Source organism: Budorcas taxicolor, chromosome 3 (genome assembly GCF_023091745.1).
Source record: "Budorcas taxicolor isolate Tak-1 chromosome 3, Takin1.1, whole genome shotgun sequence".
NCBI classification, from domain to species: domain Eukaryota; kingdom Metazoa; phylum Chordata; class Mammalia; order Artiodactyla; family Bovidae; genus Budorcas; species Budorcas taxicolor.
Genome location: NC_068912.1, coordinates 34,414,630 through 34,537,741, shown reverse-complemented (window position 1 = coordinate 34,537,741; position 123,112 = coordinate 34,414,630). Strand labels below are relative to the sequence as shown.

The window sequence follows — 123,112 nt, the reverse complement described above, 5'->3', positions numbered from 1 at the left end:
GCAGGGCAAGCATGGTTTTCACCAGGACAGGAGGGACTTGTGCGGCTGGAAAGGCTGCACAGAGCAGGCAGGATTCCGGCTGAGTCCTGTTCTGGGAGCAGAATTCAAGAGGTAGGGAGGGCTGAGTTAAGAGGCTGCTGGGAACTGAAAGGTGCTCAGTGACTAGGCACCTCCGGACTTCACTCCTCTGGGCCGTCTTGTGTTTCTCCGCATCGGAAGTAGAGCAACTATTCATACTCTAGCCAGCTCTATACTCTGCCACATCACTCATGTTCCCAAGTTTTATGTTTTTTCGATCTGTTCAACAGACTAGATAGGGAGTTCACATGGGGGCCACAGAGGGGAGCTGTTTAGAACACAAACACTGGAACCAGACTGAGTGACTTAATCTCTCTGAGCCTTAGTTTCCCTGCCTGCAAAATGAGGATAATGGCTTCTGCCTAATTGAGCTTTTATGAGAATTAAATGAGTTAACACATGTAAGTGCTTTGGACAGTTCACAGTGCATAGTAAGAGGCCAGCAAACCTTGGCTTCCCTCCCTGGTGCTACCGGGTTGGGGTGGAGGTAGAGTGCAGAAAGAGAAAAGACAAAGCCTGACCAAAAGGGAAGGAAGTAAGCAGGTAGCAAGGGAGAAGGGCAGCTGCTGGGGGGCATGGGGGGGGCTCCTCCCCAGCTGATGCTGCCTCCTTAACACTGCAGTGTTGCTTAAGCAGATTTGCAGTGGGATTGGAAGGGCTGTCGACCTTTAACCAAACCCCAGACTGACCTAGAGGGCAAAAGGAACGTGTCTTGTCCTCTTTGGCCACCAGGTGGCAACAACACACGGGTCTGCTGCTTATTTTACTTCTGAGGATCCGCAGGACCTGGCCCACACCCAGGCCACGCAAACATGCCATCTGCTGGCCACGCCTAAGTGTGTGCCTGGACTTGCTTCTGTCAGACACCAGTGCAGGACGCAGTTGGGATGCACACCTGACGTTTTCTGGCCTCTGCCAAATCTCTCCAGAGCTGAATACTCAGTGTCTATCTCCACACCCTGTCCCTGAACTCAATGTTCAGAAGCCCAGGGGCTGCAGGAGTTGCTGCAAGAGGCTCAGGAAAGGTGACGTGTAGACAGCTATTATGGTGATACAGGTGAATGAACCTGACGATCGATCAGCCATAAGAAGGAAGAAGCCATGGTGGGGGACGGGCGGTGGCTGGCCCTGGGAACAAAGGGAAGGGCCTGTTAGTGCCTCAGAAGGGGGCCTATGGATGTGTAAACCTGGGGCAGGGCACCAGCTGGAACGCACTCCCTTTATCCAGCTGCCTGCAGGCTTTCTTAAGTCAAAGCCTGGCCTCCAAGGAGGAAAGTCCTCTCAAAGCTCACAAGGAATTGAGCTGGTTCCGGTTCCAAGAATCAACGGCTGTGAGAAAAGGGAGACCCGTAGTTTAATCTGTTAAACCTTTTGTCATTCATTTAACAAACACCCCCATCTTGCACTCAATTATTTTTTCAATAAATGAATGAAATCCTCCACCATGTATAACTCACAACACGAGGCACAACACACGTTTATAAACCCTGGTGCCAGCCGTCTAGTAGGGGAAAAAGGAGAACACCAACAATTCTAAAGATATGAGGCACAACATGATGAGGTGATCAGTATCTTCTACCTGAGACAACCAGCAAACATGAACACCAGAGTACCCACCCACGGGCTCCCTCATCCTTGGAGTACAGCGACAAGATGCTCAACTCCTAGGCAGCTCTATTCTCTTACCAGGAAAAGACACCCACATTTAGGATGTAAATAATTTACCAAGACCCTGGTTTGATAGCCTCACATACTGTGAATTAAACTATACTTAAGTTGATCTGGACCCACTAATAACATAAGAAGCCTGGAAATGCCTGGGAAGAGGCAGCCTGTTCCCACTGAATGTCAGCAAGGGGGCTACTCATTGCCTGATGAGCTGGAATCTCAAGGCCCTTGGGCCTATTCAGCCCCCAGCCTGGGAAACCCATCCCGGCTCCCTCATTGAAAGTACATAGGAGTTTACTCCAAATCTGTTAGAAACTGGAGGAGTATTTACTTCCACATGTACACAGAATATAAAAATATACGCATTTTATTTTAGAAAAAATGCAGACCGATGGAGTAAGCTTATTATAAACTGGCCCATTAGGAGTCACAGAATCCACAGGAAACAAGTTCTGGAGACCAGATGCCTGCCTCTGCCTCTCCAAACAGGCCTGAGTCCAGGAGAGGATGTGATTCTGGAGGCCTGCTCCTCAGAGAGCAGGGAGGTTGGCCACAGAGGCCATTCACATGTAAATGTCCAGTGAACCGAAGCCCGGGAAGAAAATCAAACTTTGGACCAGGATACAAGAGTGGGGGTGAATGAGGACAAACACTCTCCAGCATTTCTTATTTTCTCTGTGTGAACTTCACCACTGGGAGGCAAACTCTTTTCCCTATCTAGTTTCAACTCAGAGTTTGATTCCCCTCCAGCTCAACCCTAATCCACCCCATCTCCCACAGTCTCTAGTCCTGAAGCACCAGCTGGGGTGGCAGCTCTTTCTTCTATCCCTGGGCCAGATCTGCTAGAAGCAGGCCTGCCTCCAAGGAGAAGGCTTGGGAAACCAAACAGAGGTGAGTGCAGGCAGTGGCTGTAGTGGTTTGCTACTGAATTCTTGCTTGCGGTCCTGATCTCTTTACCTAAGGAGACAGAAGGAGGAACTGCTTTAAATTGCCCTTTTTTCACAAGCCCATTTGTCACCAGCTGAATTCAAGTTCCTCAGAGTAGGAAGCAATGGGACTCCATGCCCCTCGAGGCTCCCTCCTCCTGCCCATCTTGCCTCAAGGGATTTGGGGCTGATGGGCAAAACAGCTTGGAAGCCCAGATGATAATAGGAAGAGACAGCATCTCAGTGTTTTACCTGGTAGGTCCTGGGACAGCAACTTTCCTGGGAGGCTGCAGATTGCTGCGACCAGCACCAGAGATGGGAAGATTTGGTCGCTGAGAAACAGGAACTTGATGGGAGTCAACAAAAGACATGAGTTAGCAGAGAGTTCAACTGACCTTCTCAAAAAGAAATAGTGTAGTCAAGGCAGAGTGAGTCTGGGATAGTGCCTTTCTTCCCCAAGGTAAAAACATAAGGTATTCGAAAACCAAGGCTTGAACGCTTTGCTCAAGCCCACATCCTCTCCTTAACTCAGTCTCCCCATCTCCAGACATAGCTATAATGAGGGTGGAAGAGTCGCTGTCACCAACTGGGAGAGTGCGTGCATGCTGGGCAAGGGCAAATATTATTCGTCCTGATTTCTTATTCTTGTCTGTTCTTCCTTACCTCTGTGCCCTGCTGCACTTGGTCTTGGAAGTCCTTTCCGAGCTGACAGGGAATCTGAAGGAGGGGCGCCTTTGCTGGATGGGACACTCCGGCTGGCGAGTGGCATCCTGTTGCCAGGCCTGGGAACGGCCGAGGGAACAGGCAGTCGACTGGAAGGTTTAGCAGCTGCTCCCTGGGGCCGAGACAGGCGCTGAGAGTTGCCGGCAGGAGGCTGTGGGGCCAAGACTGGTCTGACAGGGGTAGGTGGACCTGGTGAGAGGGGTGGAGGAATTTCAGGGTTTGCACCACATCCTTCCCACTCCCTACACCCCACCCACCCACAGCTTCACTGCCCAGGTCTTCTCACTTGCTGTCGCTCTCCCACTGGGCCCGGCTTTTGCCCGGACCGGAGGAGTTGATCGGGCAAGAGGGGAAGACGCTGGGCTTTTGGAGGCAGGGAACAGATTGCACGTGGGCGACTCCTGAAACACACAGAGGGAGAAAAAGGACTAAAGTGGAAAAAGAATCTGTTCTGCTGGCTGACTCAGGGACAGAGGTGGAGAGTTTCGTAGATCCCAGGAAGAAGGGCAGAAGTTAGCTGCCAACAACAGCAGCGTCACCACCAACGCCATTTATTGAGAGCTTATTACAGAGCTTATACACAGATGCTGTGGTACGTGCCTTGCTTATGGCACCTTGTTTACTTCCAACAATTCTACAAGGTAGAATTTGACTATCTCCATCTTACCAACAAGCAAAATGCCTGTACTGGGTCATGCACAGTGTCGGAGGCACACATCTAAGCCAAGCCCTCTCAACTCACCCTCTTCACGCTGGAGGGCTTCTTTCCAGATGTTGCTCGAAGAACCCTGACGGACCCCTTCCTATCGCTGCTCCGGAGTCGGGGTGTCAGGCTGCTTGGAGAGGGGGTGCTCCGAGCCAAAGAGCTCACGGTGGGCAGCAGGTCTCGGACAGGACTGTCCTTGAGCACAAAGGTCTCCCGCCGAGGGCTGGGCTTCACCCTTCGAGGCCCTGAGCCCTCGCCTGTGTTCTCCCGCTCCTGCAGGGCACACTGCTCCAGCTGAGCTGCCAGCCGGTTGGCTTCATGGAGGATTTCTTCCAGCTTCTCTGGACTGAGGGGGCCTAAGCTGAGCCTCAGACCCGGGGGGGTGGGGGCCACTGCATTTGGGTCACTTCGATGGGAGAGGCCTCGTCGGAGGGGTTTCTCCGGAGTCACCAACACTGCTACATCTTCTTCCTCTCGACTGAGACAGAAAACAAAGCAGGCATCACGCCCATAGGAGAAGACTGCAAGGGGGACTGGGCAAAACCCCCACAGCAGAGCCAAGAACACAAACGCAAACCCTGAAGCCCATACTGGCCGTGAGATCTAAGTGATGAAACATCTGGTTCTACGAGGCCTTCCATGCTTACTGACATTGGAAATTATGCCGGGGTGAAGATGCCACAAATCCACTTACCCTTCTTCTTAACACCCTGAAATCTCATTCCAGCTTATCACTCACCCCATCCCCAGCAGTGTCACAGGGCCCTAGTCACCCAGCCACCCAGAAGCCCCAGTGCACCCAACCTTGCTAAATTACCAATCCAGACCTGAGGCCAATAATTCAGCAGTAAGGGGTTAGAAACAATCATTGTGAGAAAAAAGTAAACAGGATAAAGAGTCTACTACCTGTCTGATGGTGACAGCCCCCCAAAGTCCAAGGTCTCATCCGCTATAAACTTTACGTCTGTAGGGGAGGAAAGAAGGAATGCCAGCTTTGGGTCCCCAACATGGTCCCATTCTTCCCTCCAGCGTTTCCTTACCTTCTTCTAAATCTTCCATGTTCCAGACAGCAGGAAAGAGTCAGCTTAGACACCTGAGCTGGAGAGAAAACACCTTTCCTCACGTCTCCATCCTGCCCAAGGCCTCCCAGCTAGACTCCGGGTGCAAGCCAAGGGTTGGGAATAATCGTGAAGGTAAAGCAAGCGTCCCCGCAATAGGACTTGCCCCTGTAAATTTCCTCTGCTACCACTCGGGCATGTACGGGCAGACTGTCCCGCACTCCCATCTCTCTCCACACACTGGCCCCCGCCCCTCTGCGACCCAACCTCCTCTCGCTGGAGCGGTCTCTGGGCCCCATCTTCCTCCCCGCCACCATCCTCCGGGTTCTTCTGCTCCCCAAGCCACCTTTCTACTCCCCGCAGCACCGCATCCACACCACTTCTACAGGCCACCCTCGGTTTTCAGTTTCCGAGCCGCCTCACCTACCGTGGAAGGTGCTTTCCTTCCACAACCTAGTCCCGGGAATCAGCTCCGAGGGGGCGGGGCTCCTTTCGAATCTCTCTGGTCCCACCCACTCCCCCCACACGCGCTCAATGATTGGTGGAGGCCAGCATCCCCACGCCCTCCTGAGGCGGGGCGGCGGAGGGGCAGTCGGCCGGAAGTCTGCAGGTGGGGCAGAGAGGAAAGCCGTTCTGTGAAAGACTCCATCCGGAGGGCCAAGGCGGGGAGGCCGCGAGCGCGCGCTCGTGCCCGGGAAATTTTGCTTGGATTCCCTCCAGCAGTCTGGACCTCGCGGCGGCGCGCGAGGGAACTGTCCAATGAGCGAGGGCCTCGTGCCCTGCCGCACTCTCTTCTCCGCCCCCTCCTTCTCCATCGGCTCAGAGCTGAGCTTTTAAGCAGTGAAATTAATGCTCTGCTTGGGGAAATTCGTTTTCTTAGGCTCAGTCCTTTCGGAAGCACCGTGTGAGCCGATCCCTCAGTTAACATTTTTCCAAATTTACGGAAGCAACTAAACATTTATATTTTAAGTATATTGAGGTTCTCTAAGAATTGCATCTCCACGGGCTTTTTGGGCAAAAACATTCGGATCCTGAGCCATTCGCGGTGTGAAGAAAACAACGAGCTTTTCAGACAGGGAGATTTGGGTTCAGATTCAACCGTGGCTCCCCTGTTAATAAGAATATTGAGTACATTTGACCTCTCTGAGCTTATATTTGACATCTCGCTTATCTAAGAGGATTGTGATCGTCACAGTACATGGTTGCTGCTGCTGCTGGTGCTAAGTCGCTTCAGTCGTGTCCGACTCTGTGCGACCCCGCAGACGGCAGCCCATCAGGCTCCCCCGTCCCTGGGATTCTCCAGGCAAGAACACTGGAGTAGGTTGCCATTTCCTTCTCCAATAGAAGAAAGGAACAGTGAAAGTGAAGTCGCTTTCAGTACATGGTTGCTGCTGCTGCCAAGTCACTTCAGTCGTGTCCGACTCTGTGCGACCCCATAGACGGCAGCCCACTGGGCTCCCCCGTCCCTGGAATTCTCCAGGCAAGAACACTGGAGTGGGTTGCCATTTCCTTCTCCAATGCGTGAAAGTGAAAAGTGAAAGTGAAGTCGCTCAGTCGTGTCCAACTCTTAGTGACCCCATGGACTGCAGCCTACCAGGCTCCTCTGTCCGTGGGATTTGCCAGACAAGAGTACTGGAGTGGGCTGCCATTGCAAGAATAATTATGAATATCGAGTTTTATACCGTGTGCCTTAAGCGCTTTTGAGGGTAATATTTGTAACTGGCTTCCTCTAAATTAAAAGCTGTGTTGAAAAAAGTTTAAGCCTACTTGTTAGGGATTTTCTTTGTTGCTTCCAAGGGTTGCCTGTGAATAGACTGGGCCATCCGTTAATAGAGCTTCTCAGAAATATTAAAAAATTTTGACATTAAAAGTCCCCAAAAGATGGTTAAAGAGTTCTCCCATTAACAAAGAGCCTGAACGTCCAGTCTCCAGAGTTTATGACCACTATTTTGGCTACTTTTTGTTTACTTCTCAGAGTTTAGCTGTAAAGTTGAGGTGGTGAGGTTTGCAAGAGTGAGATGTTATTGTAATAAATGCCACAGGAAGAAAGGAGCCTTGGAGTTTAGTAGTGTGATAAAGGGAAAGGATGGGGAGACCCAGAACTTGCAAGTTTATGTGAGAAAGAGCTGAGACAAGAGGACTGCCTCTTTTGTCTTGGGGTCCTGGTGAAGGTGGAATTTTAGTTGCTTGCAGGGTTCAGACTCTTTGGAGGTAAGAAAACCAAAGCCAGTAGCTTCCTTCTCTCTAGGCAGGTTGTGGCAAAGTGGAGATCAGAGGGAAAGAAGCTGTTAATTAACTGCCTTTCTTCTTCCCCTAGGAGCAGCCTGAGTAAGGAAATTCTTCACCCATCTTCAGGTAAGTGAAGGAAGCAGTTTTAGAAAGTTGGGAGTTAATTCCTCCTAAGGAAACTCATCTCCAATTTTCTATCACCAAATTATGATTTTGAAAGCTGTTGTAGAGAAATAAGCAATGGATCTACTTTCTTTTCCATCAGAATGACAATGAAAGCAGAAAATGTAGATTCCAGGCACAAGAATTCTTCACTCAGCATAAAGGCCTCTAATCTGGGAAATATGTGACCCTCTCAGATCAACCCCAAAATGATATGTATGAATAGGTATTAAAGATTTTGGATAAATAATGAAGAGATCAATTAATGAAGAAATCATACTCCCTCCCAGGCACATGGTAAGCCTTAGTTCAGAAGTTACTTTGAGCATAGTGTTGAGTGCATAAATGAAAAATTTAGGATTCCAGTGCAGTTCTCCTTGGATGCAGGCAAGCCTCTTGGTCATTGTGTACATGACTGGCTGGCTTTGGACTCTGGCCCCTGCTCCTTAACGGTCCTCCCAAATTCTCAGCAAGTGCATTAGACCCTACATATGATTAGTGTGACTGTTTTCTCATTTGTCCCAAGGATGCTAGATAACTAGTGACATTCTGGATGCATAGGAAGAAGTTAATTTATCACATGCAAGGAATGCCTTGGGACATTGGAACTTAATTCTCATAGAACTGCAATTGAAAAAGGCTGGAATAGATACTTGGTCTCAACTGAAAATAAGCGTTTAGTCTGAACAGAAAAGCTCTCCATACTTAGCCGAAATAGATCCCTTCCTTTTTCAAAACTTTGCCTTATATTTACTGTCTTCTAGGAATGTTTTCTTTCTTAAGCCCATGATTCCAACCCAGACCCAAACAGTGGGGGTCCCTGGGTGAAAGAGATGAGAAGATATATGGAAAGCTTGAAGTCAAACAGACCTGGTTCAAATTCTAGAGCTTCTACTTTCCAGCTGCATAACTTAGAGCAATTTATAAGCTTCAACTCACTCATCTGTAAAATGATTAAAAGACATAAAGCCTTCAGAGCTTCATGCATAGAAAGCTGTTTTAATCATGTATTAATGTGTATATTTAGTGGTTTGAAACAGCAGCAACTATTCTTCTGCTCATGTATTGCTGGACTGTTCAAGGACAGCCTGTCTTTACACCAGGAGTAAATTGGGTTTGTCTAGAGCTGCGGGCTCCAAGGTGGCCCCACATGTCTAGGGCGCTGGTGCTGGCTGTCAGCTGGGATTCTTGGCTGTCCTTCATGGGCCTCCCATAATTCATCAATCTATGATGAGATTCTTTAATTGTGCACATGACAGTTCTTTAATTGTGCACATGACTGGCTGGGAAGCCAGTCAGTTATGTACATAATGACTTCCAAAAGCAAAAACAGAAACTAGTAGACCTCTCAACTGGCACAGCATCACCTCCACTATGTTCTTTTGGTCAAAACAGGTCACCTGGTAAGCCAGATTCAAGCGGGGAAGAAACAGACTCCAATTCTGGGTGGCAAGAGCACCATGCCCATACCAGGATGGGAGGAATTATCACTATCTTCTGCAGATTCCATCACAGAATGCCTTCAGTATGTTATTTGTTATAGAAATGAAAACATGTAAGCAAGAGCACATCACCTTTATTCTTTCTCTAGGGCTTATTGAGACTCTGCTCCACTTTCTTCACTGTCTCCCAGCCCTCAGGTTTAGAGCTCTGTCTTTAATTAGCTATGCATGTACATGTATCCTGTTGTCTGTTTCTCTATGATAGAATTGCATCCAGTTTTCCAGCTTATACTGGAAAGCGCAGAGAGGAAGAGGGCAGGACATCTTTAACATCCCTTTGAGCACCTGATACTGTATAGCTTTATCATGACTGTCTAGAGAAAAAGACAGTGTTAGGGGTCTCTGTGGAAGAGAACATGGCTATAGGAAGAGAAAGAGGAGGCTTGGGGGTCCAGAGAGTCCATAAGTCTGGCTAAAGGACTGCAATTTTCTCAGCGGTTTTCTATATAGAAAGCCTCAAACAGATGGACACTTTTGCACTGAGGATCCACACTTTTATTTAGATTAGTCCAAACAGACACTGTGCTGGAGCTTCTTAAGAACACAGTCTTGCCACAGGCTTCCTGGAGGCACAGAAAAGAGAGGATATGTTGTGGCCATAACAGCCGACAGCCAGGGTGCACTGAGGCTGCTGAGGCAACCCGTTCCCATTCTCTGCATGCTGTGCTCTGGATTCTCCGCTTACCCTGCTTCGTTGCTGCCACTGACTGGGAGAGATGGGAAAGGGCAACTAACAGGAACAAGGATAACACCAACACAATGTCATTAACCTCAGCCTTAACGCAGAGAGGGAACTGAGGGATGGCAAGAGAACTGACTGTGCAAGCCAACTGGCAGAGAGAGCTCTCCTGAGACGTTTGCATTTTAATGCATCCCTCAGGGTTTTCATTTGCAATAGAGCAGAGAGAGGCTTAAATAAATGGCTTCTGGGATGGAATTCACTCTTGGGTTTCATCAGCCAGGAGCTGCAAGTCAGAGGAGACGTTGGGAACCAGTTCTCTTTAATTTTCTCATGAGCTTCCTTTCCACCCCACTCATCAGCTTGTACACAACATTTCTACTGTGAATGATGTAGAGTCTTGAAGGAGCTGTCAAGTTCTACATGACAATCTAAGTTGCCCTTTGTCAATAATGTGCTGCTTGGGACCGCATAACCCACATGTTCAATTATTATTGACATATAAGGATAACAGTGGTTTTCTTCTCTTGGAAGGGAAGGAATCCCAAAGCTTCAAAGTAAAAAGCAAGCAAACTAATCTTTTTTTCATCATGCTTAACATACTGTGGTAGAAACACTTATTGACAGAAACATCTTCTTCTCTCTTTTTCTGCCGTATGGTGGCCGTGACCTCCACCATCCTCCACTCCTGACTGTTTCCTTGATGCCTTTCCTTACAGCACCTGTTCACTGCTTCCCACAGACCCCCCTCCACCCCACCTTTACAATTAGGTAGATGCCATCACTCTTCTTCAGGAGACCATTAAGTTTAATTCCTAACATCAGCTTGAGGATTACAGATAGATGGAGACTGAGACAAAAGTAGACCTCATCTATAGTAAATTTCCTCCACATGGATGATAGTATTTATTCACTTACAAAAAAAGTGGTTAAAAGAAAAGAATTGTGTACACAGTTGCAGCTGCTCCGCCATCTCTCTCAAATGTTAGCACTGCCTCTAGCTCAAAGAGCTCCAGCCAAGGAGGAGGGGGAATAATTAAGGAGGTCTCTTTACGGTGGCTCAAGACTGCCTTCAAATCCATGGCTGGTAAAGCAACTGGCTACAAAAGCTGCGCCCTCTACTGGAGGGGTAAAGAAACCTCATCGTTAACAGGACTGGTACTATTGGCACTCGGTGAAATTAGACGTCATTACTCCAGGACTCTTGCCTGGAAAATACCAGGGGCGGAGGAGCCTGGTAGACTGCAGTCCATGGGGTCGCTAAGAGTCGGACACGACTGAGCGACTTCACTTTCACTTTTCACTTTCATGCATTGGAGGAGGAAATGGCAACCCACTCCAGTGTTCTTGCCTGGAGAATCCCAGGGACGGGGGAGCCTGGTGGGCTGCCGTCTATGGGGTCGCGCAGAGTCAGACACGACTGAAGCGACTTAGCAGCAGCAGAAGTCATTAGATGAGCAAACTTCCCTTTCTGCGTCTGGTACAGAAAATTGCCCAGGACCTCAAAACAGATCTGAGCCTCCAGAGTGCAGCTATTGGTGCTTCACAGAAGGCAAACCAGGCCTCTCTTGTCGGCCTTTTTGAAAATATCAACCTTTGTGTTATTCATGCCAAACGTGTAACAATTATACCAAAGACATACAGCTAGCACCACAAACGTGGAGAACCTGCTTAATAATGCACTATGATGGATACATTTCATTCTTTAAAAAAAAAAATTCTCTTCTTCCTGCTATTGGTAGTTCTGAACATTATTTTTTTCTATTGAGTCAAAAGGTACCTAAATATATGTTTGCAAGTGGAAAAATGGGGGACAGAAATCAGGTACTGTTAGTTTCTCCGTTTCCATTTCTGTGTGAATTTTTAACATAAATGTGGGACCATAAAACATGAATGCAAGTCAAAATGTTTCAGTAAACAAGATTCAGCGGTTCAACTTTATAACAATAATAAATAAACCTGTCATAGTGGAACTATATGTAACTTTGTTCTGTATTTTTCAAGTGTCCTGTAAATGTGTTATCATACTTCCATAATTCAAAAAATAAAAGTGAAAGAGAATAAATAAATAAACCAGTTAAATTTTTCTGGACAATGCCAGCATTTGGATTTTTTAAAACAAGAAAATTTCTTATTGACTTCAACTAAATGGCGTTTATAGCATTTTAATTATACAGTAGATTCCATCCATTCAGTATACTTTTCTGAGTTGTCCTACATGCAAGTACATGTTTTTAATGCTGTCTGTCTTCTGGCTATGTTTGCTATTAAAATACATTAAACTATTTTTTAAAAAGTGGTTGCCAGTGAGTGTGTGGTTGAAAGGTCAGGAATACATATCTGTCCCAGATTCAACAACACTAACCATAAACATAAAATACTCCACTCAGACCCCCTGTCCCTCTTTCCTTACCTTCCTCAGAGTTACCCATTTCCGCTTAGGATGTCTCAATTAGGAGCTGCAAGAATTCAGACATTTCTCATTGTTAACATCTCAGAAATCTCTGGGAAACCTTTGAGAACATCAAGAAGGGATATACTTTCAGGTGTGGGAGAAGTCTGTGGGGCTAATTAGGAATCTATGCAGAGGGAAGAACAGGACATGTAATGGCCCGTTCAGCCCTGATTCACGCTGCATGCACTTAGAAAGGGCCCACTGTGTGTCATAAACTGGGCTAAACACTGGGGGACAAAGGCAAATAGGATGGTCTCTTCCCTCAAAGTGCTCATAGATCAGTAAACAGATCATTATAAACAATATTCTAAATGCAATGATGGGGACTTCCTAGCAGTCCAATGGTTAAGCCTCCACACTGCCAATGCAGGCTGCTTGGTTTTGATCCCTGGTCAGGCAACTGGATCCCACATGCCACAACTAAAGATCTTGCTGGCACAGCCAAATAAATAAAAATAAATTTAAAAATAAATGTAATGATGGGAATCTGAGCAAGGTGACAGGAATGGATAAATAAGTGAATGCTTGAAAAGAGGTAGAGAGACTATGCAGTATTTCTGTTTCACAACTGGAGATGAAAGTCCTTTGGTTTATCTGAAAGCCCAACAAAGAGCTGCAGCTCTCCGGGACTGAGTCAGAAGATTGTACAGTTTAATGAAAACAATCTGGGTGAGGTCCAGGAGACTTGGCCTCTTTCCGCCACAGTGCCAACTCCTCAACTAACCAACAGTGGAAATCCAGGGTAAACTGCTCAGTCACCTCCCTGTGCTTCAGGTCTCTCCTTTGCAAAGCAGGAATAGCGATTCTTCCTAAATTACAGGATCATGATGGAGAAAAATGAAAGAGTGGATAATAAAGACGGCTCCTCAGCTGCATCCTGATGACGACAGTGATGAGAAGGCCTGAAAGGGAAGCCACCCAAGCCCTTCTCCTTCTAGGCTTGTGTCCCTGCCGTCAGATTTTCCACCTAAGGAGAGAGGAGTTACCTAAGGTGACAGGTGTGCCCTTACCTTTCACATCCACCCGACAGTCCACGGACGCCTCCCCCAGGGGGTTAACCGCCTTGCAGGTGTAGATGCCTCCATCAAAGGGGCCAGGCTTGCGGATTTCCAGGGAGCAGATTCCCAGGTGAGTAAGGGCTCTGTACTTGGGGTTGCCCTGGATATCCATCTTGTTCTTCAGCCAGATGATCTTTGGCTGGAAGATAAAGGTGAAGGGGGAGAGTAAGAAGAAACCAACACAACTCCATCGCCCCTGCCAGAGAGACAGCTTGGAACCTTGTGCCCAGTTGCTAGCAGATCATTAAATGACCAGAGAAGGCAATCGCAACCCACTCTAGTACTCTTGCCTGGAACATCCCATGGACGGAGGAGCCTGGTAGGCTGCAGTCCATGGGGCTGCACAGAGTCAGACATGACTGAAGCGACTTAGCAGCAGCAGCAGCAACATTAAGTGACATCTTCATGTATGAGAAACAAACACTAAAAGGCAAACCGGAAACATTATCCCCATCGGCCTGTCTTGAACCCCAGTGCTCTGAGTGTTCATACCTAACGTGCTGTGAAGGTGACAGGAATAAATGTTTTGGTTAGAATGTTCCTCAACAAGCAGAAAATAACACAGCCCAGCCATGCACAGACCTCCCTGCTCACCTTGGGGGAGGCACGGACACAGCAGAAGAGCTGGGTGTCGTAGCCAATGACCGCAGTGCAGTCCGCCAGGGGCTGGGTAAACTTCGGGGCTTCAGAGAAATCTCGCTGGGCAAAGCTCTTGGTCTTGTAAACAGTAGCTGAGGGGACCAACAAATGTCTGAGGGCCCCATCCCTTGCCAACTCTTTCTCCTTAACTCCTTGCAGCTTTGAGTCCTGGTGGTGCCTTACCTGCTTTCTGGATGTGGGCTAGGTCGGCAGTGACGGGGGCGTTCTCGCTGAGCCCGCACTGGTTCTCAGCAAAGACTCGAAATGCGTAGGAGTTGCCGACGATGAGGTTGGGGACCGTGCAGCTGGCACGGCGACAGCGCTCCAGCACAGTGAACCACAGCTGCAGGTGCCCCACAACACGCCGGGAGTGAGACCCCTGTTCAGGGAATTCACTGATCCCCAGCCAACCGCATGGAGTCACCAGAGCCCCATTCCAGGATGTTCGTGTTCCTCCCTCCCTCTCTCCCAGCCAGGCCTCACCCCAGATTTGGTGTCAGCCTTCTGCACCGTGTATCCCAGGAGGGCCGCATTGCCCATGTCTTGGGGAGGAGTCCACTCCAGGGTAGCGCTGGAGCCCCAGACATCCACCAACCTGATGCTCTGAGGAGGGCCCGGCCTCTCTGGAAGGGCCAAGCATGACTGTGGGCGTGACACGCCTCTCATGCCATGACATCACTCCAAGAGGGGCTTCTGCTATGCCAGCCCTCCCTCCACCTTCCCCTGCACCCCACAGTCCCGCTTCCCCAGCTCTCTGTGCAGATACCTATTCAGGCTAGAGTGGGAGCCCCGAGGACCACCCAGTCTCCCATTGTCCCCACAGTACCAATCACCAGGATGTCAATGGTGGCGGTGGCCTCCAGCCCGCCCAGCTGCACAGTGAGCTGGTAGCGACCTGAGTCAGCACGCTGGGCCTCTCTGATGAAGAGGATAGAGTCCCGCTCCCCATTCCGCACACTCACACGACTGGTGTCCAAGGCACAGCCATCATGCGTCCAGATGGCTTGAGGTTTGGGTTTGCCCTGAGAAATAGAGAGATGACTGTGAGTGACCCCGAGAGGCTCCTCGCCCCTCCCAGCTGCAGTAAGGGTCAGATCCACCAGGTCCACATGGTGACTTGACTCACAGCTGCAAATTCTTTGAGTGAGAGTCTGATGAACTGTCCCAGGGGACTTGCATCTCTCGGCAACAGTCTCAGGATCATGGGAAAGGGCTTTGTATCTCCCACCCTCTGGAAGTCTAGGTCATGGACACTCAGGGCAGCTGGGACTAACAGTAGCTGCCCAGACTCTTGTCCGTGGATGTGTGCTTAGTCACTCAGTCATATCTGACTCTTGTGACCCCATAGACTGCAGCCTGCCACACTCCTCTGCCCACGAAATTTTCCAAGCAAGAATACTGGAGTGGGTTGCCATTTTCTCTTCCAGGGAATCTTCCTGATGCAGAGATCGAACCCACGTCTCCTGCATCTCCTGCACTGGCAGGTGGGTTCTTTACCACTGAGCCACCTGGGATGCCCGCCAGACTCCTGAGAGCCCCACAAGCTGAGAGCTCTCAGATCTCTGCTGACTGAAGGGTGTGGATTAGCCTCGCAGCATACCCTAGGCATGCCTGGCCTGACCTGACCTGATCCCAACCCCCCTGAGGATTGCTGATGAAAGGGCCACCTCAAACTTTGGGGAACATGCACCCTCCATTCAAGGCTAGGATAGCTGCCCCACCACTAGCAGAACTCTTGGTTTTTGTTTCCAAATCAAAACCCTGGCCTGGCTCTAGTCATGGACTCAACGTGGGCTGGGTATGATTACCTGGAATGGGATTAGAAGGTTCACTGTATCTCCAACCTTCCTGATGTAGGTCTGTCTCAGGGCCCGAGAGCGCCAGATCTTGGGGTGCTCTGAATGATGGAAAGAGAGAGAAGAGGGGGGAGGTGAGCTTCCTGTAGGGGGAAGAGGAGAGTTTAGAGGATGTGGATGCTACATCGAGTTGTGTTCCATAGGCAGGTGTCCCAGGCAACACTCAGCTAACTCAGCCCTCCCTCAGGGAATGAGAAGACGGCACCCGTTGTCTCACCGAGATTTAGGGACAAGCAACCAGCTGAAGGATCTGAGAGAGTGTGTGTGTTGAAGTATAGGCAGAAAGCGCACTGAAGGGTGAGCCTGACTCCTACCTCTTTCAATCTGTAACTCTCCACCACCGACTTTTCGTCAACTGAGATATTTTGTTTGTGCAGGGACCAGTCTAGCCTGAGTGGTTTGTCTTTCCACTCCTTTTCTACATTTGTCCTCAACAACACTCCTTTATCAAGGCCGATTTCAGTGTCAATCCTGGCCCCCAAGTATCAGCCCCACTTCCCAGTTTGGGGCCAGACCCAGAGGAGGAAGCTTTACTTTCCGCAGGTAGTCAACACTCTGAACCCACCAGGACAGCACTGACATCACTGAGGGGAGACCTGGCTCCTGGGTCCCTTCCTCTGCGAGGCCACCCTGATCAGGGGCCTGTGTAGTGTCTTCCAGTCTGTGGAAGATCACTTTGTACAATCAGAATCTGGGAAAGATTAGGTCCACTGCTCACCCCACCCCCTTGATCTTCCAGGCTGTTTCAGTGAAAGAGAGATTAAATTATGTTTATTGGCTTCCAGGAGGAAGACAGGAGATGCTCAGGAGTAAGGTTGGAGGTTGGGTTCCCTTGGGGTCCTGGCTGAAATCTACTCTGTTTTCCAGGCTGCTGGAGCTCCCCTTTCTCCTCCTTTCTCCAGCAGATAGCAGCTTGATAGCAGATTCCAGCCTTTATGATAACACACACGTCCCTGTAAATACGTTCCTTAACATTCACCCCAATACATGTATATTTACTTACAAATAGAACTGTTTAAAATGTACATTACATAATGCAGAGTGGGAAGGGTGGAGTTGAAAATAAAACAAAGGTTCTACAAAGCTCTTCCTACCCCTCAGTTTGTAGGTCTTGCTTAGAGACCAGGAACTTCACTCCCACACTCCACCCCCATCACCATCACGAGGTTCCTTGGGCTTTGTAGATGAATATAGACAGAAATGTTCGGTGCACGCTGTCCATTTTATTTGCCTAGTTTCCTTTTTCACCGAGCGGCTTACGTTTCAACCTGGCTTGTGCCGTCTTCGGCTGCGCCTCACCCCTCTGCACCAACAGCACAGGGACTGAGTGGTGCGGCGAGGTTGGGGGCGGGGCCGTGCTCTGAGTGCTGGCCCGCCCACGTGGCTCAGGGCCTGAAGCCTCAGCCAGGACCCGGCCGCTGAATGACCCGCTCCGCTCGGCTGCCCTCTGTTCGACTTTGGCGGTTTGGGTGGAGGAGGGGCATGAAGAACAGAAGAAGTGTTGTGTGACGTGCCCCTCTCCTGTGGCCATGTTGGCAAGCGACCAAGGAGTTGAGAACAGCCGGATATGACTTTAGGGTTTTCTGAAAAAAGAGGGTGGCAGTTGAAAAGGAGGCTCGAAACCTCATCTTGTTGGCCTTGCTTCCCCACTGCTGGGTGGGGAGTGAACTCCTCACGCTTGCTGGGCAGAGGGCTAGGGAGAAGCCAGCTCTGATGTCCTTTGCACTGCTTATAGAATCTGAGTTAGGAGGGACCTTGGGACTTTCCTGGTTAAGCGGTTAAGACACGTCACCTTCCAAAGGAGAGGGTGTGGGTTCGATCCTTGGTCAGGGAGCTAAGATCTCACATGCCTTGGGGCCCCAAATCCAAAACCCAAAACAAAAAAGAAAACAAAAACCTAACCCAGAAGCAATATTGCAATCAATTCAATAAAGACTTTTAAAAATGGTCTGCATGAGAAAAAAAAAAAACAAAAGAAATGGGATTCCCTGACAAGAGGATGGATCAAGAGGGGGCAAACTTAAGTGACAAGAATGTTCCAGGTCTGAGGACGAGCAGGTGAAGATTCTGCTCTCAGCAGTCTCCCAGCTCCAGTGGGAGGGAGGGCAGAAGATGGACTTAAGGCTAAAGCTGCTGACAAAGTACAGGAGGTGGCGGAGGAGTGTGTGACAGCTCCAGGTGTCTGGGCTGCAGCAAGCCCTTCCCCAGTGCACCCCAGGATTTGGTTTGCCCAGCAAAAGAGAGCAATCTGACCCTTGCTAAGAATGTTAATAGCAGAGCTCATCTGGGGCCTCTCTTTTCACACATCCACAGTCAGGCAAGGTGTTAATTGTACTGACCTTGGAGAAACCTGGCTTTTCCTGCTACCCAAGGTCTTTCTCCTCCTCAGATGCCAGGAGGGATGTGCACCAAAGACTACCACCCTGAAGCACAACCTTGGTTTCCTGAGACCAGTTCTGAGACAGTGGCAGTTTGGTTTTCTCCCTTCAAGAGTCTTAGGAAAAAGGCATTTTGAAAAGTGCTGTGAGAGCCCTTGGCTTCTGAGCTGTGTTGCCCTCGGCACTGAATTTTTCTCAGACAGAATACTGTCTTACAATTTAGTGGAGAAAGGGGACTTCCCTGGTGGTCTAGTGGTTAAGAATCCGCCTTGCAATGCAGGGGACATGGGTTTGATCCCTGGTTGGGGAAGATCACACGTGCCAGAGAACAGTTGAGCCCAAGAGCCGCAACTAGAGGGTCTGTGTGCTGCAGCAAAAGATCCCTCGTGCCACAGCTAAGACCCAATACAGCCAAATTAAGTAATTAATTAGGAAAAAAAAAACCAAATTAGTGGAGAAGGAAGCTACTTAAAGTCCAGAGATCTTGACTCCTCTTGAATAGAAAACCCCTTCTGACTTCCCTGGTGGTCCAGTGGCGAAGACTCCGTGCTTCTAATGCAGGGGGCATGAGTTTGATCCCTGGTCAGGGAACTAGGGTCCCACATGCCATGCAGTTCAGCCAAAAAAACAAAAAAGAAAGAAAAGAGAAAAAAGAGAATCCCTCCTAATTCTGTCGAATTTCACCCTGCTGAGGTTTCCTTCTCTGTTCATGGGAATTAACTGTCAACATCCTCACTTAATTTGGTTTCACATGGCTAAAGACTTTCCTTCAGTGATTCCCTAAGGACTGTGTAGTTCAAAATGATGGTGTTAATTATGGTCTGGAGAGTGAGGGAACAAGATGGACACATTGAAAGAGTGAAGTGTACATGAGCGTGTGTGTGTGTGAGTGCAAGACTGTGACGGTATGTGTGTGCACAGGCCTGTGTGAGTAAATGGTTACTGAAAGAGCAAATCCACAAGGCAAGCTACGGCTTCCAGTAACCCCAAAGATTTCCATGGATCCAAAAAGTACCAGCATTTCTTAGAGAAACATTAGTTGATCCACAGGATATAACATGCATCTTACACTTCTCTGAGGAGAAGACTCTGTCACCCTCTTCTCATGCTGATGACGGTAACACTGACTCAGTGTCACTCTCTCCAACACAGCTGAAATCAAGATTCTTGGACAAGTCAACACCCAGCCTTCCAGTTCCTGCAGGGCCGCCTCACAGCCTTGCCTGCCACTCCTCCAAAGATTTCATCCCCCCCTGCTTCAGCCCCTGGTTCCTTTAGTCATTGTTAGGCCAAAAGAATAGAGTCTAGCCACTCTAGAATCTGAATTTCAAGCAGCCCACTCTCTCAGCACCACCTATCTGTCCCGTCAACTCTCTCCCTCTAGTGCTTCACCAGCAGCGACCCTTCAGCCCACCAAGACCTCTGATCCATTATCCTCCCACCCCTGCACTCTCCGTCACCCCTCTCAGTGTTATCATTTTCTTTCTCACCCAGCTTAGACTCCACGGTTGTCATCAGATTCACTCCTTGCATACCCACTCAAACCCCTAATCCTTTCCATGTCCTAACAGCACCCAGCCTCAGTTAACTACCACACCCTTGGTGCCTGCATCTGTACAGCCCAACGTGGCTGGGGAAAATATTACAAAACCGTACTGACTTTAAATTGATGGCCAGGACTTCCCTGGTGGCCCAGTGGTTAAGAATCTGCCCACCAAAGCAGGGGACAATGGCTCGCTCCCCGATCCGGGAAGATTCCACATACTTCAGGGCAACTAAGGCCGCAAGCAGCAACTACCGAGCCCACCCGCCCCAACTACTGAGGCCGGCATGCCTAGAGCCATGCTCCTCAACCAGAGAAGCCGCCTCAGTGAGAAGCCCTCACAACACAACTAGAGAAAGCCCATGGGTAGCAACAAAGACCCACTGCAGCCATAAAAAAAAAAGCAATTTAAATGGATGGCCACTACCTCTAAATAGACACTGGCATTTCTGCCAGACTTCCCTAATCCCTTCAATCTCCTATTCTCCCAGGTGACTGTTGCACATCCTCCTCTTCTAAAACTTCCATACCTTCTCCCAAATCTTCATTGTAATTGATGATCTTGCTCGTGTCTAAGGCTTGCCTGTAGCCTATCTGGGAGCTAGTGAAGGACAGGGAAGCCGGGTATGCTGCAGTCCATGGGGTCGCAGAGGACTGGACATGACTTAGCGACTGAACAACAACAACACAGCCTATTCTTAGCAGCCAGAAAAGTTTTAAAACCTACACCTAAAACCCTGCACTGGCTGCCCCTCTGTCTCATAGTTGAACCGGTATTCACAATGGTCCTGCTACCTTGTGGACTCCAAACCTGACATTCTCTCCCTCACTCAGCTTCTGCCACTGCAGCCCCAGTCCATAAGGCGCAGTGCTGCCTCAGGGCATTTGCACTTACTGTTCTCTCACCTTGGAAAACCTTCTCCTCAGTTATCTGCAGGCATTGCTCTCTCGTCTCAAGTTGCTGCTCAAATTACCTTATTAACAAGGCTTTCACTGAATATCCTGTTTAAAAACCACAAGTGGACTTTGGTGGCGCAGTGTATAAGAATCTGCCTGACAATGCAGGGGACACGAGCTCGATCCCAGGTCCAGAAAGATCCCACATGCCCCAAAGCAACTAAGCCTGTGTGCCACAACTACTGAGCCAGGACTCTAGAGCCCTCAAGCTGCAGCTACTGAGGCCCGGGTGCCCCAGGGCCCATGCTCTGCAACAAGAGAAGGCAGTGTAATGAGAAGCCTGAGCTCTGCAATGAAGAGTAGCCCCCACTCACTGTAACTAGAGAAAGCCCAAGGACAGCAATTAAGACCCACCACAGCCAAAAAATAAAGAAATAGATCTTAAAAAAATAATGGAAAAAAAGACAAACTTATTAAAAACAAAAACAGCAAGCACTCTTCCCATACCAGCATTTTCTATCTTCTTTGTCTTATTTTTCAGCACAGCAGTTTATCACTATTTATATATTTTCTTTGCGTATTTATTTATTATCTGTCCCTTACATAGAATGTAATCTCTACAAGGAAATTATTTTAGCCTATTTTGTGCATTTTTGTAACAGTGCCTGGCACATAATAGATATAAAATAAATATTTGTAGAAGGAAGAAAGAGGATAGAAAGGGAGAGTGGGAGGGAGGATGGTTGCTTCAAGGCTAGGCATGCAGCTTCCCAAGCGTGAAGACACAGAACGGTCCAGACTGAAAGAGGGCCCAGGGTCAGCAGGATGCAATCTAGCTGAGATCTACAGATGGGCTCTCCCTCCGGGGCTCAGGGTTCCGTCTTCTCCGTGTCAGGATGCAGCCTGTCCCATGGCCTCTTATTATTATTATTTTAAATTTTTATTTATTTATTTATTTTTGGCTGTGCTGGATCTTTGTTGTTGCAGTGACTTTCCTCTAGTTGCAGAGAGCAGGGACTACTCTGTAGTTGACAGTGCTTGGCCTTCTCATTGCGGTGGCTTCTCTTGTTCCTGGGCACAGGCTTTAGGGCGCGCAGGCTCATGAGCTCAGTAGTTGTAGCCCCCGGGGTTTTGGAGCATAGGCTCAATAGCTGTGGGGCATGGGCTTAGTTGCTCCAGGGCATGGGGGATCTTCCCCGACCGGGGATCAGACGGTGCCTCCTGCACTGGCAGGCAGGCAGATTCTTTGCCTCTGAGCCACCAGGGAAGCACGCCTCTCACTATCATGAACGCTTTCCTCTGGCCCCTACCCAGTGTGGCCTTCAGGACACAGTGCCTCCGTGTGTGCTGAGTGTGACAAAGGATGCTTTCCCAGTGCCAGCCTCCTACATCCACTTACTTAGCCATGGAGAGCACTTTCTTGACTAAAAGCTCATTGTTGGCCAGTTGCAGTTTATTTTGATGTTGCAAATATTTTGACACCTGTTCTATTTCACATGTGCTCACATGCTCACTGCTGTGCCTCTCTAGGTCCCATAGAACTCTCCATGAGAAAGAGGAGGCATTAAGAGGAAGGAGAAGTCCTTTGCGTTCATAGGGAACTTGGGGGCTATCTAGGCCAGCACCATGGCACCCCTTAAAGGCCTTCTTCAGTAATTCTGTGAACTCCCTGAGCTTTGTTGAGTATTTTTCTTGAAGCAAGAGCCCATAGCTTTCGTACGGTTTTCCTAGGGATCCATATCCAGCAAAGGGTTTAGAATTCTGATTTAATTCTACCTCTCAATTGACAGGTTAGAGATGGAAGCCCAAAGGGGTGGATTGACTTGCCTAGAGTCACAGGACAGAGCTAGCATTTGAACTCTTTTTCCAAACGGGTAACAGATGCAAACACTTTGCACAGTGTCACCAGGAGGCTTTACTGTCAGGGGCCTCTGGGATGCCAGTGGGTGAGACCACACACAAGAATGTGGTCCTTCAGGCCTCACTTATGGGCTGGGGCTGTCAGGAGCTGACAGCCCACAGCATCCACCCTGTGGCCGGAGGGGTAAGTATGGGGAGATGAGCACCCTCTCCCAGGGCTTTGTAGAGACCAGTGGTCAAGGAGTCAGAAGTCCTGGCTCTCGCCCTCCCTCACCCTGGCTTAGTCCCTGGGTCTTTTGGGGGATGAAACTGGCTTTCTGCCTCAAGACCATTCCAACCTAACATGTTCCCAATAACTTCTGCTCTCTTCATCTGTTTTTCAGTGGGGGTAAACTCAGTTGGCTCTGGGCCATTGACATTCAAACAGCGTCTGAAGACCCATTGTCTTCCATCAGATGATAGAGGCTATGGACTTTCCCACTGCAACCCTGTTTGCAGGTAGAACTCAGCCTTTACTCCTGACTTGGAAATAATACATTATCTATACACATCTTCATTTGGCCTCTTCAAAAGCATGTTGGATTATCTCAACAATCCTTCCAACTACCTTACCAGGTAGATACTAATAATCACCATTTTATAGAGAGTAACTGAAGCCCTGAAGTCCATTGACTTCACCAAGGTCACGGAGCTGCTGGAGGCGGCCCTGGGAATTGAGTCTAGACCCTGTCTTTTCTTCTTCTCCCTGTCCTAGCATTCCACGCTGTCTCATTTGTGGTCTTTGCATCCTCTGCTCTTAGGGCTTCAAGGGGCCACAAGTGGGGACTTTGTACAGGGAACATGTTTCAGTGTTTCTTTGCAGGAGAGGGCAAAAACCACTCTCCCTTGGTTGGCTGAGCCAGGCACAATGGGAGCCACTCCAGCGAAGTCTCTTAGCTACAGAGGCCAGTTGTGGGGCCAGGGACAGATGTGGGGTGGGCAGCAGGGCTGCAGGGAACTTCAGGGCTGGTCGAGGCACCCACCACCTCTTGGATCAAAAACACCTCTTTGATGAGAGGCTCACAGAGACCACAGAAAAGGAGCCTTAGAATGCTTCTCCTTGAAGGCCTCTGCTTCCGTGGCGCTCAGGTTAGGAGAGGCTAGAGTTTCCTGTGGGAGCCGGTGGGGGTATGGGGGTAGGTCTCGGACTCCTGGCCCTGTTGAGGGCTAGACAGAGTGTCACATTTGCTCAGCACTCAGCCTCCCCATGGCTCCAAGCTTTTCGTTTCCCTCTTCTCCGGGTCCAGATGGATACAATCTCACCCTTCATTCCCTCCCTGACTGATGTTAGTAATATATCAGGTCCTCCTAGTCCCTGTGACCGACACACTTTAAAGGTAAAAATATAAACCTATCAGTATTAGTTACTGTAGTGTACCACAAACACCGTTCACTGGCTTCTCAGGTAAAAAGCAAGAACCCAGCAGAGGCAGTTGAGCAGCAAGAGTCCATCAAAGAGGGGGTGGGGGTTCTGGTGGATGCTCCTCCATCCTAAGTCCTCATCCCATGAAAGCATTTAGCTCTGCAAAACCCACGAACAACACCCATTGCCCGGCCTACCCCCTCCCCACCAGTCACCTTCTATGGGGGGCAGGAGCTGGGGAAGGGGGCTGCCGGCCCCCCGCTGGGGTGAAGTCTGAGGTCCGTCAGCATCTGGTGAGCTGGCTTCTTTCACCTTCAGTGTGGGTCCCAAGGCTGCCTCCTGAGCTGTGGCTGCCTCCATGCTGGGCCACCCAGAGGCTAAGCTCCAGGGGAAGATTTTCACTGTTGATGGTGAGGGAGGGACTGAGCACCTGCTCTCCAGCCTGGCCTCCCCAGGGTCATGTAACTGGGCTGTCCTGTTCCCACCCACTGACTCCCATGAGGGATGAAGCGGGGGCTAGAGAAACAGGGGGAGCAGATCGCAGCCCGGAATAGCTGCAGGAGGAGGGCCCAATGGCCCTGTTATCTTGGGAGAGACACCTCTCACACAGCACCAGGCAGGGAGAGGAGCGCTTGAGCTTCAAACAGCCCCTCCCTGCTCAGACCATTCACATGAGGACTCTGGCTTCTGGGGGGAGGACTGGGTGACATCTCAGCTCCTGATCTCCATCCAGCTCATCCAAGGGTGTCTGGGTCCACAGGAAGGGGCCCCATCCTCTCATTTCCACCCCACCCACCTGTCCCATGGAAGTAGAAGGCAAAGTCTGCACCCTGGAGCCAGACCCCCAACTCACTTTGGCTCCATCACCAACTGGCTGTGCCTTGTAACAACAGTCTCTCTTAGGTCTGTTTCCTCATCTGTGAAATGGAGATAAGTCTTAGGGCTGTTGTGAGCATTCAAAGAGGTAATCTGTGTAAAGTGCTTAGCGGTGTGTGGCCAACTAAGTGCTCGATAAATGTAAGCTATTTTTAGGTTGGGCCAGCACTTAGCCCTTTCAAAGCTCCCTTGCCTATGAGATAAAAGTGCAAGTAAACGAGAAGCAGCAGTTGTGAGAGGGGAGTCAGGGGCCTGGGGTCAGAGGACTTGAGTGTGACCCTGGCTCTGCTACTTATTCCTCTCCTAGGCGGCCCCGGGAAAATCATGGACTCTGAACCTTAAGTCCCTGGTCTATGAAATAAGGCATGGCGATGCCAAGATCGTGCTGAGGATAAAATGGTAGAAGTGTACGAAAGTGGCCAGAGCACAGTAGGTGTTAGTTACATACTGAAGGTCCTGTGTGGTTTCTAGCCTCACTAGGCCGTCACTTACACCTCCCATGCAGTACAGCCGATAGAGCAGATTTCCTATTGTACTCTCCCTTTCTCATTTCCAGAAGCTGGCATCTCCTCTGTGAATATATATATTTTATGTGTGTATATATATATATATATATATATATATATATATTTTTTTTTTTTTTTTAAAGTAGATTTTAAAAGAGCAGTTTTAGGTTCATAGCAAAGCTGAGTAGAAAGTAGCAAGTTTCCACATCCCCCTTTTCCCCTCTTTAAAGGAAACCGATGAGCATGGTTGAAAGAATGAGCTCTTCACTCATTTTTCCCTTGGCCCTCAAACTGGGGGCAGCCAATAGGATCCTGGGAGTCTGTGTTACTACCTCGGGTTGTGGGACAGAACCCCAGAACTCATCTTTGCAACTTGTATTGGGACTGAGGGCAGGACAACTTGTAGACCCACTTGGGATCCAGGAAACTGTTTTATCAGGAGCTAGGATGGCTGAGCGACTTCACTTTCACTGTTCACTTTCTGGCATTGGAGAAGGAAATGGCAACCCACTCCAGTGTTCTTGCCTGGAGAATCCCAGGGATGGGGGGAGCCTGGTGGGCTGCCGTCTCTGGGGTTGCACGGAGTTGGACACGACTGAAACGACTTAGCAGCAGCAGCAGCAGCAGGATGGCTGAAGAGGGTGACTATGGAGCTTGACCGCTGGGGTTGGTGGTGAGAGGCTGTGCTATGTCAGGACTCTCAGGTGTAAAGGCCTTTCTGATTCATTTCTCTTATCTGAACCAGCCAGAGCCCTTATAGGTCCAGACAGTATACCAGGGTACTCCAAACACCCCTCTTATCCCCATGCTTTGATGAAGAGATTGGTTCAGGCTTTTGGTATTAGCTCCTTGTTGCAACTGAAGGTATGAAAGAATCAAATAGAAAAGGCCAACTCCTAGGGTCTTATCCACTGGAAAAGCTAATTTAGTAGGTCTGGGTGGGATATGCATTTAAAAAAGCAACTTACTGATTCTGTCGCAGGAAGTCTGAGAACACTATGTTAGAATTCTTGAAAATAAACCATCCTGGATAACCTCCCCAGGGGGATGACTCTTCCAGCAGACATGGGGTCCTCAGGAGCAAGGTCTCTGCCTGGTCATCTTCAGACCATGGCCCCAGAGTAAACACTACATGGAAAGACCCCCCACCCCCCACCCCCATCCAGGACAGCAGGCTAAGCAGTCATCTGGCTTGGCTAAAGGCTAAACGTAGGTGGGCAGTAACCTCCACCGAAAGAAATTATTTTGGAGTCAAGATGCAACTCTTTGAAGGTCCTTAATGAAACAGGTTAGGAAGGACTATGAGTAAGAGTAGCAGGAGAAATGTAAGAGGGGCAAGCGGGCAAGTGCTGAAGGTAAACACCTCAGTGTTGTTGCCTGTGGAACCTGCTAAAGGATCATGTAATTCAAGAGAGGAATGACATGCGGCTGCGTCCAGAAGGAAGAATGTAGCAATCAAAGCTGAGAAGCTGTACCAGGGTGGGTCAGCTATACTTCTGGGGAGGAAGAAAAAGAAATCTGGTCTTACAAACACCCATGGTGGGGGCTAGATCTTTGAGAGCATGAAGAAGAAAAAAGTGAGTAGTTTTTCCCATAAATTACCTAATACTCTTCATGTAGGACTTACAGACGCATAGTCCTGACTCATTAATCGATGTTCTCTGATTGCTGGGGTTCGATTTTTGAAGCTAGGAAAGTGGAGAAACTTTCATATTAACAAACTGTAGCTTAGTCATTTTAGTAGGTCAGGTAATAAAGTCCAGTCTGTTTTATTTCTAACCCAAATATTGCAAATATACAGAAAATTACCAGTACAAAGTTAAACACATCCAGATTTATTTACACAGTGCTGAAGAAATTTGAGTTTTATTTCCATTTTGTGGAATCTTATTCTGGGGTCTGGCTTTGTTGTGCAACTGACATAGGTCATTGAAACTTGATTATTCCACCTCACATGCAATTTTCTGTCCCAAGGGAACAGAAAACTTGGGTTTTTAGTGCACATGCAGTAATGATCTTAATACTGCTTTAGATTTGAGTAAGAAGGCTATCTGACAGCTTGGGGAGGAGGCAGAGAAGGTACAGAACCAAGAGGGACCACATGCTCAGACAGGGAACAGGAAACAAGAGAGGGATGGATACCAGGCACACATGGGGACCCTGAGCATATCTGTGCACGAGGATGAGGAAGGTACCATCAAAACCCTACCCTCCTCCCTAGACGTCCAAACACAGGAGGTGGGCAGAATCATCAGGAACGCTCAAGTCACGTGACCACAAACTGAGGGCATGCAGAGAATGAGAACTGCCTTAAGGATTTGGGCATATCATTAACATGTACACTATACAGTTTATACATGTATATATGTACACACACACACATATATATAGAAAGGTACAGATTAGTTTATGTTATTCTATATAAACAAGGATGCTTAAGAATGTACCGGTGTGAAAAAAAATGCACACAGTAAGTTGTTGAAGACAATTTCTAATTAGAGTTCTGATTCTTATTTGTTATAATGCAAAGTAACCAAGAAATCAACATATTCCTGCTATTTCAATCATCCTCCATGAGGGTGAGGCCTCAGCCCTCCTGGGGCAGGATGGTGTCCCTGATGCAACCTGAGCTGGGCAAACTGGTGGCAGATAGAACAGTCTGGCCTCCCTATCACTATCATGTGGAAATCTTAAACTTTGGTTTTTGTTTGAGAGACATGTAAGTCCATGTTTATCTATCTGCTTGAGGGAAGGTAGTAGCAAAGTTGAAAAGCAGAAGCTCTTCCTATTTTAGCAGTTCCAAGTATCCAGGTTAATGTGGGACAAGGGGGCGGTACCAACAGTGAGCAGGGTGAGCTCCAAGCCACTGCATACAGAAGCAGAGCTCTTTAAAGCTCTCCTAAGAGGAAACAAGAAACTCTCTACTGCAATCATTTGCTTAGAAAACAAAAACTGCCTGCCACGTGGGGTGGATGTGGATGGCCTTGCACCCCTCTATCCTTGTCCCATGGTGAAGGCCACGGGAGAACCAGCTGTGGTGGACAAAGCCAGTGGTGGCCAGCACATTACTGATCTGCCAGGGATGAAAGGCCAGCTTTGGCATGCAGAGGCCCAGAGGTAAACCTAAGAATGAGACAGACACCCTGGAAAGCCTATTCAGAGGCAGATGACAAATTCTAAAGCTTTAGTTACAGCTAATCTATTAAATCTCCTGAGCCCAGCCTAGAACTGCCACAGTCCTCCAAACACTTTCACTCTTCTAAGTGGCGTTCCCATTCGATGATCAGCTTAGGCGTATGCATCCCTGGTCTCAGGTCTCACTGAAAACCAAAAGCCCTCTTAAGTCCAAGACACCTGTCCACAGAGCATGAAAGATGGTGAGTTCACCACCTGGATTTCAGAGCTCAGGTCACTCTGGACAGTCTGCTATGTCCAACCTACCTTATGATGATGCTAACTTCTACTACTGAAACAATCCCTTTTGCTATTAAGCCTGACACTACACTTTATTTTCAGAGATAATGCTCCAACCTGACATCAGTAGGACAAATCAGAAATATTTTTTTCTTAGGAGCTATCATGGATCTATTAGGCTGTTTTCATCTTGGGCCAGGGACATACACTTGTGAGATGGGGAAGGCTGGCCAGCCAGGCTTGCTAGCAGTCCTCAAACCGACTAAGCTCTCCAGCCAGTCATGCGTGGGGGACAGGGAAACGGAGAGGGTAACTCATCAGTGGAGACTCCATTCCCACACTCTTGAACCACCGTGACCCTCAATGAGGTAAGGGGTGATTTCTAAACACATACTCAAGATTACCGTTACTTTTGCTTTCAGCCATGAAAAATTTCCTGTTTACTAAGGTGGCAAAAGAGCTCTCCATGCTGCTCTGAAAGAAAGGCCACTGACCTGTGCCCTGAAGAACTGCAAGACGTTTCTAAGAAAGCAGCCTGCTCCCACCTGGCAGCAAGAGCATCCATCAAAGTGCATGAGATCCGAAGACAATCACCATCACCACTCATGACTCACAGGGACCTGGACACCTTTTTACTCCATTTTTGTACCTCAGCTCCATCTCTAATGGGGATTACAAACCCTGTGTTGTTGTTTTTTTTAATCTCACAAGAATGCTGTGAGGTTCAAATGACACAATGCAAGTGAAAAAGTGCCATGAAAACTACCAAGTTCTACAGGAACCCCAGGTATCACTATCCCGAGTCTTACACGGTTAGAGAAGAGTATTAACTCTCTTACATGTGAAACTAATCAGAGAATTAGTTGGCACATCTACTTCGATGGGTGTGTGTGGGGAGAAGAGTGCGTGGTCTAAGTAGGTCTTCTCTGGGCGTCAAATTCACATGGGGCAGGAGGTGAGGGTGAATGGGATGAAAGCTGAGACTTCTCAGTCATTTGTGAGCTGGTGTATCTTTGGAATTACTTTCAATTTAAAAACCTTACAAAAGGAATGAGATTTTCCTAAAAAACTAGTGCTCTCTGGCTCTAACAAATATGAACTCTCTTCACAAAAATTGCCTTAACTTTATAGTTCCCTGACTTCCGTTAATCTTACTGCAGTTTCAGTTTCTCCAAAATTCTCCATCCACTCCCTCCCCTGCCTTCCCTACTGCTGTTAATCCATTCTGGTGAGAAGACAATTCACCCATCTGCTCACACATTCTGACCAAAGTTCATTTGGCACAGTTACTTTTTCCTGACTTTCTAGCCATAAAATGAACTAGCAGCAAAATGGCAGTTACCAAAGAATGTCCCCAGTCATAATTATTGGGAGAAACTGTGACCAGCACAGTAGGTGTGCGAAGACTGAAAACGTACTGCTATGTTCGAGTACAGCGAACAGTCGAGCTATGCTAAATGATGACAGCTTTCCATCACTGTCTGGCCACCCAGAAATCCACCTTGCTACGTTTTCTAATTTATGTCATTAAAAAAAAAGTCAAAGGGAACATTTTATTAAATTTAAAATAAGAACTTAATGTATCACACAAAACATCAATCTGCACTAGAAGTGTGTTTTTCAGTTGGTTTGGCTCAAAGTTTCAAGCCAACAGATTACTTGGCAAAGCTGGGGAAGTGGAGGGGTAAGGAGGAGAACTTGGTAACAAAACTGAATTTTTTTTTTAAAGCCTAAATCTGAAAACATGTCTAGTCATGGCTCCATGTAGAGCAGCAACCTAAGAGGAAGCGAATAAGCAGCCACTCTAATGATTCACGGATGAGTCGTCCTCAGAGGCTGTGCTGTGCATGCCACCAGCCACTCCAGTGAAGAGGTTGCTCAGCCTGGGTACCCAGCTTTGAGCCCCATCCTTGAGCAAGCCCACTGGCACACACATAAGGCATGGCTTGAAAGATCTTGGAAGAAGCAAGAATTTCTCCTTTAATAGGTGCTAAATCTAGTCAGTTCTCTGCTGTTCCCTTCTTCCTGCCCCAAGTTAAAAATATTGCCCTTTAAGTTTTCCTGATTTAGTGTCTTGGAAGCACATCTAAGTTAGTTGCCAAAGGGCAATTAACAAGGGTATTGCCTAATTAAACGGGGGAAAAGAAAAATCACTGTGGCCTACCGCTCTTGAAAGAAATAACAAAAAGCAGTGAACTGTGTGAGGAGCTGGTGCGCACTATTCTTGGAGTGGGGCTGGCCCCAGAGGGAGAGAGGCTGCCCAGGCTGTGCCAGTCATCGCAGCCTCTTTGCTCATCTCTGCAGCTGCTTCATGGTGCTGGCACTGTCCAGGGATGGCACCGAGGGCTTCACGAGAGTTGATGACAAAGCTGGCCGGTGCCCTGGGGTAGGCGCCACACAAAACATGCGACTGTGGGGTTAGTGAAAAGTTCCCTTCAATTCCATTTCATTTCCCTTAAAAACCAAAACCAAAAAGGGCCCATACCTTGCAAAAACACAGAACTCGTAAAGGTAAAGAATTACAAATTTCCCCTCTCTTCTCCGAGCCAATTGGCAAGAGTGTTTCGGGTCCCCACCCCACTACTTCTTCAGTGTAGGTCCTTTTGGCTTTGATGGGAGCAGCAGAAACAGAGCTGGGTCCTTCGCAATGGGAGATCTGTTTCCCTAAGTCGGAGCCACAGGGAGTGTAGGGGGTACTGCGGATCCATCATTCGTACTCAGTCCCAGCTCTTGTGAGGAGCTATTCCAGAAGGTCCTGAAGAAAAAGACATGGGCCATATTATTTACAGACAAAAAAAAATCCCTAATCCTTATTTTGAAAGCCATTATGTAGCTTCTGGGTTGGCCAAGTCTCAGTCATTAAGTTGCTGCTTCCAGCTTATACCCTCTGTTGCTTCAAACACACCTTGGTCATAAGTAAAAAAAGAATCGCTCTTTTAAAAACTTCTGCACCACCCCTCAAGAAGAAACAGTCTCACCTCATCTGAGTCATCATGATAACCGCTTTTGTGAGTGTGGGAGGCCGTATCCAAAGCATCCACACCATCCACACCATTAGCCTCTGCGTGCTGCTGGAGCACCGAGTATCGATGCACCAGGAACCTGGGGGTGGAAACTGCTGTCAACTCTCAGGTGGTGAGGAAGAATGCATTTCTTATAGGGCTGTGGACTTTCCAAGTTTTACACACTCATGGAATGAGTCACACATACAAGAAGCACAGCCTATAGTTGGCATATGAAAAATGGAAGGAAAGATTTGAGTCTGATGTTTCAGTAACGTCACTTCAACTAGTCAGTTTTGGCCAGCTGCAGGCTCTGCCCTTGGCTGACTTGTGGGTTTGACTAATTCTGGTTCCTTACCTTCCACCACAGACGTATTTCTTCACAATGAGCACTCCTGCTATGACTGTGACCAGCATCAATCCCACAGTGGCCAGGATAATTGGAACAGAATTTGATTTGGAATTCTTGATAAATTAAAACACAAAGACACAATCAATTTTGGGCGTGCATATTCCAGGACTGAATTCAAACAGGCTGCTCAATTTCTCATTTCTCTGTTCAACGATCTGCAGTCTCTAGGCACCTAATGATGAAATGTTCCCAAACCCCTCAAGATGACCATCTCAGTGCTACCAGGAGAATACCACAGCTGGCAGAGGGTAATCGAAACTTGAGCTGCCTTGAAGCTGTCAGAATAGTGCAAACTCAGGGGCTTCAACGAGTCAAAGTTACACTGGAAGCTATGGTAATTACCTAGATCAAATATAATTGTGGCTGTTCCCCGTGACCACTGATTCTAAGTCTTGGCGCTTTTAAGGGTGAAGCAGAGAAGGAGACCGTGACAGTAAGTGGGTGAATGAATCTAGCATAGGGCCATCACCTGGGGAGGAGCTGTGCCAATGCTATGTCAGGCAGGCCCTCCCATGATACCAAGATTCGTTTTTTAAAGTTTTCGTATGTTGTTATAAATAAGCTTTGTCATATCGTTGTTTGAGTGTGACCTACCTGCTTCTGGGTGGGAGATAGGGAGTGTGTGTTTTCAGTGTATCCCAGAGGAGGCGGAGCTGGATTCTGGGACAAGCTGTGTCCCTGTGGGCGGGAGTCCTGTGCAATCACACACACAAACACTCTGAGGACAGCCACCAGGAGTGCAGGGCAGTGATGCAGAGAAGCAGGAGCTTGCCCCCAACAAGTACACACACCCACACACTCCTCTCCCCCTGCCTTCTTCCACCCCATCAGGCCCTCAGTCCTGAGAAGGTTAGACAGGAGGGACTGCAGACAGCCCATCTCTCAATTTCCAGATTAGGAACCTGGGGTCCACAGTCTTCTGTTCCCAGTCATACCGCTGGGCCAGTGCTTCTTTATCAAGAGGGTTCCTCTTACCAGATCCCCATATCCTGGCCAGACAGTTCAGTGCTACAGATCTGGAATCAGCCCCCAAACTTGCTTCTAAAGCAAAACCAGCCACTTATTACTGCGGTGCAGGTTTTCCTTATGAACATACCTGACATACTCGGCAGAGAGATCCCCACTAATTAGGGTCTCATGCCCTTCCCTTCCACATGTGCAAAACCCCAGCCCTTGATGGCAGGACTTGTTGAGTGTTTTTTCTAAGTGACTCTGAGCCTCAGAATTTTTCTCAACCCTAAGCTTCTAAGACTTGGATAAATACTGAGCACCATTTTCCCTCCCCCAAAAAAGTTTTCAGTAGATGAGCTTATTGTTGGCTTAAGTGACCATCCTTCCATCCTAACAGTTTCCTGTGCAACGGGAAACCTGACATAAGTGGTCTGGCCACTTGTATTAGGTGATAAAGTTCTCGACACACTGCAACTTTGACCTTCCTGGCAGAACTCAAAACCCCACTTGTATCTACACTAGATCTACTTTAACACACCTGCTTTTCTGGACTCAAAAAGTTGCTTGTGCATTTCTTTTTCAAGTCTTTCACTTCTCGAACTGGATTCACGCCACCCTGGCATTTGTCTCCTGGGATTTTCCGGTACCTGAGGGGCAGAGAAAAGGTGTTGACAGAATACAAGGATGCACTTCTGGATTCTTGCTCACTTCCTGAAAACAAGATTTGAAAAGCTGCAGAAAAACTTCTGGTCCTTACACCGTCTTTCAGGGCTTGGGGGAGATCCACAGGGGTGTTGGGGGGATGTTCTGTGTAGTTTCGGTCCTTGGACAGACCACACATCCCTTGCCATGCTGCATGACATGCCGACTTTCTGCCCTATGAGACTGCCGGGGAAAGCCCATCAGTACGCAGTATAGATACAGGGGAGGGGAGAGTTATCAGGGGAGTCGGCAGTCAGGCTCCTGCTCCTCTAGAATGGCACTCTCTGCTACGGTGACTATTTACTTTTAAATTAATCAAAATTACTTCAGTTCCTCACTGTAGTGTCAACAGCCACAGAGGGCTAGGGGCCACAGCAGGTCACAGAGCATTTACCCCATCACAGGAGGCTCTACCGGACAGTGATTTTCTAGACTCTCTCAAGTACTCGGAAGTGCGTGGAGGGCAATTTCTCCCTGCACAGGGGAAACGCAGGCCCGACACGGGAGGAGCGGCCGCCTCACCCGCTTGTCGTCAGGTGCTCTTCTCTTCCATACAAACAAAACTCGAGGTCGTGGCCCTTCAGTTCTGGCTGTTCCACACATTTGGAGTCATTTTCTGGACGGAAGTAGCCAAAATCACTGTAAGAATCAGCAAAGAATGTATCTTTCGAAGTTGCTGAAAGGAGGCAAATAGCAGTGAAGGCTTTATGTGGGGCAGAGGATGGTTAATATTCCAGGCGTGGGTTGCCAGAAAGCAGCTAAGGAAGTCTGTGACATATAAAGAGGTCTCTTTAGGAACAAAAGCACACAGACAGGGCTTAACTGGCAGGGGGTGCGGGGGGGAATGGCTTATAGATTGGGCCTGGTGGACTGAGGACTCAGTAGCTAGGAGTTCCACATAGACAGCTCACGCTCAGGGAAGGGAAAGCGTGCAGTCTATAGGGGGTGGGGATACACGTAACTAAGACACAGAGAAACAGTGTGTCAGCCACAGACCTAAACGCATGGACACTTAGCAGTTCTTCCATCTCCAAATAACTCATTATGTCATACCCATGAGAGTGTTTATCAAACCTTTCCTGCCTTCCCCACATCTGTGTCCCTCTCAGCTTCTTAGATGGTACCTGATGCCAATGTGAATGCCCATCCCTGCCCTCCATCCCATCCCATCTCTCCATAGTGCTCTGCTTTCCCCAAAGAAAGGACATGCAGGGCCTTGGCACCTCGTGCCCCTAGGTGGGGGCTTGCTGCATGGACAGCGTGGAGGGGCCGCCAGTCCCCTCACCCGGCCGCTTCTCCTTAGCCTGCACCTGTCGTCTTCCTTCACCACCCTCTCTTCCTTATTGGCCAACTTTCTCTTCTACTTGTTCTGTTTTACTCATTTACTTTTTATTCTCTGCATCTTGGCTTGAACCCCCCGCTGCAGCCTTGAAAATGAATGAATGTGCCCCCGCAGGCCCACCAGTCACCCAGCCTTGGGGGCTTCTCTGTCTTGTCCACTTTGGCCCCTGGCACACCGCTGTGCCACACCCGCTGCACCCCGAGAGCTGCACTCATCTGTTTCTCTGGCCACTGTTGGCTCTGCTCTCTTCCTAACACGCAGGTGCAGACGTTGTCCAAGATTCTATCATTCATTCTCTTACTCTGTATCTGCTCTCCCTTCGTGAGCTTAACTACTGGCTGCAACTGAACTTCCAGGTTTGGACTTCCCTGGTGGTGCAGTGGAGAGGAACCCACCTGCCAACGCAGGGGACATGGGTTTGATCCCTGTCTGGGAAGAGTCCACATGCCTTGGACCCACTAAGCCTGGGAGCCACAACTACTGAGCCTGTGCTCCGCAACAACAGAAGCCACCTCAGTGAGAAGCCCGCAGACTGTAATGGAGAGTAGCCCCTGCTCGTCACAACTGGAGAGAGCCTGTGCACAGCAACTAAGACCCAGCTCAGCCAAAAATACAAATAAATAAACATTTTTAAAAATTAATAAATAAAACTTCCAGGTTCTACCTCTCTTGAGCTCTAATCCTACATTTCCAAATACTTGCTGAACACTGCCACATAAATCTGTTGACAGAACCTCAAAGAAACAAAAATGTTCAAAATGTATCATGTTTCCTCCTTTGCGCTGGCCTCTCCTGTCATTTCTTTACGTTTGTCCAGGGCGCTATCTTCCTGAGCACCCCCATCTGGACGCCCTCATTTCTTTCCTGTGACAGCCACGGCTTCCCCTCACAGCCTATCTTCCGGCATACTCTTTCTTTTTGAAAATTATTTATTTATTTTGGGCTGCCCCGGATCTTTGTTGCGGCAGGTGGGCTATGTCTAGTCGCGGCAAACAGGGGCTCCTGTCTGTTGTAACGTACGGCTCCTCACTGAGGCGGCTTCTCTCGTGGAGCTTGGCTCTAGGCGCCAAGGGCTTCAGTGGCTGCAGCATGTGGGCTTGGCAGTTGTGGTGCACAGGCTTAGCTGCTCTGGGGCATGAGGGATCTTCCCAGACCAGGGATTGAACCCATGCCTCCTGCATTGGTAGGTGGATTCTTCTCCACTGAGCCATCAGGGAAGCCCCAGCACAACCTTCCTGATCGTGCTGTCGGGGGCCTACGCTCACATCAGTCCACTGGCTTTAATGATCTGCTTCCTTCCAGATGCACAGATCAAATCTTATAGCTCATCGGGGCTCAGCTCAGATGCCACCACCTCTACAAAGCCTCTCTGATCCAACTCCTTTTAGGTCTGGATGGAAGAATCTCTCCCTTCTCTAAATCCATAAGGTACTTACCACTTTCTCTTTTCAAACATAATCATGTAACTCTTACCAGAAGAGTCTGTAGTAAAATGTCTGTTCTCACTTTTGCACTACCCTGTGTGTAACAAATATTCAAGGAATATTTGGTAAATATATAGATGCTGCTTGGACTTCAGGTTTTCTGACAAATACTGAAGGGAGGGGGTAGGAAGAACAAGAGAAGACATCATGCCTCAAATAGCAAGGAGAAATTTCTGGCAAAAAATTTGTGTGTTCAATCCAAAATTCCAGGGACCACACTCTCCCCACTCACAAAGTATACATTCCTCAGGCACGTGGGGTGTGTGTTCAGGCTCTGGGGTAGAACTAACTGCCGGGTTCACATCCCAGCTCTGTCACGTGACAGCAAGTTAGTCATGACCCCCTGTACCTTTGTTTCTCCCTTTGTGAAATGTAAATAACCACAGCACCTATCTCAAGTGGCTGCTGAGGAGAAGTGTAAGTTGCTTAGAACAGTGCCTGGCACAGAGGCAATGTTTAAAAACGTGAGCTGCAAAAAAAAAGATAAAATAAAAAAAAAATAAAAACGTGAGCTGCTGTCATCATGACTATGTGATTATCAAATACAATATGTGCTCAGGGAGTCTAGATTTTAATGGTGGAATCTAATCTGTACCTAAGAATTAAAATATAGTGAGGGCTGTAAAAACATAGTGAGTGCAGTGGGAGCCTAGATGAGGAAAAACTGGGGAAGGCTTTAGGGAGGCAACATCTGAGCTAAAGCATTAAAGGCCAAGGAGGAATTCACCAGGCTTGGGGGGTCAAGCAGCAAATGTGGAAAGACCTTCCAGGCAGGAGCAGCAGCATACACAGTGGCATGGAGCTCTGAAGCCGCAGAGCAAGTTTGGAAAACAGAAGTAGTTCAGGTGACTGAGTCAGCCTGTGTGCCATTAAGGGTGAGAGAGCCCTTCAGAGTCTGACAGTATCCACAAACTCCAGCCCTATTATAATATCCAAGTGACCTGAGTGCCATTTTCCCTTGTAGAAATAGAGAAGGGAGGACCCCTGGCCATTCCACATACAGATGTGAACACCACAGGAGGAAACACACTGGGTCAGACTGGGTTTTGTTCAGTCCCATACTCCTGTCACCTACAGTTCGGGGGAATACACTGTAGGAGCATAGGACTGCTATCTTCTTGTCTTCTTTTCCAAATCCACTTCTACCTCCCTGACAGCATCTTCTGCAGCTAACACGTTCCATAAGATTATTACCTGTGATGTGAAGCAGTTCCTCTTATTTGCCCTAAGCTAGGCTACCAAGGGACTCCCTTGCCCCTGTACAATCAACTAACCCTGTGCCAGCCACGAAACTAATCCTTAAGCCTGGATGGTTCTGAACTCTAGGGGTCCACCATGATGGCTCCTGAGCCTTGACGGGATATAGAGACCAAACATTCTGATGTCATCTCCTCTCTCAGGACAGAGCCACACTCTCTCTGCCTTCAGTTCTGCAGACAACCCCAAAGCTAGCCCTACCTGCTGAACCCAGGCAATCAGGCTGTTTGCTAAAGCCCAGTTTCCTCTAAGCTCTCAGCTCCTGCCCTCTTCGCTTGGTGCTTCTGTCCTATCGCCTTCTCTCTCTACCTTCTTACTCTCATCCTCATTCTACACTCCTCTCCTCCCTCACACAGGTAAGTTAGGATTTCAGGGGTTGTTGCTGGTCCTGCACAATGATTAATGGTCTGATACAATAATGTTATTTGTCCAGTTACTAACAATTCTGCTTCCCTTCCTCTGTGCTTCAATTTCCTTGAGGAAAGAAGAAGCAACAGTTTTCCACTCTTGAGGAAAAAAGGGAAAAAAAGGACTGAAATAATTTTCAACTGTCTTTTGCCTCCTCCAGCACAGGAAGTGGCTGCCAGGGATCTGAGGGGTGCGGATACCAGAGGAAGTCCTCCAGGGAGCAGGGACAGACGGACGGCTGCTTGGTCACAACATAGTTTCGACCATTCTGACAGACAGATGACTTGCGTAGCCGGAGGTATTGTTCTTTATAGCCTAAAATGCAGCCATCTCCATAATCTCCAGGGTCTGTAGAGTGAGCCAGCCAGATGGTATAGTCCTTCTCTTCACCTAAAAGAAAGACAGGCTCTTCAGGAAACTACTGAATCCACCCATGTGAGACAGCTGCCAGGCAACAGAAAGAAAGGAGAGGAAAAGTACAGATGTCTGACTTAACCTATTGTTTCGCTTTGCAACTGCAAAAGAAAGTTGCATTAGTGGGAGCCTACTAGCGATTGGCCTTTCCTCAAGCCAAGGGAGGAGTCTTTGCAGTTCATAGCCCATTTGAGTTTTAGGAAAAACCTTGTGCAGCAGGAAGGTGGATGGAGAACCTCTAAAGTTACTTCCAGACTGAGAGGCTGCTGTCTTTAAGTCTTGTACACTTGTGCTCTCGGTCAGGAGCTGTCAGAGATAAGCAACCAGATGTTTGTCTTTAGGGCAAGACGCCAATTAACCAAAAGTAAGGGTTTAGTTGTACTATGGGTGAGTATGCTTTGAAAGGAAGGGGAAACATTCTCTTTCTATCTAGTATTTGTGCTGATGAAGCAAGCACAAACATTCTCTAGTCTTTTAACTCTTGTTGACTGGCTTTCAAATGAAGACTGCTGATGACAGTCAACCTGGCTCAGTGTGTCATATCATCCACTCCGGGAAAAATGACTCAAAGGCTGTGGCCTAAAGACTGTGGATTAGGCTTTTATCCTTTGGGATATGAAGACTAGCACCCAGCCTGTTAAAGAGCAGTGCTTAACCAATCTTTTAATGATGTTAAACTTCAGGGATAACTAGAAGCTGCCTGCATCTGCAGAGGGGAAAACTCATAAGCCAGCTCTTTTACAGTCTATTTAACGAATTTAGATTATAATGACTCTCTGGTTTTAAATCATTAAAACATCTTGTAGAAAAGGTCCAAACTAAGTGCTTCTACTTCCTGCAGGAGTCACTAAATTAACATGCTAAGAAATGGGCCCCTAACACAGTCTAAAAAAGTCAGGACCAAAATTTAACCCAAGCATCTTGAAACTTTATATCTTCTTTCATATTATGCCAAGCAATCACGGGTCACAGGTGGTCACTTTTTGTCCAGTTTTTCTTTTATCCTTCTTATTTTCAATGCAGTGTCAGCATCTTTAGTACTGGGGGTCTGGGTTTGCTTGTGATTCTTTAGGAATACCGCAAAATGAATTTTTAAACTCCTTCTCTGAAGCCATTTTCTGGGTCTTTAACATGTCTTCCAGTTTGAAGTCACAGCATTCAGAAATGGTCAGTGTGGGCTTCTTGCCTGCTCAGGAGCCAGTCCAGAGTCTCAGTTGTGACTGACATTCAAGCCAAACTCTTTGCATGAAAACTTCCTTACTTCAACATTTTAATAAATGACATAATCAATTAGATGTAACACATTTTCCTCTAAAGTTTCCTCTTTATAGTTCTGCTGTAACCAGCAGTGAAAAACCCTGAAGTCTTATGAAATAATTTTAGACAAACATAAACATGCATTATCCTTACAAGCAGAAAAAAACTTTCAGAAAATGCTACAGAGATGTAAAGTGCAAAACTAACCTCTTCTAGATATCCACATGCGGCTGGTGTGAATTGAGATTTACAGTAAGGGTGAGTGTAAAATACGCATCAGATTTAGAGGACTCAGAAGAAAAAGAATATAACAGATGGCCAAAAAAGCACATGAAAAGATGCTCAACATCATTAATTATCAGAGAATCAAAACTACAATGAGGTATCACTTCACACCAGTCAGAATGGCCATCATCAAAAAAATCTACAAACAATAAATACTGGAGAGGGTGTTGAGAAAAGAAAACCCTCCTGCACTGTGGGTGGGAATGTAAATTGGTGTAGCCACTATGGAGAATGGAATGGAGGTTCCTTAAAAGACTACAAATAGAACTACATGTGATTCTGCAATTTCATTCCTGGGCATATAACCAGAGAAAACCATAATCTAAAAGGATACAGGTAACCCTACGCTCACAGGGGCATACTGCAGTTCATACTGCAGCACCATTTATAACAGCCAAGACGTAAAAATAAAAGCGTCAACAGAGGAATGGATAGATGCTGTGGTACGTATGTACCGTGCTGTCCGCAGTGTGTGTGTATGATACGGCACATCACACGTAAACGGAAGATGTGGTGCACATAAACTATGACGTATTACTCAGCCACAAAAAAGAATGAAATGATGCCATCTGCAGTGACATGGATGGGCCTAGAGATTGCCATACTGAGTGAAGTAAGTCAGACAAAGGTCAACATCTTATGATATCACTTATATGTGGAATCTAAAAAGAGGTACAATGAACTTATTTACAAATAGAAATATCCACAGATATAGAAAAGAAACTTATGGTTACAGGGAGAAACTGGGGAGAGCGATGAATTGGGAGACTGGGATTGACATATATACACTACCTATATATAAAATAGGTAACTAATAAGGACCTACTGTAGCACACAGGGAACTCTACTCAGTACTCAGCTTACAGAGGAAAAGAGTCTAAAATCGAGTGGGTATCCATATATGTATAACTGATTCACTATGTTGTATAGTGAAACTAATACAACATTATAAATCAACTATACTCCAATATTTTTTTAAAAAATCTTTAAAAAAAGAGTGTAAAGTATTTCACTAATAATTATAAAATATTGTTTTACATGTTAAAATGATAATATTTTAGATATACTGAAATAACTATATTATTAAAATGAATTTTGCCTCTTACTTGTATAATGTAGCTAGCGGACAGAATAATTTAAATTATATACGTTGCTCTCATGATATTTCTCTTGGACAGTGCTAATCCAAACAGGGAAGTGCTTTTCTGGTACCATTTCACTGCCTGCTCACCCACGTGGAGCATCCTTCAATCCTCTTTCATATACATGATTTTCTTATTCCAGTTAGAAGAAACTGAACTGGATGGGTTATTTAGGAAAATGGGTTTACAAGTTTCTGACAGAAAAGGTCAAAGAAGACACTCACAGTTCCTTTCGAGGATGTCTTTAAAGTCGACGGTGTAGGAGACCCACTGGCGAGCCAGGAAGGACTCTGTGAAGCCCCAGACGCTGATGTTCATGGACCTGGCTCCGGGCTCTGAAGCCAGGCCCGTAAAGTAGATAGGCTCCCTGGTGAACGTGTAGGTTTGCCAGCACTGGCCCTCGTCTGTGGAGAACCTGAAACCACAGTTAGAGGGAGACCGTGACAAAGGACCAGCATCGACCGGAGTATCAGGAAATCGCTCCAGCTGTTTCCATCCCCAATCAGAGAACTCTCATATTTAGGTGACGGCTTACCGACTGACAATTATGTTAATTTCTAATGCCTGCAGTTCACAAGGAAATGGGATTCACTCAAACAGTATGGAAGAAAATGCATTTATAAAAATTCTTCCAAGGGCAAGAAAGAATAGTGACCCATATAAGAATGGGCTTCTGAATCAATAAACAGAAATTATACAATAAGAACTTGTACTTAAGGAGTCATTTCCCATCCAGAGTGCTTCAATGCATCCATAATATTCTTGTAGTAAGAAAGAAGAACATTTTTTTTAAGTGATTAAAAATGTTAGCTAGCAGAGTCAGAGGAAAAACACAAAGCCATTTAATTTGAGTTGCTCTGAATGCAACCCCTTCAAGCACCTCCCCTGCAGCTCTGCAGAATGCCTACATCTGAATCAGGGTCCGGAACTTCCCCACAAACTGAAAAACGTCCCGGGGTAGCCCTCTGGGCAGTGTGGGTGGAGCTGAGCTCATGCATACTTAATCACATTGATCGGATGGCTGCTGTGCTCAATGGCTACGATGATGCCTCCAGAATCCAGGATGGTGTAATAGTGGGGTCCTTCCAGCATCTTCATCCAGGAGTAACCCCCGTCATCTGAGATGTACACATCTGGGACCATCACGGAGATGGCATCCCCCACGCTACCTACAACACAGCCCACCATCTCATCAGCACACATCAGCAGTGAAACAGAGAGGATTCACTGTCACAAGAAGAATTCTGAATGAGTTTATTCAGATTATTTCCCATCAGGCCTCTTGGAAGAAAAAAAATAGGCCATGACAGTTTGGTAAAGGAAGAGGTCATGCTGCTGCTCTCTGATAGGAGTCCATGAAAAACCCAAGAAATTCTTGGGTTTATCTTGCAAGAAATTCTGCAAAGGGTGGTAAAAGCCACAGATGGTGGTTTTCTTACAGGGTTCAGTGCTATGACTGAGCTTCAATGTGCTCAACTAGTTCTTCCCACAGAGGTGAGGGAGGGCTGCTTACCATGGGCAATGACTATGCCAACAGCATTAGGCTCTGACAGTGGGGCCATTGGAACGTTTAGTTTCTGAGAGATGCTATAGGAAGCATGGATATGAAGGCTGCACTGTAGAAAGAAACCAAAGCTTACATTAAAACCAAAGGTGTAAATTTTTTTATTCATCTCACAGAGTCTTCTAATAATAAGGCTTTTTAACTTAATAACCCAGACTTCAGTGGGATACTCTTCTTTTTAAAATTGTGGTTAAAATAACATACCATAAAATTTACGTTTTAAAGGGTGCAGTTCAGTAGCGTTAAGGACATTCACACTGTTGTGCAGCCATCACCATAATTCATCTCTGAGACTTCCACGTCTTGCAAAACTGAAACTTCTGTGTCCATTAAACCATAACTGCCTATTCCCCCTTTCCCAGACCCTGGTATTCCCAGACCCTGACACCACTCTACTTTCTCTATAAATGTGATTATTAAATTATTATTAAATGCATTATGCATTTAAGAAGCAAGAATATCCCACTGAGCCTATAATTCAATAACAAAAAAACAAATAACCCACATTAAAAATGGGCAAAGGACTTGAAAAGACATTTCTCTAAAGAAAATGAGAGGCTTCCCAACTTGATGACTGCCTGCCGTATTTCAGATACTGAACAAGATGTGGTGGTGATTTGAAATAAGACCCAGTCCTGTCTTTAAGAAACATTTCTTAGAAATTAGTTGAGTTATAAAGCAGGATGGCAATCCCTTAAAGGATGCTTTAAAAGAGGTTCGGGAGACTTCCCCGGTGGTCCAGTGGTTAAGACCCTACTTTCCAATGCAGGGAGTAAGGGTTTGATTCCTGGTCAGGGAACTAAGGTATGGGAACTAAGGTCCCACATGCCACAGGGTGTTGCCAAAAAAATTACAAAAAATAAACAAGTAAACAAAGAGGTTCAAATTGGTTAAAATGTTAATTTTATGCCATGTGCAATTTTATTGCAGTAAAAAAAGCTTCATGTAAACTGCTGATGAAATGAAGAGCAATGATTAGTTCTAACTAACCAGTCCATCCTAAAGGAGATCAGTCCTGAGTGTTCACTGGAAGGACTGATGTTGAAGCTGAAACTCCAATACTTTGGCCACCTGATGAGAAGAGCTGGCTCATTTGAAAAGACCCTGATGCTGGGAAAGACTGAGGGCAGGAGGAGAAAGGGACGACAGAGGATGAGATGGTTGGATGGCATCACCAACTCAATGGACATGAGTTTGGGTAAACTCTGGGAATTGGTGATGGACAGGGAGGCCTGGGGTGCTGCAGTCCATGAGGTCATAAAGAGTTGGGCAGGACTGAGTAACTGAACTGAACTGAAGGACGGTCAGGATTTCCACTAACCCTAATGAACTGGGGGGAGGGGAGACAGGGACGCCCTCCCCAGGAATAACACGGGCTAGAGGCACATGCAGGGTGTTCAGGGAGCAGCACAGTTACAACAAGGGGTGTGTCGGTGACAACGACAATGAAATGGGCAACAACAATGAAAAGGCAGAAGAGAACCTGCCAGGGGAGGAGAGGACCTTCATTCACCAGATCATGGGCAAAAGAGAGCCACGAAGGGTGCTAGGGAGAGAGAGGCACAGCAGCATGAGGGTGGCAAGGTAAGTAAGGAGGCCACTGCGCCTGTGCCTGTGCCTGAGGCGGGAGGGGCAGGAGCAGGGCAAGGCTAGGGTGGAGGGGTGGGAAGGGGAGCAGGAGGCGAGAGACTCCACAATAGTCATGAAGAAACACAAGGGAGAGAGTGTGATGGGAATGGTGTGGGTACATTTATCTCCCACTGGTTGAGTCTCTTAAAACAGAAAGCCCAGTCAGGACAGCAGAGTACACACCAGCTGTAGGTAGGTACTCAGAAGAGAGCCTGGAATTACCAATGCTGTCACTTTTAAAGGAAACTCCCAGGGTTCTGCTAAGCTCCTCTCAAATTCTCTAAAAGAATCAGACACAAAGCTTGCTTTTTTTCTTTCCTGTCAAGACCTGTCACTCATGGAACCTGGATCTCCTGCAGCAATGCCTTTGAATCTCTAGTTTGTGGCCTTTCCTCAGAGGGCTCAGCTCTTGAATCCACATGTTAGACCAGGTCACCACCTACATCCACAGGCCATGTGGAGCCCTGGTGGATGGGAAGAGAGGCCAAGTTCTCCTCCATTTGTTCCTGGCAAGTACAGCTTTGCACTGCTCATGAATGGCTGGTCAATGGCTTTCTGTAGAGTTGCTGAAGTCTCATAGCTGCCATCATGACTCCTAACTAATCACTGGCCCATCTGACCACTCTGTGTTCATTCAGCAATTTAGTATAACACACACTGTTAGCACAAATTGCAGGTCAAGAGGCAACAGTTAGAACTGGACATGGAACAACAGACTGGTTCCAAACCAGGAAAGGAGTATGTCAAAACTGTATATTGTCACCCTGCTTATTTAACTTAAATGCAGAGTACATCATGCAAAATGCTGGGCTGGATGAAACACAAGCTGAAATCCAGATTGCTGGGAGAACTATCAATAACCTCAGATATGCAGATGACACCACCTTTACGGCAGAAAGGGAAGAAAAACTAAAGAGCCTCTTGATGAAGGTGAAAGAAAGGAGTGATAAAGCTGGCTTAAAACTCAACATTCAGAAAACTAAGATCATGGCATCCAGTCCCATCACTTCATGGCAAATAGATGGGGAAACAATGGAAACGGTGAGAGACTTTATTTTTGGGGGCTCTAAAATCACTGCAGATGGTGACTGCAATCATAAAGACGCTTGCTCCTTGGAAGAAAAGCTATGACGAACCTGGACAGCATGTTAAAAAGCAGAGACATTATTTTGCTAACAAAGGTCCGTCTAGTCAAAGCTATGGTTTTTCCAGTAGTCATGTATGGATCTGATTATGGATGTGAGAGTTGGATTGTAAAGAAAGCTTAGTGCCAAAGAACTGGTGCTTCTGAACTGTGGTGTTGGAGAAGACTCTTGAGAGTCCCTTGGACTGCAAGGAGATCCAACCAGTCAATCCTAAAGGAAATCAGTCCTGAATAGTCATTGGAAGGACTGATGCTGAAGTTCAAACTCCAATAATTTAGCCACCTGATGCAAAGAACTGACTCACTGGAAAAGACCCTGATGCTGGGAAAGATTGAAGGCGACAGGAGAAGGGGACGACAAAGGTTGAAATGGTTGGATGGCATCACCAACTTGATAGACATGAGTTTGAGTAAGCTCTGGGAGTTGCTGATGGACAGGGAAGCCTGGTATGCTGCAGTCCATGGGGTCGCAAAGAGTCGGACATGACTGAACACCTGAACTAAACTGACTGAAATTGTTAGCCTTCAATTTTGGTTTTCTTTAAAGACAAATAAAGCGTAATATTTTAGTCTTTCTTCACAGTTCAAATTTCTTACATCCTAGTTAATTTCAACCTCCCTCATTTCCCAGTTTTCCACTGTTAGCTGTGGACCCTCAGCAAGTACAAACTTCATTATTCAAAAGCCTGGCACTAATGAGAGCAGAACAGAATGGCTGCTTTGCTCCAAATACATATGACAGTAGGAGTAAGACAAACCTCATTCTTATTTTTTGCAGTAGCATCGCATTCACTGTTCTCAGGCTTCCTCAGGTGCTTCCACCTTCCTCCTTGGTCAAAAGTGATCATAGTCTGGATAGAATTATCTGAATAGGAAAAGGATGACATCAATCTTGATATATTGATTAGGAAGCACCCTAATCAGTTCAGTTTATCATTGTATAACTCTCTAACAGAGATTAGGTAATACCACTAGAACCCTGGAGTCCCACAAGACGTTGACAGCCTGTGAAATGGGTCAATACTGGTGAGTATGATACTTGAAAGAGGCTTCCCACCTGGACAGGGATTCTGATTCCAGAAATCATCTAGACTGATACTCTTGAAAAAAGATACCATTTATCTCCTTATCAGCACAATTCTATTCTTCCTTGCTTGCTTGCCCTGGAGGAAAATCTGCAATGGGAAGGCACTCTAATCTGGACTAAGGCCATGATACCAGGCTTATTTTAGGAAATCTCAGGATTTGAATGTATCTGCATTAAGTCTCAATGAATAATTCCCAGCTTTTGTCTCTTTACCACGCCATATCCTATTTCTCTTACACATTTTTTTTTCTTCATGTGTCTTCCCTATTCTCTGTTGCTAATGATACATAAACTGTTGCACATTTAAATTAAAAGAAATGCTTTGAGTTTTCTTAAGGAAAATTTTAAAAAGAAAGCTAGTAAAGTAAATTTTATTTACCCAATAAATGTTTTATTGCCTATCCACTATATGAAAATTGCTGTAAGGCTTTGGGAATATATCTGTGAACAAATTAGAAAAAAAAAAAAAAAAAAACCTCTGTGGAATATATATTCTAGTAGGGTGAGACAGACAAACACTAGACACTGTAAATAGGTAAATTACATAGCGTGTTAGAAAATGCATGCTTTGGAAAAATCTTGTACAGATAACTGGGAAAGAGGGAGTGCATGTGTGGCAGGGAGGCAGACTGACATTTAAAACAGGATAGTCAGGGCAGGTCTCATCAGAAAGTAACATGACCAATGGCTGGGAGGAGGAAAGTGTTGGCCATGCAGATATCTGGGGAAAGAGGTCACTGCAAATCTCTCAGCCAAGAGTGTGTGAACCTGATGTGTTTAAGGACTGGCAGAGGACTGGAGTGACTGCAAGAGTAAGCAAAGGTGCAAGGAGCTGGAAGTGATGTCTGGGATGAACTAGGGGCCAGAATCACTTAGATCCTGTAGACAACTGCAAGGTGTTAACAAAATTAAAACAAACATCCCTCACCTCCTACCAAAAAAGTAAATACATAAATAAATAAAACCTTAAAAACCTTTGTACTTCAGAGTAATGTGTTTATTTGTTCAACTGGGCTCTGCAGAGCCATTGACGAGAACACAGGAAAAATCTGGGCTGGCTATTGCTCCATCCTTGACAATCAGAAAAGCAGTAAGTGATTCAAACTCCTTCCCACAGGCCTGAACTTCCCAATACATAAGACTTTTTTCATAAACTAAATAACCTCAAATCTTTCTTTATGCCTGCTGTTGCTTTGTTCTTTCTTAGTTCTAATCACCGTAGCTTACTTAAAATAGAGAGCCAGAATTCACACAGACAGGCTTGTTGGCCAGGCAGGCACCACTGCTGAGGGGACAGGACCATTGGTTTCCCCCAACGCCTCCACTCTGAGCATATTCAACTGAGGGACCCACCTTCTGAGAGCACACTTGTCATGTAGACCCCACGAAGGGAGGTCACATTGGTGAAGTCCGTCTCGCCACCCGTAGTGGTGTAGAGGTGTCGGTCCAAGGATTTGGAATAGACAATGCCTCGATCATCCGAGGTAAATATGGTACCAAATCCAGTGTCTGGAATAGGCAAACAAACAAACAAACAAAAACCCACCAAGTCTTGGGAGGGAACAGGGAGAAAAACAACAGTCTAATCATACACAGAACACACACACACGCACACATCAGCCACCTGTCCCTCTTCACGATGCAGACGCAGACCTGGGAGTTAATCAGGGATTCACAGTTAAGAGCTTCGTGGCCATCTTTAATTCCAGTACCCAGCTTAGTGCCTGAATATAGCAGATGATGAATCTCTTTAATAAATTACTCAGACGTTACAGAAAAGCTCTTGTATTTTGGTATAATCAGTTATATTTTGGTAGCAGAGGCATTGCATTCAGCTTCATATCTTACACATTTTTAAATCTTTTTACTCTAAACGGATGCTTCTCAAACTCTCTGTGATGATCAGTTTTAATATTTTAATTATGTCACAAACTGATGCTTTTGTAAATATAATGAAAAATTTATCACTAGAAAAATGAAATACAAAAGAAAGAAAAAAATACAATCTTCAAATTTTTTTATTATTAGAATCAACAGATACAAAATTTCTTTGTCACAGAGCTGTAAGAGTTTCTAAATGCTTGCTGCTGCTTTCTGCACTTATTTGTTAATGAAGAATTTGCAAATCAGTACTAGTTCTCTGACCATTCGTTGAGCAGCACTGCTCCAGAACCCCTGGATGTACCTACAAACCACATTAGAGGGTCAAAGAAAGTGGCCTTTTTAACAGAGGCTACATATCATCTCTAAAACAAGTAGGCCACTAATAAATTCCCGGCGGTGAAAAGAAAAATCAAAGAACCCGCCTGCCAATGCAGGAGACATAAGAGATATGGGTTGGATCCCTGGGTTGGGAAGATCCCCTGAAGGAGGGCATGGCAACCCATTCCAGCATTCTTGCCTAGAGAATCCCATGAACAGAGGAGCCTGGCAAGCTATAGTCCACAGGGTTGAAAAGAGTCAAAAATGAGTCAGCATGCACACTAAGAAGGAAAGCTACTAAAACAGGGTTCGGAGTTTCAGTCTCTATGCAGTCAAGGGTGAACCATTTGCAAAGCTCTTACCTCCAGGTTCATCTACATGCATGAACACCATGTCGTCATTAGCTGCTAGAATAGAGTAGAACTGTTCTTGCCCCACAGATGGGAGCTGGGCCATGCTCCATGTGTCTCCTTGATCTGTTGACACATGAATCCTTCTTGTTGTATCCTGGAACAAATGCCGATACTTATCTTTTAAATAATCCACCAAGATGCCACATGCAGTGACATTAATAGGCACGTTATTATTTAATAATTATACTCATTACCTATTTCCTCACTAGGTACATCTATTATAAATGAAAGGTCCTAGTACCAATTATCCAAGCTTTTTCTAACCTCTTGCAAAGATTCAGGCACTGGAACAATCCATTCTATTGTAAGTAAGGTTATCCTGGCTTTCTCTTTGGCTTCTTCATTCTTGTGTGGCCCTCTAAGATACCAATATTATCCTCCTAAGGCTACGGTTTTTCCTGTGGTCATGTATGGATGTGAGAGTTGGACTGTGAAGAAGGCTGAGCACCGAAGAATTGATGCTTTTGAACTGTGGTGTTGGAGAAGACTCTTGAGAGTCCCTTGGACTGCAAGGAGATCCAACCAGTCCATTCTGAAGGAGATCAGCCCTGGGATTTCTTTGGAAGGAATGATGCTAAAGCTGAAACTCCAGTACTTTGGCACCTGATGTGAAGAGTTGACTCACTGGAAAAGACTCTGATGCTGGGAGGGATTGGGGACAGGAGGAGAAGGGGACAACAGAGGATGAAATGGCTGGATGGCATCATGGACTCGATGGACATGAGTCTGAGTGAACTCCAGGAGTTGGTGATGGACAGGGAGGCCTGGCGTGCTGCGATTCATGGGGTCGCAAAGAGTTGGACATGACTGAGTGACTGAACTGAAATGAACCTCTGACATGCCAATTTCCTTCAACAGAGATAAGGGTTTGTTGGGACCATGATGAGCTTGGCTCTGCAGCCATTTGCATATGTTTGCTCAGATAATTCTTAAAATGATGGCTGTTGCATAGAAGTTTGGTTCCTTTCAGATAGCTCTGGCATCATCGAAAGAATTAGATAATGGGTCTGGAAAATGGAGATGAAACCCAGGTTTGGAAGGTCATGAAGTAAATCAAAATGTGACACGTCTCTTCTTTAAGGAAGGCTCTCAGAACAGCCATGATGGAGGGAACAGGCCAGGCTGGAAAGAGGGCAAGGAGAGTCAGAAACTAACATAAGGAAGCTGATCAGGGAATGTTTAGCTGCTAAAAGGGGTCTCCCTCGTGGCTCAACGGTAAAGAATCTGCTTGTAGTGCAGGAGACTCAGGTTTGATTCCTGGGTCAGGAAGATCCCCTGGAGAAGGGAATGGCAACCCACTCCAGTATCCTTGTCTGGAGAATCCTATGGACAGAGGAGCCTGGAGGTTACAGCCCACAGGGTCGAAAAGAGTTGGACACAACTGAAACAACTTAGTAGGAATCCACAGGTTGAGGCAATTAACATGTACTATCTGATAAACAGTTTAAAATAGCTTCTAGATACAGTTCAGCCAGGGCACGAGAATTAGTCTTTTTAAAGTTCAGCGATGAGTCCATTTAACTTTCTTTTCTAACTTACATCTTAGATGTTTACTTTGAATCTTATAATCGCTGTTATAGGTAAAAACTGGAGTTCAAAAGCACATAGTAGAATTTTAATTTTGTGGACACCAGCAGTGTACAGGCAGCTATCTCTGGAATTACACAGTCTGGTTTCCACCAGAGTTCCACCTAGACAAGTTACTCAATTTCCTAAACTGAGATAACAGTATGAACTACAGGGCTCTTGGGAGGATTATTACAAAACTGCTCGAGGGCGTGATGTGTAGTTACCTTGTCTACTTTTCTTATCTCTAATTCTCTCTGAACCCACTCCAATCAGTCTCTTAACCACAGTACTCCAAAGAAACTGCTTTCATCAAGGTCACCAACAACCTATACTTTGCCAACTCCAGTGGATAATTCTCAGAACACATCTAACTCCACATCTCAGCTGAATTTAATGCAGCTGACCATTTCCTCCTCATTGAAACCTTTTCTTCACTTGGCTTTCAAGATATCACCATGTGCAGTGACATTAACAGGCACATTATTATTAATAATTACACATCTCATTATCCACTTCCTCACTGGGAACAACTGTTATGAAAGGTCCTATTCTCGCCCCTCACCAGCCCCTCCCTCTCAGTCGTCTCTGCTGGCTTGTTCAGTCTCTTCCCACCATTCCGAGAGCGGCACCAGGGCACCCGGTGCTCAGCCCTCCCACCTCTTCTCGACCTACTCATTCCCCTACCAGATACCATCTAGTCACACAGCTAGATGAGACCATCCATATAATTCTACTATATAATTTTGGGAGATTCATATACCCAAATGCTTACCTGACATTTTCACCTAGATATCTTACACGCCTCTCATATCCAAAACTGAATTCTTGATTTTCTTCCCACAAACTTGCTTCTCCTGCAGTCCTTTCCGTATCAGTAAATGGCACCACCATTCACGCAGTTGCTCAGGCCAAAGACTCTAAAATTATCCTCGATTCATCTTATTCTCTCACAATCTGCATCTAATCTACCAGCAAACACTATTGGTGATGCATTTAAAAACACATCCGTGATCTTACTACGTCTCCCCTCATCCACTGCTAACAGCCTGGTCCAACCTACTGTCTCTCTCACTGCTGCTGCTGCTGCTTCCATTCCTGACCCTTAGGTGACACTATGCACACCTATTCCATCAAAACAAACAGCCAGTTAAACCATTCCCCTGCCTGCACCCCTTTCACAGCTTCCCAATGCACGAAGAATGGAAGCAAGGTCTTCCTCACAACCTACAGAGCCCCTGTGTGATCTGGCCACTGGCTGCCCATCTTGGGACCACCCTTTCCCGTGCTGCAGCCCTCCTGCCCTTCTCACTTTTCTTCAGCATTCCAAGCATGCTCCAGCCTGGGGCTCTTTGTGCTCACTGTTTCCTCAGCCTAGATATCCACGCAGCTACGCTCTCACTTCAGTCGGGTCTCAGAGAGCCCTTCCAAACCACCCTATCTGGAACAGCGCTGCTCCAGTTCCTGCCACTTTTTATGTATTTATTCTGTTTTAGGTTTCCTCATAGTTTTAATCTTTACCTGATATTATATCATATTTGTTAGTTTAGTATCTATCTCCCTACTTGAATAGAAACTCTGAGAGCACGACATTCATCTGTTTTGTCCACTGCTATATTCCTAGAACCCAGAACAGTACCTAGTATACAGGAGGTACTCAAAAAATGTTACACGTTTCCATTATTTTCATTGGATAATGAGCAAGGAGATTGCTTTTTTTCAGAATCCATGTGTGAGAAAAGCCCAAACACTGGGTCGATACATCCTAAACGGACACCAGAATTCAGCTGGTGACACAGGCTAAAGTGAAGAGAAGTCCAGGAGAATCAATCAGCCCCGATAAACAGAAGCACTTCCAGATCTAACAGTGACACTAAACACTACAAAAGGCAAGAAACTCCATCAGTACGTGCACCGAAGCTATCTGTTTGAGGCACATTTACAGAAACATCGGAACCCAAAGAAAAGAGGCAAACACCCACCTTATCAGCCATCACAGAGGCAAAAAGGAAACGTCCCCCAAGACCAAATGAGTAGATTTTCACACCAATGGTTTTGAAGCTTTTCCCCAAGTCTGAAGTTCTTCGTAATTCCAGTGCCCCAAGGTCAGCTTCTTAAACAAGACAAAATGTTAATTAAAATTTCACTTACTGGTGAGCCTCTAGTTCAAAACAATTGTTTTAGAACTACTCTTAGTTTTATAGCAACAGAATTTTCAATGCTATGCGTGTTAATCAGATAACAATATAAAATGATATAGGAATTGACACAGGAAATTCACACTTTGGTTTTACCTTTATACATGTGAAGTTTTATATTGGACAGGAAGAGAGAATTAATTTCAGTACAGTGTTGCATTAAAACACCACAGCATCCTGCTTTACTTTCTTATGACACAGTTTGAAATTATCTTATTGTATTTTGTTGTATCATTTGAGTTTTGATTTTATGGCTGACCATCCAACATGTCTGCATGAATTTAAGCTCCATGAGAGCAGGCCTCGGGTGTTTTGTTCTCACCAACCTGAGAAGAGTGTTAACATACCACTGCAGGTGTTCGAATGAATGAATACATGAAATGAATCTGTTGGACGAATAAATGGAAGATAATGCTTTCAGCTTTGCACCACTGACTGGAAAGCCAGTGGCTTCCACCAACACAAACACAGCCCATGCTCTTTGGCAGAAATCACTATGCATTTCATTTTGTTATTGGTTGTAGCCTAATATTTACTTTATGTACACTGCTAAAATTAAGTATACTGTCTCTGTGTATAGCCTACATTTTTTATTTGATCAAGGCACAGCACAGTACTTGGTTGTTCGTGCTTCCAAGATTTTAAAAATCACTAACAGCTAGTTATCTTTAGCTATTAAAATTATGAGAGAATGGAAGGATCTTTGATGCTTCTACCTATTACAGCTCAGAATATTCTACCATGAATGGGCACCAGGACACTTTTCTGGGACTAAAATATACTTACTGCAGGAGCCATTCACATAGGTGGTAAAGAAGATGATGTTTTCTGATCCCCTACAATGAGGCAAAGACAGGGAAAAGACACGGTTCAAGACTGCTAACAGACTGCGTTAACCTTAGTCACTCAGCTCCAGGCAGGTCTAATAAGCGTCACCCATGGGTACTAGCCAAAACAGCCTTCTCGGATGCTGTACACAGGATTCTCCCACAGCATCATATCTAGGTGACCCCAGTCTGCTCCCAGGCATTCTCCACACTCCACTACTTCTTTATGTGAGCTCTTCCAGCCAGTCACACTGGTCTCCTTACACTCTCCAAGCCTGCCTCCTGCATTGGTTCAGACTGTTTCCTTCCTAAAATGTTTTTCTCTTACGTGACTAAATCTTACCCTCACAATATTTAAGCTCCAGGTTAAAATCTAGCTCTTCCATGAAGTTTCCTGTCACTCTAACTTGAAGACTTCTTTGCTGCAAACTTCTAGAGTGGTGGTTCTCAACCAGGGCCGACTTTGCTCCCCAGGGGACATTCTTGGCTGTCACCAGTGGGGCAGGGGAGATGTTACAACTCTTACGTGGGGAGAGACCAAGGATGCTGCTAAATATCCTGCACAGGCTTGTCCCCCACAACGAAGAACTATCCAGTCCAAACGCCATTAGTGCTTGGGTTGAGGAATGCTGCGCGAGAGCCCGTGCAGCTCTGTGTCAGCCACCTGGCCATTCCTTTGTCTCCTGTTTGGCTATTCTAATTGCATACTGTGTGCCTTGCCTCTCCTACTACACCACTGAATTCTTCACAGCAGGTACTAAGTTTTGTTGTTTCCCCTTAGAACCTAGTTCACTGCTTTGCATGAACTAAATAATTTAGTTCTTTCATCTGAAGTAGACAACTAGGTCAGAAGTTGAATTATTTAAACTCTAACTTGGAAAGGGAGTTCCAAGGAATTAGATTCAGACCTTGATAGGACTTAAAAGATTAGCACCAGCAAAAGGTGCTGGCTATCAGATATAGAGAATAATCTAGGGGTTTCCACTGGGGAGAGGTGAGAAAGGGGTGGCAGATTAAGAGGTGGAGACTACTATGTATAAAATAAATAAGCTACAAGGATACATTGTACAGTACAGAGAACAAAGCCAATGTTTTATAACTATAAATGGAGTATAACCTATAAAATTTTTGAATCACTATGTTATACACCTAAAATGATTATAATATTATAAATCAACTGTACCTCAATAAAACAAAAAAGGTGCTGGGTCTGAGCACGTTCTTTCAGAGCTTTAGACTGTAAATTTCTAGAAACCAAAGATCTAAAGGGTGAGTAGACAGTTAGCAGCAGCCCAGACCTCATATTTAGACACTATTCAATGAAGCAAGGTAACAAGAGTAGAGATTCTTGTATAAGATACAAAACAAAATACCATTTTAAAATAACTCTTTAGTTTTAAAGATGAGTTTTCTGTTGTTTCCTTTAGCTTTACTGAGGTATAACTGACAAAACTGTAAGACATCTAAAGTGTACATTGTGGTGATCTGATATATGGATGTAAAGATGAGCTTTAATGATTAAAATTATTATAGTCTTATCTGAACACACACTACATATTTTAGGTCTATCAGGAGCAAAATAATTTGTTAACTTCGTTACTTTAAAAATTCCTTCCTGATGAGATCGTATAAGATATAAAGACAATTAATTAAAATACATAAAACGAAAGCAGACACGCGATGCGTACCACAGTAGTGCTATAAAAACCTCATTTAACTAGCATTTCCTAAGAAAGGATGCTTGCTTAAGCATCATTTTTTAAATGTTTTGGTTAATTTCAATGGACATATCTGGCAATGTCTATATCACACATTTTCCTACCTCCCTAAGCAGAGAACAATAAATACCAAACTCTTCCTTGGGATTATGGATCACTGTCATGAACACCAACTGTATGAAACTGTAATGCAGTGTTCCCATTAGAAGTTACTGAGGCTTCTGTGTTCTCCTGAAAGTGAAAGTGAAGTCGCTCAGTCATGTCCGACTCTTTGCAACCCCAAGGACTGTAGCCTACCAGGCTCCTCCGTCCATGGGATTTTCCAGGCAAGAGTACTGGAGTGGGTTGCCATTTCCTTCTCCAGGGGATCTTCCCAGCCCAGGGATCGAACCCGGGTCTCCCGCATTGTAAGCAGACACTTTACCGTCTGAGCTCCTGACACAGCACTAAATCCCTCCATCCTGTCTGCTTCTCTGTCTTGTTCTTTGTCTCTGCATGTTCTTAGAGCTCTTCCTGCCTCTGTGTGGCTCCCAGGCAGCAGACTCTCAGGCTGGTCTGTGCTTGCTGTTTACACTCACATACCCCACTTCTGGCAGCAACCTGCTATCAACTGGGAAACTAGATCAATGAACTTGCTAAAATTAGTCAAAGTGAAAGAAGAAAGAGGCTCTAAACAAGAATCTGAGCCTAATCAGGATTTGGAGGTATGACGGCTCTTAATTCTTGCTCAACCATTCCCCAAACTCCCCAAATAAATCTCCTTTCATAGAAGGAACAAGCTAAATCCCAGAGAAGTCAAGCCACTGACTAGCAGCTGATCCAGGTTAGAACAAAGGTGACCTGACTCCCGAGTAAGAGCCTCCTCCACTGTATCCTCTGTAAGCAGATGGGGTGTGCAATCAAGAGGAGTGAATGAGTTGCGGTGCATGGATAGCGTGACTCTGGCAGCCAGGAAGCTTTCTGAGCTTTCTTCCTGATTCCTCACTACATTCCACCTAACTGGCACGGATCTCTAGATGAGGGAGCATAAATGTGCATGCAGAGAAGCATGTAAGTCCCTCAATCAAAGCTGTATTTTATGCTATTGCAATTGATGTCACCGTTTACACAGAATAAACCTTTTGCAGGCAGTACCTACTTGGTGACGCGCCTTGTTTTATATTTTAACATTTAGTGAGACAAGTCTTCTTTCCCAGCAGAATGAGAAGTTTCTCCAGGCCAAGGTCTATGCTGCACCCCTCTCTCACATCCCTTATGGCACCCTGAAGAGCACCTGGCACATATTAAGTGCTCAACACTGATTCGTGCGACTTCTGGCGGCATCATCAGGGAAAGTTTAGGGCTCTGCACAGATGGACTCTTCTGTTACTCACCATTTGGCTAGACAGACTGCTTTGTGGATTTCTTCCCATTTTCCCCCAAAATTCTTGGACACCCACAGGCCATTCTGAAAGATTATAAATGACTTATCAAAATTCCAGCTTTATCATGTGCAGCTGCTTGTATGACTTTTTAATAATTCATATCCAATCATTCAGGGCAGTAAAAACACACACTGAAATTCCAGCCAAGCTGCCTGAGCTCACAGACACACACAGTTTATGCGGCCCCCTCTAGGGTCTTGGAACAAGTTCAGAATAACAAATGCTTATGAAGTGCCTACTATGTGCCAGGTATACCAGACGCTGCACTGGGGATACAAAGATGAATAAGACATACTCCCTGCTCTCAAGGAGCTTACAGTTTAACAAGGGTACACAAAAGAAAGTTCAATACACACGGTAAGTTTTATGGAAACATGGTCTCTGGGGTAACAGCAGGGAGAGACAAAGCATTAGAGCTGACTTGTGAAGAAGACAGCCAAACGGAGTCTTAAATGATGAGCAGTGTAACCAAAAGAAGGCAAATGGGAGATGAGATGTCAATGCACGAAGAGATTAGTACAAGCAGAGACAGAGAGGTGGTGAAACATCTCAGTGTGGGCAGGGAGCTGAAGCCTTCAGACACAGATGGAGCAACATTTCAAGGGGAAGAGAGGAGCCAGTGCTGGGGAGGGGTGGCAGCTCGTGCAGAGGAATCTGGTCCTTATTTTATATGGGATACTGGCAGGAGGGGAATGACACAACCAGTTTTACTTTTTTTAAGAGGAATACTTGGGTGACAGTGGGAAAGATGGATTTCAGAGGGTTCAAACTATTAATAGAAGCAGGGAAAGCAGTGACTAATTGCTGCATTGAGTTAGTGAAGCCTGAAGCCACAGCTGTGAGGAAAAGGCTCAGAAATAATATAGACTCTAGATTCAGTAGAACTGGACACTTCCCTGTAGGGCAGGATGGAGAGTGTGTGTGTGTGTGTGTGTGTGTGTGTGTGTGTGTTACTGGATACTTTCCTGTAGGGCAGGATGGAGTGCGTGTGTGTGTGCATGTGTGTGCGTGTGTGTGTGTGTGTGTGTGTCTGTTACTGGACACCCTCCTGTAGGGCAGGATGGAGTGAGTGCGTGCGTGCATGCGTGCGTGTGTGTGTGTGTGTGTGTGTGTGTGTGTGTGAAAGTTGAACACTCCGGGATTCTTGGTGAGGGGAAAGCAGTGTTGTGGAATCTTTAGCCAGCATAAGGATGAAGGGAAGAACAATATGGCTGAGAAAGGTTACGTTTGAAGGACCTGTGGGACATCTAGCTAGAGATACCCAGCAGACAGCAAGGAAGGCATCTGCAGCCCCAGGAAGAAGCCAGGAGCAGAGGTAGGCATTTGAGAATCTGACACATCACAGTGGTAGCAAAATGGTAAAGAGTGGGAGAGTAAAATGAGCATTTACTCAGAGCAACATGAGCAACAGGGATTTAAGGGGAGGTTGAAAGGAGTTTAAAAAAGAGACTAAGAAGCAATGGTTAGAAGGTAGGAAAGAACGAACCAAAGGGACTGCCACAGAAGCCAAGCAAGTACAATTCCCAAAAGGAATTTCAAGTGCAGCAGAGACTTCATAACATAAAAACAGACAATTTCAGTGACATTGGCAATAGGAGTCTAGTGAGCCCAGACCCCCTGGAGGTGGGACTGAAATGTCCTGGAGCAGCTCAAATGAAACGGTGATGATTTAGGTAGAAATAACTTCAGCGGTCCTCCACTCTCACCCATCATTCTTCTTTAACTCTTCCTCCTCTAGTGACATTCACCTCCCAGCATTCCTAATTAACCTAATCCACTTAGAAATAGGGAACGGTCTGATATCACCTATTTACACTTTAGTACAAATTGGTCCATCGCTCCACCCTGATTATTTGTACTTCAAACTCACCCTTAATGGGAAGAAATTTCAGGTCTAAAGGCAGATTGTGCCTGCCTCTCCCTAGGATAGCTGTTTTAATAAACTTAAGGTACTTGGTAAGGGTGATGGGGTTTTCAAAGGCAGATCAATGGTTCTGTCCATTCCAACAGGGGTCTCTTTGCTCCCTTGAAGGGCCTTCAGCTCAAGCTGCTGCTGCTAAGTCGCTTCAATCGTATCCGACTCAAGCTGCTGAAGGCCAATTCCCAGGAATTGTTGCTTTCAGATGTGATGCCTATCTGGTAGGCTAGTTTTCCTCCTCTGGCTGAGTTTAACTCTGACCTTCCTTGAGCTTCTCAGCCTGACCTCAGCTGAAAGTTCTGCCCCCAGAAGGCCCAGAACCCTAGACCTCTCTTCCAAGTGTCCTTCTCATCTTCCCTATGCCATCCTGATGCTCAGCCCAACTTGTCTGTATTTGATAACCCTATTTCCATTCCCAGAATGGTCATCACAGCAGTGGCTCTCAGACTTTAGTGCGCAGGCTCATCTGGCGAGCTTGTTAAAAACACTAGCCACCTCACTGACACACTATATCCAGATCAGGGCCAAGCAATCTGCATCTTAAACCAGCTCCCAGGGATTTCTATCTGATCCTGCAGGTGAGCAAACCACACTCTAAGCAATACGATGAGAGAGAGCCATATAAACACAGAATGTAATTATGACTACTATCATAGTCTGGCAACTCAGCCACTCTGGGCCCTTAACATCTATGATAAAACAGACTGATCCTCCAGGAATGGTAAAGTTGAGCTGCTCCTCAGGAAACTTTCAGAACAAAGGTGGGAGGGCCACCCGTGGTTTCTGGGAAGAGTACAGGAATGGGGTAGGGGTTGCAGGGAATTAGGACTCTGGATATTAATACATGGGCATCAAAGACAGACATCAGCAGGTTTTTATACTAAGGAATGAACAAGGAAAAATTATAAAGGTGTAGTTTGGCCATAGGAAAGAAACAATAACAATCTTAAAAGTTTAACAATTTATGTCTGTCTCTTGCAGATCATGAATGATTAAACTGTTTCCTAGTTCATTACTCTAACAGTAAGTATCTGTTCACTTTTTAAAAAACTGTAATGATAACTAGACATACACCTATCTGGTATAGACAGCACATGAAAATTGTGTCCTTTACCATATAGGAAAACACACACACACAAAAACCAAAAACCCACACTTCATACCATAAGAAGTCACTAGAAGACAGTCCAACATAAAAAGCATCACCTGCACGGTCCTCTTAAGACAGTGTATTTTGAGACTATAAAAACACAAAAGGCAAGACAAGTTCTTCAGCTAGACTTACTTCAGTGCTGAGAGCTAAAAGATAATCAGAATTTTGCGGGCTATACATCATCTGAGTCAGAGGATGAAAAGGGAGATTGGTCTGGACAAAGTTCTTTGCAAAATCTGATGATCTGAAGATTCTTCCTCCATGACTTCCTCCAGATACCTCTGCTGTTAAAATCACCTGGTCAGGGAGAAGGAAGTTCAGAACCAGGGTATAATACTACAAAAGTACACGAAGTTCCTCCACCATTTTCACCAGACATTTGTTCAAAAATTTTAGTTCCAAAAGTAAGAAGAGTTATAAAAACAGATTAGCTGATACACTCTCTTCCTGAAGTATTAGTCTTACGAAAAAAATGCTGTCCTGAGCCAGTGCACTGTATCTATGAAGATAAGCTTGATCAGTCTGACATCAGCCAGTTTTCCCAAAGACTAGAAGGTTGTCTTTAGATGTATACCTTGTAACGCTAAACAACCACCACATAATTATGAAGAGTTTTGGTGCATCTTAGACAAGGTCCAAAAAAAGAACTTGTATGCAAAATGCCATTCTTTTGTAATGAGTATTAAATTGTCTCATTCTATTATATTGTAAATATTGTACCAGTAAACTAAATAGATTGCTGTGTACCACTAGACCACTCACGTATCAACATCTGACAGCCCTGCCTACGGTATTACGCAGTTTTGTACACGTATGAGCCGTCTTACCTTCCCGGAGTTCTCAGGACCAATAGCCATGCCAAATTCAGTCCGAATGAATGTGTTATTGATGAGATTTGTGATATCCTTAAAGTTCTTTCCATAGTCCTCACTGAGAGGGGAAAAAAAGGACAAATTCAGAATGCAGAGGTCATGGGCACTGATGGGTTTGTACCTAGCTTCCCTCACCCTCCTGATTCTACCCCTACCCGCAGTGGTGGGCCTAATTAGTGGAACGAAGTTCCAATCCCTCATGGGTGACAGGGTGAGGAATGAGGAAAGGACCCAGACTGAGCCAGTAAGAAAAAACTGGGAGAACTGGAGTCTATTAGGAAACACACTTAAGACAACCACTTAATGAAACGGTCTGTCTTCCTTAAGGATCTGTGGTTCTTAACCAAGGTATTTTTGCCCCATGCCCCCACCCCACCAAGCAAACATTTGGTAAAGTCTGGAGACATTGTTCATTATCACAACTCAGGGTTGGGTGCTACTGGCACTGTACTGGCATCGTAGTAGGTAGAAGCCAGGGGTGCTGCTAAACATTCTACAATACATGGGACAGTCTCCCAAAAAAGAAAGGGCCACAAGCATCTGGCATCGAATGGTGCATCTGGCCCCAAATGTCAATGGCATCAACGTTGAGAAACTCCCATATTGTAGCATGTGAATACAAAACAAAACAAAAAAATGCAACAGGCATTCTGATACAGTGAGAGCCCAACTTGAAGTAGAAGCCAACGTAAGTGGCCAGCACTGCTGAAATAGCTCTGGGAGTCCAGAGAGGTGGCCTGTGACCCTGCACTGAATCGACCCATCCTTCCTCTGTATTTAGTTATGAGCCATGAATTCCCCTATTATTTTTTTAAAAATATTTTTTGATGTGGACCATTTTTAAAGTCATTATTGAATCTGTTACAATATGCTTCTGTTTTTTATTTTGGTTTTTCAGTCCTGAGGCATGTCGGATCTTAGTTCCCCTGCTGCTGCTGCTAAGTCGCTTCAGTCGTGTCCGACTCTGTGCGACCCCACTCCGTCCCTGGGACTCTCCAGGCAAGAACACTGGAGTGGGTTGCCATTTCCTTCTCCAATGCATGAAAAGTGAAAAGTGAAAGTGAAGTCGCTCAGTCGTGTCCGACCCTCAGCGACCCCATGGACTGCAGCCCACCAGGCTCCTCTGTCCATGGGATTTTCCAGGCAAGAGTACTGGAGTGGGATGCCATAAACCACACCCCCAGCATTGGAAGGTGAAGTCTAAACCACTGGACCGCCAGGGAAGTCCCAATTCCCTTATTACTTAAGCTATTATATTAAAAGTTTGAGTTGGGCTCTCTGCTAAATGTAGTCAAAGGCCTTCTAACTAATTTATCAATGCATCGTATTGTACTCATGATAAAGCTTGTAAGTTAAGTAGCAGGATCTTGAGAACCTCCTCCCCTAAAGTTACCATCCTTAGGCACAAATCTCTTAATGCATGCAGCACCCAGCTAAAAAAGACAGATAAATTTAATCTCAACTCCTAGGCTGTTTAAAGCTTTACCCAAAAGTTCATTTCAACAATACCTCTGAGAAGTATTAAAGTCAATTTTTAGATTTCAAAATGTAAGAGAAAAAAAAGTCAGGAGTATTTAATACTATGCATAGCTCTAACATGATATATAATGCTAGATCTTAATATTAATTAAATTTCAGTATCCATAAGTGATGACCACAGTGCACTGCAAGTCAGTTGCCCATGATAAATGCAACGTACAGTGGTCTTCACTGATAGAATATATGACTTGAGAGGCGGTACAGTTTTGCTATCAGCCTCAACAGGAAAAGAATCGCAGAACCACAGACCACGAGAGAGGCAAGGAACTGAAGAGAACATCTTGTCCAACTCCCTTATTTCACAGAGGAGGAGGTTCACGGGGAAGCAATTCCATCAAAAGTCGACCAGTCAATTAAGGGCAAAACTGAAACTACAATCTAATTCTTTTAACGCTCAGCCCCTAACTTGAGACAACTTTTAATTATGTGCAAGGAATTCTTCCTTTGCAACCAGTGGTCCTGCTCTTTCTTGCCAGGGCTTGTGGCCTGTCAGGAAAGGTCCGCTCAGAGGAAACTGGAGAGAGACAGGAGGGAAGTATCTCTGAGTGAACGTACAGGTCCCTTCACTATGCTAACGCAAACTACATGGGACTTTTAAGTTGTCTTTCCATCTCTTAGAACACACACAGAGAAAACTACATAAAATAGGGATTAGAAACCACCCAACAGATTCCTGTTACCCTTCCTTTGACTTCTGAGTACAAGAAAAGTTCTTATCTTCTCGACAGCAGGCCAAGAGATATGCATATTCGAGTCCTAGTTCTACAGTGCATACATCAACAGCTCAGACCATGTCCTAAAGGGTTTGCAGCAGCTTGATTATCACCAGTTTACAAGTCACCCCTCCTTCATGACATCCCAGGGAACCTCCACAAACCTGCTGGCAAGTGTGCTTGCTTTTCAAGAACTTGGCACACAAACACATCCCTGCCCTTCAGAAAAAGAAAGCAACACGAGGGAAACAAAAAATCATCTGCTACAACACTCTGGCACTTTAGCCAGATAAACAAATGGAGCATGATAGACCAGTGTCAACCTGCTGGGATTTAAGTAGTGTTTTGTCAAAGCCATGTTGGGGCCAGGAATATATTTTAATATGGCACTTTGCTTTAAAGTGGCTTTATCTTTTATCAGCATATATACTGGCATACATTATATATCATGGAGAGGAAATCAATGAAATATATTGAAAAATAAATAACTTTTCAAATTCCATATGATAATTAAGAGTTATGAACAGGAAACATTAACAAAGCCCTGTGAAACCATCTGCTTTAGAAGTAAGTCTTTTTGATAACAATTCTATACATCAAACCTAACAAAGCTCTTTCTGGTTAGCAAAAATAAATGATCACTTTTGCTATATCTGTGGTGTAAACATGTATAAGAATATGTACATCTGTAACTGTGGTGTTGGAGAAGATGCTTGAGAGTCCCTTGGACTGCAAGGAGATCCAACCAGTCCATTCTAAAGGAGATCAGTCCTGGGTGTTCACTGGAAGGACTGATGTTGAAGCTGAAACTCCAGTACTTTGGCTACCTCATGCAAAGAGTTGACTCATTGGAAAAGACTCTGATGCTGGGAGGGATTGGGGGCAGGAGGAGAAGGGGACGACAGGGGATGAGATGGCTGGATGGCATCACCGACTGGATGGACATGAGTTTGAGTGAACTCCGGGAGTTGGTGATGGACAAGGAGGCCTGGCGTGCTGCGATTCACGGGGTCGCAAAGAGTCAGACATGACAGAGGGACTGAACTGAACAACAAAAAATAGTACTGGAGTACAAACGTTTTTGGGATAGAGCCTAATACCACCAAAGAACAGGAAAAATCTAGAGATTATTTAAATAAATGGAAAAAAAGTAATCATCACATGGAGTTCTGATAAGACATAGCATTAAAATTCCTCCTAAGATGAAGGACTCAGGAGGGTATTTTTCCAGAAGACTAACATGTTGACCGACATTCAACCCAAATGCCAATAACCAAGAATCACACCTCCATTTTTTACCACTTTTCATTTATAATACAGAGGAACTGTGACAATGGGCATTTGACCTGCAGACATTCAGTGAAAAGTAACAATAAAAGAATCCTACAATAAATATCTCAGAAAATCTTACATTTTACTTTTTTCAACAATCAAACAAGCATAAATATCCTTGGTTGGTTGACTTTCAGGCCTACCTACTTCTTTACTCCTTTAATTCATTTTTGCCATGATTAAGTCACTATAAATTATTACATAAAAACAAAAAGGAAGACAACAAACTCCAAAAAAGTTAGTTTTGTAGTTTTCACTAATTGAGAAAGCTTATACAGTTAATCCTCATTATTTACAGATTCCATATTTATAAATTTGCCTACTCAGATTTGTAACCCCAGATCAATACCCATGGCACTTTCCTAGTCACTGGCAGATATGCATAGGGCAGCAAAAATTGTTGGGGCTCATGTTCCCTTCTGAAGTCCAACAAGCGGCTGGCCTGCTTTCTTGTTTCAGCTCTTATTCTGTGCATGAGTATCTTCCTCACAGTCTGTTTACTGCTCTGCAGTCTGCGTTTTTGTGCCTTCTATTAGTGCTTGTTATTTAAATAGTCCCCAAGCATAGTTATGAAGTGCTGCTTAGTGTTTCTGGAGAAAATATGTGAGTTAGATAAGCTTCTTTCTCCAACAGTTGGTTGTGAGCTCAATCAATCAATAATACACATAAGGTATCTTTAAACAGAAACACACATAAAACAAGGTTAAACAAGATCGACTGATGAAAATGAATACTGTGGCCAGAAGTTTGCAGGAACCTAATTCTGTATTTCCCCTAGAAGCAATGGCTCAATATTCACTAATTCAGTAATTCACAGAGACTGGAGAACATAACTACTGTGAATGAGAACTAACTGGATTGAGATTTCCAGTTAAAAGATCAATAAGGAGAATGTAGCTTATTAAAATGTTCCAAAAGACTTACAGACCTGAAACCACTGCTGGGTGAGCTGGGCAGAATCTGAATCTACATTAAACTGAATTCCTAATACTTCAGTTTCTCTGTTTTAACCCCAACTGTCTGATGCTACCTTATGCGTTTTAATTTAATTGTCATTGTGTTTTATACTTATTTGAAAAGGATGCATGTTTTCTACAGAAATTTTGAAAATACAAGTAGGAAAATAGAGGGTGAAATATTATAAATAAAATCACACAACTTTTTATCAGAAGGAATGTGAGTATGTATCTGAGGTCCTTATTTTGCTCTGATTGCTAATAAGACAATTCTAAGAACAGGATTTTCACTCCCATGAAAATCATGGGAATATTTAAGTGACAAAAACCACCTAGCTTCATGGTTTTTATATGCCCTAAGTTTGTAAAAATGAAGGTGCAGTAAAATGCCATTATGACACATTTCAATAAACTTTAAGAAACAAAAAGTAGAAAGATATATTCTGCAAACAGAATTTATGCTAACCTTGTAATTAGAATATCCAGTCATTGCTAATAATCTACTACGGTGAAAACTGAGCCAAGCATATCATTAAAAAGGTTGTCATAACGAGATGCCTTGGAGAACCTGGTTTACTGAACTCTGCTGTAATATCTGCTGCATATCTTTATTGTTTGTTTATTTATTGACCATGTGGGTTCTTAGTACCCTGACCAGGGATCAAACGTGCATTTCCTGTGGTGGACGCATGGAGTCTTAAACACTAAAATGTCAGAGAAGTTTCTGTTGCATATTTTTAAGTTATCCTTTTTATTAACCTCAGGTAACTTCCTGAAAAACTTACATTGACTACAGTATAAACTTTAACGTGAAATCTCTTAGAGATTCCCTTACCAATTTCCAAAATTTGAACAACTTTCAATAGGAAATAGAAATCACAAGTAAAACAGTCCAGCAGTTTTCTGTTAACTTGGTATAGAATTTTGCTGTACATAATGTGCTTCACTAAGTTAATCTTACAATGAAAGGTTAGACTCAAAGGCCCATAAAACAAAAAGGCACACAACATTTGTTGCTGCAAATCAAATTATCATCTTAACTATAGCTAGTTATTTCCTTTCTAATTTCATATTTGCAAGTGAGAGGTAAATGAACTTTATAATCTGTTATATGAATTAATATTCTTGAAGAGGGAATCAAAATTTATACTATTCAAATATGATTCCCTTTAACTGAAGATATTAGTATGTTATTCAATTCTATCCAATCATTAATGCCCAGGGACTTTATTTCCCAAGTCTTTTTTTAAAATATAAATTAATTTATTTTAATTGGAGGTTAATTACTTTACAACATTGTATTGGTTTTGCCATACATCGACACGAATCTGCCACAGGTATACACGTGTTCCCAATCCTGAACCCCCCTCTCACCTCCCTCCCTGTAACAACCCTCTTTCTGAAGTGTGCTCCCTCTAACTCGGCACAGGTAACAGAGACAGCTAACTTCCTTCGCCTCATGCATACCTCCACATGGTACTGCTTATGGCAGGTGGCATCTGATTAGCTGCCTCCTATTTGAATCCCAAATGAACCTTTGACCACAGAAGACTTGAGAGAGACAGACAATCCAATAAATAGCACAACCATTAAACTGCAAAAACCAGAAGGGTCTTCAGAGCAGATTCCACAGGCTTTTATCTGTTTCTCAGTTGCACAAGCGCAGCATATGCAGGACTCATTTTGCTCAAATTGCTCCCTCCCTTTCCCATTTCTGAAGCAACACGTGACTCTTGGCTGGTGTGTCCAACAACATGAGTCACTTTAGACTAGGCCAGGCCAGCCTAGCTGGAGAGGCAACAAGACGTATTTACAGTGTCCACCCAAATTTTGGAAGAGTTTTCACTTCACAGCAGGGAGGAAGTAATTAATATTCAAAATGACCTTGCAAAACCAAACAAACCCAACAAACAAACCTGGTGTGCAAAATGAAGAAAAAGAACCTTACTAACATACTATACCAGAAACAACTTGCTTTACTCTCTAGTAAAGTATATATTAGTGGTTTCTCACAAGACTAGGCAAATACAGGATGGAAAAAGGCTGAGTCAGAGGGTGGTAGGTATTTAAGCAGTAACATAGTGATACTGTTTTGTTTGGGGTTGTCTCAAAGTAAGCAAAACGCTGAAAATCAGCAAAAGGACAGGAAAAGCAGTCGTGAAAACACTTCACTCCCCATAGGTATGACTCTGGTTTGTCAGGTCCAGTTCTAGCTACCTGATTGAAGAGCACTATAGAGGCTAACACGTGAATTGAGAAGGCAAGCAAAAAAGCAGCTGAAGCAACAGGTTTCGAACATAATTCAACCAAGAGAAGGAGTTTAGTAAAGGATTCAAAACATGCAGAGATCAGAGAGGAGGTTTTCATTTGCTACCATAATATAAACTGGAAATAGGCATCTTCTTAAGAGAAACCCAAGTAAGACAGTAGGTGTTGCAAGAGGGCATCAGAGGGCAGACACACTGAAACCATAATCACAGAAAACTAGTCAATCTGATCACACGGACCACAGCCTTGTCTGACTCAATGAAACTAAGCCATGCCGTGTGGGGCCACCCAAGACGGGCGGGTCATGGTGGAGAGGTCTGACAGAATGTGGTCCACTAGAGAAGGGAATGGCAAACCACTAGTATTCTTGCCTTGAGAACCCCATGAACAGTATGAAAAGGCGAAATGATAGGATACTGAAAGAGGAACTCCCCAAGTCGGTAGGTGCCCAACATGCTATTGGAGATCAGTAGAGAAATAACTCCAGAAAGAATGAAGGGATGGAGCCAAAGCAAAAACAATACCCAGCTGTGGATGTGACTGGTGATAGAAGCAAGATTCAGTGGAAATCAGTCTTGGGTGTTCATTGGAAGGACTGATGCTGAAGCTGAAACTCCAATACTTTGGCCATCTCGTGCAAAGAGTTGACTCATTGGAAAAGACTCTGATGCTGGGAGGGATTGGAGGCAGGAAGAGAAGGGGACGACAGAGAATGAGATGGCTGGGTGGTATCACCAACTCAATGGGCATGAGTTTGAGTAAACTCCAGGAGCTGGTGAGGGACAGGGAGGCCTGGCATGCTGCGATTCATAGGGTCGCAAAGAGTCGGACACGACTGAGTGACTGAACTGAACTGATGACATACATGTGTGATATTTATCACAGCAGCATTAACGTAGTGAAAAAACTACAACTTAGGTGTTCAAGAGAATAATGACTAAGTAAATTCTTTCGATCTAACAAAAATGATAAGAATTTGACAAAGATTATGGTAGGAGCAGTGACCAATCAGAATAGTTATAGTTCATAACATCAGGTGTTGGTAACACTTGCATGTTGGCTGGGGTAGGGGTGTACTTGTAGAAGCTATAGAGGCATCTGGGGGCAGACAGGAAATCACCTTTTATCAACTGGTATGGAAGGGTTTCAACTCATTTAGAAAACTACTAACAGTACCACAGTGCCAGTACATGCTGGTCACATGCCACACCTGGCCACTGGCCAGGCAGCAGCTAACAGTGCCAAGTTCTTATTCCATGACAGGTACTGGGAAGCACAGCTCTCAGTGGCTCTAAGGCGGCTGTTATTATCATCTTTCTTTTACAGGTGACAGAAAGACTCGGGGAGCTTAAATGACTTACCCAAGTTCATTCTGCTCACAAATAACGCTGAGATTCCACCCCAGGCCTATATGCCAAGAGGTAACTTTACACTGTACCATGTTGCTTCCTAAGGCTATAGAGTTATATGGTATAACATTAAAGGAGAAAAGTCAAGATAATAAACTGTAAATAAGATTACTTGACTTAAAGGTGATTTTTTTTTTCATTTAAAATTTCCAATGTTTTACAATATGATTGCATTGCCTTTTTAATGGAAGGTGAATAGGTAAGAAAAAGTGTATCACAAAGACTTACAACAGCAAAGTTTCTTAAAAAATGGAAAGAGTTTACTAAGGTTACAAAAATTTTAATGCATTTTTTTCCTTCCCAAACAGGACACTTCATCTACCTGAAATGGTTCAACTAGTTTTCTAACTTAATAAACAAAATCACCTATAAATTACAGTCCCTTCTAGAATTAGGATTCTGTAATACCTTGTCAATCCTTATCAAACAAATAAAAATACTATTAGCCTGAGAATTATTAAAGAAGGCAAGGCATTCATTCATTCAATTAATACGTACTGCCTGTCTGTTACGTGTCAGTCATTTAGTTAGTTGCTGGAGAACCCCAAGTCAGTCAAGAAACTGCCTTCATGCAGTGTACAACAATTTCAAGATGGCAATTCTTTCTTGACCTATTTTTAAATTAAAGTCTCTGTGTTGAAGGGCAGAAAGCACTGGCTCCAGACTCAGGAGCAGCAGTCAAGGGTCACCTATTGGGAAAGGGAGGCTGGACTGATATATATCAGAGTTTCAACATGGGTTCATTCCCACCTTGGCCAGCGTCAACAATCAAGCAAAGAACCCTGAGAAAGTATGGTAGCTTCTGGGAGATCCTTTGGCCCAGAGGGTAATTTCTATATTATCTGCTGAAATGTCAAATTTCTTTGGGTCTCTAGGCAGAAAATGGGATAGACACCCATGATGGAGAAGACAATCAGCAACTTCTGGGAGTTAGCCGGCTTTGAATCTTACAGGTAAGGAAAAGAATCCTACCCTTTAACCAAGGTGGACCTTTGAAAAGACAACTCTCAAACTTTGTGAATGTCACAGTATAGACTATAGTCCCAAAACATATATTACCATCATCATTACCAGGCACTTTGGTAGGTATGACCTGAGAACCTCCTTCGGACCTAAAAACAATCTGTTTGGGGCTCATAATGTTAGATGAAAAATATTATCTAATATTTTAGATATTAGATATCTAACTTCCCTGGCAGTCTAGTGTTTAGACTCCACATTCTCACTGCCAGGGCTTGGGTTCAATATCTTATCAGGAAACTAAGATCCCTCAAGCCTCATGGTGGGGCCCCCCCCCCCCCCAAAAAAAATCACTTGGAAGGTACAGTAAGGATTGTTACTTCAGGAGTATAAAACTATTTTGTCCTGATAATAAGTAGAAAGGTGGCTAAACTCTATGCTGCTGCTGCTAAGTCGCTTCAGTCGTGTCCGACTCTGTGTGACACCACAGATGCCAGCCCACCAGGCTCCCCGTCCCTGGGATTCTCCAGGCAAGACCACTGGAGTGGGTTGCCATTTCTACTCTATGCTACCTCCCCACAAATAAATATCCATTTAAATTAACATACACACACCCCTATAGACTCTTCATCTTCTTTTACTGTTCTGCCACTCAGTCAGGTAAACCTTATTTCCTTGGAACTAGATTCCTTTTCATGCTGCTTTAGGTTGCTAACTAGATAGACATTTAAAAATGTGCTGAGGGCGACAATCTGGTGAAAATTTAAGACGGCCAGAAGATCTTTAAAATCAACTGTTAGATCCCATCATGCCTAGAAAAGCAGAGAACTTACAGTCACAATATGTTACTCAATCAAATTCCCCAATCATATGCTAGGCATCTCACCTTCGATATAGCTTGGACTGTCCAAAAGTCATAATTACCAGTGGTACATGGAAGGTGGTTAAGACTAGAATGATCTGAAGAGACAAAAGCATGTGGTCAATAAGAAACATAATCCAATTACATGTTTGCAATATCTGAATATCAGAAATATTGCCAATAATTCTGCTTCACAGTAGCCTATATTGTAATACATTTGAAAACCAAGAAGGACCAAGTGATTACGGCTTACAATGATTCGAATTCTCAGCTTATTTTGTTGAGATGGTCCCACAGCCTACACCTGATGCAGCGTGAAACAGTGCTGATCAACTCCAAATAACAGTAAAGGAAGAATTTAACTATTTTGTATCCACATTATTCTGAGATATTCTCAGTCGAGAATCATCTCTCTTTCCGCTTACAAGGCTAGAACAGAGTGAATGCTCTAATAGAGGTTGCTATGTCACATCTGTCCTTTTCTTCTTCTCCCTGCTATTAGTTCTCCATGAAATCAATTTTTTAAATAAGTATTTTTCTAGAGAAAACATACATGAAGATATGATTGTGATAAATTGGAATAAGAGGCTAGGGAGTCTCATACAGCCATATAACAAGAAATCTTGGAGATACCAACTATCTTAGATAAAGTGATAAATCATGGGAAATAGTGAACAACTCAAATTTTAGAAGCAAATGAGACAGGCTTAAAGAAATTCTACCAGCAATTTAAAAATTAATAACTTGCTCTTTAGTACAAAAATTCTATTTCTTTTGGCTTCTGATATAGCCTCACGTGCCTCAGTGCTCTGATACATACATTACTGGAATACTGGAGGGCATGAGCTGTGGTCCCTGCCCTTGCTCAGGCAGGATAATAACTGACTGTCTCATTCCCCCGATGCTGGCAGTACCTACCTCCTTTGTGGTTGGGGAAAGGCCAACAGATGGAGCTGAACAGCGATAAGCCCACGGCTGCCACAGTCCTTTAAAACTAACTATGGGAAAGGATACAGGAACAATACAGGTCGGAGGAAAAATGCCAACACGTGTAAGGTGCCATTACTGCTTCCACATAGAAGTTTTCCCAAGAATTGTACAGCTGCCTTTTCACACAGCACTCTCCTCTCTTCTTCTTCTTGCTCATCTTGATATTAAGCAGCCACCAAAGACTAAAAAGGTGTTTAGCTTTCTATTATGGAAGAAGGTGGTCACAAGATGTTCCTAGTTCTAAAAGCAAAACCAAACCAACCACAGCCTTCTGGAAGTCTGTCCTACAAACTCATTTCCTACAGCTGAAGTTGGAGACAGTTTCAGAAGGTAAAACATTTAGCACTTAAACTCCCCCAAATCTATACCATCTTCTTGCTAGGCTGAATCAACAAAGTCAGAGCATTACTTACCCCAGTGCTGTCTCCAACCCAGGACAAGGATACTGAGCCACTGAGATCATCGAATACATGCTATAAGGGGGAAAAAAAACCTCATTTAGAAATGACATCTCCTCTTCAATCTTCGACTTCTTTAAATAACACAGACCACTATTACTTTCAAAGTAATTATCTTTACAATTAAAAGGGGATATGGATTTCTGGAGCAAAATTTGGAAGAGACAGCATTTAACTACTTAACCTGAATCACAAATAACTTGGAAATTTTAATTCTCTCTCACATAAAGTAAGCCAAGCAGATGAGTTCTCTTCACTGTACCAGATGGGGAGACGGGATAATCTATTTGCTTTCTCCAACAGAACTAAATATAAAGATATAGAAAGTATTCTTAGGATATTTTAAAACAAGAGATCACAGCCCACAATGACAGATATAATTGTAAACCAATCAGCATAATTTAAATTTTTCTAAGGAGCCTTCACAGTACAGCCAAATAGCTAATAGCTGGATTCCTTTTGTTTCTAGGCTAATACATCCAAATGACAAGGGAAAGAAGCAAGAGTAAATGCCCTTGTTTCACCTTTTTATTTAATAATAATAACTACAACAGTAATAATATTAATAATAATAGAACCACCTTAATAAAGTTGTGGGGAAACTTTATTGTGGCTTATCGCTCTGGGGAAAGTGAGGAGACAAAAAAGGGAAAGCTGGTATACTGTATCTAAAATATGGCAATCATATTAAAATTTATTATAATAATTATTGTAGGTCCTTTTGAGTTTTGGTTTTCCAATACTTTCTTCTCTATTTATAAAATAATACATGTCCATCATAGAAAAAAGTAGATGACAATGTTGCTGTTTAGTCGCTAAGTCCTGTCTGACTCTTTTGTGACCCCGTGGACTGAAGCCTGTCAGGCTCCTCTGTCCATGGATTCTCCAGGCAAGAATACTGGAATGGGTTGCCATTTCCTTCTCCAGGGAATCTTCCCAAGCCAGGGATCGAACCCATGTCTCCTGCTTGGCAGGTGGATTCTTTACCACTGAGCCACTTGGGAAGCCCAGACAATAACAGAGAGACACAACAAAGAAAACATAAATCTTATCACACAGAGATACTCAAAGTTAACATTATGTGTATAATCTAGTCTCTATCACTTTTTTAACCGATAAAGAAATAATACCAAAAAGGCAACATTGGCACTTGGTAAAAACTTCTTACTACATAGATTAATATTAGAAATGTATACAGTAAGAAGTGAAGATCCTTCCTCTTCCCCACCACAACCTCACCACAGCCCCACCACCCAGAGGAGTTAGTAGTTTGTTGATGACTATGCTTTTCTTTTCTGAAGACTTAAAAATATTACAAAGATTTTTAAAATCTTAAATATGCCTTGCCTTTCCAAATATGAGCAGTTCCTTAGGAGCCAAGGATATAATTTTTATAGTCGCAGTATGCCCTGTGCCTACCATGATACTTCGCATGCTCAATAAGCATTTGTTGAATTATACATCCTTCCCAAACCACAAAGTTGACTCAAAATACAGCATGTCTATAATTGGTGGGATTCCAGCTGCATGGTTACTCAGGCCACCAATCCCAACAGAGATGTGTGAAGAAACAGAACTCACACATTAACTGTTTGGCTTATCTTCTAATTTTCTTCTGTGGTCCTACTAGATGGGTCGCTAAATTCACCTATGCTATTTTCCCCTGTACTGTAAGTAGCTTCGAGGTCGACAGAATCTCTTGTACAATCTCTGTAAATAGTACACTCAGTGCAACACAGACGGCTTGCTCAGTAAACGCTAGTTAGCTCTCAAATGCTCAGAGCTTCTCACAGCCACTGCAGGACAGAAAGGCTATTCATACATGTAAGCTGGCCAAGCATCTGAGAAAAAGTAGGTCTGCTGCTAGAGACACCTGGACCCATAAGCTTAAAAACGGATACAGCAGCACGTCTTCTAAGATACCACACAGAGCAAGACAGCATGTTCTCTTGAGTGAGGATACAGTGTCTGAAATTACATCAATGAGCTCCTTGAGGAGAAACAGGGATATCCTGAGTTTCCACAAATACCAGACAGACTGCACGGGCTAACAGTTATCTAAACAAAGGCTATCGTTCCAAGACAGGCTCTGGGCACAAAAGCTGATTAGGATAAAAGAAAAATTCCATCACTGGAGCTCTTGCTAGCTTGATCAAGCTTTCACTTTTCAGGCAATGTTCTCCACACCTGACCCAGTCAGCAGACACACTGGCATTACTCATATCTTCTATTGCTCAGCCACAGAAAGAGGAGGACTGTTAGATGACACTAGCAACCCTCAACTTAACCCAAACAAATCCAAGTATAGTTGACCTCATTCACGATCCAGAGTTCCTTTGGGAAAATGGAAGTGAAATTCATTAACTGTAATAGTGGCCTTCTGCTACCCTTAGTCTTCCCTTCCCAGCAACCGACTACATTTTACTTCTGAAAATGCATAAATTCATTGAGAAAACCCATCCACCTAGAGAAAATGCAATCAATTTTTTATATTTCAGTCTTTACCACTCTTACAGTGCTGTAAATAAAAGAAAAAAATGAAATTAGATCTAACAACAGACCACAGCTCAGATAGAAAGAAAAGGTCATATGGAAAGGAAACAAATCCAGGAGAATTGGGGAACCAAGACCACAGATTCAATCCTACCCCTTTAACAGGAAGATTACAGATGTCCAGGAAAAGTGTGGACAGTCTGGTCATGATTAGAAGACAGAATTTACAAATGTCAGCGAAAGGCCATTAATTCTACTGCTTATTTGTGATGTTTACAAAAGGTACACGTCATTCTACACTGTGGTAGCATCTTAGACATTTCAAATCATATATTACTTCTAATTATAGCAACAAGACTCATGCCTGCCTCCCTCATTAGATCCGAAGCCCATCTGGTGCAGGGACCAAGCCTATTCATTTTAGCAACTAATACACAGCATAGTGTGCTCAGCTGCTAAGTCGTGTCTGACTGTTTGCTACCCCATGGACTGCAGCCTACAGACTCCTCTGTTCATGGGATTTTCCAGGCAAGAATACTGGAATGGGTTGCCATTTCCTCCTCCAGGGAATCTTCCTGATCCAGGGATTGCACCCACGTCTTCTGCATTAGCAGGCAGATTCTTTATTGCCGGCACAGTGGTAAAGAATCCATCCGCTAATGCAGGAGACTCAGGAGACGTGGGTTCGATCCTTGAGTTGGGAAGATCCCCTGGAGGAGAGCATGGCAACCCACTCCAGTATTCCTGCCTGGAGAATTCCATGGACAGAGGAGTCTGGCGGGCTAGAAAGAGTTGGACATAATGGAGCGACTGAGCGCAGCAAACAGCATAGCACATGGAAGACAATGAAGATTAAATTCATTTCTTAGAAGGACTCAGAGCTCTGAAAGGGAGGATAATGGAGTGAAAAGATAAGGCCAGATCCACTTAACTTCCTCAAGACAGAAATGAGTATGCAATGTCAAAGTTCTATTCTGAGAGGACTTCTGTTTCCAGCCAAGATGGAGTAACATGGATCAGATTTACCTTCCACCTGAAACAACTAAAAATAAAATAAAAACCAACACAGAATACATAAAACAGTAATTTTCAAGACACTGGACGTTCGGCAATGAAGGACAATGATCCCTGAGAGGGAGCAGCAGATCCCTGAGAGGGAGCAGCAGATGATGGCCTACATCTGCCCTGGTGTACTGTCCTGAAATAATTTTCAGGCCATGGTACAGGGAAGGGGAGACAGGCAGAGTCCAGAGGTCTTTCTCCCTTGAAGAGATGAGCTGACAGTCTGGGGAGGCCAAAGAGGCTGGAGTTCACAGTGAAGTGTGTGACAGAGGAGAGGGCTGTACAGAATGAGAACAGTGGAGATCTGCAGATGAGGGCTCCCTAACCACCCTGCCAAGTTTTCATCTGAGTACTAATCATCACATGAATGCTAGGAATCTACCAGAGGCCAGGGTAAAAGCTGCAGGCAACAATATCAGGGCCTTACTCAGGACCAGAAACAATTCCTGTTTCCAGCAACCATACAGAAAACCTCATATTTCACAAGGAACTGGACAGAATACTCAGAAAAGTTTTACCTTGGTAATGAAGAAAAAATAACCCTAAACACTATTCTAGTCTTGCCTAAAAAACTTAAAAACAAGACCGAAAAGGATCAAACTATTGTCAAGTAACCTAACCATGACCCTGAACAAAGTTAAGGATATTTATAGGAATATTAAAATATATAGCACTCAAGCAGGTAAAATTCACCATGTCCAACAGTCAACAACAATAGAAAAATCCAGACATGCAAAGAAGAAAGCAGGACCTATAATGAGGAGAAAAATCAACCAAACTGACCCAGAAATAACACAAATAATAACATTAAGGACATTAAAAGTTATAATACTACTCCAGATGTTCACTCAAGAAGTTAAGAGAATAGACTGAGCAAAGATGAGCATTAAAGATATGGAAGAGTATTTTAAAAAATTCAAATTGCACTTCTAGAGATGAGAATTATACATCCTAGATGAAAATTACAATGAAAAGGATTAACAGGAAATAGACATTGTAGAAGAGAAGATTAATAAACTGGAAGCCATACCTAGAGGAAACTATCCAAAGAGAAACACAGCAAAAAAAAAAAGGCCAAAAATATAAATATTAACAGAGAATCACTGAGCTAAAGAACTTCAAGCAACTATACATAAACGAATTAATACACACACACACACACACATGCACACACACACACACACACATAACTGAAGTCTAGAAGATGTGGAGGGTGGGACAGAAAAAAATTGAAGAAATTATAACCAAAGTTTCCCCAAATTTAATGAAAAATATAAACCCAGAGATCCAAGAACCTCACAAACCCCAAGCTTAAGAAACACAGTGAAAACTATATCAGGGCAAATCATGTTCAAATTGTTTAAAATTGGTGATAGATAAAACTCTTACAAGTGTCCAGAAGAAAAAATGATATTACATACCGAAGAATAAAGAATCATAGAAGATCTCTCTTCAGAAACAATGCAAATCAGTGTATCAAAATCTTTAAAGAACTGGGGAAAAACTGTAAAGACAGAAATCTATACCCAGTGAGAATACCTTTTAAAAGGTCAGGTTTTAAAGAAGGGTTCTGTTCTGTTTTCCAATGCTCCTCAGCATTATATGGCAGGATTTTTTTTTTAAGTTTATTTTATTGAAGTACAGTTGATTCACAAGGTTGAGTTTAATTTCTGCTGTACATCAAAGTGACTCAGTTAAACATGTATACATTCTTTTCCATAATGGTTTATCCACAGGATATTGAATACAGTTCCCTGTGCTATACAAAGCAGAATCTTGTTGCTATCCATTCTTCTACAACAGTTTGCATTTGCTAATCTCAAACTTCCAGTCTCCCTCCCCTGCAGTCCCTTGGCAACCACATGTCAGTTTTCCATATCTGTGAGTGTGTTTTTGTTTTGTAGATATATTCATTTGTGTCCCATTTTAGATTTCACATGTAATTGATATCACGGTATTTGTCTTTCTCTTTCTGACTACCTCCTCTTAGTACGATAATCTCTAGATCCATCCATGTTATTGCAAATGACATTACTTCATTCTTTTTAATGGTAAGTAATATTCCACTAGGGCCTCCTAGGTGCCACAGTGGTGAAGCATCTGCCTGCCAATCCCTCGGTCAGGAAGGTTCGATCCCTCGGTCAGGAAGATCCCTTGGAAGAGGAAATGGCAACACACTCCAGTATTCTTGCCTGGAATATCCCATGGACAGAGGAGTCTGGCAGGCTACAGTCCATAGGGTTGCAAAGAGCCAGACACAGCTGAGTGACTAAGCACACACATATACACAGTGTTCCACTGCACACAGGCGTTTTCTTTATCCATACATCTGCTGATGGGCATCTAGGCTGCTTTCATGCCTTGGCTATTGTAAATAGTGCTGCTTATGAACAGAGGGGTGCATGAATCTTTTCAAATCAGAGTTCTGTCTGGTATATGCCCAGGAGTGGGAATGCTGGATCATATGACAATTCCATTTTTAGTTTTCTGAGGAACCTCCATACTGTTTTCATAGTGGCTTCAGCCCATATTGTGGGTGTTTGTTTTTGACAGCCACAAGAGAGGGACTACACCAGTGCAAAAGATCTGAAAGACAGCTGAAACCCCATTTTTCCATGTAAAACCAACCATTCTAGTTTCTAGTTATCAGAGCTTGAATGATCTCTTCTTAGGTATTACTTTCCACAGTGCTTACGGATGCTGCTTGTACTGTAAATTGTACAGTACTCTCCAAGTACTGTTGCTTGTACTCTCAAATTATGCTGGGACTTCTTAGATGGTAAATAGTATGATCTAGTATTACCCATCAGGCCTAGCACAAGATCTTACAAGATATTAAGAATTCCATGAATAACTCCATAAAAGTCTATTTACAAACCCTTGCTACCAAAATTGACCTGTGTGTAACCCCCGCCCCCTCTAATGTGGTTTCCACCATTTCAGTAAATAATGGCTAAATAGGGTTTCTTCCCATGCCCTTACTGCAGCCAAAACATTATTAAACACTAGTGTGTATTCTTGAGTGTTCACATGTACAATAGTGATCTTATTCCTCTCCTTCCACTGTAGTTCCCATCAACTCCATATAGTCAAAAATTGGTGAAGTTCCCCCAAACACATCAAAGTGTTTAGCGGCAATGGCCAGGAGTTGACTATACAGAAGAGAAACTCAAATATTTGACTATGAAGAAATAAAAGTCTGTCCACTGAGATTTAAACAGGGCTTACGGAGGTGGGAACAGATATAAATAATAGTGGATATGGCAGAGGGGGTTGTGCAGGGAGAACAAACACGAAGATATAGGCAAGTATTTTGAAAAAATTCAAAGGGTAACACTGATAAAACAAATTATATTAATTTCACCAACTAGTAAAGTTCTGAGTATACAGTATATCAAGTACTTGTTAAATAAGAACTTCAAGATCAGGATAAACACAGTTACGATGGGAATGGAAGGATAATGAAAACACAGAAAATGAAATGTGTGTGAAAAGAAAATCACTTCTTGAAATACCCAAAGAAAACTGACATGACGCCACAGGATCACTTACTCACACAAGGAAGCTTTCCAACGGTATATATAGCAGAACATAATCAACTAGTAAGTTATGGTTCAACTGCTCTAATCAAGGCAAAGTAACATGAATAAGAGAAATAAGAGCAGAGGACAAAGTTCTGTGGATAGAAAGAACCACAAGGCAGAATAAGCCCTTCAGGAACAGAAAACCCCAAACCTCTGACACAGTATTTCCAATGAACATCCTACAAAATGAAAATAATAAATATCCAAAAACATGTAGGAGTTGAGGGGTCCAGCCAACAGCAGGTAGAGAATCTGCCTCAAGCACTGTTACAAAAAGAGATGTTATGTATTAGCTGTATACATGACAACTGATATGGAAAAGGTGGCAGAGCTGAGGCCTGTTTTATTTCTGACGAACAATAGTTGTGTTGCCCCAGTGTAGTATGCCTAAGAGGTAGATTATTTAGCAGAAAGACAACACGATCTGGCCACTACATATTGCTAAACAGCCAGCCAAATGTAGGCTCTAGAAGCAAGTCAGAATTAAGGGAAACCACGTAAACATGCTGTTTGTGTGATTAGTGATCCAAAGCCAGCATCCAGAGGGACCACAGAGTAAATATAGCTCAGATTACATAATCATACCCTATCACAGAAAGCTCAGAAACCAAGAAATTTAAGACTAGTTATGTAAAATGTCAGCTTGATCCAATCAGGAGCAGATGAGCGTGAAACTTGGCCACATCCAGTGAGAGATCTGTTAATCCCATAGCACAGTTACTGGCACAGGAATAGACAAGACAGATCAATAGAACAAAACAAAGGTCAAGACGAGACAAAGTTTCTTTTAATGTATGATAAAGCAGGCATTTCAAATCACTGGTAAAAGAGAGTTGGTAAAGCTAGCTATTCGGAAAAAATAAAAAGCTGGATTCCTAACTTCCTTCCTACCACTCCTCCACTCCAAACTAAATTCCACATAGACCAAAGATTGAAACACAAAAAGTTAAGCCACAAAAACCCTAGAAGTGTGAGTGAATATTTTTACAAACTTAGAATGAGAAGGCCATTTCAAAAATGATGCAAAAGCCAGAACCCTTAATATATCAATTACTTTGACTATATAAGAAATTAATAGCAAAATACTGGACATAAAGTTGAAACAAAACTGGAAAAACTATCTGCAACACAACAAAGGGTTAATATACAAAGTGTTCAGGTCAATAAGAAAAAGACAAAGGCCTCAACAGAAAATAGGTAAAAGACACAAGCACGCAATTCACAAACGGACACAGAAATGACCAATAACCTTTGAAAAGTTATTCAATCTCACTAGTAATCAAAGAAGAAGAATGCGATAACATTTTCCCCCTTTTGGAAAAGCTTGACAATAGGCATCCAGGGAGAGGTGGAGACCAGAGCGCCTGTGTATACTGTGGGTGGGAGTGGAGTATACAAATGGCTGTTAACTTTTCTGGAGAGCTATTTGGTGATGTGAATCAACTGAAAATGTCCCAACCACATGACTCAAGCAACCCCACTCAGGAATTTATCATCGGGCTAATTACACATCTTCACAGGGGACGTTACACACCTGCACGTTCACTAAATCCTGCAGGCCATCTACTGTGTTCAACGCCTTACACACATTATCATTTAATCCACGTAACAACCCCATATTACTTTATCTGTATATTCTAGATGACAAACTGACGCTTTGTTAAGTAAGTTATCTCAGGCAATAAAACAATATACCAGGTGTCACTGAAAATGTTCAGGTATTTACTGACTTTGAAAGGTTCAAAACATGTTGAGTAAAAAGCAGATTTACAGAATAGGTAAAATTGTGTGTTTATGGTTAAAAACAAATTCTTCTAAATATTAACAGAAAGCATCTTTTATTGGTAGAATTTATGGTGATGTTTCTTCCTTATAGTTTTTGCCGAGTGACTGGATTACTCTCCACTTCATCATCTGTTGAAAGGACTGTGATGTTCAGTGTCCCAGGTGGCACTGATAGCCATATACTGACCCCAGCAGGGGCGCTCTGGGTAGAAGGGAGTCACTGATGGGCATTTACAACCAAGTTGGCTTCCAGGGACTCATTATGTTACAAAGTAGGTGACAGCTTTCTGAAATACATTCGCCTTGACAGTGGATAATGCAAGACTCATCCAGACATTTAACGCCCACCATTTAAAAGCCTGAGGTTCACACACTTAAGAGACCATGAATGAACACAAATGTCCGTTTCCATGCTCATCTGGCTCATCCCTAGTTCCATATTGGTCTTCCCTGGTGGCTCAGTGGTAAAGAATCTGCCTGCAATACAGGAGATCTGGGTTCAATCCCTGGGTTGGGGAGATCCCCTGGAGGAGGGCATGGCAACCCATTCCAGTACTCTTGCCTGGAGAATCCCCATGGACAGAGGAGCCTGGCGGGCTACAGTCCATGGGATGGCAAAGAGTCGGACAAGACTGAGTGACTAAAATTTTAAAAATATATATTTTTTCAGTTTCATCTGGAAAAAAAGAAAGGCCACAAAACACAACATTCTTCACAGAAATAACTCTGTCTTCACATCTAATTAAACTAGAAGCCTAATTAAATTACTGTTGCTATGGCTAGGAGAACTCACAGTTGGTCCCAAGAGTCACTGTAGCTTGGGAAAAAAAATATTGGTAATGAGAAATCTCTGTCTATCTTTAGTTATATACCCGATCGAAAGTAAAATACTGAAAGAACTCACACCAACACAACTGAGCCTGGGTCGGTTTCACATGGAGGAATCTGGTTTAAAAGCCACTTGCAGACGACCCGACTGTCTGGCCATCAGGAACGGCCTCTCTGGCAAATAAACAGGGAGTGAATGATGTCACCCTTCACACACATGCCTTCCTTCCACAAAAAATCTGCTTGCCTACCACGTGCCAGACCCTCTTTCGGGCACTGGGGACACAGCAGTGATAAAACACATACTGTGCTCGTGAAGTTTGTACTCTGTGAACACACTTAACAGAAGTCTAAAAATGAAGACTGAACATGCAAGATATTCAACCTACAGAAGACAACCTGTCACTGAAAATAAAACTGCAAAAGAGTGTTAAAACCTGGTCTAGTAACTAGCTGGTTGGGAAAGTAGGCACAACTCATTTTCTCTCTTGGGAATCTATTATAATTCCTCAGGAATAAAACTGTATTATGCTCCTTCGCTCACTGGAATAATGAAAATCAAATGAAGTAACAAGGCACTGGTGACTCCATAAAGGCTGAGAGTTGACGGTTCAAGCTTCCAAACCCAACCAGGAAACACAGGGATAGACAGGACATAGTGATGTGTAAGAGAGGTCTGGGACAAACCCAGGCAAAGCTCCTGCGGGCAGGAAGAAAACCTTAACAGAATACAGTTCTATTAAACAAGGCACTGCTAGGATCACACAACATGAGCCAAAAATAAGATCACAAATGTTCCAGTTCTCCTGGAGACTATCCTTAGAAATAAAAGAGCTAAACATAAAACAGCATACAAGCTTGCAAACCTATTCAATTATTCAGTTTCCTGTGAGGCCGGATGATACAGAGAAAGACTGACTTAATACCTGGTCAACTGGAATTTTATTTCTGGCTCTGCCAATACCTCTGTGAATCTGAGCAGTGCAACCTAACTTCACCACCAAGGTGACGAAGCTGGAACAACAACATTTCTAATTCTTGTAAGCATTAATATTCTATGACTCGTCGACTATTTCACAACTCAGTTTGCTTTTCCACTGCTCTGTCTTCGTTTGGGAAAAAAAAAAATCAGCTCCTTGTTCCACAATAGTCTAGTGTCAACAAGAAAGGGCAACAATAATCCCGTATCTAGAAAACTCAACAACCTGGGCACTCAGTGAAAGGAAGCAAGGGAACGAGATCTCTGACGCCCCTGTCCATGCAATAAAAACCTAAGGACTTGGCCACTAAGAGAAGCCTGCAGACCATCACACTAAATCAGCTTGCTAAACCTGTTAGACTGTCTAAAATTAGTAATCTGTTTTCTTAGTTTACAGAAGTAAAATTAAGCTAAGTAAAAATTTTTAGTTTATAGAAGTTAAATTTGGGGGACAGTGCTTCTAGAGACAGGAACAGCAGTGAGAAGGAACAAGATCTTGAAAGGGGACTATCATTTTTACAGGAAAAAAAAGAGTAAACTTCAGCAAGGCAAACCATTTCACTAAGCTTATAACTCTGGGCCATTCGAAATGGGTGAAAATAGCCCCGCAAATCTCAACAGACCTTGAGGGTATTAATGCCACACCACGTTAAAATAATGTGAGTCGTGGTACAGCATAATTTAATCTCCTTAATGATCCAAGATCCTACTGTTGACTAAGGAGGCAGAGAAGTATTTTAGAAAGATATCCATTAAAAAACAAACAACAAAAACTTTGGCACTTAAAAGGGTAGGCATAGTTATTGAAAAATTCATTTTCATGGGATAATTCATTTCTATTCATGCCTAATAAAATCAGTTAAATTTCAAAACTCTTAGGATTTAATTACTACATCTTAGTCTGATTTCAAAGAAAAGAAAGTGATGAAAGGGTCTGCACCAGTTGCCAGCTAGCTGAATCATAGAAGCTTACGGCTCCTGACAGGGTGTGGAGGCCAGCCCCTGACTCTCTCTGCGACAGTCACACGGGCCTTCCTCCAGACTTTTGGAGGCATTATGCTCTTTTTAGCCCCACATCTGTGAACATGTTGTTCTCTCTGCCTGGGACACTCCTACAGGAAAAATTCTATTCGTCTTTAAGCACCAGCTTAAATAATTTGTCAGGAGCTCTATCAGTTGCTTTTTTCCTTCTTGGTACTTACTGTATTTATAACTACATACTTGTTTAATGTCTATTTTGTCTGCTGGTCCATAAAGGCAGGGATCTTGTCTGTTGTGTTCTGTATCAGTTCCCAGGACCCAGTACAAGGCCTAACATGTGGCAGGTGCTCAATAAAAAGCGGTTGAATTAAAGAATAATAATAATATTGACCTTTATTGAGCACTCATGATCTATAAAGCATCACTGCTACTTTATAGATGAAGGAAGATCAGAGAGGCTAAGTAATTTGCCCAAAGTTACATACCTGACAAAGTTACATACCTGGATGAGCCAGATGAGCGTGGAAATGGACAGAGCAAGAATGCAAGCGTCTGTCTGATTCCAGACTAAGCATTTGCTGACTACTCTTTCTCTAGCACTGTGTGAGGCAAAGAGTTAAGGGGCATGCTTGTACTGTCTTTAAGAAGTCTATAATCTGGAGAATACCATGGGATAAATGAAATTGAATGCTATAGTAAAGTGCTCGGTTACAAAGCGCTGTTAAGTGCCATAGGAGAGAACAGAAAACACCAAGCAGAGCTAGAAAGGCAGAGAGGAGGAACGCCATGAGAACAAAGAAGCAACAGAGCACTCGGCAAGCTAAAGCGACTGGTGAGAAGGCAACTTCAACTAGAGCAGAGAGTTAATGTAGGCCAGGAAGTGGTGCAACGCTACTTTAAAGAGACATGCACATAATAAAAAATCATTCAATAATATTTCTCTTCTCCTTCATTAAGCTTTAGGCTTTTAAAAGCATTTATTTTTGCTGTGTGGGTCTTCGTTGCTGTATGGGCTTCCTCTAGTGGCAGCAGGGACTACTCTGCTTGTGGTGCACGGCTTTTCAATGTGGTGGCTTCTCCTATTGCAGAGCGCAGCCTCTAGGGCACGCGGGCTTCAGTAACTGTGACCCCTGGGCTCAGCAGTTGTGGCTCCCAGGCTCTAGAGGACAGGTTCAACAGCTGAGGCACACGGACTTAGCTGCTCTGAGGCATATGGGATCTTTCTGGACCAGAGATTGAACCCATGTTTCCTGCATTGGCAGGCAGGCAGATTTTTTACCACTGAGCCACCAGGGAAGCCCCAAGCTTTAGGTTTATTATGCAGTTTTACACCTATGGCTGATTCATGCTGGTGTGTGGCAGAAGCCAAAACAACACTGTAAAGCAATTATCCTCCAATTAAAAATAAATAAAATTTAAAAAACAGACACTTTGGATAGACAGTCTCTCCCTCATCAGATCCAGTTGTTTTTTTTTAACTCCAAGTCCAAGAACATAAGTAGAACGTACTCCTTAATCCAGATTTGGTTCTTGTGAGTAACCATACTCATTCTCTTGGAATATTTCAGCTATGAAAAAAATTTTTAAGTGCATAGACAAATATCTGAGCATCTAACTAGTAATCCACTAGAAGCTGTGTGAGGATAATCATCACAAAATACCTTTAATAAAGGATGAATACACACCAAATCCTAATAATCTTCACAAGAATCTTAAGAGGTAGGTATTTATTCTTCACAAGGACCTTAAGGAGGTAGGTATTAGTATATCCATTTTATAGATGAAAAAACTAAGGTTCATTAAGATTCATCTGTCCCTGGTCACCACTAAACTTTGAATCCAGGTCTAACCTGAGGTCACATTCCTTCCTAATCACCTCCTAAAAGGGTTCAAATTAATATTACTTGTTAGTATCACTCATATTAACAAGTTAAATTTTGCTGTAATCATGAAGGTTAAAACAAAAAAGAACACATATGCTTCTTACACTTCTGCCAATCTTGACTCACTCTCATTCTTGCCACCCCCGCCCAAGGCTGTCACTCAACCCTGCCAAGTGATGAAACCAAATACATTTTTGCAGCATCTGTCTCCTTTTATGCACATGTTCCTCGGGAGCTGGTATTTACCAGCATCATTTGGCTGACAATTGGGCTCTATGGACACAGAAACAGATTAACAGGCCTACTAAGAAATGACATAAATCCTACATATATGGTAGGATTCAAGGTTTTCAAAATGTTTTCTCTTCAAAGTCTTATGATAATACTCCTATTTTACGTGATGGGGACTTGAGGCTTAGAAAGGCTAATTGAGCTCTGTTGAGGGAACTATGACCTTAAGGAGCACAGAGGAATTCACAACTACATGACTTACAGCTAGGGTCTATAATCTTGCCTTACCTCTAAAGCAAATGAATTGACTTAAAATATCTCTATGCAACCTTCCAATGCAGTGCCACAGGACATACATGTTCTACACCCAGCTCTTGGCCTGTAAGCAAGTTATTTAGCTTCGTTGGTAAGAGAGTTGACCAGCTAATCAGCCTAACAATCTATGATTCAAACTGTTAAGCACATTATCAGCAAGAGTTCAATTTTATCCTTGTTGACAGATGTTCAGAAAAATCTGTTCACAGGCTTCATTGTCTTCTAGCTCCTGAACGTCTCATCCCTGAGCTCACTTCCCCCTTCAATAAGGTCCAGGAGTCCTGGAGTGTTCCTTGAAACCTTGAGCACTTCAAGGACAAAAGATGATCTGCCTTGCCCTCTGTCCTGCTCCAGGCTGGACATACTCTTCCAAGATCACACAGAATGGTCAGTCTCTGAAAGGATAACTCTTCTTGGCTCTCCATTTCCACCTCTGGTTTATCTAGCTCTAGCCTCCGGTCAACCACTAACTGTTAAAACACTTTACCCAGTAAGTACCATTAGCAGATTCCCTCCCCGTACTTCCTGTCTCTTTCCTTTCCCCTACAATGAGCTATCTTTTTAACTAGTTTTTTCTGGAAACCTTATTCATACTCATCAACTACTTCTTCCCAGCAGAAAGTCTCTGCTGATCATCCCTTGAGCGTATCATGGACTTCCCTATCTTCAAGCCTTTACAGGTCTCCCTAAGAATTCCCTCCACACCTTGATTCTCTCTTCATCCATGAGCCCTTTCCAGACTACTGCATTGCAGTCATCATGCCTTCTTCTAAAATTCTTTCAGACTCTCAGCAAACCATCACCCAACAGTTAAATCCTTAAGATGACAACAATACAGATTTTTTTAATGTTTAACTTTTCTTTTGCACAGGCCAGAACTCCAAAAGTGTTTAAGTGAAGGATGCCTACGTAACACTTTACTTTTAACAAATATTTTGATAAAACTTCTCATTTGACTCTCCAAATAATCCTGACTCTCTAGTAAAAAGAAACAAACAACAACAAAACTATAAAGGTCAGAGAAGTGATTATAATCATACAATACAGCTATGAAACAGCAGAGTCAGGATTCAAATCCAGTATTATACTTAGTCACTTAGTCGTGTCTGACTGTGACCCCATGGACTGTAGCCTTCCAGGCTCCTCTGTCCATGGGGATTCATTCTCCAGGCAAGAATACTGGAGTGGGTTGCCATGCCCTCCTCCAGGGGATCTTCCCGACTCAGGGACTGAACCCAGGTCTCCCACATTGCAGGCGAATTCTTTACTGTCTGAACCACGAGGGAAGTCTGGGTATTAAGATTTCTTTTTTGAATTTTGTATATAACATGCTTATGACAGGAATCCCTTTGACAAAGAGCAGGTACCAGATAAACATTTGATCTGAATTATCTGAGAAGTACTAAAGTCAGTTAAAAATTTCCTTCCCAGTTCAATTTCTCTTGGTACTTCAGGGTGATCTTACTGTTGAACTAGATTTGCAAATAGGTTCAACTATAACATCAGCACTTAGTTTTTTAGAACATTCAGGTAAAAAGAGCAAAACTCTTAACAAAAGCAAACATGAGAAATACATAAGCCCTAGAAGGAAAAAAATATACATTTTCTTCTAATGAAGAAGAAATCTAAATCTAAATCAAGACAATTAATCACATTAAGTTTCTAACTAGCACAGGGCCGAGTATATTTATGGGAGGCTGACCATCTCTTTTCAAACACACAAGCAGCCATGACAAAAAGAAAAAAAAAAAAGCCTCATTTTTGGCAGAGTATTATAGGGAAGGAAAAGGAAAACAAATTTACTGTTAGGTATCTATTTGGTTTTCTTTTGGACTATCCAAGCTAGTAGCTTTGATTAACATTAGATTTTTTCCAATCAACAAGGAACAATAAAGTATTTTTGCCCAAATAAGAGTTAAATTTCTCATAAATATATGGACAAAAATATGCCCCTTATCTTTAAGAACACTCCTATTTCACTGAAGCAAGCTCTGGAAGTAGTAACAAATTACCCCAGATGTGAAATCCAGGCCATGTTCAAGTTCAACTGGGAAGCAGAATAGCCACAATTTGCTTCTAAACTTGGAATCAGCCAATAAACATTTGTGATCACAACCTCTAGCCTCCTCTTCTATATGAATCACAGAATTTATTAGACATTTTCAATCTGGTCCAAACCTTCTCATGTGAGAAGTTAAGGGCCAGATATTGAAATGCAAAACAGAAAATAAATTACATTCATAGAAAACTTTCTCAGCAAAACACCACGGGCTCTGAATGGAAGCTTCTGTCTTTGCTATGGTTTCCTGAGACTGGGGTTGAGAACAGAGAAGGGAAAATAGCTCCAATCTTAAAAAAAAAAAAATAAAAAAAGAAAGAAAAAACAACCAAAACACCCTCATATGTCCAGCATTCACCTAACAGCCTCTACAAGTATGAAGACTCTATCATGAAGATTCATCCAACCCAGCTAGCTCAAAGCCACATACTATTAACACAGCCTTGACTGTAGTCACCATTACAGTGTCAAGGAAAAAAAAACACCAAAAAGACCTGCCTAGAACAGACTGAAATTGACCAATTTGTCCCTCAAGCCCCATTTCTCCTCAGAACCACCTACACACAGATCAGTGAGGCCATGAAGACAGTGGGAAGAACAAGCTTTTCACCAACTGTTTAAAAAGGAGTATAAGATACAACAGAAACATTGGTTAGAAAAAGATTAAGAGATAATTAAAAAAAAAAATTTTTTTTTAGAAATTTACAAATGCAGTATCTGTTTTATAATATTTTTTGAGCCACTGACACACAGCCTTTTGCTAAAACAGCTGTATTTTTAGTTACATGTCAAATCTGATATCTGGTCTATCTTAACTTCTGGTCTAACTTAGCTTCTAATTGTATAAAACATCTGTACTTCATTTCTCCAGTGTCAAGGCACAGTCCACTTTCTGAGAAGAGAGAACTTTGAGGAGTAGGAAGAGGAAATGTGACTCCCCTGATCTGACCACTGCAACTCAGCATTAAGCACTGCCCTTTCTTTGAGGATCACAAGAGAGTAACAGGCCAACTAGGGAAAAGTCGTGGGGCACGGTCTCTGTAGCCACTTACTGAGAACCCAACATTTACTGGCGAGAGTTGATTTGAAATCAGCAGAGTGCAAAAGAGGCTGTTAACTGCTTCTGTGAACCTAACACAAAATATCAGATCCAAACAGCAGGATGAGGAGCCTATTATTATCACCAGTACAAAAAGAAAATTGCCAGTAGAAACTGACCAGTGTTTTTAATTTTCTAATTAAAAATCACTATGAGCAAAGCCAAACATTTGAGTCAGCAGAGAACTTACCTAATTGTTACCCTGTATCCCCTTTGAGCCATTTATTCTATGTGGCTAGCTCTCTACCCTCACCTTAATCAAACCTCAGATGATAACTAACTCCTCCCCAGATAAGTATACTTCATCAACTTGGCTGATACTGCTAACTGAAATCCCTGACACAGAAGTCATTTGAACATCTCCTAAGGGTTACAGGTCTCATGGATATACTGTATGGATGCAGAGTCCTCAACAGGATTTTGCTCATTCTGCTCAATCAGGACCAGGAAGGAGAGCCTAGAGAATTCCTGTTCCTTCACCTCAAAACGAATGGATGAAACAGGGCTCAAGAGAAGATTAACTAGAGGGTGAAGGTGGGAGTGCTGGGGGAGGTAGTATAAAGAGACGCTGGGTACTGCAATAAAAGAGGCAGTTAGAAAGTTTCAGGGCAGTTAAAGGCACTGACCTTCAGACTTCTGGGTATGACAAAGATCCACAACAGGCTATGAGCAGTCGCTCCGTAAAGCCTCCAACAGGCACATTCAGTCCTGTCAGCCTGGACTCAGTCCTGCCAGCGCCAGCAAACAAACACACACATTCTTCTCAGAACTGACACCCCATACAACAGGGCCTCACTACAGGGCCTGTTTTATTTAAGAAACCAGACGCTTTGATGTTGGGGTAGAAGTTGTGAAGTTACATGTAAAGAAACAGTTAATGATAGGAACAGAAGGACAGAGAATGAACCACAGTTCCTGGCTTTATTAATCCTAAGTGTTAAAAGTTTTAAAGAAACTGTCAAATGCTCTGAACTCAGGAATGAGAAGTAAGGAAATTATGTCAGCCACCGCCATAACTCTGGCCAAGGCATTTCATCTGTTTCTTTAAGACAGAGTTTCAGGCCTAACCTCCAAGGGGTGCTTATAGAAGGAATGTTTTGAAGCAATCCAACTTAGCAACCAACATTAATAAAATATTCTAGGCTTGCTCAACTTTTCTCTTGCACAAAGGTTATACATGTCATGAACACTCTAAGCATTTAAAGGAAAGAATCAGTTAAAAGTGTGTCATGAAAAGAGTTTGGGGTTAAAGGCAAAAGGAAGGTTATTTATTGAGTCTAAGAAGAAAAGCATTTATAAATACACACACACACTTAGTTGCTGGATTTCATGACTGAAGAGACCAAGTCTATATAGGTCATTACCGCACAAGGTCTTCTAAAACTTGAAGAATATAAAAGCACTCTCATGCTTTAGTTCTACTTTGCTTTCTAAAGATTAAACCCCAGCATAGTCTCACAAAGCTAAATAGGCCACAGGAACAGGTCTAGGAGATATGCTAAAAACTTTGAGGCTTTTCATTCTCCAGTTTGAATTATCTCTTCTTTGTATCTTGGCACCTCTAATATCTAACACATCTTGGACAGTGGAAGATATTTACCTACATTGATTATATGAAGGAGGCTTGACATGAACAGAAGAACCGCAAGAAGAGAACCAGGAACTTTTGATTCTTCTTAGGAACTGAACCCTGTTATCTTACGAAAAACTACTCTAAATGGCACTTTCCCAGTTGTACAAAGTATACAATATTTCTAATAGAAAGTTAGAAAGTTGTTCAGTCATGCTGATACATTTATTTCACACTGTCTCTAAAGGTTCTCACAACACTAGATCTCTTCAACAAACTTCAGGATGATTCATTATGACTTATAAAACTATAGAATTGCAAAGCAGAAGAGACCACTACATAACAATTCTTGGTTAAGGTGGGTGCACAGCTAAGAACTGCTTTATTCAACTGTTTCTAAAGTGATTATTATTAACAGTGGCTCCACTTACATATGCATGCTATAAAAAAGATGGGATCCCTGAAGAAACTGTAGACGATTAAGAAATGCACAAATAGTTCTCTTAAAGAAGGTCACTGAAAAGAAGACTTAAAAAGGAAATTTTTTCAAAACATCACTGGAAAGAGTAACTAAAATGAAAGAAAGGGGGAATAAAATATATATATATATATATATATATATATATATACACCTCAAAGAATGAGATTTCAGATCTGCTCTTGATAGATCTGGCCTAAGCACCTCCTGAGCCAGTTTTTTTCAACCTTTTGCTTTAGAAACCAATATATTACAAATGACATATCAATTCAAACCAACCAGGGAAGACTCTGACTAAAGGAATAAATCCAGGAGCAGCAGCAGGTCCTAAAGGTAGGTCAATCAGCAAGAGAAGAATCCAAATATGGAGTAAGAATGCTGTGTCTGGAGTAAGAATGTTGTGTCTGGCTGGCTCAAGGAAGGAAGTGGTCCCGTTATAAATTAGGCATTGGTGTTGTAAAGCCTTTCTCCACTCCCCACTGTGAGATGGAAGTCTATAATATTTTTTCTTTTCCTTGTCAAACAGGAAGACTTCCCGGTTCTCATTCTGCCCTGTCCCACAGGTCAACATTAGCTTGGCCACCTTTTTACAGCTGTTGTTTGGACTGTATTTAGCAAGTTTTCCCTGACTGCTTGTGCTTTGGTTGCAATTGCCCTGGGTCCCCAGAACAAGGAATTCTGCAGAGATTAACTAGTCCAGGCAGAGGAAGAAAGATCAAGGGGAGACTGAAGCTGGCCTGGTACAGAATGTGGTTCTACAAAGACAAGTGCAGTCAGCCACTCACCTCTGTCCCCCCACTGCAACTCTCTCTGAAAGAGGAAGAGAGATAACGGAGAAAATGCACTGAACTGAAAAGACACTATGCAACAAATAAATCGTTAGTTCTAGAAAAAACACGAGGAAGATGCCCAGGTTACACTAGAGCAAGTAGCCGGGACACTGACTACTGTCAATCCAGTAGTGTGCAAAGGTTGAGCTGCTTATCCCCAGAGACAGAACTGCCACAATTTCTAAAGTTTTCGCCTAAGACCTGGCTCAAAGGAGAATCTCTGCAGTGTTTCTTCACCGTCGAAAACCGTTGTTACAACATTATCGAGACATCCTGGTTAGAGTCCAATAGCAAGACAGAAGACCAAATTGAAGGCGTAAGACAGATCACACGCTGTAATCCCACAGATAACCTTGTTCCTTTAGCTATTAAAACACACACAGGAACCTGATTACTGCTTTGGTACTTCTGAACACCAGCGACCGACCCTGGAAGTACTGACCCCACGAAGACACACCTTTGCTTCCGCGCAGCCCCAACTTCTCCAACCACTTAAGAGGTAATTAACTCCTGCAGCTTTCTCGTGGGGGATAGCGTTACTCGATCCTAATTATTCATACAGACGCAAAACAACAACGCTCGACAAATTTTGACAACTTAAAAAAAAAAAAAAAAAAAAGAATGCTGTGAAAGTCTAAGCCGGCCTTCCCTGTGACGAAACAGCCGCTTCCAGGGCCGCGACAACCGAGGGTCGCTCGCTCGGCCCGACTCGGCCCTCCTGCCGCCGCAGTTTCGGGGCCGCGGCCCTGTGAGCACGGGCGCCGCGCGGCCGGGGTCTCCTCCTCGGGGACGCGAGGCGCGCGGACAGAGAAAGAGCGGCCGGTTGCGCGGGCCTGGCGGGCGGGCCTCTGGGGGTACGAGGGTCGGCACCTCGCAGTCCGGGAGGTGGCCGGACCTGGCGCCCGCTCACCTGGTGTGTGTTGTTAGCCAGCCTGCTAACGAAGTCCTGGACCCCGCCGCAGTCTTCGTCCTCGCCGGGCGCGCTGCGGCGCCAACGGCCGCCGCGGGGAGCCGGGCCCCCGGGCGCGGCCGCGCGCAGCCCCCAGCTTACCCCGACGGGGCCGGACCAGCGCGACAGCGGCGCAGCGGGCGGCGGCGGCGCGTCCAGCCGGTCCTGGCCGAGGGTCGCCGGCGGCAGCAGCTGGAAGAGGAACAGGAGAAGGCCGAGGCCGTGGGGCCAGCGCGAGAGGTTGACCGCAGCTCCCCCGGGCCGCTCCATCGCCGCCGAATGCCTACGCCGCGGACACCTGCAGCCGGGCGCTCCCGCCCACCCCCGCAGGCGCCGCGCCACACCCCCGAGCCCGAGCCCGGCGCTCCTTGGATACGCCGAGCCGGGCCTCTCCGCCCCCATAGGCTGGCCGCTTGTCCTTCTTCCCCGGCCCTCTGCTCATTGGCTCGCGTCGCCTCCGGCTTCGGGGGTCCTGGATTCGGATGCCAAGATGCGGGACTGATTGGCTGGAACGTGGCAAGAGACGGTTGAGGTCATCCCCCGCTCGCCCCGCGTCTCCAAGGCCGGGCTTCCAGAGTTAAGAGGAGCTTCCTTCACAAGAATCCCACACCCGCTCCGTGGCGCCCCGACCCCCCACTACTCTCTCTGGCACCCTCAAGTTGGGGCTGGGTTGGTCCCCTCTTCTCCCCCAGAGACACCCCTAAAATTCCTTTGGGTTGCGGCAGCGCCTGGAAAATTTTCTCAGGGAATCTCTGAGCTCGCTTATCTGGAAAAGGGGGCTCCTTCATGAACCGGTGCTTCTGGTTTTTAACCCCCGCACTTTGGAGCGCCCATTGTCTACTGCAGCAGCCGCCTTGCTGACAAAAGTGAATGCGAATTGTGTGGACTGAGTCTTGTGAGGCACACAGACAACAGGACATCCGTGACTCACGCAAGCCTGGTGAAATCTCTTCTCACTCACCTTCCTTTTAGGCAGGGAGTTAGGCCAAAACAGGAATTGCTCATTGGTTTTCCCGGAGTTAGAAAGTAGCTTAGACGTTAGGGGCAGGTAAAAGGGTGCAATATAATTGCCCAGTGCCTACTTATTGCGTAAATGCACATTTATCTTTCTCAAAGTACTTTAACCCTGCAGTGAGTGCACAGCACAAGTTTGATTTTCAATATACGATACCCTCTAATTTAGCATCCTGCCTCCAATAAATAAAACAAAATCCCTAAGCTGTTGCCCTTATCGCACAGACTGCAAACGTAACTTTACTCTGAAACACGCAGTGCAGGTAAAGCCAGTTCTGGGTTTTCTCCTTACTGACTCCATCCCTTCAGAATCCCAGAGGTTGTTCTGTAAAATAGGGAACAAATAGAAACAAAATATACAAAACATTATACCCAAATAAAGTCACTAAAAATTACTTTTAACAATTACTGCAGGTAAGCCCAAATAATATATTTACTGTAGAGCAAAATGAATGGTGCAGTGCCCCCAAACCAACTGTTACATTAAAGTCCTCTAGTCATGTTAATTTGCAAACAAAAATTTACTGTTTTAATGTTTACAAATTTACATTTTGCCGGAACCACCATAGTAAGGTGTGACAAGTGAAAACATAATTTTGAAAGGTAAAATCACTGGAATAGACTTCCAAGTTCTCAGCTACTGAGCTAAGATAAAGCTCCATGAAAACTGGTGAACAATTTGTTCTTTTCCATTAACTACAATGTGTCAGATTTGTTAAATACAGATTATTTTTTAATCTATGCCAAATAGGGAGTAGATCACAAGGCAGTCAGTTCCAGTAGCATGTGATTAGCTGGAGAGAAAAGACAGGCTATACAGGAATATTTCTTTGTTTGGGCCAATACATGAATGGTCTATTGTCTTTCTGTCTGAAAAGAAAAAAGCCAACTCAACAGTGCCATCTCCTGGAGAAACCACTAAATACCCCACTAGTTAACATTATATCACTGCAGTTACTTAATATATTGCTTTCAGTTTTCATTATATGCTTACAGAATATGTTGCCTTCTTCAAACTGTACTAGCTGCTGGGGACATGGTACCTGGCATATGGCACTCAGTGTTTGAGTGAATGAATTATTTCAGTATTTCACTGTCGTCTGACACAGGCACTAAATACAAAAGTTGCACTGTCAGATCTCCTTTGTGAAATACCACAGCTAAGATCTTACTTGCAAGACTAAAATATGTAAATTTATCCTATTACTAAAACCATACTATTCTCCAAGATAAATCCTAAAGCAGAAAGATGAATTGAAAGCAGGTACACATCACACAACCATTGTTTTTGTTAATATTATGTCTCTTCTATTTAAACAGACACACAAAAAATTTAAAAATTCTGCAGAAAACTACAGTCGATCTCTTCCAATAATTCTGTAATTGGGATTACAGAGGGAATGAATTTTGTTTCACCAGTACAGTGTAAGCTGAAGCTGAGAGCTACTTTATTCCTTAGTATTTTTTTCTTCCCTACATAATATATATGATTCCAAGACACAACTTCACCTCCCCCTAAAGCATGTTTAGTCCATTGCTGCATTAATCTACACTGAGTTAAAATAGGTATTTATTGTCTAGTTCTCCCTACTAGAAGCTTTACTGGAGCTGAGACCATACCTACACCACAGCTCTATCTCCAATGCCTAAAACCTTACTATATTTTTAGTACTCATATTTGCTAAACCTGAATAAATATTAGTTGAGATGATTTTTCAATGGTATTTCCTATTAGGATTTAAGAAGTGAATGTGAGAGAAACTAATCTCATGATTATGCTATATTTAATATATCACCAGAACTGTCTCCAGAACACTGGTGACAATATACCTCTAGTTCCCTATTTTCTTTACGTGTGTATGTCTCAAGCGAAGCTTTTTTCTCAAATGTTTCCCATCATTGCAGTTTCCAAATGTATGTAAGGACACGTTTTTTGCTGAAAAAAGGTATGAATTTAATATGAATTCAGCATATTCAAATAATCAGAATTTTACGTCAAGAGGAAAATTTCCCAGAAATATTAATGAAAATAATACATAATCAATTATGCATTATTCACATATGGATTAGTCATGTTGTGGATAGTATATTCTCAAATCTCACTGAGGTTGCCCTCTTACTCAGTAGGTATCTAGGCTTCTCATACCTGGCACTTTAAAAATTAAGAGCTGATGATTTAAAACCAGAAAAATCTGTGTTCAAGTCCCAAGAGCTTAGTTTTTTGTGTCTATGGTCACACATCCTTAGATTCTTCACCTGTTAAGTATGATGTTATAAGTAAAGATACCTACTTCACATGGCCATTTTTTAGGCTCCAACAGATTGATTCTTTAAATAATCTCAACCAGTCATATAATGGCAGCTCTAACAGGGAAAATTCATAGTATATTTCAAAGTCTAATGTAAACTACTTCTGAATTTAATCCACTTTTGATTGCCAGCGAAACCAAGATCATGAATTCATTTCTTTTATAGTGATTGACTTCATAAAAAAAAAAAATCTCATTCCAAATGATCTATTAAGGCACAAGAACTAGTGCAGCATTGTAGCTGGCTTATTCCAAGCCATTAGTATTTTGGGGAGGACCTCAAAACATGTTCTTTTTGATGGTCAGTTAGTAGCATCTTCTTCATATGAGGAAAGCAGCAAAAATACCCATTTACTCAAGAAAAACTACAGAACTGAAATGGGTTCACAGTAGTATTAATATCTATTATACGTGAGAAGGAGTTGGACCAGCTGGAAGTTCATCTGTCAACACCAAGGAATTGATAAGAAGTTGATTCTGTTGTAGAGAGCCACTAAAACAATTTTAGAATATTCTGGTAGGATAGGGCTGTTAATACCACCATCCTTTTTGCCCCTAATATAAGCATTTTATACACAAGACTGCATTAGAAGAGAATAGTCTATTAACAAATATTTTAAATTTTTCTTTATTTCAGAACTGCCTTTATGTACAGACGTCATAAAAAAATGCACATACACTGGAGATTTCCCAAGGAACTGGAGCTGGAAATAAAAGTTAAGGGTAACTAGAAGAACTAAAATTGTCCCCAAGAAATTCTACGGATCACACTTCCTTAAATGTCCTTGATAACCTCTTCAAGTTCTTCCTTTGTGAACATGTGGAAATTCTGGCCAGGCTGCACTGTGGCTAGCTGGAAAGAAAACAGAGAAGGGTTAATAAACTGGGCTCGACTACCTGCTTTAGTCCTCGCATGGTCAGGAGCTGTTGGTGATGCAGCTGTTCATTAGGAACTAAGGGATCTGCTGTCCCAGGGATAGCCTTTCCAGCAGCAGGTCCCTAAAATAGCTCTCTGACTCCAAAATAAAAACTCTTATTGACCAAATTTTCTATTTTGAGGTTAACCAACCACATAATAGTTAACCAAATGCCTGGCGTCATTGTCACTTGTTGAGATTACTTCAACAAGGATCACAAAAGCAGCAGTAAATTAGGGTCAGAACATTTTTCTGTTGAAGATTTCTTTAGACAGGTTAGATTCTGAAATAGACAAGCATATTCACACACTTGCAAGTTGAGCTTGTGTGTGACCCTGGGATACTCGGACACCCTGTGCCTCAATTTATATTGGGATAATGGAGATAATAATAAGAATAGCACCCAGCTCATACGATTGCTGCTGTTGTTCAGTTGCCAAGGCCTGTCTATGTGTCAATCCATGTAAAATGCTTAGAATAGTGCTTAAAACATTATAATAAGCACCACTTAACTATTATTGTTGGGTACTATTTTCTATAAAATTGTCTATATGCTAACTTCGTAAGAAAAAGGTTTGTTTTGTTTTTTGAAGGACTGGCCATGAAAAGATCCCATTAACACTGACAATAGGAAATCAGCTGTGACTCAAGGTATTTGTAAAATCCAGCAGTCAAGGTTACAACATATTTAAGCAATATAAAACCAGGGGCAGGAGATGGTTAGTTTCAAATTTAACCAAATCCCCAGGTTTCCCATCATCTCTACTGATAACACAGTCCCATGTTCTAGGGCAATACTGAGGAATAGGGGCAACTTCATTTTTGCTTTCAGCTTTTGTGTTTGAGATGTCATTCCCTTATATTTTATTTTTTAACTTTAAAATTAAACATAGTAGGGCATTTTTTGAGTAATATTCACTACTAGTATTTAGTATAATTTGAAAACTGCCAAAAATCAGCCCATCCAGTTCCATGGTATGAACATGAAACTCTGCCTCAACTACAGGTAAAATTTAGAAAAAGACTACGACTGCACTTCTCAAAACGCCTGAAGATCTAGTCTAGGGACAAACTAAAAAACCCCTGCAGTCTCCACTAGATTCTCCTAAAAGATCTATCCAAGCACCTGAAATGTCAGAAGAGTCCCAAACACATTTGTAAAATATATGTCAAATAATTTATTGATGTCCATATAGACCATAAGTTCTATTTCAAGGAAATGAAAATATATAAACACTTCCCTTACGGACATGAGGACAGGGAGATACAAAGTCAATAAACCAGAGGAAGAGTGAAGGGCTAGAGTTCTTTGTCAAGTCACCGATGGCACACAAGCTAGTCTTCCTAAACCATTACAAGGGCTAAAAACCAGAAACTGGGTAATCCTGAATTAGAATAGTCCCGTAAAACCAGGCTGCAAATCAATACTAATAGGACTTAAACCAAATACTGCTTTCAGAAAGGTACTCATCACTAGATGAGTAAAAATAACCCCTTGCATTTACATAATGATACATTTATTTACATAATGAATATGAAAGCTACTTTTCTATTCATCTCACTTTCAAAAAACCTCTGTGAGGTAGATAAGAGTTCTTTTCTTTTAGTGATGTGATCAATAATTGACTGCTAAGCACTTGTGTATAAGTTATGGTTGTACAAGACACTACAGATCCAAAGATAAAGTCTGTCACTAAGGGTTATAGAGGTCAAATGCTTTTCATGTCAGATAAGGGTTGTAACAGAGCCTGGCACACAGAGAAAGGGACAAAGGAGTAATCTAGAGTCCAGGAAGGCTTCAAGGACAGCAATCTGAAGTAGCAGAGGGCAGGCTGAATATGCAAATACATAAAAGCATGAAACAAGACGATGTATTTGCAAAACCGAACGTAATTCTGAATGGATAGAGCAGAGAGGTTGCATATGAGATGCGACAAAATGGAGAGATACTAGGAGTGAGAGCTCACAGAAACACAGTATATTAAAGTGGTTAAAAGTATACATCCCCAAATAAGGCCCCCAAAATGACAAGTTTTAGAAGTGCTGAAAATTTGAGGTGTCTGCTTCAGAAAAAGTCATATAGTAAGTCTTAAAAATGACCATGAAAATCTGATAAGAGGAGTTATGTTAGCAAGGGACAGTCTCGAAAATAACAGAAACCAATGGCAGTGATTGAGGAATAAATGAGAGGTGAGGCAATTCAAACCTTGACCCCACCATTTACCAATGCTATTACTCTGGGCAAGGTCCTACCTTCTCAAAGACTCAGTTTCTTCCTCTGTAAAATGGAAATATGAACACCTATCCCATAGGGCTACTGTGAGGATTTAAAGATAACTGCATGTGAAATTGTTTTTTCTTTGCTTGTGCATGTGTGCTCAGTCATGTCTGACTCTTTGCAATCCCATGGGCTGTAGCCCACCAGGCTCCTCTGTCCATGGGATTATCCCAGCATGAATAATGGACTGGGTATCCATTTCCTCCTCCAGAGGATCTTCCTGACCCAGGGATCGAACTGCATCTCCTGCACTGGCATGCAGATTCTTTACCACCGAGCCACCAGGGAAGCCCTAGTCCCAGCACACTTGCTATTGAAGCTTCCTTTGTATGCTCAGTTGCATCCGATTCTTTGCGACCCCATGGACTGCAGCCTGCCAGGCTCCTCTATGCATGGAAATTTCCAGGCAAGCATACTGGAGTGGGTTGCCATTCCCTTCTCCAGGGGATCTTCCTGACCCAGGGATTGAACCTGTGTGTCTTGCATCTCCTGCATGTAAGATTAGCAATTTTTAATTGCATGTAATGATAATTTCAGGTAAACTTAACCTAACAGGTTAAACATATGCCTTAAGAGGTGTGAATTATTGTGACAGGAAAAGAAGTTTGGAATTTATCTTGCAGACAATAAGAGTCACAAAAAGACTTTTTTAGCAGCTGGCTGCCCATATGTGTGTGCTGTGCTCAGTCATGTCCAGCTCTTTTGTGACCCTATGGGCTGTAGCCCTCAGGCTCCATGAGATTTTTCAGGCAAGAATACTGGATTGAGTTGCCATTTTCTCCTCCAGGGTATCTTTCCAACCGAGGGATCAAACCAGTGTCTTCTGCATCTCCCACATTGGCAGATGGATTCTTTACCACTAAGCCACCTGGGAAGACCCCTAGAAAAGACTTTTTTAAAGTGGAGAACAATCGAGGTTAGCTACGCAATTCAGAAAATCCACTTCGGTAGCACAATGAAGTAGCAGGGGAAATGGAATGAAAACGAGGAGGGCAAGACAAGAAGCAGGAAGACTAGTTAGGAAATCTCTGAGAATATACAAGGCAGCAGAAAAATGAGAGACTGAACAAGAGAAGGCCCTGGGAGAAGGGATGAAGAGGCACTGATATGAGAGTTATTTAAGGAGGCAAAGGCACAGATCAGTGAAGACAAGGGAGGCCAATGTCTTCAAGGCTTCTGCTGTGAATGACAGGTACACTAAAGGTGTCCAGGATTAGAAATACGAGAAGGGGAAATGGTTTTCAGGAAAAATGACAGGTTTTAGAAGTGTTGAAAGTCTGAGGTGTCTGCTTCAGAAAAAGTCATTTAGTAAGTCTTAAAAATGACCATGAAATCTGATAAGAGGAGTATGTTAGCAAGGGACAGTCTCGAAAATAACCGAAACCAATGGCAGTGACTGAGGAATGAATGAGAGGCGAGGCAGTGAGGACGATGGATACAGACGCACCGTCTAGCAACTAAAGGTTAAAGAAGACAGCTAATAGCAATAAAATGTAGCAGGCTCTTGAATCTCAAAATTATGAAGCTAAGTGAAAGCAGTGAGACACAGAAAGAATACACACTGTAGATTCACTTGTAAGAAATTCTAGAAGAGGCACAACAAACCTGTAGCGACAAAAAGCAGATCAGGAACTAAAAAGGGGCATAAGGGAACTTTTGGGGATGACAGAGATGTTCTGGATCTTGATTGTGGTGGTAGACACAAGGGTAATTCATTTGTCAAAATTCACTGAACTATAAACTTAAAATAGGTCCCCATTATAGCATGTACATTATACCTCAACAAAGTTGATCTTTCAAAAAGGATACTAAGTAGAGAGAGAAGCTGACAAAGGTAAAGTTAATTTTTTTATTTTTCTAAAGAAAGATTCATTGGAAAAGACCCTGGGAAAGATTGAGGGTAGGAGGAGAAGGGGTAACAGAGGATGAGATGGCTGGATAGCATCATCGTCTCAATGAACATGAGTTGGAGCAAACTCTGGAGATAGTGATGGACAGGGAAGCCTGGCGTGCTGCAGTCCATGAAGAGTTAGACATGGCTTAATGACTCAACAAGTTATAAACATAATTGAGAAACTGAGGACAAATACCTGTTCTAATAGGTTTGGTTGAAAATTGGTGACGGGAAGAGAAAGACAAAGGAATAACCAAGATAATGTTTTCAAGGGGATGTCAATCCAAATTTAAGCTGGGAGAACTTTTATAAATTATTATTAACTGCATTATGCATTTCAGAATCAAGAATATCCCACTGAGCCTATAACTCAACAATAAAAAACCAAATAACCCACATTAAAAATGGGCAAAGGACTTGAACATTTCTCTAGAGAAAATAAGGGGCTTCCCAGGTGGCTCAGTGGTAAAGAATCTAAGCAAGCCAAATGCCAACCCCCACATCCCAACTCGTCTCAGATCGTCCAACCTTTAGGCCAGCCCCTTGTCCTGGCATCGTTTTGCCCCTTTCCCTGCAGCCACAGAACCTGTCTCTACTGGTGACAGACTGATAACAATACTCTCCATTCTTCTGCCTATAACCCGTCAATCCTCCTTCAGAGGTTTAATTCAAATATACATTTTCTCAGTCCACGAAGAGTACAGCTGAAAAGTATCCTGGTTAAGTGCTGACTAGTTTAATTACTGATTTGTGATTCCAGCCTCAGTTGGCCTCTAAGTTTTTCTGAATTAAAACATACGTACACACCATGCCTCCAAGGGTAACCACTATCCTGACTTTTTACAACAATTTGATTCCAGCCTTAGCTAGTATTTTAATGTGATTCAGCAATCCTTTTACCCATCCCTGTCTTCTCTCTTCCCTATTGAAAACACTTTTCCAAATATTTCCCATTCTTCTTCATTTCACTGTTGCATTCACCCACCCTCAGAAGGTGATCTCACAATCACCAGGGAAATATAATCCCTCTCTCCCAATTCATTTCCGAACTTACCTTACCTTATCGTGACTTCCTTTCTTCCTGTCTACTCTTAGGATGCTAAATTAGGGCTTTCCGGATCTAGTCCATGCCTCTCCAGTGTCATCTCTTATCATCCCCCCACCTTACACACATCTCACACTCCAGCAAAAAGGCAGAATCCTCAAGGTTCCCTGTGATGCCCGATGATGTTCCACATGTGCTGCTTCCTCTTCCAGAATTCCACTCTATTCTCCCTTTTCCAAACATCACTTCTTCCAGGAGACTTTCCTAATGTCCCAGTGTAAGTTATATGTTCCCGGGTCAATCCGTTCTTATCGCTATTACCGAAGTATCAACCCAAGCTGCAATTACCTGTATGTCCTCTATACCACACAGTATACTATTAACACTTAAATTGGAACTGGACTTTCTGTGTCTGTATCCCTGGCATCTTCCGATGCATAGTACCTGGCATGTAACGGGTATTTATATAATGGTGAATCACTTCTACTTTCCAAAATGAACTCCTTCATTTGTACCATGTCTTCTCTCTCGAGAAATTTCCCATCACTAACTTCTGCTTTAAATTCTTTTAACATTTTTTCTATTCTCTTGCTTCTTTTCAGACTATAAAAGTATTTTCTAGTCTTTCCATATCCTTAAAAAGACAAAAATCCTCTTCCTTCATGCTGCCTGCTGCTGCTGGCGTCAATGTCTTCTTGAGAAGGCAGCACATTCTTGTTTTCTCCACTCCATCACTCCCTTCCCTTCTTTAGCTCATCGAACTTCGGCTTCTGCCATTACTACTTTACTAGAATTGCTTACTCAATGGAAACCAATAATTTCTTAAGAACTGAGCATATAGAAATGTGACTGTCTTGACCTATTTAACCTTTAGCAATGAGAGCTATGATATCTGAATAAAAATCAGTAAAACAGAAAAGTACCTCTATGTTAGTTGCATTCAGCTTCTCCTCCATTACTTGTTTGAGGATTATGAGTGAAGACTTGATGGCTTCTTTCAGTGTCATAGACTTGAAACAAAGAGGGTAAGAAGAGTAGCCATTAATCGTATATAACTCCTCTTTCCTACACAGATCCCCCTTGTAACTCTCATCTTTCTGAAAAAATGATTCAGCAAATATTAATAAATCAAACCTCTTAGTAAGTACAGTACATTATCTGTAGAATTCAAGTAAGTGGTATATGTGCCACTTACTTATAGAGTACATGTATTCAGAGGGAAAAGAAAGCCTTATTTTGAACCAGAATAAAGTCCTCAACTTTAATACAGTAAGTGATCTTTGAAGGAGAAAGAGTTAAACTTCTCCAGTCCTTGTCTTTTAATTTAAAAACAAGAAAATAATGGTGATATCCTATGAATAATTCCCAAATGATCTAGAAGGTAGCCCAATGGTTTAGAAAATCTGCTCTTTTCTTACCCCACTTTATACTTAATTTCCTGCACATGTAAAAGCAATGCTATGAAGGGTTGCTATAAGCAGACATCCCTGTATGAACCACCTGAATGACAAGTATAGCAGTCTTCAGCCACTACAATGAGTCACCCAAAACCAAATCTTCCATCCCACAAAGGTAAAAAGCCCACTTGCTTGAAGAGCCAGACTAGTCAATATAAAATGCTAAGTAAAGCTATGAAGATAAAGGATAAGCAAATTGTGGTATTATTTATACCATGGTGTATCACTCATCAATAAAAAGAAACTATTGAAATGTTCAAGAACATGAACATATCTCAAAAACAGTATGTTGAACAAAACACAGACACAAAAATACAAAGTGTATGGCTGTATTTATAAAAAGGCCAGACAAAACTAATCTACAAATGTGGCTGAAAGGGAGGGAGAGACTGACTGGAAAGGAGGCAAGCATTTTGGGATGGGATGATGAAAGTGTTCTATATTTTAAGTGGTGATTACCAGTGTATATACAATCATCAAAATTCATAGAACTGAACTCTTAGGTCTGTAAATTTTATTGTATGTAAATTCTACCCTGATTTTCAAAATAATAATAAAGGCAAGGGAATGCTTAATTACCTTGTGGTAAACTTCTTGCAAGGAGCTCTGGGCACCCTCTGAAGCAGAGCCAATTGCTCGAGCATCACACTGTACAAAGGTTCCAGATGGGTCCATGTGAAACCTGCAAAACCACCAGAAAGAAGAGGATTAAAATGCTTAAGAAATGGTGATATTTTCCATTACAAACATCTCTCTAAAAAATATAAATGCTTGGCCCTGCAGCCAGGAAATACCAAGGCATACATCCAAAAGACATCCCATGGCTGGAGAAATCAGATCTTTAAAAAAGTGTTTAAGAAAACAATAATTTCCTCTGGGATTTAGAGAATTACATATAAATATACTCTATACATACAGTATATATAAATATGACACTTTTGTATGACTATCCAAATACCATTTGAGGATAAGGATCAAATAAATATTCGAAAGCAAGGCTCTAAAACATATCTTGACTATAGTAACAGAGTTACTTCTCCTTTCTTTCCAGAAGTAGCACTGGTTCCAATAGGGGTGCTCTTCATAAAATCCCCAAATTTGTCTTTGTGAAAGTAGACCAGAATCACTCAACTTTATAGAATTAGAAGCCCTTCATTTTTACAACTCTATAATAATCTTTCTCAGTTGATAAACAACCAATCCCATCCCAAATTATAAAAAAGTCTCCCGAAAAGGAATCAGGAGGAAAATGGCAAAACGGTACTTACAGTTGGGGTCCCTTTTCATCAACTCCTCCAAATAACAGGGCTACTCCAAAGGGACGGGACTAGAACCACAAATCAGAAGATATTAAGGTGAACAGCAGTGAAGTAAGAGGGCAAGAAGACCAGGGAAAGACACGCTCCGAGGACAGACATCCTAAGTCCCACAGGGCAGCAAGACAGCTTGGCGCAAACACCACACTCACCATGGCACCTGGGTCTGCGTCTTCTTCTCCAAACTGGAGCGCCAGATTCGACACAGCCTGAGTCACACTCTCCACGGTCATGGTCTCATTGTAGGTGAACCAATGGTTCTAAAAGAAGAGCAATGCATGGTTTACCTTTCACAAGACGGGCGTTAAAAGTAGTCTACCATCTAACTACACACATCCCTTTGAACTGTGGTTAAAAACTGAAGGCTCAAGCTCGGGTGTGTTTTCCTTAACACTAAAGTCAAATGTTTGGGACTGCATGAGAGGAAGAGGAATAGCTCTGGAAATAAAGTTATACCAAAAGGACTCTGGGCAATGACGGCTAGAGGATCGCTCCCTTGAAAAACAGCTAACCCCTCAAAGAACCAAATTTAGTCTCTTTACAAAGTGAAAGTTAATAGCTGAGTGCCACTTTCCCTCAAGGATTCTATTTTATTATTCTGCTGGTTTAAACTGAATGACTTATTCTTACATAAGTACTGACAGCAAACTTGCAAATAAGCACAAAGAATTTTTACCAATCAGGTTTTTTTTTTCCCCTGACCAGTCTACTCTACAGGTAGCAAGAGCTCAGTTGAAAAAAAAAAAAAAATCAGTATTCCTAAGCAGCATTTATCACCTGGTACATATAATTACTCACCACAGGAGAGCTGTCATTGCAAGCCTAGCAGCAAAGGGCAGGTGGGGCGAAACTCCTTTAGCTACCTCTACCTCCTGCTACAGTGCTCCCCCAAAAAGTCAATTAGGGAACGGAATGCGGTGCACTGCCTACTTTACATAAGGCAAATCAAGAAAAAGCAAGAGACTGTCAGCACTATTTACCAGGGCTTCCTTAGAGCCGCAATGGTTGGATGGCTAGACTCCCGGCCTCAGAAAGTTACAACCAGCGGTTCTGCTCAAAATCACTCCCAAGAGCGACATCAGATATTAACACAGATAGCTACAGTACAGCCCAGGCAGTTGTATCATCACTAAACAAGGAACCCAAGCATCATGGTGAAAAGGAGAGTTGATGCTGATTTTACCTGTGTCTCCACTCTGGCTTTATCAATTAAAGTCTTAGCATCAGCAATTAGCCCACTCATGGCACAACCTGCAATGTAAAAGCAACAGTGACCCAGTAAGCCAAATCCTTGTACAACTTTCACCCACTCAGGAAATAACTGAAATTTTGGAGTGAAACCATGGCAGCCAACCTGCAATCCCATAGCACTATACCCACAAGATTAAATGAGCAAGTATCTGCACTGAACACAAGTATAATTCTATCACCAACAAAAACCATCCACAGTGACACAGAAGTCCAGCTATTAAGAGAGGAGACAGAGAAGGACAGGTAATCAAACATGAATTGTCATATTTACATACTCAAACATTCCTTTAGCACTCTTTGTAGCCCATGCAAGCACTAACACTCCAACAGGAAAAATAAGGGGAAAAATTTTTTAAATAACTATCTCACTACGAGCTACAGTGGAACACCCTAAAGTAATATAAAAAATCTCATGTCCTGGCCAAACACCAACTAGTTATAGTAGAGATGGCCCAGGAAGCCGAGATTATGGCTATTACTTAACATGTCATGACTCAAATCCAAATTTCCAGCCTAGGTCTCACTTCCACAGTTCAGACCTATAAAGCCAAATGTCTCCTTTAATATATCTGCATGGAGAGACCACAGATTCAACTCATTTCCCTTCTTGACTCCATCTTCTTCCCTGGCCCTCATAACCAATCAAAAATCCCAAATTCTATCGATCACTGTCTGATTAGCCTGGCTGGTATTAACCCTTACCTCGCCGATGTCCAGCCACTTCCTTGGCTAAAGCCCTCCTCATCTCTGTATTTAGATTCTGAGCTGGTCTCCCTGCCTTCAGTTTCAGTACCGTTCACTCTACCTTCAACACTACTGTCAGAATGGTTTTTCTAAAATCCTAATCTGATCGTATCACCTCAATGCATACAATCTTTGATGTCAATGCAAAAGGATCAAGTTTAAGCTCTTTTGTATGGTAAAAAGGACTTACACTCTTTGATCCTAGACTCATTTCTTACCACGTTATACCTCCCATTCATCCCAAATTGCCGGTACAGGGTATTTTATATTTTACACCATCACAGGTTTGCTCTTTTCTATACCCTCTTATCACAAAGCTCTCCCCTGCTACACCCACTTACTCGCTTGGTAAACACCTCCTTATCCTTTAGAATTCAGCTCTGCTCAAGCATCACCTTTATGGAATTATGTTCTGAAAGCCTCACTAACACAGGCCCCAGGAAAAACTAAGTATTTCCCCAGTTATACTCCTATTGAACATATGCCACAGTCTTTCTTAATATCTGCTGCTGCTGCTGCTGCTGCTGCTAAGTCGCTTCAGTTGTGTCCGACTCTGTGCGACCCCAGAGATGGCAGCCCACCAGGCTCCCCTGTCCCTGGGATTCTCCAGGCAAGAACACTGGAGTGGGTTGCCATTTCCTTCTCCAATGCATGAAACTGAAAAGTGAAAGTCAAGATGCTCAGTCGTGTCCAAATCTTAGCAACCCCATGGACTGCAGCCTACCAAGCTCCTGCATCCATAGGATTTTCCAGGTAAGAGTACTGGAGTGAGGTGCCATTGCCTTCTCCATCACTTAATTGCATTGACTTCTTTACATGTTTATCTCTGTGATTAAACTGCATGCTCCTAGAACACAAAGGACTACGTCTATGTCTCTTTTCTGTGTCCCGGGTGTTTAGCACAAAGTCTGGCACACAGTAGATTGTCAGTTTGTTGAATGAAGTGACCCTGACCTACCTCCAAAAGGCAGATGAGATGGCTTGAGACAGATACAATGTTCTAATCCTTAAAGACTAAATCTCAGTTTCTGTATCTATGAAAGAGATAGTGTCAAGCTTCCTTCGTCACCATGGCATTTGGTTCTGATGTCTTCAAGCAATTAATTCTTTTAGCAATGTTTCATTAATTAGATGAATAGATAGGTGAAGAAAATGTGGGCAGTCAAGTAAAATGCCATGCTATAAAGAAGTAGAACTACTGCTTATGTTACAGTGATGCCAGAAGCTACAGGAGGGGAATTTATCAGAGACCTAAGAGGGGAGGAAGGGAAGGCAGGGGGAGATAGAATACAACGATAAATCTGAAAACAGAGGAAGAGTAGCGATCTGAGTCAAAGTCTATTATCTTTATACTCTCTGCACCTTAGTCACTCCGAAGATCTTTAAGCATTTCTCTTTTCTCAGTGGACACCCCTAGCTGCCCACACGATAATTCTGCTCCAGGTGGCCTCCTAATGTTATACATCCATGAAGACCCAGCCATCATAGGGAACTGGCCTATGATTCAACTTTTACATACTTCAATAACCATCACATTTGCCAAGTCTAAATTTGAGGGAAAAAGGAACTTCTGGGAGTAGGTGAATCCTACAACTGCTTCCTACTACCAATATTATGCACAATGGCCTGGAAAGCAACAGCTAACAAGGGAATAAGATGTTCACCTAATGAACCTCCCTTGGAACATCAAGGAAGACTGATGAACTCAGCAAGATCCTACAGAACAATCTTCCCCTACTTCTTACCTATGTGAGCATCAATCTCTACAATTTTCTCAATGCTGCTGGGCTCCATGAGTGGAGAGGTAATTCTCTTCTCCACAGCTAGGCATACACCCTCTGATGTCTGGATCCCGATGGCTGTGGAACCAAGCTAAAGAAAAACAGGTTATGTTATCATGGAGAAGTCAAAGAGTAGTCTCACCTACTCACCAGAAATCTCTCTGTATATCTTCACAGAATTGAAGCTTCAATCAGCCATATCTAGTACACAGAGAGAACAGGAGTCCCCTAATAAATAATGTACTATTCCTGTCAGTGACAAGACCATTGATTTACAGAATTCTGTGCTTGTAAAGGGGAAGTTTTATTATAAGGTATTCAAAATGTCTGGAAAACAATCAACTCTAGCGCCAGTTTTTTGGAGACGGGCAGGTTCTAAAGTCCTAAACATAGTGGATGAGAAATAATACAACTCTAATGTTGCTTTTGGACTTGATATCTTTTTACCTCTGCTACCTTGAATTATCCCAAAAGGTGATATCCCTCAAATGTATGTGACCTCCAGAAAAAAAATTTTACTTACAAAATTTTTTTAAAAAAGGAAAGAAAGAAAAAGAAATATCACCAACAACATAAAAATCTCTCTCAAGGTCACTAGCAGTCTACAATATAGCTTGATTTCATCCCTCCAGCTGCACAACACCATCCTAGTCACCCACCCTTCATCTCACATCTGCAAAATGGGGGTAATAATATCTATCCATCAAGCAGGGTAAACACACTAATACCTAAAATACTTAAAATGGCAACTTGCACATAATAAACGAGCAACAGATGTTAGCTGTTTTATGTGCCAAGATGACTTCAACAGCCTCCTACTTAGTCTCCCCATCTTTAATCTCCCTTCCAATGCATTGTTCATGGATAGCCTAACTGATACAATAATATGCTATTTTCATTATACTTCTGTGAAGAACCAATGTCTCCCTATACTGCCTACACATAAAATCCAAGCAAGCTTCTAGAGTTCTCAAAACCTAACCATACTTTTCTCTTCCAACTTTATTACGCATTATCCTCTAACCAGATCCCCCTGTTGCAACCAAATCCATTTTCTCATGCCATGTCATCCCCTGCATCTGCACCTCTGCCATGCCGTCACCCCTGGAATATACGCTTCCCTTTTCCAATCCAAATCCCACCCCATCATTCGTAACGTCTCCCAGAACTATATGTGCTCGCTTCTCTAAATAATCATTTTTTTCACTTAGTTCTACAAAGCAATGACTGTCAGTGTGAGCATCAGGTTCCTGGAGTTTGTTATCGCAAAGTATTTGAACGAATTTCATGAATCATTGTGCACAACATGCTTTCAACACATATGCAGACTGAATGATCATAGCTCATACATATCTGTATTACTTTTCAAATGTACAAAGTTATGACCTTATTTTTTGTTGTTGTTGAGTCACTAAGTTGTGTCCGACTTTTTGGGACCCCATGGATGCATGCCAGGCTCCATGGGGCTGTCCAGGCAAGAATACTGGAGTGGGTTGCCATTACATTATTTAGAAGTGTTACTAAATGTATATACCTGCTTTTCATTGTATATTTTATTAATCCACAGTACATGCATAACTGCAGGAAATGAACTGCCAAAGAATTTTATGTAAAAAATGAATGCTCTTACTTCTGAGTAAAGGTGTAGACTGAATATGTACATTAGCTCCACTCCTTTCCCAAGCCTGAGGATAGGAGATTAAAGGGCTTAAGCATGGGTAGGATAAACATACTAGGACAAAGAGAAAGGCAAAGCCACAGAAACAACAACATTTTCAAAAAAGAAGGTGGGGAAGTGATAATTTACTTAGCAGACACAAGAAACCCAAATCCCCAGCTAAGTAAAGAAAGTACAAAAGCAACATGATTTATATCACAGGACCACCCCACTACTGGTGCTCAAAAAGGGAATGATGGCAACAAGGATCTCTGGGAATAGAAGTGGAACAGCTAAAAATTACAAGATTAGTTCAGTGTGTGCTTAAGAAACAGATTTCTAGATCCCTTACCCCACACTGTAAAGCTAGAGTATGCCCCCGACTCCCACTCTTGCAGACGACTCTGGAAAGCATAAAATGAGGGTGCGTCTACATTGGAGGACACCAAGCACGTTCAAAGGTAGGAGTACTACTGTCAAAACAAGGGGATTAAGTAAAAATTGACAAGCTTAATGTTACAAATCCCAGCCTTCTTCCCCTACACTGCTCTCAGAAGTGAGTAGCCAAAAATACCCTTCAGGCATGATATGAGAGGAGGCAGTTTTCTCTACAGCAGGAGTTTTCAAATTTTCTGATCCAAATCTACATTAAGAAATACATTCTACATCAAGGACCAAAATGTACAAATAGATACAGAGAAACAAATATAATAGAAACAAAGTTTCATGAAAATAAGAAAAGAAATCACCAACACTCTGGGCAAGGCATCCTGAAATCCATTGCTCCATTCCACTTAAAAAGAGAGATGCTCCTATTACCTGCTAAATTGACCCAATGCCCACTAATTCAAGATCTGCAGTTCAAAAAAAATTATCTAAAGAATCTAGCTAGTTTAAGGGTAAAAAAAAAATCTACAGAAAAAAAAAATTTTTAACCCTTGAAGAATTAAAGGATTCTTAATTCTTTAATAAAGCAGACATGAGAAATCCAAATTCTAAGCTAAGCAAAGAAAGTCCCGAAGCAACATGATTTATATCATATCATTTTAAGGATAAAATGATAAAACAATGCAGGAGGGAGTTAAAGGAAGATGACAACGGAAGATCCTAAATGCACAGCCATGCCACAGGCCCAGAGAATCAGTCAGGCTGGAGCAGGTCAGAGGCTCAAAGATTTCTTAAGAATTTTTTAACGGGATACTTAATGTGCCTGGGTGTTTTGAAAGGATATGCATAACTTGGAGAACTTGGGGATGAATTATTGATATTTACATACCAAATCAGGCAAATTTTTAAAGAAGAATTATTAACTCTCAGGAAAACAATATTGTGAGGAAACAGAAAAACAGCTCAGGTAGCTGGTCCATCATTTTCTGCCCGCTATCTATTACAATGCTTCCACCTTCACTTCTACACCTTCAACTAAGAATCTGCTTTGCCCTTTTCCAGACTGTCATACAACCATTTCCCCCAAAATACACTTTTTAGAAAAGGTAATTTAGAGGGAAGCACAACAGTTCTCTTCAAATATGTGGGCAACTGTCTTACGGAAGAGGTTTAAACATCCTGTATGGTTCAAGGGTAAAACTACGGCCAGTTGAAGAAAATTTCATGAAGCTGGACTCAATTCAATACAGGATAAATTGCTAAACCATTATGACCTATTTTCAAACAGAATGAGCTATCTAGTGAGAAAATATTCTGTCACTAGAACTACAAAAACAACCTGTTTGGGGATGTAAAGGTGATTGAAACGAAGAGCTGGACTAGATCAGTAATTCTCAACCCTTGCTAGACACTAGAATCACCGAAGGAGTCCTTAAAATACTGATGCCTGGACCTCATTCTCCTCGACCTAACTTAGATTTAAATCAGAATTCAGACTATCCACAATCCAACAAAGAGAAGATCCCACATAACTAAATTTCAATATACAGTTTACTTTCTAACTAATTTTTTGAAAACTGGTTTGAACTATTCAATTTTGTTGTTAGATTACAGAACACATTTCTTATTCAGTCCCAAAAATATCTAGTACAAATTGACAAATTTACCAACAAGAATACAGGCGATCAGTTAAATAATTTGTTCAAGATGACAAAATATCTCGCAGGTGCTAGTCAGGAATTCTATACCCCTGTCTTTATAGTTAAGAACATTACAAACACAAACATGTCCTTCCAACCCTAGTAAGAAAAAGCTACTTACATAACTGTGAAGCAGTAATTTGTTTAAAAAGCTTTCAAATAGTTGGGACTCAATCTGTTATAAAAAAGTTTAATTGTGCCCAACACTGTAAATCAACTATACTTCAATTAAAATATTTTTATAGTTAACTGTGATTAAAGGGAGATACAGAACATTTTCCAAAGAAATTATTTAAATACATTTACTCCAAATGCTCTGCCAGCAAAGCATTAAACATGAAATTTCAAAAACTATCCCACTTGATACTACTTGATACTATACCTTGATAGCCTCAATGGCATATTCGACTTGAAATAATCTTCCTTCAGGAGAAAAAGTATTCACACCCCTATAATTTAAAGAAAAAAAAGGTATTAAAATTTTCAGAGAAAAGAAAAAAAAAACCACATAGAGACACTAAACTCAAGTTCCCTGACATCTAGCTCAGATGTGCATATTGTCATTATTCTCTTTTAACCATAACAATCTTCTATTTTTTGGGTACCTTAACAGTTTTTCAAGAGAATGGAACCTCTGTACAGAACACTTCTGTCCCACTCCCAGAGTATCTTCAAACTGACCAAATGAGAGTAGGCGACTTTCTGCCTCAAGCCTGAATCAATTTGGAATCCCTTTGGTAAATTCATGCCCCCAAACTATCAGGTAATTCTTAAGAAAATGTGCATTTATCCTTATCCTCTTTCCATTATGTGCATTTGACATTTCTTTTTAGTAGAAATCAGCCACAGGGACATTTCTCTGTTTATTCGTATGAATTAATATTGTTATCGGAACAACACACAGATCTGTGTTGTTCCTAAAACCTAACCTGATTAATTCACTCAGTATATTATCTAATTATATGCCAGAAGGCTCTTCTCCCTTAAACAATTCCCAACCTTTCCTTGCTCCGGTCTGTTAGAAATTCCTTTGGAGAAGAGGCAGCATGGTATTAGCTATACAAGCTTTCAGCACGTGACGGACATTAAGAATATTTGAACAAATAAAAGCAAATAGTTGTGTTCCTTGGTTTATGGAATCTGGAGTTTACAACATGTAACTATCATGATAAAGAGCGGTGTTTTCAAATTTATCAAAAACTTTCTTCCTCTAAAAGAAATGTGTGTGTGTAACTCCCAAACATAAAACAGATAATAAAGGCTGATGTTTACTGCATGTCTACTATATGCCTAGCACTGTTATAATCCTAGAAATGACAGCACACTTAATCCTCAATCCCATGAAGTAAACTAAAGCAGATACTATTTTAGAGAAGAGGAAATTGAGACACAAAGAGGTGGAGTAATTTGCCCAAAGTCACTCAGCATATAAGAATCAGAGCTGGAATGAGAATTTAGGCAATCCGACTACAGAGACGAAGCTTCTAACTATCAGGACTCAAAGGAGAATCTCACCATTCCAGCCTCTCATTTTCCCCAGAGGTGCTTTCCTTAAGGTCATTTAAAAGGAAATTTATGACTCTAATGAACAGTTTTTTAAAAATCACTGAGAGGGAAGTCGGGGCAGAAGATCTAGGATTAAGTTCTAGTTGTGTCACCTACTAACTTTCCTTCTCTCAAATGCAAAAAAAACCCACCCCGCCTATCCTCCTTCTGTCACAATACAATTGGTATTGAATGGCACAGATTATGAAAGTGAAAGTTTAGTTGCTCAGTCGTGTCCGACTCTTTGCTACCCCATGGGCTGTAGCCTACCAGGCTCCTCCGTCCACGGGATTTTCCAGGCAAGAGTACTGGAGTGGGGTGCCACTTCCTTCTCCAGAGGATCTTCCTAACCCAGGGATCGAATCTGGATTTCCCACATGGTAGGCAGACGCTTTACGGTCTGAGCCACCAAATTACTCTGTGAATATGAATACAGTATTTTCGCTCTAATTCAGGAACTTCATCCTGGTGAAGTATTCCCATATCTTCTCTAATATGGGCTCTGTTCTTGGCCCTCTTTTCAAACCTTCCCTGGGTTATTTCATCTATACTAAGCACTAACTACTTCCAAATCTCTACTGCCAGTTTGACCTCTTTCCTTGTTAATCTGAATGTCTTCTGAGTGTTTCCACATGGATAGCCCATTAATACCAAACACTTAACACTTTCCAATCTGATATATCTTAAATCCAGTCATCCTTTCGAAATCGGCTCCTCCTGCTGCCATTCCTACTTCATTGTTTACTTTGAAACACCTCCCTGCTCCCAGTTTCCCAAGCGAGAAAGTTCTGAATGGCCTGACTCAGTGCTTCCCTTCTCCCGTATTAGTGCACGAGTGCCCAGTCTCTTCAGTCGTGCTGGACTCTGCAACCCCACCGACTGGAGTCCAGCAGGCTCCTCTCTGTCTGTGGGTTTTTCCAGGCAAGAATACTGGAGTGGGTTGCCATTTCCTCCTCCAGGGGATCTTCCCGACCAAAGGATGAACCTCCAGCTCCTGCATGGGCAGGCAGATTCTTTACCGCTGAGCCACCTGGGAAGCCCTTTCCCATATTAACCATATGCCAAGTCATATTAATTTAAATCAGTTCCTCCCCCACAGTAACTCAATTCTCCCTTCCATTCTCAATGCCCTCATTACCTTTCACCCAACTGTAACAGCCATCTAACTGGTATTGACTCTTTCCTCTAATTCAGTCAATTAGTTTCTATAAATACAATTATGACTATGTAACTTAAAATGACAATTAATGGCACAAAATAAGACCCAAACCCTTCAACTCAAATTAAAAGCCACCCAATACCTAGCACCAGTGTTTTTCTCTGAACTCCCCCTATTCCCATATGTGCATCGTATGTGCCAGAAGCCTAGAATTTTCCCAAACATGAACTGTGTTTTCTCATGGCCCTTCCTCTGTTCATCTTATATTCTCTGCCTCAAAACTATTGACTCTTACTGTGCATATTTATTAAATTCTTACTCCTGAACTCAGTTTAAATATCAACTCCTTCTAAAGTTTTCCATAATCCCCTTATAATATCAAATGCAACCTCTGTCATTAAAACTCCCATAGTGTTGATTTCAGCTTCTCTAATGACATGAACACATTTCTGACTTATACTGGAGTTACCTTTGTAAACAGCGTTGTTGGTTTGTTTTTTTTTTTTGGCCATACCTCATAGCTTACAGGATCTGTTCCCCAACCAGGGATCCAACCTGCACCCTCAGCAGTGAAAGCCCAGAATTCTAACCACTGGACCACCAGAGAATTTTCCTGTTGAGTAGTTTTTAAAGGACAGTCCCCCATATGAGAACAAGGATCTTGATTTTTGTCCACTGCTGTATGATCAGCAACTAAAACAGTGCCTTGTACACAGCAAGCATTTAAGTATATTAGCCAAGCAGACTATATTTTAGGCATTCTTATGAAGATACAATGAAGGAGGAAATGGCAACCCACTCCAGTATCCTTGTCTGGAGAATCCCCTGGACAGAAGAGCCTGGTGGGCTACAGTCCATGCGGTCGCAAAGAGTCAGACACGAGTAAAGCGACTCAACACAAATGCAGGAAGATACAAAAATGAGTAACACGAAGCAGTTAATAAAGCTGTTAAGTAAATGATCACAAAAACCTTAATAAAGGTTTTCTGATAAGGACAATTTCCATCATACACACCCTTACTCAAAACTGTATCACACAAAGACGATTCTCTTCAATGTTTTAGAAAATACCGACCAACAAAGTCATTTTATAGGACAGTAGAAAAAAAGTCAGTTTTAAAGCCTCACATACATCTTCTGAGTCAGTAAAAATTTTTTTTAGAAGTAGCAGTTCTAAGTTGATAAGACTTTCAACAAGATCAACATATACTTGAGAAGAAACGCAGCTTCTCAAAGCCATCTAATAAAGAGAAAACATCTGCCTTTCCTGGCCTCAAAATTTTTAAGCAACTTAATAGCTAGCTATGTGAATCATAACTGATCAAAACAGAAACTGAAAGTAAAAATGTCTACAGCATAAGTAGAACAACTTAATATTAACATTCCCAAGCTCTCAAAGTTTTTTTCTTTTAAATAGATACAACAATCTCACAGCTCTGATTTAAAAAACAGGTTTGGTTTTCGACACACTTAAAGCAACTTCCCTTAAACTTTTTAAAAACTCAAAAAGGCTATTTGAATCAGCATGATGACAAAACTCTTGAGAATCACTCTAAATTCCAGTTCCCACAAAATCTGACTCCAGACACTGTGTCTTGGCAAAGCTGAGACTTCCTTCGCTCCTCTGCAGAAACTAAACATCCCAGGACGCCCTACTACAACTCAATCAAAGGAATAGCAGCTTTATTCCCACAACTAAGAAACGGAAAACGAGGCTGTCCTCCTAGAAAGAAAAGGGAGCTGAAATCATCAAACCCATTAAGTGATCCCTAATTGCTTTTTCTTCCAGGTAGCGCGTTTACATCTTTTAAAAGGCAGTCACACTCAGCACAAAAAGAAGGGAAGAGAGAGTGACTCCTAGCCTTCCCCGGGTTAAAGGTCAGAGTTCCGGCCCCATCAGCCTTCTTTTCCGAAGCACAAAGGGGAGCTCCACGCTTCCGCACCGACTTGGGACCCAGCAGTGACTCAGCGGTAGGACAACTGAGGGCGATGGGCGCAAATCTAGCCTTGGAGAACACAGCGGACGCCTGGGGAAGGGAGGAAACCCCCTGGCTGGGCCAGAATTCGGGTTCGTGGGGTGCCCCGATGACACGGCAGAACCCAGGCCCAGACCGGGCCCCGCGTCCGCCCACCCGTTACCTGACCCCCTCTCCCCTACCCCCCAGCCATACAGACCTGTCGTACTCAGACCGGGTGAGAAACATGGTAAGGGCAGGAGAAAGCGGCAGTGGCTACTCCGGGATTCTCAGAGCCAACACGAGTCCACCTGCAACCAACTCACCCACACCGCCACACTGCCAGGGCCACTCTCCCAGCTGCGCGTGCGCTCGCCACCTCTTCAGCCCGCCCTCCCGTACCTGTCTCTTATTGGTTGATCGGAGTTCCCGCCGAGGTGATTGGGCCAACGAGCTAACCCGCCGGGCCTCCGGTGGCCCAGGGTGGGCGGGACAAAGGTCGTTCTTCCGTTTTAAATCGCTAGTGGTTGCCAGGGGCGCTCGGAACTGAAGGCGTGCGGTCAACCTGTCCCAAGATTGTCGACTGGGTAATTTTATGGCGAGCCAGACTGTCTGAACCCTGGTTTGATGGGTCCCTATCAGAGAGCGTTTGTCCCAGGCTCTCCTCTCTGTCCACCTGCCCGGCTGTTAGCTGTATTCCCCGCTCTTCCGGCTCTGGCGCAGACTTCCCTCCAGGTGCTGTGACTGCCTGCAGGACTGAACTTGGGAAATGCTTGCGTCTGCACCGGTGCTGTGAGCGAGTCCATTCACTTCAGCTCACCCCTCCCATGGCTCGTTTGTTGAGAAAAGTTGGTGAGTTTTAGTTGGTAGGAAGGTCTTGAAGTTTCCCCATGGCCAGGGTAATTTTACAGGAAGTCTCCTACATAGGAAATTTCAAAGTTGAAAGTTGCAAACTTTCAAAGGTGGGAAGTGCCTTCGCCTGTCCAGTTACCTAAGTTAGTTCACATGTCTGGCATACATTGTCACATGTGTGCGTCCTTTACAAGTGGTTTTGCTTTTGTGTACTTTACAGTAGTATATAGAGTACAGTAGTATAGTATCTTTATTTCAAGGCCAAGATATCCTGAAGTGAGCTAAAGCAGTGGTGATGTAGCTGGTACTCCTGTACTTTCCAAGGTACTGTACCATAAGATTAAAAGTGTTTTCTTTATTTTTTTGTGTTTGTTTTTTATATATTAGTGTGAAAAGTATTTAGAAACCTATTACAGTACAGTACTATATAGCCGATTGTGTTAGTTGGATGCTTAGGCTAACTTTGTTGGACTTACTAACACGCTCTTGGAAGGGAACTCATTCATGTGTAGGGGACTTCCATTCTTACCCCCCAGCCACTGGTACTACAGGCTTTCAACCTAGTGACCCAGAGCTCTGGATCTGGGATTCAAATTGTTCACTGCTTTTTCTATTATCCATGAATTAACTGGCAGCAATGTCTTGTTTGTTTTTCTAACTACCTTCCCTAAGGGTAGGAGAGCACACTCACAGCTTCATAGAAAGCTGTAAATGATACGTTCAAGAAAGATAGCCAGTTAGGAAATCATTTAGTGCGTGGTGTATGACTGAAAGAGAAACACCAGCGTTCCATTTTTGGTTAATAATATACCACTAGTCAAGGCCTCAACCTCTCCAGGCCTGTTTCTCTCAAATTCCTGACTTGGCCTCAGATTAGGTTTGTAAATGATCAAGGCAATTCAGTGTTAAGGGAAATATAGAAACAAGCCTTCTGAGTATTGGTATCTGTTTTCCCCATCCTTTATGTCCTTCCCTCATGAGTTCAACTGGAATTTTGTTTTGTGTCCTCTAGCCAGTAAGAAGTTTGACGCTGATAAAACTGAGGAGAAATTCTAAGAGCAATCCTCAGACGTCTTTTAGATTTATCCCTCAGGTTTCTGGTCAGCTTAATATGGCCTTTCTATTACAAAGGCCATAGTTAAGCTGCATTATGCTTTGTTAAGTTCATTATGCTTTCTCTTCTGAAGTTCTTTTGAAATATACCGTGAGTCTGAGTGAACTCCGGGAGTTGGTGATGGACAGGGAGGCCTGGCATGTGTGATTCACGGGGTCGCAAAGAGTCGGACACGACTGAGCGACTGAACTGAACTATTTATACATACCTACATAAATATTACCTATGTATCTAAATAGGTTGTTGTTTTTCAATCACTAAGTCCTGTCTGACTCTTGTGACGCCATGGACTACAGCTACAGCCCACTAAGCTCCTCTGTCCATGGGATTTCCCAGGCAAGAATACTGCAGTGGATTGCCATTTCCTTCTCCAGGGAATCTTCCAGACCGAGGGATCAAACTTCATTGCAGGCGGGTTCTTTACCGCTGAGCCACCAGGGAAGCTCACTTCAAGCATAATAATATATCCTGAACATCCAGGGATGCAGGGTGCTCTGCAGCCCTTATTAATATCAGATATTTTGGTGAATGTCTCAAAAAATTATTTGAATGTAGAATTCTCAGGGTAAATGTGCTTGTGCCCTATATATCATAAGTGAAAGGAAGCTGCAGGTAGCTCTGATTGTGGATAAGAAGGGAAATCTTGTTTTCTCCCAAGAAAGTAGACCATTAGGGCATAAAAATCCAGCACCTACTGTAGTTTATTGCCCGTAATCAATCCCGTTCAATGTTTCATCAAAAGTTGAACTGGATATCCCTCTGAAAAAAAATAATAAGGAAGCCATAGACAGAAAGGAAAGGAATGAAGTAAACAGAGAATGAGCTGGACTCAAAAAATAGAAAGACATACAAACACCTTGGAGAGCTAGGCATATGGGTCCTGGAGCAAAATAAAGTGTGGCAGAACAGCCAGAGTGGACTGGAAACACTACGCAAAAAAACCAGTAAGAAGTGGTCCCTAAACGGAATTCTTTATGTGCCCGTAGTTGTCTGACTTATAAATGACTGCACATGGCTGCTCATGTGGTTCATTGCTGTAACGTTTGGGACTCCTCTGATGGGCAGTTTTGACTGGAGGACCCATCAGCCTAACTTAGAGTTTCTTCAATTTGTGCTGTGGTCTGAGACCTGCCTACTCAATCCTTTCCTTTTTCTCTGCATAGATGTCAGGTATGTGACTTCACAGTCACAGTTTGCAGACTCTCCCACCTTCCCTTGTCCTTTCCCTTTTATCTTTGACAGATAGCTCCCCTAATTAATATCTTGCATGTTGTTATGGGTTGAATTTTGATTTCCCCAAGATCCGTATGTTGAAGCCCTAAACACACAGTACCTCAGAATGTGACTGTATTTGGAGATGAGTCTTTGAAAGACACAAGTTAAAATGAACCTGTTAAGGTGAACCCTAACCCAGTTTGGCTGATTGCTTAAAAGCAGAGGAAATTTGGACACGTAAGGAGACACTTGGGGTATGTGTGCAGAGGAAGGGCCATGCTGCAAAAGTGGCCATCTGCAAGCTAAGGATGGAGGCCCCAAAAGAAACCAAACCTGTTGACATCTTGATCTTGGACCTCTAGCCTCCAAAAGAGTGAGAAATAAATTTCTATTGTTTAAGCCACCCAGCCCTAGCTGATGTACATGTCAAATCACACTTTGGCAACTGCCTCTTAGGGGGCCCAAACTAGCACAGGTGGTACCAGGAGAGGTCCAAGAAAACATAGAAAGTGGAGAAAGTGTGACTGGCACACTCACTACCTTGTAAACAAAGATGATGCTTTCCTGAGTAGTGTAGGGGCATGGGTAGTTACTAACACAGTTGGTGATCCAGTTGCTAAAGGTTTAATCATTAGTAACCTGGCTTCCCTGGTAACTCAGATGGTAAAGAATCCGCCTGCAATGCGGGAGACCAGGATTTGATCCCTGGGTTGGGAAGATCCCCTGAAGGAGGACATGGCAACCCACTCCAGTATTCTTGTCTGGAGAATCCCCATGGACAGAGGAGCTTGGTGAGCTACAGTCCATGGGGTCGCAAAGAGTTGGACATGACCGAGCGACTAAGAACAACCTGGGAACACATCCTAGTGGAGGAGAAAGCCCTTGCAGGTACAATTTCAGGCATGTGAAATGCATGGTGGTTGGGGAAGAAACATGCCTGTAAGGGCAGTTACTGGTTACTGCAGTTGTAGTGACACTCTGGAAAGAAATAAGGAGAAAGCAAGGGTTCTCCCCTGGTTAATGGTTAAGAATGAGAGACAGTGGGCCTCTTTAGTAGCTTTCAAAGAGGCTTTTATCTCCTATAGTGGAAGAGCTGACAGTTAAGCCACTGACTCGGAACATCAAAGAGACACCAGGTCAGGGCCCTAGTTGAGAAAACCTGAAACAAGAGATAGTGCATCTGAATGGACGTCTGTAAGGATGTTAGTTCTGCAAGCCCCGCATGAACTCTCAAAATTTGCAGAGGTGGTTTGCCTCTTCTTATTACTCCCTTCATGCTGAAAGACACTGCAGAGCCACTGCCCCACAAGGCAACATAGAAGTCTCTACCTCCTCCTCTACTGGCTGCCAGGGCAGTAGTATTAGCCGCTCAGTCGTGTCCGACTTTTTGCGACCCCACGGGTGGTAGCCCGCCAGGCTCCTCTGTCCATGGGATTCTCTAGGCAAAAATACTGGAGTGGGTTGCCATTTCCTCCTCCAGTAACTAGAGTTAAATCCTACCGAAGCCCAGCTGAGAACATACTTGGCCTGATACAGAAGGAAAGAGATTATATACAAAGAGCTGTAAGAATTAGCATATACAGACAGAAGCCAGGAGAGTATCCTGCAGTTGAATTTTGAGGTTGCTTGATCAAAGGGGCTGGACTATAAGACTATAATCAGGAATTCATTGAATTAGGAGCACTTTCTGGAGGCACAGGATTTAACACTGTAGCAAAAACCCTTGGGGATGAAACAAACTGCAGGGGGGATTTTAGGAACCTAGAGAAAGTGATGGCCAATGCTGAATAAAGTAGAAATGTCTCAGTTGCCCTGGCATGTGGTAGAAGAATGAATAAAAAGACAGGGAAGTGGGCATGCAGGAATAGGTGTGAGGCCAGAGGACCCATCAGAGGATTATGTTCCACAGGAAGACCCAGGAAA

At 43.4% G+C, this 123,112-nt stretch overlaps 4 protein-coding genes across 6 annotated transcripts; all 4 read right to left on the bottom strand.

Annotated features, from left to right (window-relative positions):
* Positions 1-2,667: 2,667 nt before the first annotated feature.
* Positions 2,668-5,607, bottom strand: PSRC1 (proline and serine rich coiled-coil 1). The gene is made up of 8 exons (XM_052637920.1): positions 5,587-5,607; positions 5,142-5,199; positions 5,008-5,065; positions 4,138-4,579; positions 3,653-3,796; positions 3,336-3,454; positions 2,925-3,018; positions 2,668-2,703 (listed from the first exon to the last, which is right to left on the bottom strand). The coding sequence occupies exons 2-8, from the start codon at positions 5,158-5,160 to the stop codon at positions 2,668-2,670; spliced, it is 912 nt and encodes a 303-aa protein (XP_052493880.1). The 5' UTR covers positions 5,161-5,199; positions 5,587-5,607.
* Positions 5,608-5,690: 83 nt separating this feature from the next.
* On the bottom strand, positions 5,691-24,179 carry MYBPHL (myosin binding protein H like). Its single transcript, XM_052638035.1, has 9 exons — positions 24,035-24,179; positions 15,692-15,780; positions 14,710-14,905; positions 14,367-14,506; positions 14,067-14,226; positions 13,839-13,975; positions 13,197-13,383; positions 9,738-9,759; positions 5,691-5,763 (listed from the first exon to the last, which is right to left on the bottom strand). The coding sequence occupies exons 1-9, from the start codon at positions 24,177-24,179 to the stop codon at positions 5,691-5,693; spliced, it is 1,149 nt and encodes a 382-aa protein (XP_052493995.1).
* Positions 24,180-27,020: 2,841 nt separating this feature from the next.
* On the bottom strand, positions 27,021-93,877 carry SORT1 (sortilin 1). 3 transcript variants are annotated; one of them, XM_052637813.1, is made up of 21 exons: positions 93,561-93,877; positions 72,429-72,488; positions 71,050-71,123; positions 60,942-61,044; positions 60,247-60,411; positions 56,993-57,066; positions 53,861-53,910; positions 52,859-52,989; positions 49,260-49,404; positions 48,049-48,204; positions 46,367-46,473; positions 42,785-42,887; positions 42,272-42,440; positions 41,496-41,686; positions 38,374-38,563; positions 34,205-34,321; positions 33,519-33,627; positions 32,624-32,722; positions 31,976-32,082; positions 31,594-31,717; positions 27,021-31,370 (listed from the first exon to the last, which is right to left on the bottom strand). In XM_052637813.1, the coding sequence occupies exons 1-21, from the start codon at positions 93,867-93,869 to the stop codon at positions 31,356-31,358; spliced, it is 2,598 nt and encodes an 865-aa protein (XP_052493773.1). In that variant the 5' UTR covers positions 93,870-93,877; the 3' UTR covers positions 27,021-31,355. The 3 variants fall into 3 exon arrangements, with proteins under 3 accessions (XP_052493773.1, XP_052493774.1, XP_052493775.1); XM_052637814.1 differs by lacking the exon at positions 32,624-32,722; XM_052637815.1 differs by lacking the exon at positions 32,624-32,722 and having other exon boundaries at positions 52,859-52,986; positions 93,561-93,630.
* Positions 93,878-97,534: 3,657 nt separating this feature from the next.
* Positions 97,535-118,366, bottom strand: PSMA5 (proteasome 20S subunit alpha 5). The gene is made up of 9 exons (XM_052637351.1): positions 118,229-118,366; positions 113,732-113,798; positions 109,570-109,696; positions 107,013-107,080; positions 105,982-106,089; positions 105,782-105,840; positions 105,093-105,195; positions 103,980-104,066; positions 97,535-97,775 (listed from the first exon to the last, which is right to left on the bottom strand). The coding sequence occupies exons 1-9, from the start codon at positions 118,255-118,257 to the stop codon at positions 97,698-97,700; spliced, it is 726 nt and encodes a 241-aa protein (XP_052493311.1). The 5' UTR covers positions 118,258-118,366; the 3' UTR covers positions 97,535-97,697.
* Between the last annotated feature and the right edge of the window lie 4,746 nt (positions 118,367-123,112).

Bases quoted from the DNA above. Each gene is read 5' to 3' on its own strand.
- PSRC1 (XM_052637920.1), bottom strand. The intron at 4,580-5,007 runs GTAGTAGACTCT...TTTCTGTCTCAG, and splicing joins GGGCTGTCACCATCAGACAG to TCGAGAGGAAGAAGATGTAG. The intron at 3,797-4,137 runs GTGAGTTGAGAG...TGTGTGTTTCAG, and splicing joins AGCCCTCCAGCGTGAAGAGG to GAGTCGCCCACGTGCAATCT.
- MYBPHL (XM_052638035.1), bottom strand. From the start codon at position 24,179: ATGGAGGCAGCCACAGCTCAGGAGGCAGCCTTGGGACCCACACTGAAG. The intron at 14,507-14,709 runs GTACTGTGGGGA...TGGCCCTTCCAG, and splicing joins CATTGACATCCTGGTGATTG to AGAGGCCGGGCCCTCCTCAG. The intron at 13,976-14,066 runs GTAAGGCACCAC...TGGTCCCCTCAG, and splicing joins AGCCCACATCCAGAAAGCAG to CTACTGTTTACAAGACCAAG.
- SORT1 (XM_052637813.1), bottom strand. From the start codon at position 93,869: ATGGAGCGGCCCGGGGGAGCTGCGGTCAACCTCTCGCGCTGGCCCCAC. The intron at 38,564-41,495 runs GTGAGTGTCTTC...TCTTTCTTTTAG, and splicing joins AGACATCCTCGAAAGGAACT to GTGAAGAGAAGGACTATACC. The intron at 31,718-31,975 runs GTAAGGAACCAG...TTCCACCCCCAG, and splicing joins AAATACGTCTGTGGTGGAAG to GTTCCTGGTGCATCGATACT.
- PSMA5 (XM_052637351.1), bottom strand. From the start codon at position 118,257: ATGTTTCTCACCCGGTCTGAGTACGACAG. The intron at 105,841-105,981 runs GTGAGTGTGGTG...TTGTGGTTCTAG, and splicing joins ACGCAGACCCAGGTGCCATG to TCCCGTCCCTTTGGAGTAGC. The intron at 97,776-103,979 runs GTACTTTTCTGT...TTTTCTTTCCAG, and splicing joins TGAATGCAACTAACATAGAG to CTAGCCACAGTGCAGCCTGG.